Source organism: Enhydra lutris, unplaced genomic scaffold, assembly GCF_002288905.1.
Source record: "Enhydra lutris kenyoni isolate GAN:26980312 unplaced genomic scaffold, ASM228890v2 scaffoldscaffold44, whole genome shotgun sequence".
Classification (NCBI taxonomy): domain Eukaryota; kingdom Metazoa; phylum Chordata; class Mammalia; order Carnivora; family Mustelidae; genus Enhydra; species Enhydra lutris.
In genome coordinates, this window is record NW_019154128.1 from 7,075,385 (window position 1) to 7,219,563 (window position 144,179).

Consider the following 144,179-nt stretch of genomic DNA (forward strand, 5'->3'; position numbering starts at 1 on the left):
TTTCCTCATTTTTGGCCAAGGGCTAGCTACACAAATGCTACTCCAAGCCCTTCTCTCCCATCACCACCACCCCAACCAAAGAGTGCCTGTGGGCCCCTGGAAGGCTCTGAGGGAAGCAGTCTTCAGGGCAAAGTCTCATTTCAGGAGTGTTTGGATGGAATCGTGGCAAGAAGTGAACAATCCCCAGCAGGGATCTAAGGGAGAACGGAACACGGTCTGAGAGGTGGTAGGACTTGCTGGAGGCGGGGGGAGGTGTAACAGCGCTGTCCTCCAGAGACCTAAGAGAGGGATAGTATTGTCAATTGGATCTCCCAGTTCAGGTACTTCCTTCGGTTCTGGCCTGGGCTACTGTGTGGTAGAACTCCCAGGACCAGGTTTCAAAACTCCTTGAGCCCCCCAAATCAAGACCAAACAGCAAGCAAGGACAATAATCAAAGGCTCCATGGGAAAGGATATCCCTGTGTGGATACCCAGGGGATCGGGAAGCCTGGGGGTCCCTGCATAAGTGGAAGAGGACACTGGCCAGCAGACCAGACAGGATCATTTGGAAGGTTAGTCCAGCCGAGAGCCCACAGCACGGGGCATAGTCATAGACCCCATCGATGCCAATACAGAGCAACCCATCTCCAGGGGAGTGTGTGTGTGTGTGTGTGTGTGTGTGTGTGTGTGTGTGTGTGACTTTAAGAAGCTAGTAGAAAATTTAGGAATCTCCAAAAACCATGAGCTGCCCACTGCAAAACATTCAGTGCCCATGGATTTTTTCCCCCTCTCAATTACACTTTTGTCCCTGAATATCATAGCCAGAGTTCTTTCAAGTATGTGAAACCTGTCCATAAATAATATCCACTTATCATCCCCACACTCACATGTGTTATATGCTTTTTCCTCGTGTCATTCCCAATTGATGACAAGCTCAGAGAGGCTAACTGGCTTCTAAAAGGCCCCACAGGAAAAGCTGAGTTTCAAACACATGCTCTTCACCACTAGGCAGAGGCCTGGACCCCCAGGTTCCCAAGTGGTAGTGAGGCTCCAGACAAGAAGTGGAATTCAGTGAAGTTCAGTGCTTTGTGATAGATGTGATAAAGCTGTCCCAGGAAAGGATATAGCCTCCTTCATTGACCTCTCTCATCTAAAACCTCCAGCCATTCAGAAAGATCCATTCAAGAAAGGTAAAACTTACTGAAGAACTTCTTAATCCTGAATGTTAAATTTCCTACGATCCTAAAAATGCTACAGTTTTGCTTACCGCTGGGTAGACACAAGACAGAACAAAACATAAATGTGTGTGTTCCTAAAAAGTCCCAGAGTAAATCAAGGGAAATCACTCAAAAGCCCTAACTCTGTATTGCTACAAGTCCATCCCCAGGCTTCTAGAAGTCAATTCCAATGAGTGGCTGGTGTCACAGGACTGAGAGGGTAAGAAAAGTTGCCACAGCATAAGCCACAGCACAGTGAGAAGATGGAGGCATCTGTCCCAGCTCTGCCACCAAGTACTGAACGTCTTCAGTTTACTCCCTTCATTCTTCCAGGCCCTCTCTGATTAGGATCTGTTTCCCAGTCTTTTTCACATCATGGCACGCACACACGTAAGGCCTACAGCTCCAGACACACCTTGAGGAAACATCTCAGGAGTCACTTTCGTCAAAGACCTACATCTCATTGGTGGCAGACCAGTAAGGCAGTCCTGGGCTAGATGATGACTAGAATACCACAAAAATCCCAAGTCTGTGTTCCTTTCCAGACAACTTCCAGGAGGATCCCCCGGATGGCTCACTCAGCACGTTTATCATTGGACCTCTACATAGAATTGTGTAAAATTCTGAGATCACATCCAGTAAGTACAGAAATGAAAGTCCTTCTAGGAAAGGGGTCCTTTTGTCAGGGCCTGGGGACCTTTTTGTGTAAGATGCCTTTGAGGAACTTGAAAAATTCTGTCAACATTCTCAAACTGCACCCAAAATTTTGTGTGTACATACATTTTTTCTAGGGAGATATCCACATTGTTCCTCAAATTATCAGAAAGAGCCACTGTTTAAAAGGACAGAACTTATCGGGATAAGACAAGTCTTATCCATCTTTGAAAACATGTGGCCCTATTGTACAAATCTTGATTCAGAGCACATGGTCTGTCATGAGGAGCATATATACATGCCTGAGAACATCAGCCCTGTGCCCAAATACGTGAAAGGCCAGAACCCTCGAGAAAAGGAGCCTCTTATATAGGACATGAAGCAATAACAATAAAATTACAATGTGCTGATATAATTCATTGCTATTGCACTAATAATACACCTTTACATATTTTCAAACAAAAAGAAACATAGGGCACATGTTGGAGGGGAGGGAAGTTTCTGACAAAAAATCATTCCAGCTAAGAAATTCACCAACAGCGCTGGCCTCCCAGTAGTCCTAGGTATTCAGAAAATACCTTTGCCCCTGATGGATTGGCTTTCTTTTTTCTGACAGCCTCAACTTGTGCTGTGTGGATACAGTCATTTATAAAAAGTTAGTCACTGGAAAATCCTGGAGAATCTCTTTCTAAAATTCACAGGCAACCAGGACAGCCTAGGGTTTCAGCCTGTCTCCTGACTCATGAGGCTGCTCTGCCTCTCTTCATCCTCCAGGGAGAAAGGGCTTGGGAGGAAGGGGTAGTCTGTAGGGGATGGGATAAGACAAAGTGAAGGGCAAAGCGCCACTCTTTGGGTGCGGCCACAGAGCCTTCTCCAGCATCAGCGGCAAGCTCTGGGTACAAGCAGAGGAGAGAAAACTGAGGGGTCAGTGGAACAGAATGAGGAACACACCAGTGGCCATCCCTTCGCTTCTGGGTGCACCAAGAGAAACAGCTTCCTTTATTGAACGGGCAAATTCTCCAGGAGGAATCGTGACTCCCATGTTGGAGAGAGAAACCAAGAAGCAAAAGGTTCACAAGCATCTGATTAGAAGGACCCCGATGAGCTTATTACTTTTGGTGGTTGTCTCTTGTCCCTGTAAGATTACCTGATATCCTTCACCCTGGGAAGAAAGAAAGAAAGAAAGAAAGAAGGGAGGCGGGACTACATAAGAAGAATGAGACAAAAAGCAAATATTACACATGAATCTTAAGGATCTGTGGCTAAGTGCAATAAGCCAGGCACAAAAGGACAAGTCCTGTATAATTCCACTTACACAAGGAGCCTAGAGGAGCCAAAATCATAGACAAAGAAAGCAGAACGTTGCCAGGGACTGTGGGCAGGGGAGAGGGGGAGTTAGTGTTTGGTGGGGAGAGAGTTCCAGTTGGGAAAGATGACAAAGTTCTGGAACCAGAGGGTGCTGACGGTGGCACACAACAGGGTGAAAGGACTTACCACCACTGAACTGTACACTTATAAATGGTCGCAGTGGTAAATTTTGCATGACATATATTTTACCACAATTTTAGAAAATCTTTAGGGGCGCCTGGGTGTTAAGTTGTTAAGCCTCTGCCTTCGGCTCAGGTCATGATCCCAGGGTCCTGCGATGGAGCCCCACATCAGGCTCCCTGCTCAGCAGGAAGCCTGCTTCTCTCTCTGTCCCTCCCCCTGCTTGAGTTCTCTCTCTCTCTTGCTGTCTCTCTCCCTCTGTCAAATAAATAAATAAAATCTTTTAAAAAAATCTTTAAAGAGCAAATATTAAATAAAATAAAGAGTGGCCTCATGTTAAGTGAGAACCAGCATAAGATGACAAAGAAATGTGTCATGTGGGGCGCCTGGGTGGCTCAGTTGGTTAAAGCCTCTGCCTTCAGCTCAGGTCATGATCCCAGGGTTCTGGGATCGAGCCCCACATCGGGCTCTCTGCTCAGCAGGGAGCCTGTTTCCCCCTCTCTCTCTCTGCCTGCCTCTCTGCCTACTTGTGATCTCTGTCAAATAAATAAATAAAATCTTTAAACAAAAAAAAGAAAGAAAGAAATGTGTTATGTTGGGTCACCTTAGAGCATAGATGCTAGAAGACTGAAGTAGGCTCTTTATCATCTCAGAGCCCACCAGACACTCTATGCTATCTGCAGCCTGTGAAGGCCACCTGTTCCTGCTCTCTGCCCCTGCCTATACACTCTGCTCTTCTCTGCAGGCTGGGATCCCTGTTCTCCCAACTCACCCCTCCTCCTTGGCAGTCCTCCTCCCCTGTCCTGCCCACTGGCTGACCCCCATCCAGTCCCCATGGACCCTTCACTAGGGCCATGCCTTAGACTGCTTGGGCCACTATAGCGAGATACCATAGGCCAAGTGGCTTCTAAACAAAGGAAATTTATTTCTCACAGTAATGGAGGCAAGAAGTCTGAGAACAGGTGCCCCCGTGGTCAGGTGGGGACCTTCTTTCAGGTCACAGACTTCTTGCTGTGTCTTCACATGGCCGAAGTGGCAAGGGATTTCTTGGGCTATCTTCCATGAGAGTACTAGTCCTATTCAGGAGGTCTCCGCCCTTCTGACCCGATCACCTCCAGGTGGCCCTACCTCCCAATACCATGACACTGGGTGTTAGGATGGCAACATGTGACTTTGGGCAACATAAACATTCTGACCCCAGCAGGCCACTTGTTAGAACTTCACGTCCTCAACCACGGAATGAGAGTGTTGGACTCTATCTCAGCTACTCAGTCAGGGTCTTTGAAAGTAGTGATGAATTTCCAGCTAAATTTTAGTGTCAAAAATCCTTGTGCCTTGTTAAATCATAAATGCACCTGTGATGAGAGGATGCTGGCTAACCTAAAGATTTCTTTGTTTTATGTGGACTAGAATTGCATCATCTCGGTGTGCTAATTGTGTCTCTCATGCTGTTCAGAATCCCAGCCTTCAGAGGCCAGCTGGAGAAAGAAATGAAGTGTTACTTATTTTGATTGGACAGATCAAGTCTTTCAAGGCTGGGACCCAACAGGAGGGTGATTAATGGGCAATCCCAGTGGGGCCATACTTGGGCCACACTTGGTCCCCACTGGTCTGTGTGACCACTACATGCTTCCAGTATCCATGTGCTAAGATTATGGTCAAGAAAAATTGCAGTTCTCCTTGCCAGCCCTCTCTAAGCCCACAGATTACCTCCTGCCATCCCCTAACTTCTGACTCTGGCCCCACAGATGCCACACCACACACCAAACTTCTTGACATCTCACTTGCCACTCTACAGTCCTCCATGTCCCATTCCCCAGGGGCTCTGTGTATGGGGAGTGCCCATTAGAGTCCATAAGTGAATGAAGGCCTTCTGGAAGGGTGACATCTTTCCCTAAAGAGGGAGCTCTGACCCAAACAAGCAACAGATAGAGGTCCTGCCACAACAAGGACACAACGGCAAGCTTCAAGCCGACGGCCCAAATGCCAGGCATCCATGCCATCCGTGAACCACCTCTTGCCAACAATGCCATCACAGGTGACCAACCCCATGTCGGCCCCCCACTAGCCAACCAGGAGGGGTCAGGACATGTGCTTCAGTGGCTGGGCGGAAGAAGATGGTGGAGGCCTTTTGGGTGGCATGTGGTACCTCACTTTTTTCCAGAACTTGGTCTTGGCACACTGTGACTGTTCTGTGAGGTCCCCACTCCACTGGATGGCCCCGTGCTTCTGCTTGATGTACTGAATTGACTGCGGCATGGCCGTGTAGTCCTTGACCTTCTCTAGTTCAATCAAGATGACCTTCATCCCATCCTGGATGAGTGCATTGTAGACTGCAATTTGTTCTTCCGACATGTTCTTTAACATGTCAAAGCTCAGGGATTCGGGAACTAAGACAATGATCAGCCTCCGGCATAGCTTGATGTTTTCGTCGATGACGTTGGCCACCGCTGGAAATAAAGAAGACGCAGACTATCGCATGAGTGAAAGAGCCTAGATTCATCTCTGAGAATATTAGAAATGGGTCCTGGAAGGACAACATAGATTTTAAAATAAATGTCACTTAGGAATGGATAACAAAAGTGGTTTTGTTTTGCTTTTTTAACTTTTATCATATCTTCTGTGAAACCTTTCTGATTTTCCCTAAAAAAATTGGCCCTTTGTGTTCATAAGTCATATTTTTTTGGTAGTTGGTTGCTGCAAGGTCACTTACCTCAGCTCACTGGCTGCACCCACGGACTGTGACCTACTCAGAAAAAGGGTTTTACCATGCCTAACTTTTATCACCAACTTCACTGAAGGTCTAGTATATAGTCGATGATAAACACATTTTTTTAATAAATATATTTTAAAGGGACAGGGAAAGTGTAGATAGATCAAATGCTGTATTAATCTTTGTTTGTGTTTTCTTCTTGTGCTGTAGCTAACTAAATGCCCAGGATTTATAGGACTAACTTCAAATTAGTAACACTACCTGATGATTTCTTGGGGATAGTTCTGGAAATATCCAGCTACAGATGAAACTTGGCCTTTTTTAGCAATAAATAGTAACTTTTATATCCTCCTGATTCTTAGAATATAAAAATAGACTGTGACCTCCCCAAGCTCATGTTCTTCTTCTCTTCAGTTTATTTTTCTATTTCTTGTGCCTAGAATATTACCTGTCACATAGCAGGTGCTCAATAAATATTTGCTGAATAAGTGAGTGAAAGAATATGCTTATGAAATTTGAAGTCTTCCCCATGTTTACGGCGAGCACTAAATCAGATTTTCACTTCCTCATGGAGGTTGATCTTATAACTTGAAAAGATGTGGGCTGGGATGTGGTTGTCTCTCACCATAGAGACAAGCAACTTACAAATCCAAAGTACTTGGCCACCTCTCCAAACAACCCAGAGTGGGCCGCTACCAAATGCTCTAATGTAGTCCTCTTGGTTTCCTCTTGACCAGTGAAGGAGGTTTATTCCAAATTTTAGCCATTTGTTGTATAGCAGCCCAAGAAAGAAAACATGTAGGTCAAGAGGGAAACTTTATCTGTCAGATGTCTAACATGCGCTAAGCTCCATACTGGTCTCCACTCAGATTTTATCTCATTTCATTCTCTCGCTCGAGTCAGGGAAGCACTCTGTTCCTCATTTGACAGATGAGACAGTTGAAGCTCAAAGATGTCACCCACAGTGCCCAAAGCTACACTCTTGTTCTATGGGAGACATAAATAAATAAATTCTATTTTATTTATGTAGGAGAAACCTGGGTAGTTAAGGTTTATAAAATCATCTTTAAATATGAGCTGATTTACATATTTGAACTGATGGAGGATACTCAGCAGTTAGTCTCAAGGACGTGAGGGCAAATGACCTCTTTTTACCATGTGGTCTCTTGGCCAAGGCTGTCATTGGTCAGTTGTTCGTGTTACTCATAGTGAGAGTCACATTATTTCAACCAGGAATCCCAGTTATCCTGTAACAGGAACGAGCCCCAGAGAGAAGAGAACTGGTCCTAACTTGGCTCACGGACTGTGGGCTGAGGAAGTGCGAGACTCTCTGTGGTTCCATGGGGGAAGATGAGCAGAGTCTCCCAAGCCCTCCCCACGCCCATTTGTGAAGTGAAGGAAAAGAGACTTCCCTTTCCTTTTTACTTGTGGCTTTGAAACCTCACTCAAAACATACCTTGTCCAGGAAATTCATCCCTGCCAAATATAAATAATTTATATCCACACTGCCTCTCCAGCACCTCAGGCAGAATCTTCCACACCAGTGTGTCTACCTCATGGCTCTGGATTTCTCTTTGAGGCTTAGGGTATAAGACATAGGCATCATAGATCTTGCCATCTGAAAAGGAAATGGGATAAACTCACGGAATTACTCGTACCAAATTCTCTTAGGTTAACAGGAGCAAAAATCTGGCTTGGTCCCATGAGGTCCTTTTCCCTTGGGTTCAATGACTTCAGAGTGATCAGCTGGCTCTCTTGGTGCCAACATTGTCACACTAGGCTTCTCATTCTCTCAACACTTTAAATATTTTGCTTCATACTCTTTCACTTGCATAGGTTCTGAGGACAAGCTGAATGCAATTCACATCTTTGTTTCATGATAGGTAAGTTGTCCCCCCAACCTCTGGCTTCTTTTAGGATTTTTTTCCTTATCTTGGATTTTCTGTAATTTGAAAATGATAACCCTAGGCTTTTGTTTGTTCATCCTGCTTGGTATTCTCAGAGCTTCCTGGATTACAGTTTGCTGTCTGACATTAATCTGGGGAAATTCTCAATCACTAGTGTTTCAGATACTTGCCTTCCTTTCTCTCTTTCTTCTCCTTTGGTATTCCCATTACATGTATGTTACACTTTCGGTGGTTGTCCCACACTCATTGGATACTTTGTTCTTTTTTTTCCTCCAGACTTTGTTCCTTTAGCTTTACAGTTTTGGAGGTTTCTAGTGTGATAGCCTCAAGCCCAGAGATTCTCTGTTCAGCCATGTCCATTCCACTAACAAGCCCATCACAGGCAGTCTTCATTTTTGTTACAGTTTTGTTTTGTTTTGTTTTGTTTTGTTTTGTTTTCCTAATGGCTAGCTTTGTTTTTGGTCCTTTTTGAGATTTTTCATCTCTCTGCTTACATTGCCTATCTGTTGTTGCATGCTGTCTGCTTTTATGCATTAGATCCCTTGGCACACTAATCAGGGATGATTTAAATTCCCAGCCTGGTAATTCCGACATCCCTGCCATTTCTGGCTCTGATGTTTGCTCTGTCTCTTCAAATTGTGCATTTGCCTTTTAATATTCTTATACTTTTCTCTGAAGCTGGATAGAATGTACCAGTAAAAGAAAGTGCTATAAACTGGCCGTTAGTAACATGATGGTGAGGTGTGGTGGGAGGGGATGTGTTCTATGGTCCTGTGATTAGATCCTTTAGTGACTCTGGACTATGAACTTTGTGAACATTTCTCAGTCATTTATCCCCGCTTAGATGGGGCAGGATGGCCTGACTGGGCTGGAGTTGGGTATTTCCTTCTGTGCAGTCAGCTAGGCTCTGATAATATCCTAGCAGGTAAGGCTTTCATTAACTAGTTTATCCTGAGGTCAAGCCTTGTTAATAAGAACAGAGTGCTCTAGGATATTTCAGAATGACTTTTCTCCTCCCCCTGCTGGAAACACAAAGAAATTTTTTCTTTGATATTTACAGTCCGAACCAGGTCAGGCTTCTAGAGGGAAAACTCACAAAAGTGTGGGTTTCCACCCCTTATGACTAGGTCCCCTGAAGAATTTAAGTCTCAGATTTGTCCACATTGAACCTCCAATGATTTGTCAATTACTGTTGCTACTCCTAACACATTGGCATTGACCTATGAGGAAGATGGTCCTTTCCCCCTTATGTAAGAATCATTTCTCCAAGATCACACAGCCCCAATTCCAACCTGACTCCTTTGACTTGAGTCCACCAGTCCCCATGGCAAAAATGAGAATTGAAAGCAGGAGTTTCCATCAATGTCACTCCGGATGGGTCCTGTGCAATGGTGGACTGTCATAACTGCACCAGGCAAAATGGGTCCAGTCTCTCGTGATTCAGACCCACTAGAGAATTTCGTCACTGCAATTGCATATGGCATTATAGAGACCAAGCCTCTGAGTAGACTCCAGGAATCTGTTGTGCAGTACGGAGACGTCCCACACAACAGCACATTTTGTCATCACCGAATGAGCTAAGCATCTATTGAGTAACCAACCGCAAGTAACAGTCACTGTGGCCACCTCTGAACAGATGAACAAGACACAAGATCTAACTGGAAAGACCATTCAGAGACTTGGAAATAAAAACATGAGGTGCTACAAGATAACATGGCAGAATGAACAGGAGAGATGGAAAGAAATCAAACTTCCATAGCCTGGAGCTCTGGGGGAAATTCATAAAGGATGGAGGGCAGTTCCCGGATTTTAATTGGTTTAGGAAAAAATGAAGTGGAAGGTAAAGAGGCCAAGAAAGGGGAGAGCTTGAAAAGGGCATGGAAGGGGGATGCTTATGCTCTACTCAGGGGTCATGTGAATGAGTAAGAAGCTCTAGCAGGGATAGAAGGTTCTAGTGAACATCTCATTAGAAAATGTGATTTTTTGAGCCCCAGACTATTAGGAAATTCACAGCCAACCTAAGGGGACCCAAAAGGAAGGCTGTCTTTTATTCCCTGTTCATGGAAGTTTGTTTGAGTGAACAGACTTGAAAAGAAAGGTGGCTCTGAGCCCAAAGAAAGAATACTTGTATACTTCAAGTTTTCATCTAAATAATAGTACAGACAGTCCCCAACTTAGGAGGGTTCGATTTATGATTTTTTTGACTCTATGATCGTACAAAAGCAATACATATTCAGGAGAAGCCATACTTTGAATTTTGAATTTTGATCTTTTTCAGGCTAGCGATATGTGGTCCTATCCTCTCTTTGATGCTGGGCAAGGTAAAAAGACACAGCTACGAGTCAGCCACACAATCCCCAGGTTCAACAGTCCATATACTAACAACCATCTGTACCCACACACCATGCAGTTATCCACCTTCAGGACAGTATTCAATCAATCACATCAGACAGTCAATCTTGATTGTAACACAGACTTTGTGTTAGATGATTCTCCCCAACTGTAGGTTAATGTAAGTATCGAGCACATTAAAAGTAGGCTGTGGGTTACATGCATCGAATGCATTTTAAAATCATGATATTGTTAACTTATGACAGGTTTATCAGGCTACAACCCCATCATAAATCAAGGAAGAGCTGTAGTTAAAATGTGTCCAGAACTTTAGAGTTTACACATAGCCTTTTCTCATTTCATAAATTCTCATACCAACCACCACCTTTAAGGACCTGAGATAGAGGTGGTCTCTATCGTAGTTGCCAAATGTCTGAATGAAATTGGATTTTACAGAGGCTCAAGGATGTTCTATTTCTATGGGGGAGAGAGAAGTTTTAGATCATGAGACAATCAGCTTTTTAATAAACTGGGGTCATAAAGCAAGTACCAAAAGGATGATGAATTTGTGTCTGGAGTCTGCAGAAACCCAACCCAGCTAAATCTCCTTCTGCAACGTCTTCAACGTTACTAGTCTAAACCACCACTCCGTAAGTGGGTATTTTTCTGAATTAAATTTGTTGTCATACTCTTGACTTTCTAAAGCCAGAGGCTATATGAAAAAAAAAATATTAAGATTTCATGAAGGCTTATTTTTAAACATTTTAGAAAGGATGTAAATTTCCTTAAAATCTTGATAATATTTCATCCTTTTATGATGAAGGATTGGTTGGGTTGGTACTCTTCTCACCACATAGCAGACATCCTGAATGAATACAGTGATTTTTGTCTATAAATCTGTGTTTATCACCACCTCTGTCAGAAAACCTGCCACTCATGTCTCTCTTCTCTCAGGCTCTTTCTCTTTCTTCCTGATCATTAAAAAACAGTACAAAACAAAAACCTATCTTTGCTAAGTGAATTCTCTCTTGACAGTGTTCCATGTTCCCTGTTTTTCAAAGAAAAGAGAGGTGCAGACTCAGAGACAAAAGAGAGTTGGGTAGTGAGCAACTCCCACACCTTTTAGAAGATAAAAATATAAAATGCTCCCAACTTTTTGGTCTTTTTTTTTTTCTTTCTAAGCTTTTGAGTAGAAATGTTACCTTGGTGGCTCATTCTCAAAATGCAGTGGGTTCTCAGAACTTGCAAATGATCAATCGATCATTTATTCACCAATATAGCAAAAAAAAATCAAGCTTGAGGCCATTTTGTTTTTCCCGTCAGCCTGTGGTTTTGAAGGGCGCTCTCAGACAACTGCCTGCCAGCTTTGGCTGTCATAGTCACGGTGAGGGTCACATTGGTATCCTCGGATTACGGGAAAAAACGCTGAGACAGACAGGGCTATGTTATTTCTGTGGCCTTTGAGCAGCTAAGTGGTCAGCCTTGATTCAAACCCAAGTCTACCACTCCCTCTGGTGTGGCTGAGATGAGAATTGGGAGGAAGAAACTTCAAAAGCGTATCCCTGATTAGTCCTGTGCAAGTGTGTCAGATTGCATTTTTTAAGAAAATAGCCCTAGCAATATTTCCAGTTCCACGGGCTCTTTCAGAACTGACCACACCCCCGATAAAGAGGTAGAATCCATTTCCACTCCCTTAAAATTGACTAGGACTCTGTACCTGCCTTGACAGATAGAATGTGGTAGAACTGACTCTGGAAATTCAGGGTCTGAGTCATAAGAGAAAGTATGGGTTTTCCTGGCTCTCCTGTTCTTGAAACACTAGCCCCTGGAAGCCAGTTGCTGTGCTGTGGGGAAGCTCAAAGTAGCCCACACAAGAGAGACCACATGGAGAGGCCCTGGGGAGAGAAACTGAGGCCACCAACTAATAGCCAAAATCAAAAGACAGCCCTCCAGCGGGGTTCCCAGACATTGTGGAGGTGGCACAGGCCATTCCTGCAGTGCCTTTTCACATCCTGACCCGAAGAACCCATCAGCAAAATAAATGGCTGCTCTATGCTATAAAGTTTTGAGGTAATTTGCTTCCCAGCCATAGTAACTGTAACAGCAATTGGGAAGGTAACAATGGGCAATAGATAAAGATGAGTCTGACATGCCCCACCCCCCAACTGTCTATTTCACCCAGAAAACTATAGAAATGTAGACCTACTGGTAAGTTTTTAAGGAAAGGGCCTGCTGGCAGATACTCCCACAGTCTCCCTCTATATAGTGGATAAACCTAGACAGTTCATCTAGGTTCTGGCCAAGCTCCTTTTTTCTCCTAAGGAGATTCAGCCCTAATTTTGATGCTGAAATGTCTGCATGTGCCTTTATGGGCCATTGGCACAGAAACACAAGAGTTTATGGGCGTGTATTCATATTTATGAGAGATTGCTAAAAGATCATTCAACCCCTTAATTTCTTCTATGTTATTGATAAATTTCAAACCTTATCAAAGTGGACCCAATGAAAAATCAGACAGAATCAATCTGGCCTTCACATAAGTGCTTTGACATAATTTCATGAGGTTTGGCCTTTTAGCCCTAACATGGTAGACACTAAAAGAAAAGTCACATTCAACATGCTACCACTTTTATCACAGGAATGTTGTCATAGACAAGATTCATTATATTACACCCTTTTAAGATGAGGACTCCCCACAAAAACTCTACCTCGGAAAATGGTCCCAGAAGAAGCTACATGCTCTCATAAGCAATTGAAGAGTATTTGTGAACACCACACAATGCATCTTGTCATTGCTTTTGCCTTTACTTCTAAAGCCAACTCATCTTCAAAAAGTGCCCAAGATTTGTCATCAGTTCTACCCCCAAGCTTTATTTTACCATTCTACCCTCTGTTCACTGTACCTATTTTGTTTTCGTTTTTAATTGTTGTGTTCTACATGTATATTCTCCACAAACCTATTTGGAAGGTGGTGAGACCTATGCAAATCTCTCTAGATGTATAAACTAACCCTTATATTTTTGTACACGCATGCACACCTGGAAGAGAATTTTTGAAGTCACTCCTATACTTTACTAGAGAATATACAGAACCCATGGACTAGGGCAGGTGATAACTCAATAAAACTGAGCTATACCCGTTACTCATGTTATAAAGCCTAACTCATGCAGCTGGGATAATAATTTATCACAAGAAGGACACAATTTGTCTATTTCTTCATTCCTATTTGCCACCCCTTACTCCACAAGCTCCCCCCATAACTCAGAAAATATCCCCCAGGGACACAATGCTGGAAATAGCAACTGGGACAAAACTTAAGTCTCATCACAAGCTCATTGTCAAAGCCAACACTCAGAGAGGAATTTATAGGGGTTGTTCTCATAGATGGAACTGTAGAGATTAGACATTTAGTCATAAAGTATACAAGCACTTATCTGAATTAAGAAAAAGAAAGAGGAAGGGCACCTGGGTGGCTTAGTCCTTAAGTGTCTGCCTTCGGCTCAGGTCATGATCCCAGGGTCCTGGGATCAAGCCCCACATCAGGCTCCTTGCTTGGCAGGAAGCCTGCTTCTCCCTCTCCCACTCCCTATGCTGTGTCCCCTCTCTTGCTATGTCTCTCTCTGTCAAAATAAATAAATAAAATCTTGGAAGGAAGGAAGGAAGGAAGGAAGGAAGGAAGGAAGGAAGGAAAGAAAGAAAGAAAGAAAGAAAGAAAGAAAGAAAGAAAGAAAGAAAGAAAGAGGGAAGGAAAGAGGAGCCCTGGCCCACTGAGGTCCAATGCCCAAACTCTCAGCCGGAATTTGGGGTGGAGCCCAGTCTCTGCAGAGGGTGGGGCTCCCTGAGTCCGTCATCTGCTCAGCTCCCCCTGCTCTGGGTGAGTCACTATTCCTTTTTTCTCTTCCTGCTAAACTCGACCTCACTGGCAGGCAGCTGCACCAGCCCTGGGTTCTCATGCTCCTGGGAGTCCCAGTTGAGTCAGGGAGTGAGACATGCACCAGGACTAGCGATATGGGAACACCACTGAAGTGTCCCCAATGTCCCTTCAGTCAGTAACCAGAAAGCAGGTGGGCCACTCATGTGTGTGTGTCAGAAAAGACAAGTGGGGGCACGCAGGTCTCCTCCGTCACATTCGTAGGTGGGAGCATAGGCATAGGGTGGCCCTGCGGGGACCAGAGCCCCGAAGAGAGACCCCACATCCAGCCGAAGGGCCTCTGGACTGGAGGGGATTTCAGCGGCATTGGACAGGCACAGTCAGGTTTCCCTGACTGGATTTGGCTCTCAAGAAAGAACACGTTGCTTTCTACACTGCCCCAGGACTAACTGTTTTGAATTCGGAAATTTAGCTTAGAATAAAGTCTGAGTTAGGACAGCTGTTTTCTCAAACTGATGGACAACAACTTGTGCTGCATGCTTTATATGTTTTATATATCCCTGAATTCCCACTCCAGTCCTCATCGCTCGTCTCTGGACCTGAGTGGCATAGATGTACGTATTTCTGTGCACGTGAAGCATGTGGACTTCTCTCTGCCATGTGTTAATTTTCCATCCAATCAGGGGACATTAAAGCAGACTATTACTTTTTTCCAAGGCCTTAATAGATCACAACCATTCTGAGACAACAAGAAAATAGCACAGAATTTTAAAAACACACTTTTGGGGGGTTTGGGTTTTGGGGGTAGGGGTTCCTGGGTGGCTTAGTCGGTTAAGAATCCGACTCCTGATCTCAGTTCAGGTCTTGATCTCAGAGTCATGAGTTCAAGTCCCAAACTGGGCTCCAGGCTGAGCTTGGAGCCTACTTATAAAATGCAAATAGAAAGGAAAAAAACACCACAATGGTGGGAAGTGCCTGTTCCTCAGAGTTTCAGGATCACACTGAGGCATTTGTGTGTTGAGATGTATTGGCAGGACGGGAGCTCCACAGACCAGACTGAAACCTGGGGCGGAGTGGCCAAGGCAGGTAGCTTTGGCCTTCGGACTCCAGGGTGTCCCTGGGCCCCAGGTCCTTGCTCAGTGCCTTCCTGGACATTAACTCAGTTATTCCTATAATACTCTGTGAGGCAGGCTCTGAACATTTTCTCTCCCTCCCCACTTCCTCCCTTTCCTTCCTTCCTTCCTCCCCTCCTTCCTCCCTTCTCTCCTTCCCTCCTTGCTTCTTTTTTTCTCTCATTCTATAGCCAAGAAAGAGAAGAACATTCAACACTTCCTAAGATCACAGGGGACTAAGCGGAGAACCAGATGCAAACCCAGGTCTCTCCCCAGCCTTGCGAGTCAGCCACTTAAATCTTTCTAGAAAGAGCTCCTGCCACAGGCAGCTCATCTCCCTCCATAATGTCAACTTTGCTCACGCCCCACCCCCTTGCGTTGAAGATGCAGTGCGGGTGGGAAGCCCTCTGTCGCTCTAGGAGAAGCTGTCCTCTTTGGAAAATAGCAGTAGGTGTGAGAACTCTCCAAAATGGTCACAGTGGGGCCCAGAAGCTGATGTGCTCCTCCTGAGCAAAGATTTGCTCAGCCACGACCAGGCTGCAAGCCTCATTCCACTGAACAATGCCTGTGGCCATGAACCAATGGCTTCCCTGAAGCATGAGACATTCTAATCGCTTCTCGGCCTTTTGGCTAAGATCAAGTGAAGCATGAGACATTCCAGGGAGAGCCCTTCCTCCCAATTTGCCAACAACATGAAAGGCAAGCTAGTAAAATAGAATAAAGTGTATTTACAATGGTTATACAGATGAGCGGAAGCCAAGGAGGAGGCAATCTGCTGTGGTTGCCCGCACTTACCTTCTTTGCTCCCGGGAGAATGGAAAGCACTTCGATACCAGAGTACAATGTCGATCTTAAAAATGTTGTAGAGGTACATGACAGACGCTGTTGCGCCTACCAAGGCGAGAAGTCCTCCTATCAAGTAAGCTTGAACATTTGGAACTACAGATGACAGCAAATAAAGATGTAAATAATCCAATAATAATGATAATACAAATGCCAAATGGACAGGTACTAGAGGTCAATGAGGATTCTGCTTAAGTATTTTCTTACAGTTAAATATAATAGGTACATGGGAGTAGAATAATCTGGTGTAGCCCGTGAATTTCAGGAAGGAAACATGCCCTTGGGAACCTGGGGAGGGAAATTCTGCAGAAGCCTGGCTCCTCATGGTGGCCACAGCTGGGCTTGAGGGCATGAGGACTGCTCTCAAAACACACACACTGCCAGGTCTCGCTTAGCCAACACTACTAGACTCTCCCGATGTACAGTCTTGAACATGCTTATTGGAAGACCTTCCCCGGTGGTTCTGTGGCACATTCCTGATTGTTCCACTGTCATAACTGCTTTCACAGGCACTCAAAACTGACAGCACGATACCTGTCATACATAAAGAGCCATCAGCTGTCTCCCCTGAAAATCCTTGTTGTCTCCCTGAGATTGGCCGAGAGCCAAACTCCCCCCTTATCCTCCCTGAGCCAACAAGGTCTGCACCGGGGGCCTGTCTGCAAGGCACAGTCTGGGAAAGGGCAGAAAGGGTGTCTACCCCTGCTCTGCTTTGCAAACACGGGGCAGAGCGATTATGGCAAAAGCAGTGGGTGGGAGATGATCAAGAAGGAGAACCGGTTCTCCTGGAATGTCAAGTCCCTGAAAACAGGCTCAGGCACCTACACATCCCAGAAGAGGAACAGCACAGCTTTCTCCTTTGCCACCGCCCAAGACCAGTGATGGCACAGAAGGAGGCTCTGGGAAGGAGAGAATTTGGAAAGAGGAAGAAGGACAGAAGGACAGAGGAAGAGAAAGTCTCTCCATTCTTAGAACCCACCGCATACACCACTTCCTTTTTCAGTCCCTTCCTGGTGTTCTAGTCTCCACAAGAAGGTGTGTATGCATGTATGTGTGTATGGGGGGGGGGGGGGAGAGGGGAAAATTCTCTTTTCTTCTGTTCAAACATGTTCAAAGAGCACAATCATTTTTTTAAAAATACTCCCTAAAGAGCTTATCATGACCTGCCCTAGGTAACACCATGTTGCAAACAGTTTGAGATCAAAGACACCCCATGCACTACTATATGTCTTTAAATAAATGTCACGATAAAGCACAATAACTAAAATGCATTCTGGGTCAATCGAAATAGCAATCCATTGATTAAGTCCCAGCACAGCCAAGTGGAACTTCTCTGCACGCAGGTCCCTGATCTGATCCTGACCACATGTTTGAGCCTCTAGCTTCTAACTCTTAGATGGATCCACACTTCCCTCCCATCCTTCCACTTCTCTCTGTCCTTCCCCAGCTCTTGGAACAACAATGCCACCTTCTCCTTTGGGAGGACCCAGGTCTGGGAACCTATAACGTATAGACTTCAGGGATCTTGGTACTGCAATGGTCACAGTAAGAAGACCGTGCCGTGCAATATTTATGAGAGTCATAAAGTCCCTGGTAATAGTCAGGAGTGACGGCCCGATATTCTTGAGTTGGTCACTCATTGCCTTCAGGAGCACTGACCTCCCCTCTGCTCTGGAAATGAGATTAAAACCATCAAATGCCAAACAAGAAATTAATGCTGAGTTTCCCTACTGAATATCGCTTTGCTACAAGGAGACACTTGTCTCCTTGTCATCATTTTGAACCCTCTGAACAGTGTGTATCCCTCAAAACCATTACCTGGGAGTTTTAAAATAAAATATGCTGCGGACACTCCAGCGTGACAGACAAAAGGATGGCCATAATCTTCCATTTTCACTTCCAAGAAGGTTATGTTCACTGTGTAAAAAATATCTTTCTGGAAAAAAATGTGTGATCTATAAAAGAAAGGAGCCAATCATTTATACATGAGTCCTAGTTCCCCAGCACAGAGTATCATCTTCAGTCTAGAGAATAAAATTCTCTCTCCAGAGAACACTTTGGGCCATCACGTTACCCTGAGAATGCTTCATGGACTAGCTAGGTGAGGTGCATGCATGGTGGCCATTCCAGACTTGCATTTTCTTCTGGACAGGGACAGACAGCATCCTCAGCCCTCCAGAGACTTCCCCTGGTCATCTCCACTTAGGCTAATTTACCTACTCTACATGGACCCAACACCAGTTCTTCCATCCCTCGGACTAGTGAGTCTTGCTTGACGCCACCCCAATTAGACCACCACAAATTGGGTTTCTACCATGCAATTAGTTCATGATTAAGTCCTGTTTCCCCCAAGAGTCCCTGTGCTGCTGCCCACTTGGCTACTGAAGCCTTGAGGATCTATGGGTCATGATATAACGAAATAGGAATGAGGCTGGTTTTAAGGACTAGCTGAGAGAAAGAGATTTTGTTCCGTGAAGCCCATACTTGATGTTTTGCCTCATGTGTCTAACTAGGACGTGAGAAGTTTGATAACATGGGCCTCACGCTTCTCTGAACCAGAAGCTCGGCCCTGCGCAGCGCTGAGGAGATCTTTGAGAGGCAAAGCCAAAGAGGGTTGAGGAGCCATTGAGAAGCATCTACAAAAGTAGTACTAGCAACAAAATAACTTAAGTGAGGAAATTCTTGTCAGCTTTTAGGGAAGCCAGAAAAACACAACACTTACTCAAATCCTTCTCTGATGCGTCTGGATTCATTATAATAATCATCCACCAACATGTTGTTGACTCTCCAGCACCGGAGATTTGTATTATCCCTAGTGTCTGTGATATTGCAGTCCACAATAAGAGGGGAGCCTATAAAAAATTCATAAATGTTACGTGAAAAGCCTACCAAAAAGTGGTCACCTAAACAACATCCTGAATATCATTTGGTTACCAAAAATTCACCCCGGAGATCAATGTTCCTCTACTTTATTCTCTCCCTGGACAGAGATCACAGGGACAAGGAAACTTCCAGAATGTCTATTTTGTAAAGAGATACCCATGTGCGGCCAAGTATCACCAGCTTGGGACACAGACACTACTACCAGTCTTAGGAAACTTAGCAAAGAACTTTACAAAGTATTTCACACACATCGTCTCCTTCAGTCTTCTCACCTTTAAAACATTCCTACCATCAGGAAAGAGGAGGCTCTACAGATAAGAACACTGAAGTTCAGATCGACTGGTGACTTGCCCAAGGTCACATGTGAGAGAAAGAAACTTCACCAATCGTGACCCCTCTTTGACCCCATCACACACAGTCACAAATTATATTTAATAGGTTTTTTTAAAGATTTTATTTATTTATTTGACAGACAGAGATCACAAGTAGGCAGAGAGGCAGGCAGAGAGAGGAGAGGAAGCAGGCTACCCGCTGAGCAGAGAGCCCGATGTGGGGCTCGATCCCAGGACCCCGAGATCATGACCTGAGCTGAAGGCAGAGGCTTTAACCCACTGAGACACCCAGGCACTCCTATATTTAATAGTTTTATATTTTTATTTTTTATATTTACTGGTTTTCTATTTTTATTTTATTTTGCTCCTTGAGCCTAATACCTTCCATCTATTTACTCTACACAAAAAATTATTTCTACACAATCTATGTTTCTTTATTCTAGGTGGAATTAAGGTTTTTTTGTTTTTTTAAATCAGGAACTACAACCCATGTAGAGTAAAATGTATAGGACATAAATGCAAAGCACTCATCCATACCTCTTTGACCCCATCAGGAAACAGTAGATTGGCCGGAAATCCAGAAGCCTTCCCCATGCCCGCCCCTTGCCTGCTTTATACTCTAACACTTCCGCATTCACACTTGAACTGTAGCTTCTGTTGCCCCATGTTTTGTTTGTGATGCTCATCTGTGCTGTTGCACGTAGCTCTACTCTACTCAGTGAAGAGAATACACTAGTGCATCTCTATTTCTTGTACTGCTGCTCCGCCACACACCTGCATCGCTGTAGTGTTTGCCTCCGTGTGAAGACTGCTCCCCGCTGCACACCTCCTGGGGCGCCAGTACACACCTGTCCTGTATACACGCCCATGTCTGTGACAGTACACATGCCCATCTACCGGTAAAATCGGTAGATCGTAGGTGATGCGTATCTTCGACTTTAAAAGAGATGCCACATCGTTTCCCAGCATGGCTGTACCGATTTACGTTCCCACCAGCAGTGTAGACGAGCACATGTAAGAGGGCAGGCTCAGCAGTATGTGCTGTTGTCAGTCTATTTATTTTCGCCAGCTCGGTGCTGTCTGATCTCACACCTTGGATTGAATTTTCACTGCCCTAGATGGCACCTGCTCCACCACGTTTTTAGACCTTTGTTGGCTATGTTGGTGCCCTCTGTTGTAAACCGTCACAGCGGTCTGCTTCGCCTTCTGGTAGGTGGACTTGTCTTTCAATAAATGGAAGTTCCTATGTTTGCTGTAGTCGTACTTGTCAAATTCTACCTCAAGACTAGTCATTGAGGGGCACCTGGGTGGCTCAGTGGGTTAAAGCCTCTGACTTCAGCTCAGGTCATGATCTGAGGGTCCAGAGATCGAGCCCCGCATCTGGCTCTCTGTTCGGTAGGGAGCCTGCTTCCTCCTCTCTCTCTGTCTGCTTCTCTGCCTACCTGAGATCTCTCTCTGTCAAATAAATAAAATCTTAAAAAAAAAAAAAAAAGACTAATCATTGACTAATATGTCTTTATTTTTTTTAATCTTTCCTTACCCCAAATCATGAAGGATTTTTTCCTAGAAATGCATCATTCTGACTTCCATACTTAGATCTACAACTCACTTGAAATTATTTTTATAAACAGTGTGAGAAAGGGGTCAAGTTTTTATTTTATTCCATATTCTGTCCCATTGTCAAGTCCCACTTGTTGAAGAGATCACATCTCTCCTAGTACAGTGTCAGCCTCACCAAAATCAAGGGCATAATATGGCAGATTTCTGGGCCTTCAATTCTAACCCACCGTCTACCTTGTATCAGAACTACACTCTCTAAGCCACGGTAGCTTTTTATTAAATCTTGAAATCGGGTGGTACAAATCCCTCAGCTAGTTCTTTTTCATTAAAAGTGTCTTGACTATTATTCAGCCTTTACTTTTCCATACCAACATTATAATCAACTTACCAAATTCAGCAAAAACTAAAATCTGTTTGGCTTACCCTCAAAACAAAGGAAATGTGTTTAATAGTTCAGTCTTGAGCGTGTTGTTTCTTCTATAGGCTTCTAAAGATAGATTTTTAAAAATTAGATTAAGGGCATTCCCTTACATTCTAGGTTGTTGTTTGTTTTCTTTTTTTTTTTCCTTTTCAGTGTAACAGTATTCATTGTTTTTGCACCACACCCAGTGCTCCATGCAATCCGTGCCCTCTCTAATACCCACCACCTGGTTCCCCCAACCTCCCGCCCCCCGCCCCTTCAAAACCCTCAGATTGTTTTTCAGAGTCCATAGTCTCTCATTCCTAGTTTTAAAAGAGTGTTTTCTTTTTAAATAATAAATTCCTAGTTCAGGCGTTCTAAATGACTTTTCAGTATCTATAAGTGTATTATTTTTTCTCTTTTGGTTTGTTATGTAAAATAAAAAAGGATGACTTACATAATATGAGGCAAGTTAGCATTGTTTCACATAAACCAACTGAACCGTAATGTATCACTCTTTGGGTATGCTGCTAAAATAAATTTGCTAAGAATGGGGGAGCCAGGTGGTGGGTATTATGGAGGCACATATTGCATGGAGTACTGGGTGTGGTGCATAAACAATGAATTCTGTTACACTGAAAATTAAAAAAAAAAAAAGAAGAATGTGCTTAAATTTTTTCATCTGTGTTGATGAATGAGATTGGCCTGAAATTTCCTTTATAACGACGTCTTTGTTGGATCCAAGTGTCAAGATTTTCCTGACCTAATAAAATGAGTTAACAACTGTTTCTTCTTTTTCTACTCTGTGAAACTATTTAAATCTGTTGGATTTCTTTATTAAATGTTTCGTAGAGTTCACCAGTAAAGCCAGGTGGATCTAGAATTTTGTTCATGACAAGATTTTTTATTTCTAGTCATATGCCAATTTTGAAATCTGTATCTTCTTGTGCCAGATCCTATGTGCTGGTTTTTATGGAAACTGCCCATTTCTTTTTAGATTTTCAAATTGTTTGGCACTAGGTTTTCCAGAGTGTTCTTTTATGACCTTTCTCATGTGTATGATCTATGGTGATGGTCTCTTTTTCCTTCAGATTGTGCTTTCTCTCTTTTCTTAATCATTCAGGGGCTTAGCAATCATGTTCCACTTTTCAGAAAACTAAGTTCTTTCCTGTTAATCACTCAATTGCATGTTCATTTACTATTTCACTATTGTCTGTGATTACCGCTCACCTCGTTTCTCCCATTTTGTTGGATTCATTTTGCTTCTCCTTTTCTGTCTTCAGGGGTGAGCTTGCATCTCATGGATATTTCAACTAGCTTCCTTTCCTAATTCAGGCTATCAAGCGTGCTCTGATCAAATTTTTGTATCCCACCAGCCTTGGTATAACTTTTCATGAGTATTCATTGTCAAAATATTTTCTGATTTCTACTTTTATCCATAAGATATCTAGAGAGTTTTTTTATTCTATTGTTTTCTATAAAGTCTAGCTTTGCAGTCCAATATACAGTTGATTTTATTAAACATTTCTTTTTTCTTTTTAAAGATTTTATTAATTTATTTGAGAGACAGCAAGCATATGCTGGGGGCATTGGCAGAGGGAGAGGAAGGAACAGAACAGGGAACCCCAGGTGAGGCTCGATCCCAGAACCCTGGGATCATGACCTAACTGAAGGCAGGAGCTTAACCAACTGAGCCACCCAGGCCTCCCTTTATTAAACATTTCATTTTGCTTAGAAAGAATGTGTAATCTGTAGCAGCTGGGCTCGGGGTTCTATGATATGAATATTAGGCCATGTGTTGGGCACGTTTTGTTTGTCGCGATAGGGTGTTCTGCTTGCTTTGTTCTACCAGCTACCTTGCAAAGTGTCATTATTATTATTCCATTATTAGTGTGGACTCAATCCTGAACTGGCTGTGTCTTTCTGCATGTATACACACACATGCACAAACACACACTTTTAAGGCCATGTTATTATGTATCTACAGGTTCACTATTGAACTTTTAGTCATTATGAAGGATCTCTGTTCACCTCTAATAATGGATTCTACCTTCAGATCTACTTTAATATTAATATAATTATACCAACATTATCTTGGTTAGTGTTTATACCATATATCATTTTCTACTCTTTTCTCTTCCAGCATCTTGTAAACAGCCCAGAGTTTTGATTTGTTCTTTCAAATCCAGTATGACAATCTTTATTTGGAGCGTTTAGTCCATCCTGAAATCGGTGACAGATGTACATTTAAATCAACTATCCATATATATCATATCATATATATCATATATCATATATATATATATATATATATATTTTTTTTTGTAGCATCTGTCCTGTATCTGTCTTTTCCCTCTTGCTGTCTTTTGACTCCTTCTTCTGGATTTCCTCTTACCTTCCTCTTGATTATTTTTTAATTATTCCATATAATGCTCTATCTTTGAAATTATTATTATTTTAGGGTTACCCTAAATATTAAAACAGAGATCCTCGAACTTATCAAAGTCTGATATTATTGATTATTTCTATCCTCTTCTAAGAGAATGTAAAGTCTTAGGATGCAATTGCTTTTAGCCTTCTCCCAACAGACAGGCAAATGCAGTTGTGAATTCTAATTCCATATATATTTTAAATTCCATGAACAGTCATCATCATTATTGCCTCATAGAGTCACGATTCATTTGGATTTACTCACTTATTTTTGCCAACATTTGCTCCTTCCTTCCCTCCTCCATAGCTGATTCACAATCTAGAAACATTTCCTCCTGCTTAAAGAATACTGTAGTAGCTCCTTTGGTGTAAGACTGTGCTCAACAAATTTTGTCGTTTTTTAGTTTGTCATATTTTTCACTGACTATAAAATTAGCAGCGCTTTTTTTTTTTCAGCAGACAACCTCCACTCTTTCCATCAAAAATTCAAACAGTGGGCTTACTGTTGTGCATAGAGGATGGGGTTTTTTTTTCCTCTTCTCCTAACTTTTAAGATATTTTTCCTCTGTTTTGGGTTTTCTGCAGTTTCACTTTGGTATTTCAAGGTGTAGGTTTGCCTTTATTTGTCCTGCTGAGTCTCCTTAGCTTACAGCATCTTTGAATTAATGTGTCTATCAGTTTGGAATATTCTCAGGTTATCACCTAAATAATACTGTCTCTGCTCCCATTTTCTCTTTTCTCTTTCTTCTGGGATTGCAATTACATACATGTTAGGTCTGTATTTCTTAGTCTTCTGTCTCTTTGTGCTTAATCCTAGGCATTTTTTTCCTGACCTATATTTTCGTTCAGTAACTTTTTTCAGGCGTCTCATAACCTTCTAAATCTTTTATTGAGGGACACCTGGGTGGCTCAGTTGGTTAAGTGGCTGTCTTCAGCTCAGGTCATGATCCCAGCATCCTGGGATCAAGTCCCACATCGGGCTCCTTGCTCAGCAGGGAGCCTGCTTCTCCCTCTGCCACTCTGTGCACTCGCTCTCTCTCTCTCTCTCTCTCTCTGACAAATAAATAAACAAAATCTTAAACCCTTTATTGAGTTTTTGGTTTTAGTTATTATATTTATCAATTCTGATATTTGATTTGTTCTTTTTCAAATTTGATATGGTCATTTTTTAAAAGTCTGCAGTTGTCTTTTTAAAGTTGCAATCATGTCTTTTCCTTCCTTAAACATGGTAAGCACAATATCTATCTCTCTGTCTATCTATCTGTCTCTATCTGGGGCCCTGGGGATCTGTTTCTGTTGTATGTGGTTTACCATCTAGAACATACTGAGTCAAAAGTTATTTGTGAAGGTTCTGAGCACATATTGGCATTTCCTTCTACAAAGTTGATGCCAGTCCATTCATTTATTTAGCTACTTAGCAATTATTTCTTGAGCATCTGCTTTGTTCTACAAACTTTTCTGAGCACTGGTGATATAGGAAGGAAAAAAACAGACAAAATGACAGCTCCTAAGGAGCATTCAAATAGAATTAGAGATACCAAGACAAAATATGTGGGGTAGTGATAAGTACTTTACTGAAAACAGAGCTCAGGGGATAGAGCATGATGGTGAGTGAGGTGTGCTTTGTTTTTGTTTTTTAAGATGTTATCTATTTCTCTGAGAAAGAGCAAGAAAGAGAGCATGAAAAGAGTGAGGGACAGAGGGAGAAGTAGGTTCCCCACTCAGCTTAATGTGGGGCCCAATCCTAGGACCCCAAGATCATAACCTGAACAGAAGTCAGGCACTTAACCATCTGAGCCACCCAAACACCCCAGAATGGTGCTGTTTTAATGTGGTGGTCAAGTGACATGACATTCATTGGAGACCCGATGGAAGTGAAGGAAGGGACCATAGAGCTGTGTGGGGAAGAGCATTTCAAGCAGAGGGAAAGGCATATGCAAAGTCCCTGAGGTGGAGATGTGCCTGAGATGTTCAAGGAACCACAGGTATATCAAGGAGATCAAGTGTGAGCTTACCAGTGTGAGGACTGGCAAGGGGAAGTCAGCTGTGGAGGGCCATGTTGGGAATGCAGGAACTTTTGAATTCAAAATAAAATTTTATTCTGAGTGAGATGGAAAACGGTTGAGGAGCTTTAAACACAAATGTTTTAAAGGGATCGCTTGTATTTGTGGCCACTAATGTATTAGAACACCCTTTATGTTATACTTGCTAATATTTGGTATTTACATGTTTTAATACTTACCAATTTCTTAGATACATATCATTGTTTTCATGTACATTTCTTTTATTTCAGATGAATATATTTTCATACTCTGTTAGTCTTTTTTTTTCCTTCTGTGAATTATTCATTTGCCTCATTTGGATTATTCTTAGTCCTTGATTTGTTGATATTTTTGTACAGAAATGATATTACCTGTTTTTTGAGATCTCTGTCCCAAACATTCTCTCTTAGTTTGTCATTCACATTTTAACTTTACCATTTTTCCTGTATATAGACATTTGCAGCTTCTATGTGAGTATAATTTTTAATCTTCTGTGATTTCTTCCACTGATTTTATGCATAGAAAGTACATCATTTTGAGGTTAGGTATAAATTTATCTCAGTTTTAAATGGTACTTCTGTGGGTTTATTTTTATATGTAGTTTTTTAATTCATCAAAAATGTATTTTTATGTCTGAGGTAAAGAATGAATTACATATTCTTCACATTTAAAAAGTTACACTCATACCACACACACACACTATGTCTCTCCTTCCCTACATATTTTTAAATGCCACAAATCTCCTTTACTAAATTGTTGTATTTTCTAGGATATGTTTATTGTTTTCCATTATGTTGCTTTAATCTTTCTATTCGTATACAAATACCAGTATTTACATATTGTTGCTTTATAATTAAACATACTTTACTATTTACTAGAAAAGATCTCTCTTTATTCTTCTATTCAATTATTTTCCTGCTAAAATTTTCCAACATTTTTTGACATGAATTTTTAAAATGCTTCATCAAGTTTCAGAACATTCAATGAAATTTAACTGGTTTTATATTAAACATGTATATTAATCTGCCCTTAGTGATTTCAATGGCTTCAATAATTTTACTCACCCAGTTGTACTTCAATTGAATTGTTTTTTGGATAAATGATTTTAGGAATTCTTCCTGCATATCCATTTGTTTCTGCTAAAAAATCATACGCACATGAAATTGCATTAGAATCATGTATGATACATTTCCAACTATTTATCCAGTTATAGTGTAAAGAAAACATGGCACTGAGCAGGTCTTACCTAAACATGAGCCAAGGAAAGAACAAAACTCCTGGCATGATAAGCTACTGCCTCTTAAATGCATATTTTTAAACCAGAAATTGAATTGCTGAGCAAAAACCCTAAGACCTGGGCTACCAGGAGATTTCGCTTCACCATTCTATATTTGATATAAATGTAAACTGATGAGATTGTGTAATAAAATCTTATTACCTAATAATCCAATTACAGTTTAAAAGCACTGGCTCTAAGCCAAGCTCTGGTCTAGGTCCCAGTTAGGGAGAGAGAATGATCCTAATGTTTTATGTTTGGTTCCACTGCTCCAACCTCCATCCCTGCTTTTCCGTATTCTTTAAATCTGGTCCTCTTTTGTTCTTTGGTTCTCCCATTCCTTCACCCCGCTGTGAGACTTGTCTTCCCTCATACTGACTTCCCAGCCCTTTGTTTCTCTCCACTTATTCCCTTCCCCATTTGCTGATTACTTCTCTACCCTCATTACCTTGCATGACCTCCCCCATTCAACATTGCTCCCCTTCGCCTGCCTACTTCCCATTATTCACAAATACCATGGTCTGTTTTGTTACAGGGCTCCCTCAGTTGGGAAAAATCTTGCCCACTCCATCACTCAGTTAATGTGTCCTGTCAGCATGACTATTATCAAGAAGCTTTCCCTGACCCTCAGCCTTCTCAACAGGTCTTTGTCTGTTCGATCTCATACTTTCCACTCGCTCATGGCATTCATCTCTTTGGTAATTATACATCTCACTAGCAGACTATCTGACTTATCTCTGCCTCCCTTCCCTGCTCAGACTTCAAAGCTCAGTCAGAGCGGTGGTCATGGGTGCTTCCTCCTTTTCATGCTCTCTCCACAAACCACAGGACCTGGCCTTATTAGGCACTTAGTAGAGAGCCACTAAATTACTGCCCAAAGGTGATGCCTGTCTGGCTCAGTGGGTTAAAGCCTCTGCCTCCAGCTCAGGTCATGATCCCAGGGTCCTGGGATCGAGCCCCACATAGGGCTCTCTGCTCAGCAGGGAGACTGCTTCCCCTTCTCTCTCTGCCTGCCTTTCTGCCTACTTGTGATCTCTCTCTCTCTGCCAAATGAATGAATAAAATCTTTTTAAAAAATAAATAAATTACTCCCCAAAGAAGAATCCCCTACCACTTCCACTCGAGTTCAGATCATCGGCACCCTTGTGAAGACTGAGTATCAGTTCCCATCACTCCTTACCTCACGCTTACATAGGCTCTATCAAAGTTAACTTTAGACCCAATACAAACTACGCAGGTAGACCCTTCCAAGCTTTGTCTTAGACTATTCTCTCTGCTCTGCCTGACTCTTTACCTTTATAAATTTGACTCATCCTTCAAAATTCAGCTGAAAAGCCATTTCCTCTTGGAAGCCTTCCAAGACCATTTGCCTGCCTCCCCTCTGGCTACTTCTGATTCTTTTCCTTCCCAGACACCATCTATAACTCTATCCTTACTGCACAATGTGAAAATGATTCATTTACACCTCCAGCTCTACTACCACCAGGCTGAGAGCTTCTCAATAGAAGAAATGATAGTTGTTCTTTTTTAAAGTTTTTAATTATCAGGTTCCAACAATTGGGGCATACACTAGATCATAAATAAGTGTTTATTGCAAGGATACAAAATATAGACTATTGCACTCAATGACCTCTTGAGGTAGTCTCCATTTTCCTTTCAAGGAATTCCTTCAGTTATCAATGGAAAACTAAGCATGATCGTCAGCAACCACTCAGTTAATAAATGGGTCTATGCCTCATTTAGTCCAGGCACTGGGCTAGATGCAGGAGATTCAACTGTGAACAAGACAAAGATCTTTTTTGCTTACATCTGGAGAGATAACAGGTAACATAAAACCCAAGAACATAAAAATCACAAAATGTAATAGTTAATTTTCTTAAGTAAAGGTTTCTGGTGGGGGAGAAACAGGAAGCCACCGATGCTGAACACATGGTCCGAGAGAGCCACACCATCAAGAAATTGCTAGGTACCACCCAGTACGATGAAGTCTGACAGAAATTAGTGACAGACATGATGGTTCAAGTCAAAGAAATATTCAGGAGCACCACCTGCGGGGTTCAGTCGGTTAAGTGTCTGCCTCTGGCTCAGTTCAGGATCCCAGGATCCTGCATTGAGCTCCCTGCTCAGTGGGGAGCCTGCTTCTCCTTCTTCTCCCTGATTGTACACTGTCTCTCACTCTCTCTCTCTCTCTCTCAAATAAAAAAAAATCTTTCAAAAAGAAAAAAGAACTATTCAGTCTTCAGTTCTTTCCATTTAGATGAATCAACATAGAAGACAACTGTCTACTGAGAAAGGAGCAAAAGACACCGTAGCAAGATCTCCTTCTGAACATGCAGAGAAGAAACGATGCTCATCTGGGCACCACAAGCCTTTGTCTTGGTCCTGTTTCTGTCATTAACCAGGTTTGTAAGCTTCCTAAGTCACCCCCTCTTGGGCCTCTATAAAATTAATGGCTTAAACTAAATAATCTTTAGGGTTCCTTCTAGCCCAGCCCAGAGACCTTGAACTCTGCTTGCTGTGGGCGGGGGAGGCCAACGTTGGAATGGACCAGCAAGGTAGTCACATCAGTGATGGCTGAGGAAAATAAGAGTAACAGTAATATCTACCGCTACCCGAGCACCCGTACTTCACCTGGCACCCAGTACCCACTTTACATGCATGCTCTCATGTAATTTTCATGCCAAGAGTATTGGGTATTCGGGTGCCCGGTGGCTCAGTTGGTTAAGCAACTGCCTTCGGCTCAGGTCATGATCCTGCATCGGGCTCCCAGCTCCATGGGGAGTCTGCTTGTCCTTCTGACCTTCTCCCTTCTCATGCTCTCTCTCATTCTCTCTCTCTCTCAAATAAATAAAATATTAAAAAAAAAAAAGAGTGTTGGGTATTCTGTTTTTCCAGATGAGGAAAACAAAACTGCTCATGCCCTTTGCCCTCTCCTTTCTACCCTCAGATTCTAACAATGGCAAGTCTGAGAGCTTGTGAACCTTCAAGAAAACTGAGATCAAGAATCACTGCTGCCCATGGGTTGCCCGGGTGGCTCAGTGGGTGAAAGTCTCTGCCTTTGGCTCAGGTCATGATCCCAGGGTCCCAGGATCGAGCCCCGCATCGGGCTCTCTGCTCGGCGGGGAGCCTGCTTCCCTTCCTCTCTCTCTGCCTGCCTCTCTACCTACTTGTGATCTCTGTCAAATAAATAAATAAAATCTTAAAAAAAAAAAAAAAAAAGAATCACTGCTGCCCAAAAAGCCAGCCATCTCATGCAAAGCCAAGAGGAAGCCAAGGCAATGGCTACAAGCTTACTTACCAATATTCACCGTGATGCTGTTTAAAACAGTGTACTGTTTCCCTATGTGTGTCAGTCGGGCTTGACATGCATAGCTCCCTCCGTCCTCTGCCGAAACATTGCTCACTGAAAGTTTCATTTCCCAGGAAATAAACCGTTCTCCTTTAATCTCTTCACAGTCCTAAATACAAAAATATACATATATATATATATATATATATATATATATATATACATATTAAATCAAAGAGTATTTTGGTGATCAGTTACATTTCTGGTTAACAGCACCCTATGAACATGGGGAGAGGCAAGAAACATGTAATCTCTAGACCTCGGGTAATTTATACTCTAACTGAAAATGCTATCTCTATCTATAGGTATCAATGGGTAGATCGATAGATAGATATCTACAGATATGACGAGTATGTTAGAGGCTATCGTGCACGCTGTCAATATTAAGTCTAATGGAAGTTGAGAGGAAAGAGGGCTACTGGAACTAGAAGGCAGACCACATGGAGGAGGACTGTGTGGGCCCACAGAGGAGCGTAGAAGGAGGGTGTGAATAGGCAGGAATGCCCTCCACCCACAGGGGCCCATAGCTTCCGGTAAACCACCATCTCATGACACCAAGCCCCTATACCAAGACTGCAAGCCCAGGTGATTAATGAGCTCTTCCACTGTGTTCCAGGCTCAAATACACCTTCTCCACCTATCAGGTTGGACTTTACAGAGGTCCAAAATAATTCTTCGAGAACATTCTGCTTGGAGGCCTGAACAACAGTCAAAGTATGCTGACTAGGCTTATGGGCAGACGTCACCTAACTCATTACATCACCGATGCTGCCATGACATCAACTAGAACAACCTCACACCAAACCAGCCCGAGGCCTGGTTAGTCTCAGGAGTGCCCTTCTCACTTGTCATCCTCGGCAACCACCCCCAGGGCAGGCCTCCCCATCCATGGCAGGACACTGTCACAAGCTCACATTCTCATGCTTCTCCCATCTCACAGACCCCCTCCTAAACTCTCTCAAAACGTTTCCCCTTTCTTCGGAAAGTGCCACTCTATAGAGTAAGTTCTCGGATTACTGAGTCCACATACTCATTCAAGCATTCAGGTTCCTGCTCTTTGCTATGTTGTGAGAAGCGCTGTCAGGCGGATGTAGTCACTGTCCTTAGAAAGCTCACAATCCTACTATAGCGGACCAACTTACAACCCCGGTAAAGATTTAACTGCCCACGTGTCCAGCTGTCTTGTCCCTGAGTCAGCTGTAGCTAGCTCAGCATCAGAACCCATTCTTCACAAAGGGGAAACTCAATCATGCCGGAATGAGCATTCGTTTATTTACAATACGAATTTCTACAAGTCTCACATTATTCTTTATTTGGGAAACCCAGTTATAACTGGGCAATTGCTTACCAAGTAAAATGGGAATTACCAGTGAGAGTCAGATGGGTGAAGGCATCAGATTCCAATAACGTGGTGCCCCCTTCTTGAGAGTAGGGACAAACAAACAGCACTGGGTCCTCAGACGATGAAAACGTCTTCTCTAGAGAGAGCTTGGATAGGAGCAATCCCCAGGCCTCCCTTTCTATGTTTCCAGTATTGACCAGTCCCCTTCTGATCAACTCATTCTTTCTTTCAAGGTGTATAAACATTTAATCGTATTAAAATCTAGCCCTGGTAGCTTAAGAGTTATTCTGTCCCATCTACCATGGCCTGAGCCGAGAACAAAAGTCAGACACCCAATTGACTGAGTCACCCAGGGGCCCCTGAGCATTATTTTAAAAATAAAAATACCTGAACCCCATCCATGGATAATCTGATTCAATGAGTAGAGGACAAGCCCAAACAAGTGCTTAAAAAAAAATCCATTGATCTTAATGCTGAGGTAGCAACAAAGTTGATCCTAAAAATCCACCTCTCTACAGATGTCAAGTGCTTTTAAATCCATGACCATGACAGGTCCAGGCCAGGAGGAAAAAAATTCCAGAAGAGTCCTACTGTCAAGAGGGTCCTGACGCTGGTGTCAGGAGGGAATGGTTGCAGGGCTGTAAGGTGGAAAACAGGATGCTTCAGGAAGAGTCTACAGAAGCCACAGAGAGGAACTGAGACTCACCATATCCTGAGAAGGCTAAAGCAGGACTTGGAAAATGGGTAATGTCCCAGTCAGAGCCAACTGAGATGGAGGGGACTGTGGCCTGGCAACCAATACCCTTTGAACAGAACAGGGATACTGTGAGGGGATTTTTTTTTTTTTTTTTTCCAAATAGGCTTCATGCCCAATGTGGGCCTTGAACTCACAACCCTGAGATCAAGAGTCACAAGCTCCACCGACTGAGCCAGCCAGGAGCTCCCTGGAACAGGATTATTGCTAATAATTAAACTGTAGAGGCACCTGAGTGGTTCAGTGGGTTAAGCCTCTGCCTTCGGATTCGTAATGATCTCAGGGCCTTAGGATCGAGCCCCGCATCAGGCTCTCTGCTCAGCAGGGAGCCTGCTTCTCCCTCTCTCTGCCTGCCTCTCTGTCTACTTGTGATCTCTGTTTGTCAAATAAATAAATAAAATCTTAGAATAAATAATTAAATTGTAGAGAGCCAATGTTAATAAGCGCATCATGAGAGAGAGTATGCAGAGTGTTGATTATACTTGCTGACACATATTAAATGAATAACTGTGTAATTTTTCCATTAGCCCAATAGTTGATACACAAAATGAAAAACACGGGAGGTAGAAAGAACTTGGACGCTATCCATCTAGTCAGCAGAAACTTCCTGAACTAAGGCTAATACCTAAGGACCAGGTATTAGCCTTGCAAGTGGAAAAGGCACAGGGGGTAGCTTTAACCTCTATAAAGATGAACTTTTCATTAACGGAATAGTAGGTGTTCAGAACTATCACCAATTATTCTGAAGGTGATGGCTGACAGACTAAGACCGTGCTTTTGACAAACCTATGCACGTAGGGGACAAAAGCTAGAGTCAGGGCTTGACAATGAAGAACATCCCCATCCAATTCTCAAGTTGTCAGCTGGGATGTGAAATGGCCGTGTGGTTTCATTGAACCACTGAAATCATGGTCCTAAAAAAATGACTGAACCAATCCTCACTTCAAAGGATGATTCTCACAAGTTTACTACTGAGCCAAGCAAGCCAGACACAAAAAGCTTCATACAATAGGACTCAATTTCAATAAAGTCCATAAGCTGGCAAAACTAATCTATGCTATTACAAGTCAGGGAATTCGGGAGGCATAGTTTTTGGAAGATGGCAGAAGCGAGCCCTCTGAGGTCCAGGTGGTAGTTTCGTTCTTGACCTTGATCGTTGGAAGGAGTAGCCAAAAGGTGTGTTCACATTCTGATAATCAATCAAGCTTGTCCAATTATACTTCATGCCTTTTCTATACATATACTATACTTCAATGAAAACTGTTCATTCATTCCCAACATTGGTACCCAGGATATACAAATACATAAAATCTCCTGTAAGTCAGTAATGAAATGGTAAGAAAAAATAAATTAACACGGCAAAAGATAGGAGTCAGAAGTTCAGAGGAGAATTCCAAACGGTCAATAAACGTATGAAAAATTTGGTCCACCTCCTTAATGATTAAGGAAAAGCAAACTAAAACAACAATTAGGTAACAATTGTATCCACCAGACAGATTTAAAAAATATAAGTCTTATAGTACAAAGTCCCACATAAGGTTTTAGGGAGCCCAGAATATTGCACAGGAGAATAAAAACTAATATAAAATTTTTTAGAATAACTTGGCAGCATCAATAAAACTGAATACCTTATTCATATACATACTCTACAACCTAACAGTTATAAAGCTAATCAGCATGTAGCCTAAAAAATTCACACACTGGCAAACATGTGTTAAAGGAGAGGGATAAGCGGCACCTGGGCGGCTCAGTCAGTTAAGCAGCAGCCGACTCATTTTGGCTCAGGTCATGATCTCAGGATCCTGGGGTTAAGCCCCATTTGGGCTCCATACTGAGCAAGGAGGCTGTTTGAGGATTCTTTTTCTCTCCTTCTGCCCCTCTCCCCATGCATGCACACATACGCACTCTCTCTCTCTCTCAAATAAATAAATCTTAAAAAAAAACAAACAAACAGGAATAAGGACATTCATTGTCACAGTCCTCATGAGACAGAAAAGTAGAAACAAAATAAATGAACATGAAGCATATAATAGAAAGGATGAACAAGGCCAAAACTTGATTGTTTGGGAAAAAAAATAATAGAACGGACAACTCTCTTATGAGACTAGTCAAGTGAGGAGTGAGAGAGAAATACATCATAAAAGGGATTAAAAGAAGAACCTCGGGGCGCCTGTGTGGCTCAGTGGGTTAAAACTTCTGCCTTCGGCTTAGGTCATGATCTCAGGGTCCTGGGATCGAGCCCCACATCGGGCTCTTTGCTTAGCAGGGAGCCTGCTTCCCCCTCTCTCTGCCTGCCTCTCTGCTTGCTTGTGATCTCTGTCTGTCAAATAAATAAATAAAATCTTAAAAAAAAAAAAAGGAAGAACCTCACCAGAGAATTTAGACAAGAAAAGAGCAAAGATGACAAGCAGTTGTGTACCAATACAAGTATCTGAAATATTTAAGGAAATGAGTGATTTCCTACAAAAAAAAGGAATCTTACCAAAACTTCTTCAGGAAGAAATAAGAAACTGGCATAAGGCTATCTCCATTAAAGAATCTGAATCAGCAGCTAAAAAGCTTTCCACAGAGAAAACTCATGACCCAGATGGTTGGACTGGCAAGTGCCGACAGGCAGAGAGAGTTACAGGAAAACTAATCCCATCTTAAATAAGCAGCCTGTCCCCCTCTGTGTCTAGGATTACGTCTTAGACATTATCACCTGACAAGACAGCCAAGAAAAGAGAGTGCTGGAAGGCGCAGAAAGGTGAGTTTAGGATTCCCTGTTTGCGTAAAAATGGAAGGACAAGGGTTTGGTTTCATTTGCTTGTATAGCATTATACAGAAATAATGCAGAGAAGGCAAGTCCCTAACAATGGCAGCCACAGGTTAGGAAAGGTGTGATGGGCCCAGGGCAAATAGAGCTCAGGAGTGGGAAGGACACTTGCCAGGGGCGACTTTTTATACTTTGGGATTATTGAATCACAGGCATGTAGTACGCATTCCAAGAAATTAATTAATCTGTTCAGGGGAAAAAAAAAAAAAAGGATACTGGAAGTAGCCTGAAAACGATTATTGTAGGGAGACGGTGAATCCAAGTGACAAAATATTATAAAGTTGTAATAACTATTAATTTTAAAAACAATAATTAGAGGGTAAAATTATCAGTAACCACTGACAAACAAATCTGTCTCAGGTACACAAACCTCTTCACTAATTCTGCCCGAAAAGAGCCAACTTCAACTAAAAAGCAGGTAAGTTTTAAAGAAGAAGAAAAATATCAATAGGAAAATTATTTGGTTTTTTACCTTATACCACTTCAGTGAATCTAAAACACAACTCTGTGGGAAGTTCAGATGACAGGTAAGGCTGTCGTCCCTTCCTGCGTGAAGTATTTGTTTGTATTCATCTGATAAAATCAGCTGGCCATTTCCAGAAATACCACACCAGTCTTTTCTTAACACGGTGAGGTTAACATGTATTCTGTGACAGGTGTCTGTGCCGCTGTAGGAAAAGGGCAAATGGAAACCTCATGAACTCAAATAACCACCAGATCATCCGAAGCTGTTCATCTTCACATCTTGCCAAATCAACATCAAGACACTGAGTAAAGGGGCACCTGGGTGCCTCAGTAGGTTAAAGCCTCTGCCTTCGGCTCAGGTCATGATCTCGGGGTCCTGGGATTGAGCCCCGAATCGGGTTTTCTGCTCAACAGGGAGCCTGCTTCTGCCTCTCTCTCTCTCTCTGCCTGCCTCTCTGCCCACTTGTGATCTCTATCTGTCAAATAAATAAATAAAATCTTAAAAAAAAAAAAAGAAAAGACACAGAGTAAAGGCTCTGCCCCAGCCCAGGCAGGCTGCAGCTCACAAATCATTAATTAAAAAAAGAAAAAGAAAATGTTTCTGTTGCAGAAACGCTGGTCCACACCTTGGCCAAGGGATCGGGCTGAACAGCACCAGTGAGGGGTAAATGGATACCACAAGCCTTGGGGTGCATTGTCTGCAGAGAACACAAACTACTTACCTGGTATTCTAGTCAAGAAAACCACAAGGAAGAGAAAATACATTTATAGTAATGTATTTATCAAAAAATATGTGTGTATAAGTGGACCTGTGCACTTCAAATCCATGTTGCTCAAGAGTCAGTCACATACGGAGGGAGAGAGTGAGAGAGAATTCTAAGGTAAATGTGGCAAAATGTTAAATAATGGGCAATCTAGATAAAGGGTATGTAAATGGGGGATAAATGGGGCTTCTTTATACTATTTTTGCAAATTTTGTATGAATTTGAAATTACTTCAAAGTAAAAATATGCAGTTAAATAAGTATGTTTCATCTCTGTATGTTAAAGATTTTTGAGAATTCACATTTATTTCATGACAGAGAGCATCTATGTCTACCTTCTATGAAAGGTTATCTTTCCTAGTTTATAACTCCCAGATTTAAGTATTCTAAGTAGAATACTTACTTACAGAGAGCATCTATGTCTACCTTCTATGAAGGTATTTTTACCTTCAAAATTTTTTTTTTACCATCAAAATTTTTAAAAATTTTTAAATCTGGGAGTTATAAACCGGGAAAGATTACCTTTCATAGAAGGTAGACATAGACATAGGCTACTATCTTTGGTGGGACTAATATGCTTTCTGGCTCACCGCAGCCCCCACCAGGCTCAACTGTCTCCCACCAGACCTGTGCCACTCCCCTACATTACTTCCCAGCACAGGGCTCAACATGGGGGCAACAACACAGCTGATGGTGATGCCGAATCACCATTAAGTCCCTATCACAGAGCCCTTACAAAAAGGGCTCAAAGGAGGTTTATTCCTATCTGGCTGTGCCACCAGTCATACACACTTCCTAAATTCCAATTAAGAAGGTAGTAGTAATACTGGGAGAAACGGGTTTTTAAGCTGGTCTGGCCTGTGGCCTCATGATGGAGGTTTCCTCACTGGAAACCATCTGGTAACAATTAGAAAACTATTATCTATTCTTCTCATTGAATTTTCTACATTTATTAAGAATTTTCCTAAAAGAATTGTATATGTATACAGTTATATACTATATTATATTTCCACATATATACATTAAATATTTTATATATATTTATATAAAACATTATATATTTTTACATACATATATCATGTAGAGATATATCAGAGAGAAAGAGAGCTCTATTTTAAATGAGAAACTTACTTTATAACACATTGGTAGATCCCAGAGTCCTCCTGTGTCAGGGGGAGAAACAAAATCCAGTTTTGCTCCTGGTGAATTCTAGACTGTGTGTTTTTGGATACTGGGATTTTGCTAGGATATTTATACCATGTTACATGTACTTTCCCAGATGTTAGTGGTGGGTGTGTACAGTCAAAAGCAAAAGGTTGGCCTGCTGAAGGTGCCTCATTTTGCAAACTAACATCCTTGCATGCATCTAGGGAAAGAAAGGGGAACAATCATGAAAGAGAACTCTAGCATTATAGATTATTAGTTTTAACAAATGCCTCTTTAAGGGGCGCCTGGGTGGCTCAGAGGGTTAAGCGTCTGCCTGCCTTCGGCTGGGGTCATGATCTCAGGGTCCTGGGATAGAGCCCTGCATCAGGCTCCCTGCTAGGCAGGAGGCCTGCTTCCCCCCTCTCTCTCTCTGCCTCTACTTACTTGTGATCTCTCTCTCTGTGTGTCAAATAAATACATAAAATCCTTTTTAAAAATGCCTCTTTAATTTTCTAGCCAGTTTAAAATTTTACTGGAGAATCTCCTGTGTGGGAGTTCGGTAAATCTTCTGCTGATTTGAAGGCATAATTGGAAGTCCTTCAAATGTGTTCATAAAACATTCGGACTCGTCCTCCCCATTTGGAATGATTTCTCTCCATCCATTCTCTTCTAAGACCCTGAATCCCCTTTATCCTCTTCCTTCAGAGTGAACATTCCTATTCTGAGCCTTCCTTGTCCCGTTTCTTTCTGCTTTGCCACCCAGGTATTTCACTCCGTCTTCACAAAAAGGTGTAAGTATACATCCCAAAAAAGGATTGCTTTAAAAAAAAAAAAAAATCTGCTCATTTTTAAAGTTCGTTGCTACTGAATTGCACTGAAGAAACCGTGTTTCTTCTTGGAAGAAATGTTGTGTTGATGGTTTCTGTGTTTTAACCCTGGGTCATAAAATGACCCTTTGTCATATAAAATAGTGTTATTTCCACTGGAGCATTTTGACTCCAGACTTCCAAATTTGCCTATTCCCCCACCCCCTCCCCTCCAAAGTCACCTCAAAACTCAAAGGTGAACTGGAGGCTGAGCGTCAGAAGCTGGGAACTGAAACTTGCCCTTTCATCATTCAAAGGGAATTCTGTCTAGTCCCCTGGGATAAGTGTAACCACGAGGCTCCGGTGTCATGAGATCCCCCGGGGGGATCCGTACGGGGTTGAGGGGCGGAGTAGGGGGACTCTCTCAGAGCCACAGGGAGGTGGGTTAGGAGAGGGTGGCCTCTGAGGCCCAAGGACAGCCGAACCTGGAACCTACCTGCTCGGACAAAGGGTGGGAGAGCGAGGGACAGTCCGCAGAGCAGCAAGGACAGCATCCCCCTGTTGGGTTACGAGGAAGAGAAGGTGGGCGGGGATGGGGCATGGCGGGAGCGGCGACAATGAATCTCAAGAAATCCTAATCCAGGCCTCTGGACTTCCCTTCTTCGTGGGGAGCCCGCCAGCTCTGGCCCCACATTAACCCGACGTGCCCCCAAATACTCCCTCCTCCCCGCCCGACCTGCAGAATTCCGGCTGGAGAGGGATTCGCGGAAGGGGTTAGGAGCCCCCGGGTTCAGATAGTCAGGGTAGTGGCTGCAGCAAAGAGACCCCCAGCTCCGGGGTACGCCTTCTCCGCCATCTGGCAACGAGGCGGGGTCTGCGTCCTGCGCGCGGCGGGAGACACGCTACACTCCCCCCCACCGCCCCGCTGGATCCCCACCTGCACGTAGTCGCGCGTAGCCTCCCCTGCGCGTCCCTAGCCTCGGGGGTCCTCCCGGGCCCGGCAGTCCAAACGGAATCCCAGCCACCCACTCACCTGGGAGAAGCCAGCTCAGGCCGACCTGGCAAAGGTCGGCAGGAAAAGAGAAAGGAAGCCGGAACGCCGGGGGACTGGCTGGTAGACGGGAGCTGCGCACCTTCGCCCAGAGACAGAACCCTCTCCCCCAAGATCGCCCAGCGGGTACGGGGCGGCCCCGGAGTCCTGACCTCTGGCCTCCGGATCTGTCGCGTACTTGTTTGCCAATCACCTCTTTCCCTCCACACCTTTCCGATGGTCGGCGCCCCACCCGCTTGGCTCAGTCGCACACTCCCAACGGGTGCCTACCTGCCCGACCGGCCTGGAGCGCGCAGGATCCCGTGGAGAGTGGAGAATCCTGCGAACAGGCTCTGAACCCAGGCGTGGCGTTTCCATACCAGGCTACTTCCTTGCCACCGTGGGCAGGAACGGTGGCATCACACTAAGAAGTGGGTTTAAAGACGTGTTTCCTGATTTTCTGGCAGCTAACTAGTCTTTCCTGGGCCGGCCTGTCTGCTTAAATCTATTCCGAATTGTCCCCGTAAAGCAGTTCTTTCCTTTCTAAACCCCATTTGAGCAGGAATTCCACGCTCTGCTTGGCTTATATGGAATGTCCCCAAAGTGGAACCCATCCCAGTGGCTTCCAAGGAATAGCCTTTATCTACCTGATTCGTGTGGTCAACTTCTGTAAAGCAGACATCCCAGCGGGATCCTGAACCACCTGGAACAGGAGGTCTGGTCCTGTCTGAAATTTCCAAATAAGATAATATCAACCAGGACTGTTGCGCTGGCCATCAGGAAACACGCCCAGAAAGATCCCCGAGGGGCTCTGGGACTTAGAAAATATATATAAAATGCCAGCTCCATTCAGCAGATTCCCAGCCAACCTCTATCTGGTGGTGGTTGTAGTTTTAGAAACAGAGGCAGAAGCAGGACAGGAACAGGACAGGAGGAGTACAGCATCTGCATTAACAGTAGCATTTTCTGGGATAACCCGAGGCCAGGGGATGGTTTGCACATTTCTATGCTGTTACACATTACTAAGGATTCCAAAGTGCTTGTTTACGTGGGTTACATCTGCCAATAGTTACTACATTTGAAAGTAAATTGAAGAGCTTGTAAAACATTTATGTTCTTACTTATTTGGAATAACAACAATAAACTTAACATAAATGTTACCGTAAATAGCATACAGTTTATGAAAAATATCCAAACTTTCCAAGGAATAAACCTAACCAAAGAGGCAAAGAATCTATACTCAGAAAACTATAAAGTACTCATGAAAGAAATTGAGGAAGACACAAAGAAATGGAAAAATGTTCCATGCTCATGGATTGGAAGAACAAATATTGTGAAAATGTCTATTCTACCTAAAGCAATCTACACATTTAATGCAATCCCTATCAAAATCCCATCCTTTTTTTTTTTTTTTTCAGAAAAATAGAACAAACAATCCTAAAACTTATATGGAACCAGAAAAGACCTCGAATAGCCAAAGGAATATTGAAAAAGAAAGCCAAAGTTGGTGGCATCACAATTCCATACTTCAAGCTCTATTACAAAGCTGTCATCATCAAGAAAGTATGGTACTGGCACAAAAACAGACACATAGATCAATGGAACAGAATAGAGAGCGCAGAAATAGACCCTCAACTCTATGGTCAACTAATCTTCAACAAAGCAGGAAAGAATGTCCAATGGAAAAAAGACAGCCTCTTCAAAAAATGGTGCTGGGAAAATTGGACAGCCACATGCAGAAAAATGAAATTGGACCATTTCCTTACACCACACACGAAAATAGACTCAAAATGGATGAAGGACCTCAATGTGAGAAAGGAATCCATCAAAATCCTTGAGGAGAACACAGGCAGCAACTTCTTTGATCTCAACCGCAGCAACTTCTTCCTAGGAACATCGCCAAAGGCAACAGAAGCAAGGGCAAAAATGAACTATTGGGATTTCATCAAGACCAAAACAAAATTATTGAGAAAAGTTATATTGTTCTACATACTATCCCCTACCCCTACTTAGTGTTTGCAAATCTCTTTGATGTGCAACCTGAGAGAAGACAGCTGGACTCTCAGACCTTTTTCTGTATCAAATCTCTTAGAATAGAACCTGCCAGGCAGCCTCTGAAAATGTCCACTATACTCAGGTGAGAGAATGAGAATTAAAAAGACAAATAAGATCTGAATATTATCATGAAAATCATTTTGATTTCACAGATCTTGGGGGGACCCTTTGGGCTCACACTCCGAGGATTGCTTTGTTAAGCTATGAAAGGAGATCTTTATTTCTCCTAACATCAGCATTAAATGAGGTTCCTCTGCATGTGCACATTTTGCCAGGTTTGTGTCTTCCCCCCAAGCAAAACAAAGGTGTTACTATGGAAACTGTCAATTGATACCCATATAGAACTATTGTTACAAGTAGTATTAGAAGTTATTTCCAAATTTTTCTTAATTTTCATTATCTGTTTCAGTTTCTACCTTATGAACAAATGTGGATCATATCTTATTTTTTTATAGTTTGAGTATAGGCATGAATGCCAAGTCCAATCAGTATAGTTGCCCCAAAGCTTATGAAGTTTTGAGGGGGTCACCCAGTCCCCTGGCAGCACCTCTTATGGGACATTTCTGGGATTTCCCTTTTGCAGGTGAGGCTCTGGACCAGAAACTGACACTTCCAGGGATGGTTTCTATGCCAAGTGTGTTTCCTGATACAGGGAGAAGGAAGCACATGGCTTTGAAGGCAGAGCTGATGCAAGGTGGGGGTGGGCAGGATTATAAACTTTACAATTAAAAACACCAGAAAACCAAATATTCACTGCAGGCTCTCAATTACTTTAAAAGTTTGGAGAAGTCTGATAACATTGTTTGCTAATGAGAAAAGGGGAGGAAGAAATTCAAACAATTTAATTATGAAGCTTCTACGTTGGCTTTGTTCCAGCCCTGAGAAAATTGTTTTGTGCAGGAACTTCCTGAATTCAATCACTTTATTCTTCTTCTCTGATTTTCACATTTAAAATTTTCCTTTTAAATGGGCATCATGCAATAGTTAACAGCTAAGTAATTCAAAATAAGTCCTAGGTCATGTGATCAAGACCCAGCCTCAGAAACCATGATGACCAAGTTTCCTGTATAGGTGTCTCTCCCTATTATCCTATTTAGTGCTTACCATTCTGATGTGTGTGTGTGTGTGTGTGTATGTGTGCGTGCGCGTGCGCGCATGTGTCCCTTAAGCAATATAGAGTATGATAAGTAAATATTTTGAGTCGTTCTGGTTCATGCAAGGTCACTACTGTATGACTTGCCATTGTATGAATGTACTGCGATTTATGTATCTGTCTCCTTTGGACATTGTTTCAAATTCATATTTGCTCTTAAAAATAGTGTAGTCGTCGGGTGTTGTGGTCGGGCGCCAGTCAGTTAAGTGTCAGACTCTTGATTTTGGCTCAGGTCATGATCTCAGGGTTGTGAGATGAAGCCCGAAGACAGACTCTGCACTGAGCAGGGAACCTGCTTAAGATTCCCTCTCTCTCCCTCTCCCTGCTCATGCACCGCCCCCTCCTCTCCCCCCCCAACAACTCCCTCTACCTTCCTCTAGGTGAAAAAAAAATGGTGCTGTGTAAATATTTTTATAATGTTCTTTTATGTGGATTTTTGAGAGGTTCTCTAGAGAGTAAAATTGCAGTGTCTTTGAGTAGGTGCATCTTTGTATTAGAAAAATCCCCCATTTTCTCCACATTAACATCCTTTAGAGGATAGGAGTTTCATCCTTTCATTTGGTAATGTCAGAAGGACTTTGCCTTGTTGCCAGTTTTGTTAGCCCAATGATGTAGAAGCTATCTTGTGACCTTGTGACTTTATTTTACATTTCTCTAATTCCTAGGAAGATGGGACACCTCTGTCTCTGTTCATTAGCCATGCATGTGTCTTTCTATGAATTGCTTCTGTGAATTACCCACCTGGTTGCTTGTCAGTTTTTCATCTTGTCAGTTTGCAGAGAGCTCATTGAGTCCTACCTCTAGTGCCTCCTGTAGTTGGTTGCCTTCAAAGGGAGGCACAAATGTATCTCGTTGCCCTCTTCCTGACCGGGAATTCAAACACCAGAGGTGCCCCTTATCTATAAAATAGGGATGATTAGACCCACTTTACGGAGAGGTCATTTGTAAAAACCTCCTTGCAGAGTGTCTGACAGCAACAGAAACTTGATGAGCGAGGGTACGGTTTATTCTCATCCTCCCGCTGACCCCTCCTCCTCACAGTCTTTCCCAATTGCAGACATTTTTGCAATGGGAACATTTTTGGAAGTTTTATGCCGTTAGTCACAAGCCATGGGTAATGGACTCTTTCCAATTGTTTTGTTTTGTTGTTGTGTTTGTTTTCTCAAGTGAAAGAATTTCTCCTAGGATTCATCGCCTCATCCTGAGAGCAGGTGTGAAACAACAGTCTCTGGGCGAGGGAGGCATTGCTGAGTTCAGGTTTGTTGAATTTTACCTTCAATCTAGTTGCTCCTCACACAAGGCTGTGTTGTATATATGGAAGAGTAGCAGGGCGGTGATTTGTGGCGAAGGTCTCACCTATGAATGTACATTTTACATAACGGTCAGTGGCTTTTCTGTGTTCTAGTTAAATATCTAATGATTTCCCACTGAACCGAACCTGCACATAAAGTTCCCCAGGGATAATGAGGCAGAAATATGTTCTCGTGTAACAGGAAAATGCTCAGAAACCCAGATTAGGCTAGGGTGAGGGGTGGAGGTTCTGCCCAGATCTTTATACCTTTAAGGTTCTTATGTTCTCACATTTATCCTCCCTGGGAGACTTGAAAGCTACAGTAGCAATGCTATGGCAGGCTGTTGTTGCTGAGATGACATGAACTTCCAGAGACAGAAGAAGCTGCAGGGCAACAGCCTTTGGTTTCCTGAGGTCCCGGGCCAGCCCTCTCCCCCAGGCTCAATGATCAGCTAGCTCCTGGGGCTCACGTGGTAAGCACTCACAAGCCCCTGCCACACACCGGGAGACATTCTTGAGTGCTGGAAACAGCTGTAGAGAAGACAGATCCTCTCAGAGCTTGCAGTCCCGTGGCTGGTGTGTGTGGGGACAATAGATATGGGAGAGTCACTAAGAGATGGTTTATGTATTTACATATCCATAAAGGATATGAAATATGATGAAATGATAGCATGCTGGGAAAGGCTTCACTATGGAAGAGATCCTATAGCTGAACTGATGACAAGTAGCCCACCAACTAGCTATCTGGGGAGAGAGTTCTCCTTCTAGTAGGGACAGCTAGCATAAAATCCCTGAAGGTGGGGAGCATTGGCACATTTCAAGATAACACAGATGAAACCAGTGTGACCTGAATAGAGTCAGTCTGTAGGAACCCTGGGTAAAGAAGTCACAGAGTAGGCTGGAGCTAGACCATACACAGGGCCAGAGGCAATAAAAGGAAGGTTGGATTTTATTCTAGGTAAAATTTAAAGCTCTTAGAAGGTCTAAGGCAGAAAAGAGATATGATCTTATCTACATTTTTAAAATGTCACTTTGACCATTAAAAGCTGATCAAAATGGCTAAAATTATAAAAACTGACACTACTAAGTGTTAAGGGTGTGGGACAACTGGAGCTGTCACATACTCATGGTAGGAGCAGAGGTTGGCATGACTACTTAGGAAAACTATTTGCTGGTATCTTCTGATGCTAAGTCAGCAAATCCACTCTGAGGGATATGCCAAATAGAAATGCATGCCTATGCTCACAGAAAAGACACCTTGTCCCTGATCCAGAAGAGGGATCCCAGTGACACTTGGGATCACTTCCAGGTCAAAGGTTCTGAGAAAAACAAGCTTCACTGACTTTCACTCTCAGTCAATTCGTCTTCCAATTCCCAGCATAGGCCTCAAGAACAACATCCTGTTCATCTAGATTCAAGTGGTAACAGGCTCCACTGGTCTCACAGCTACAAATTCTCCTGACTGCCGGGTTAATGTTGGGGGTAGCCTCCTACCTGGGGCCATGTTTCTTCTCTTGCTGGCTTAAGGTGAACACACAGGGTCTGTGTGCTTTAATCAGCCAAGACCTAAGCAACATGTGTTAAGATGAACATGTTTTTTGTTTTGACAGGTTAATACTCACTTTAGATAGTGTTCTGTTTCCTGTAACTCTTCCTCTCCCTAAAACAAATATGTGCACACGCACACACACAATCATATTTTGGCTGTAAAATAAATGTTGATACAGCAAAAGAAGATCCCTCTCACCTATCTCCCCGTGTAGATTTTTTTATGTGTGATCTATTCTTCCTATTTTATGAATTCTGGTTACTGCCGTGGTGCATTTGTGCATCTTATCTCAGTGAAAAAGGAACAACTGGCCCCATCCCAATTCCAGAACATTCTCTTGCTACCTGCTACCCTCTCTGTGGCTTTCACATCAAGCCCAACTCACCACACTCACACATTCTAGCCTCAAAGATGGAAAGATTTTCTTCTGACAAATTAGCTTGAGGAAATCTGATTTTATAACTCCATGATACCTGTATTTAAAAGCCCCTCAATTATTATCTGGGAAACCTGCTATACAAGTGATCCTGGAACAATGCACAGTTCAAACCTGCATTTTTCCAGGGTGAAGTGTACATTAAAAATAACAAGCCAGATCCTGACTTGGTAAAACTGAATTAAATACAAGCTATTATCATTTTTAGAAGTTAACTCCAAGATGATATGCCTTTTTCCCTGCTCAACAGGGAAACTGCTTCTCCTTCTCCCTCTGCCCCTCCCCTGCTTTTTCTCTAATAAATAAAATCTTAAAAAAAAAAAAAAAGATGATATGCCTTCCGCTCCCTCCACACCCAAAACCCCAGAATCTGAAAAAGATACATTCTGGATAAATGGGATTTTTTGTTGTTGTTGTTTTATCTGATCAAAAGGCAAAATTAAAAAAATATATATTTTGAGGTTCTTTCTCAGATGCTGGACAGAGGCTTTCCACACATAAAAACCTTGAAACACAGGAAGTCCTATTTCACAGATGAGAAAACAGAGGTACAAACCAACAAAGTGCTTTGCTCTCTCTTCAAAACTATGACAGTGCAGGAATTTATAACCAGGAATTTTTCTACCAGATAACATCCCGACTAAGAAACATTTCAAAAGAGCAAAAAACACACAAAAAACAAAGCAAAACAAACCGTATTCTGAGGAAGTTATTTGGTAAAGAGAATAAAAATCCTCATTCCAAAAAAAAAAAAAACCCACTTTTAAATATTTTCTTTAAATGATTGTTAGCATTGATTTGTTTGTTAAAAAAACATAGTAAGTGGTAAAATAACCAAAATCTGGTGGAAAGCTCTCTGAATGTTTCCGGTAAGAAATTCTGTAGAGGCAAGTTTTCTGGATAGCTGATCCCCAAATTTTCAGAGGTTCTTGCATTTTTTCATTTTTACTGAGAAATCCTTCAGGAATGTGTGAAATCCCTTTCTTTAGAAACCAGACATCCCTTCAAGTCCCTGGGCAGCAGAGGGCCAGTGTGAATGAGCATCAGTCACTGGTCCTCGGTGACACAGTAATGCCGGTCCTCAGTCCTCGGTGACACAGTCACTCGGGGGCTGATGGGAGCAGGGCTCTTGGCCTCTGTGTCGCACAGCTTCATCTGAGCATTTGTACTTTATTTTTCCAATGGCTTGACTTCCCACTTTCCTCGGTGTCAGCTGCCACTTCTGGTTTGCAGATTCTCTTATGCAATTCCATTCTATTTGCAGATTCTAATATGACCGAAGTTTATTCATAGAATTGCTACTAACCAAGCTTCCATTTCCTGAGGACCTGCTGTACATCAGGCACAGTGCCTGTCAGAAGATACCTCATCCTTCTAATCCTTTCACAGCTCTACGAAGGAGACATTATACCCATTTTATAGGTGAGGAAACTGGGGCTCTGATAGTTTGTCCTTCACAGCTCTACGAAGGAGATATTATACCCATTTTATAGGTGAGGAAACTGGGGCTCTGATAGTTTGTCCACATTTGCACACCAAGGAGGAGGCAGAATCTAGGGTGGGCCTTCAGACTCTGGGCTGACCCGCCTCCCTCGGGCGTGCTCCCTGGGTGCTGCCAGAGCCACCAGCCATGTGAGAAGAGCTGGGAGATGAGAACAGAGCAGCACTGACCGGCCAGGGCTCTCTCTGATCCCTGGAGTTCCTGAGCATTGTGAGCTTGCGCTGTGGACACCATGTTGGCCGATTTCGTTCACTTCCAGGGTCAAAGGAGAAAAGCAACAGAAACTTTTTGTAAAATGTAAAAAAGTCCATACAAATGCTGCCCTTAACCTTTTTGAACTAGTAAACAGCAAATCATTAAAAAAAAACAAACTCACATTTTAATCCATTTTAGAAGCAAGCAAACAAGTAGACTGCCCCGGAAGCTACAGATGGGATTCAGGGCTCAGTGGCTGGCTAATGGCCTCCAAATTCCCCAGGCACCAGGGGTCCCCTCCCTACGTCAGAGCTGGGAGTGTGGCTCAGTAAGCCCAGGATACGGCCGTGCAGAAACAGATTTTCATGAGAATATTCAATACTAGGTTTTGCCAATTTTATTGGAAAATAAATTCAATCCATTGACCAGTGATACATGCTGTACATGAATCAGGTGTTTTACTGTATAAAAATACTTGGTATCTGCTCATAATCGTATAAAGACATTTCTAAAAACCCTTCATTATTAACCAGTAAAAATATAATTTATCAAAAATACCACTGGAAAAAATGGCTCAATACCTTTTCTTTTATCACAAATACACAAAGAGGCGGTAGGAGAAGGAAAATACAAATTCTGCTAAACCAGTTTTCACTACTGGAAGCGAAAGGCTTTGTTGGCAAAGTTTCCTTCAAAAACTTAGGCTGACCACCATCAGATAATGCAGTAAAATCTAATTAATGAGGAAGGCCTGAAAGGAAGAGCTTAAAAGAGGTTTGGGGGGGAACAATAAAACAAAGGAAGTTCCCAGAGAACTAACAGTGTCGCTCCTTCCTCCTGAATCCTCCCCTGGGAAATGGGAATGACGCGGTGACATGCGCTTTCCTGTTGGGGCTCCTCCTGGTCCCAGGCACATCCCTTGATTCTTGTCCCTCCCTGAACTCCAGGTGCAATGCCACTGGTAACTCTTGGTCAGTCTCCCCACTCCTTATTTTTCTCGCCAACTTTGCTGCTAAGTCTAGGTTTCAGAATTGGCTTCCTTGGTGCTACACATGCAAGTGTATTTTATAGATGACAGGCTAAAAATCATCAGCAACCTAGGTTTTAAGTAGCTGATAGGCCTTTTGGCCATGACAGCCCCAAACCCCAGCCAAAATAAAAATAAGGCTGTTTTTTTGGAAACAGCAGTTCCAAAACAGTGCTATTAGTCAAGGCTTCCAGATCGGATCCAAGAAAAAGCAGGTGGAAAGAGAAGAGGCAGAGCATTCAGCTCTGTTTCTGTCTAGCTCTGATCACTGTGGGGGACGGGGATACACTGTGCCAGTTTGCGTTCACTCGTAACAATGAACATTAAAAATAAAAAAACAGAGGGCCCATCCATGTTCATCAACCTTTAAAATGGGGCAAGTGGCATGTGAACTTGGCTTTTCAGTTTTCTGGGGTTTCTCTAAGGAGTACCATCAAGTTCTAAAAAATAGTTTCCTATACCAAAAATCTAACTTGCTTTCAATTTTAATTCACTAAGAAATATTTACCTTTCAGGAAAGAATATATGAAAGCAGAAATAGTTTTCAGAAAACCTAACCAGAATTTTTGTCAATTCCAACACTCAGAAGTTTAGAATTTGGTTTCTTAAATGCAAGCCTTCCTAGACTCAGCCAACATCCTAGAAAACAATCATTTCTTCTCACAAAAGTGCTAGGGGTAGGACTGAAAGAGACATTTATTGACCCGAAGTCAAGTGTTCAAGACACTACTACACTCAAAGCCAGCAACACCGTTGTGAGCCCTAGGTCCGACAGCACTAAGAATGTATTTTTTTAAAAAATAGGTCACTTGCTCTCTCTATAACATTAGGATGATTATGAAACTTAAATCTGATCACCTGTGGGCATTTTTCAATAAGAAAGCCCTACCCAAATCCACGTCAAGTAGGCAAATCACTTGGAAGGCACCCAGACAAGGAGAGACACACCCACAGCCTTCCCAGCCAAGAGCAGAGTTTCTGGCTGGAGACAGAACGCCTTCTCATAAAGTGACAGCCAACAGACTAAGTGCTACCAGACTCAGAGGAGAGAGCTGGTGTCCTAGGGCAGTTTCCTGGGGAAATCTCTTAAAGAAACAGAGCTGGAGTAAATTTCAAATTTCATAAAACTCTGGTCTGCTGGAGAAAATTCGAGAAGGCATTCTGGTCAGAGGAGACAGGAGGAGAAGCAGGTATGAGGGAGCAGGAGTGGTGGGCGTGAAGGCACACGAGGCTGACTTGGGAATTCACACAGCAGGACGGTGAGGGAACAGCCATGCAGACAGACTGGGGAAATAGGGTGTTGGCTCCTCAACCAGGAGAAGCCCCGCAGAGGGCTTTTAGTAAGAGCAGGAGGAGCTTAGAGCAGCACTTCATGAAGGACAGCTAATCAATCTGTGGGCCAGGTGTGTGGCAGAGAGGAGGAGGAAGTGACTTGGAAGTTGTCCTTCCAAAGAAGCGATGAGTCAAGTGGAATGCAGAAGAGGAGGGTAGAACAGAATGGTCATTCCAGCGAGGGAAGCATGCAGAGCTGGATCAGGTCTCTGCAATTCCTGCTTTTTAGTCTCTCTCTCCAGCACAAAGCTAAGGTTATTTCAAAAACATGCAATCCTGACAAATCCCTCTTTTCACCAAAATGAGAGTTATAAATGTCTGTAAAATGAAATGCAGTCTTTAGAAAAGGAGAGCTGGCTGTCGATGCATATGGAAAGTGCAAAGCAAATGCAAAGTTCTCCTACCCTTGTCTGTGAAATACCAGTCTCACTTTGCCAAGGAAAGCCGGCGGGGGGGGCGCGGGCAAGGGACCAGGCAGTACCCGAACTGGGCCACGGCCCCGCCCTTGGACTGTAGACAACATCATAAAACCGTTTATAGATGCTAAATATTTCCTGCTAGTTCTTCCCTCTCATTTGCAGTCCCGGTGCCTGTTAGCAGTCCAAAAACTCAGGCAGGGCATCTGTTGCTTTCTAAAAGGATTTCCAAGCCCTCGGTTCTGAATTGGGCTGACCTGCTATCACCACCACATTCTGTTCCCTTAACGATCTGATTCCAGATGACCTCAGGGATAAGGGATGCCACAGGTGCATTTTATGACTGTACGGTCAGTGGGGGCACAGCCCAGCCTATAATGCCCGAAGACGGGAGTCACCCAAGGAACTCTGGGCCGAGCTTCTCCCCTGCTACCCGAGAGGCACCTGCACCTCCTTCTGCAGCGTTTTCTTAGAGTCTGGCCTTGTGGCCCAGGACAGAAACTGGGGTTTGGATGAAGGGGGCTGCCGCTGGACTGGCATGTGGTATCTGACCTTCTTCCAGAACCTTGTCTTTGCAGACCATGACCCCTCTCTAAAGTCCCCTGACCAGCGTATGGCCCCATGTTTCTGCCTGATGAATTTAATGGTTTCTGGCATTTTCTCATAGTCTTGGATTTTCTCCAGTTCGAGCAGGACAATTTTAATTCCATCCTGAACGAAAGCATTGTACATGGCTATCTGCTCTTCAGATGAATTCCCCAGGCAGCCCAATCCTGTTGCTTCTGGGACCAAAATGATAATCAGTCTTCTGCTTTTCCTTATGTTTTCATTAGTGACGTCAACAATGTCTAAAAACATGAAGCACAGTAAGAGTGAGTAAAATTTCAATTAATAATCATTCTCTCCCAAACCAAAACCCCACAAGGTTCTTCCCATCCCATCCCTTTTGTCTTCTAATGCTCTTTTTTCCCATCCCTTTTTTTCTTTTTTTTAAGATTTACTTATATGAGAAAGAAAGAGAGAGCATGAGCATGGGAGGGGCAGAGGGAGAAGCAGAGAGCCTCTTTGGGACTCTATGCAAGGACCCTGGGATCATGACCTGAGCAGGCAGCTGCTTAACCAACTTAGCCACCCAGATGCCCCCTCTTTTTTCTCATCTTAATTAAGATTAAAGAAGTTTCTGATTTTATAGACCAACTCAAAACCTGACCCACAAAAGCTGAATATTTCATTTAGGACTCAGAATCTATTTCTGGTAGAAATTTTAAAACCTTAAACCATTTTATTTCTTCCACTCCTGTGGTGCTATCTCAGGTGGAAAGTAACTATTGGATCTAACTAGTTGTGAAGTTTTCCAAAACTAAATAAAACTTAGTTAATTATTCTACCAGCAAAATATGAGAAAAGTAAGTATTTTGCATTTAATAGATGTGAAAATCGCCATCACACACCACCGAGGAGGTTCTTAAAACGGCCAAATCTGTATACCTACACCATGGTCCTTCTAGAAAGACAAAACCTAACTTTAGCAATTATTATTTTTTTTTTAATTTCTTTTCAGCGTAACAGTATTCATTGTTTTTGCACCACACCCAGTGCTCCATGCAATCCGTGCCCTCTCCAATACCCACCACCTGGTTCCCCCAACCCCCCACCCCCCACCCCTTCAAAACCATCAGATTGTTTTTCAGAGTTCATAGTCTCTCATGGTTCACCTCCCCTTCCAATTTCCCTCAACTCCCTTCTCCTCTCCATCTCCCCTTGTCCTCCATGCTATTTGTTATGCTCCACAAATAAGTGGAACCATATGATAATTGACTCTCTCTGCTTGACTTATTTCACTCAGCATAATCTCTTCCAGTCCCGTCCATGTTGCTACAAAAGTTGGGTATTCATCCTTTCTGATGGAGGCAGAATACTCCATAGTGTATATGGACCACATCTTCCTTATCCATTTGTCCGTTGAAGGGCATCTTGGTTCTTTCCACAGTTTGGCAACCGTGGCCATTGCTGCTATTAACATTGGGGTACAGGTGGCCCTTCTTTTCACTACATCTGTATCTTTGGGGTAAATACCCAGTAGTGCAATTGCAGGGTCATAGGGAAGCTCTATTTTTAATTTCTTGATTATTTTTACAATGAAGACTTTTACTCTTTTCCGCGACACACTCACCTTCCCCAACATAGGCATCCCTTCCATAAATGAACAGTTTATATCCATACTGTTCTTCTAAGACCTCAGGCAAGACTTTAAACACAAAAATATCTGAGGGACAGGTGGACCCTTCCCCAAGAGTCTTTGGATATAGTATGTAAGCATCATAGATCTTTCCATCTGAAGCTAGAGGAGAAAATGTGAAATATTTAGATCCAAAAAAAGGAAAGAATTGGTAACGTCAGTCTCCCCAACATGCAGTTCAGAATGAATTATTAATTTGTGTGTGTGTGTGTATGAATGAAGCAGCTGTACCAAAAATACAGTAACTTTTTAAAGTGGCGCTCTCCTACAAGTCTCTATTTTATTGTGTATCACCCTGAATGTATTCTTTATTACTGAATGGCCGCCTCATGTGCAGAGATTCTTTTCCTCTTGGTCGGGGAACTATCCTTAGCAACCTGGTCTTATCTTCTTCCCTGTGTCTCAGCCCTGAATTCTATCCATTCTTCCTTTTATGTAGTATCGTAGTATTAAATTTTTTTTTTTTTTTTGCAAGGATTAAACAAAAGAGAAAGCGAGGGCTTCCCTGGTGCATGAAAATCGTTTCTTTCCTCTGAAGGCAGATCATGGGGTCATCTATGTCCTACCCAGCAAGGGGCCGACCCTCAACAGTACTAAACTGGACCGGCAAACAAATGCTCTGAAATGCCTGTTTATCCCGCTGTGAGGAACACTAAAGCAGGAACTTGCAAACAATCCTATTCAGCCTGTTCAGTCCCCAAACTATAATGACGTGTAAGAGTAACTACTATGCTTGTATATGCCACTTTTCATTTTAAAATTTAAGTAAAAAGCCTCTCAGTTATCTTCTGTTCTCTCTTAACTACCCCCTCTCTCCAACAAGGAAAAGTTGCCCAGAATACAAAATCATACCTTTTTTGGGGAGAAAATCATAGCAAGAATCCCGGTACCAAAGCACAATGTCAACCTTGAAGATTTTGTAGATGAAAACAGAGCATGTAATTATTACTGTTAACATGACAAATACACCAATAGTGTGCTTCCTGAAATCAGGCACTATAGCAGAGAAGAGGAAAAAAAAGATATTAGAACCAAAATAATTAAAAATTTGGGAGTACCAAATTAAATATTATCATCTCAGAGAAACCATTTTTGGGACTGTTCTGCCATCCCAAATCGCAGATAATATTAACATATTCATTATTATCACTTAATAAAACATACTAATATACAAAGCCATCTAGAATTGATACTTTATAAAACTGCGGTGCACTGTATTAAATTTCCACCTAAATTTTACAATACAGCTGACCCTTGAACAGTACAGGTTTGAACTGCATGGGTCAATTTATACTTTTTTTTTTTTTTTTTTACAATACAGTTACTATAAATTATGATTTTCTTAATAACATTTTCTTTTTTCTAGCTTACCGTATAGTAAGAACGTAGTATATAATACACATAACATACAAAATATATATTAACTGTTTATGGGGTCAACAGCAAGCTATCAGCAGTAAAGTTTTGGGGACTCGAAGTTATACTCGAATTTTTGACTGGGATAGAAGTGTTGATGCTCCTGACTCCCATGTTAGTCAAGGGTCTGCTATATACGATAACACAGAAAAAGTGCCAAAGTGCATAGGATAGAGCACTTCAGAGTAAAACAAGTCAAAGTCACTCAAAACCCTACAGAAGTTTCTAGAGGTATAAGAATCAGGAAAGCTGAAGTCTAGGGGAAAGGAAAGAAGGGGCTTAGGAATGCCAAACAGAATGTGTCACTCTTCCACATTCTTCTAGCTTCATTCCCTCCAATGATTACAGTGAAGGAGGGGCAGAGTAGCAAGGTGAAGGAAAGGTAAGGGGGTGTGGTGTAGAGAAGAAAGAAGAAAAAAGTGCCTTCTAAATGTCAGGGCTCATGTAGGCATCCAGAAAAGAGAGTCTAAAAGCTCTATTATTTTAATTTCCCAATCTGGGTCTTGGATCCATCTGCAGCTGATTTAAATATGAAATAGGAATCAAGATATACACCATTTTTCAGACCAATATCCAATTGGCCCAATGGATAGTTCACACTCATAGCCTTAATTATGGTAGTTTCACACAAAATCATGATACCTGTAGTGTAAATCTTCCAGATTTGCTATTTTTATTCAATACCACCTTGATAATTCTTGCCCCTTAACAGTTCCATATGACTTTAAGAATAAACCTGCCCACAGCAACACACCCACATAAACACATACCCAAACTTGCACAAATACTGTTGGAATTTTGGTTGGAATTTTTTTTGAATCTATAGATTCATTTGGAGGGAACTGATATCTTTATAATACAAAGTCTTTCAATCTATGAACATTGTATATCCTTCTACCTATTTAGGTCTTTTCTAATTTATCTCAATGACTTTTTTTAGTTTGTATCACAGAGGTCTTAAATAGCATTTGTCAGATTCATCCTAAGTATTTGATAATTTTTGATACTATTATAATCTTTTAAGTTTAATTTCTATTTGTTGTTGGTATTTATTGACTACATAGAAATACTGTATGTATGTACATATATGTGTTTACATGTAGAGAGGCACTAGTGATCTTGTTAAATTCATTTCTAATTCTAATAGTTTGTCTATAGGTTTTTAAATTTTCTCCCATGTACATATTCATAAATACCCTATACTTAATCCAACTACAAATAATCAAAATATTTCACAAATATTTTTAATATTGTGTTTGATTCTGTAATTGAAAAAAACGCCAGTAACTTCTGACATCCTCTCTGGAAAGTGGATATTTAAGATTCCCCTGTCCATTATGCTGTCGTTTACTTAAAATGTTCATTAGATACCTATGATATGCCAGATTTAAGTCACTACTAGCTCTGGAAATAGAATGACTGTTAAGATAAGTGGTCAGCACCATCATAGAATTTAAATCAATAAAGAAAACTAAGTATGACAGATACTGTGACAGGGGCATAGGGTTCTCTGAAACTATATAACAGAGGCACTAACCTTGTCTGTTTGGTCAGAGAGCTTGTTAAGGGCAGGCAAAAGGACAGAAAGCTTCCAGGAGAAGAAATGGTACAGCTGACAAGTGAAAGAATAGAAGTTTGCCAGGTTAAGAGGACTCCAAAAGCATTCCAGGCAGAGGAAACAGCACTGCGAACCTCAAGGTCATAGACTCTTGCAACAGTAAACCAAAACTGCATTTCAAATATTCTGTTGTTTACCTGGATGTATTAATTGGATATATGCTGAACTTAGGCCATCTGTATTCCTGGCTATACAAGTAAATGGATATAGATAAAACCTATTTTCCACTTCTGAAATATTAAGAATGGCGATGACTGTATCCTTTCCTCTTTCTGAAGGATTTTTTACTCTGTTCAAAAGAGAGAGAATAAATGAATTTGTTTAAGGAAAACTATAACTGAGACACATATATATGGTTTATCTCTTTATTCACCACATGAATTGCAGCAGAAGTTATCACCAGCCCTATGCAGAGGAATAATAACCAGGCTGTTAGCAATACTGATCTGAGATTTTATAGCGCAAAGACCACTGTCTGTAAAAGACTCAGAAGCAGAGATCAAAGTAAAATTACCAGCTTCCAAGAAGAAAAAGATGGATGTGCATTCTAGTCACCATGAGGGCACGGAGAAGAATGCATGAGACGAGGAGCCTGGAGCAGATGGCCAAGGAGAATGCTAAGGAGTCGGGAGTTGATCCCTAGAGAGGAAACAGAGAGCCACTAGAGACTTGAGACGTGGAGCCCCTGATTCTTGGTCCCACTTAACGAGTCCTTCCTCAACTTTTTAAAAAACCAGAACACAAACTCGACAAGGCAAGAAACAACAAATGTTGGAGAGGATGTGGAGAAAGGGGAACCCTCTTACACTGTTGGTGGGAATGCAAATTGGTGCAGCCACTTCGGAAAACAGCATGGAGTTTCCTCAAAAAATTAAAAATAGGGGTGCCTGGGTGGCTCAGTGGGTTAAAGCCTCTGCCGTCAGCTCTGGTCATGGTCCCAGGGTCCTGGGATGGAGCTCCCCATTGGGCTATCTGCTCAGCAGGGAGCCTGCTTCCTCCTCTCTCTCTCTCTGCCTGCCTCTCTGCCTACTTGTGATCTCTGTCAAATAAATAAATAAAATATTTTTTAAAAAATTAAAAATAGAACTGGCAATTACACTACTGGGTATTTACCCCCAAAGATACAGATGTAGTGAAAAGAAGGGCCATATGCACCCCAGTGTTCATAGAAGCAATGTCCACAATAGCCAGACTGTGGAAAGAGCCGAGATGCCCTTCAACAGATGAATGGATAAAGGAGATATGGTCCATATACACAATGGACTATTACTCAGCCATTAGAAAGGATGAATACCCAACTTTTGCATCAACATGGATGGGACTGGAGAGGATTATGCTGAGTGAAGTAAATCAAGCAGGGAAAGACAATTACCACATGGTTTCACTTACTTGTGGAACATAAGGAATAACATGGAGGACATTAGGAGAAGGGAAAAATGAAGGGGGAGAAATAGGAGTGGGAGACAAACCACGAGAGACTATGGACTCCAGGGAAACAAACGGAGGGTTTTAGAAGGGAGGGGGGTTGAGGGGATGGGCCAGCCCGGTGATGGGTATTAAGGAGGGCACAGATTGCATGGAGCACTGGGTGCTATATGCACACAATGAATCGTGGAACAATCATGGAACACTACATCACAAACTAATGATGTACTGTATGGTGACTCACATAACACAATTAAAGAAAAGAAAAAAAAAAAAAACAGAACAACATGAAGGGTAATTCAGGAAAGTTGCTTCATTGGAATGTTCTAACATATTTACCCAAATTCAAGAGAAAGCCTTCCAAGTGGTCTGTTATTTGCACCACAATGACACGTACTTTTACCTGAAGTGTAGAAGATCTTAAAAATCCTGTTCAGCTCAGCAAAACTCAATAGGGACAGCAAAGCACCAAGGGCCCATCAACTAACTTTTGCTATCCAACTAAACCATCAAGGTTGTATACATTTCACAACATGAAATTTAATACCACAACTTCTCTGTTGCACATTTTAGCATACTTACAGCATATATTCCTCTGCCAGCACGGAGTCGTCCTCGTCAATTGCTGACCCATTCCACTTCCAGAAGACAGAGTCACTAAACTGGCCACTGACATTGCAGATTAATTGCAGCTTGGATCCTGCAAAGCAATGTAGTTTTAATCTTAGCAATTGACTTTTATCTGATCTATCTAGATTAATAAATGGCCATTGAGTAAAGATTTTAAATTATAGAAAAGTACAAAGAAAAAGAAAAATTGCCCTTAAACCCACCACTTGGAGATAACTGTGATTAATAACTTCATGCCTCTCATTCCTCATCTTCTCTGTGTACACATGCAATTTTAAAAATGGAGTGTTATGGTCTACTATTTGTAAATATTGTATCCTGGGAATTCCTGCTCATGAGATCAGCCTTCCAAAATAGTCTGTTTCAAGGCCTTTTACTATTCCATAATACAAATACATTAGGATTGATGCTTTTCCTATTGCTAAACACAATTTGTTCCTAATTTTTTCACTGTTAGGATTAATATTCTAATGATTATTCTTGCACATCAATATTGTACATATACTGAAGCACTACTTTGAATCAGTAAGTACAGATTTAAAAAGCCAGCCCCCCTCACCCAAGGGAGACTATACATAACATCACTTTGTCCGGCAGTGTAAGCAAGTGCTTTTTATCCCCTTAGCCCCCAGATTCCAAATACTTTTGGTCATTGACCAACAAGAGAAAAAAAAAATTCCATTTAAATTTTCAACAGCATTGCTTGAAATCAGGGTGAATGAATGTGTCCTTTATAAGTTTAGTATTCATTTGCCTTTAAGAACTGCTTGTTATGCCATTACTTAATTGAGTCTCATATAAACCTCACTGCTGTGTGGGAGCTCTTTATAATAGCCATGATATTAACTCTTTATCATGCATGAAAACTATTCCAAATACTGTTCAGAGTTCACTGCTTTCCTTCTATTTTTGTTTATGGAAATTCTTTGGGTATAGATATTTTTATTTTTTACTTGGTCAAATTTCTGTTTTATCTGTTCTCACAATTTTTTTCTAAAATCGGGAAAATATCTATGTACATTTTCATTGAGGTATATAAAATGTTTTCATTGTTTTGATTGTTTTAGTTCTTTACTCTATCTAGAATATAATTGGGTATGGTGTGAGGGAGAGATTTAACCTAAGGCTTTTGTCCAAATAGCTGATTGATCATTTCAGAACCACTTATTGAATAACAATTTGTAATGCCACTTTTATAGAAAATAAATTACTTATTTGAGACTTTCTTGATTCGAATGCGTATACTGATGCCAGTGGTACCACAAATCTTAATTACTGCAGTGTTAGGGTAAATGTTAGTATCATTTAGAGCTCTTCTTCCCAAGATTATCTTAATAATCTCATCATTTTAATCTTCTGGGTGAATTTTAGAACTACTTGCCAACTTTTGTGCCCATTCATATTTTTATTGGAGTTCCATTAAAACTATAATTTTAGGAGTTGCTATCTTTACAATTTCCAGTTTTCCATGTAAGAAAAAATAGACATTTCTATTACAGTTTTCCTTAATTCGGTGTTTCTCAAGATTGTTTTCATTATTGTTTCCCTTTGGAGCCTTTTAAGACATTTTTATCCTAACTTCCCTCCCTGTGAATTTTTAATACCACAGACACAGTATATTCCTTTAGATTTTTTTCCACTAAGAACAAATTTTCTCCCCATTGGAAATAACATCACTCCCACTCTTTGTCTATATGTAAGCTTTAAATCTCAATTTTCCTGAGAGATAGGTCAGAATTTGTGCGTTTTTTTCCTCTCCTATAAATCCTACATACTTTTGAAAGATTTTGCTAAGAATTTTATAAACATCTCTATGACTTGCTGCAAATGGGATCTCTTTGCCCATTATGTTCTCTAGCCAGTTATTGCCAAACACGTTTACCATTTTAGAATATCAATTTTAGTCACTTGCTTGCTTCTACAAATATTTTTATTTTAATGAAGTTGGTATAGACAATGTCCATTTAAAACCCCTATACCCAGGCCAAAAAGTACAAATGAAATAAAAAGAGCAGTGCTCTGTTGCATACACTTCTGCATGAAAAACTTTATTAACTACTTATGAAAATCACAAGTTTTCGGGGAGTCTTATGACAAGCTCTTTCTTTAAGCTTAAAATGGTTTATCTTCAGTGAAGCCATCTTTGGAGTTAGTCCCTATCTTCACCATCTCTACGGCCCCTCAACTTCAGCCCAATATTCCTCTTCTTTGGGGCCAGACCCTCAAATTTTAAAAGCAGCTTTAAGTTAAGGAAAGACCGTTTTTCCACAGCTCAGTTCTCTGAGAAACTTCCATCTCCTACTGAAAGCCACATGTCCAGGAGGGACGTAATCACGAGCCAGAATTTCAGGGCCAGTCAGAAAGCCATTATGAACACTAGCATTGGCGAGTTATTTACCACAAGCCTGAAGACGCACAGTCCTGGAAAAGGGTAGCCCCTCTGTGCACATGTGTCATTTGTAAAAAGGAGAGGGCGACAGGAACTGAGGTTTCATCACCAAAACTCAGCGCCAGGAAAACAAACGATAATGACTAATGGACACCAGAATTCACACCACCAGATGCCTTAAGGAGGTAAGGGGCCAGTCTTCAATTCCATCTTGAACGCCACATGACAAAAGAATTATTTGAAACTAAAAGAGGATTAAGGGGAAAGAAGAAAAAAATAAAAATAGTATCTAAACTGTGGTATGACCTCCCTGTTTGTTCCTGATAAACTTCAATCACACCTTCCTCCATTCCCAGCTCCCCTGGACTATCATTATCAGCAATCCCCTGACCTTCGAAGAAAAACCTGAGTGAATTCACGGGAACATCCGGTCTTTGACAGTATGATTCTTTGAGTTTCCTGAGATGTGTCGTCCGCCATCGTCACTTCAAAGTGAATCTCACTGCCACCATGTCCAGTGACTGAGTTTAATGTACACCCTTTCCTTCTTATCCCTCAAGTCCCCAGTTAAAGGTTTTGCCTCCTGGTCAAACACAGTGATGACGGCTTCACCCAGAGTCTCCTCCTCGTAGTAGTGGTCTCAGGGAGGCAGGACCTCGCTCGGGGACTTAGAAATCCATCTCTTCCCCACAGCACACCACCGCAGCTGAAGGGACTTCCGCTACACCTAGAATATTAATTTTGTATCTGGCCAATTAATAATATATTAATTCTAACCTCTCCCCGGTAACTCTCTTGAAATACATACGTACATTATATGATCTGAAAATAATAAAGTCCTCTTCCCTGTTACAGTAAGCATGCCTTGGTTCTTTTATGTATGACGGTATCAACGGGGCACTTCTAGAATATGTGAAGCAATGCTGGTTATTTGGGCATCTTTGCTTGGAGGGTCTATGCCTGTAGAACGTCTCACACTAGTGTGGTTCTCCATTAAGAATATTAGGGACTATCAGTTTGAATCGATGTTATTTATTAAGTTAAGGAAGTATCCCCAGTTCCTATTTTTCTAAGTCATTTTATTGGTACTGAACCTTAGCATAAGCTTGTTTGACACCCTTCAGGATAATCATGTGACGGGGTGATGCGTGCATCTGGTCAACGGGGTATATTAAAATAATTATTTCCTAACATGAAGCTATTTTTTTGATTTGGAGATCAATGCCACCTGAACTTCAGAGGCCTAAAATGTATGCCTCTAGAACATGAATTCTTAATAGAAGCTATGGCCAACAGGGCAAAAAGTGGTTCGTGGGGAGAGGGCAAGAAAATCCTAGATATTGCAATGGTTTGTGGGCCGGCAAAGTGCCGTGGTAGAGCAACAGATATACAGTAGATCTGTGGCATTAGAACTAAGAAGGAGGGCGCCTGGCTGACTCAGTGGGTTAAAGCCTCTGCCTTAGGCTCGGGTCATGATCCCAGGGTCCTGGGATCGAGCCCCGCATCAGGCTCTCTGCTCAACAGGAAGCCTGCTTCTCCAACTCTGCCCCTTCCCCTGCTTGTGTTCCCTCTCTTGCTGTGTCTCTCTCAGTCAAATAAATAAAAAAACAAACTCCAAGGGGTGCCTGGATGGCTCAGTGGTTTAAAGCCTCTGCTCCAGTCATGATCCCAGGGTCCTGGGATCGAGCCCCGCATCAGGCTCTCTGCTCAGCAAGGAGCCTGCTTCCCCCGCACCGCCCCCTCCACCTGCCTCTAGGCCTCCTTGTGATCTCTGTGGTCACAAATGTTTACCTTCTAATCTCCTTACAGCTATTCACTGTCTTCATGCAGTGACTTTTACAGAAAAGAACTTTGCATTTCAGCCTGGCTTTTGATCCTCTGATACCAAAATCTGTTTTTATGTTTGGACCAGTGGTTTTCAAGAGAACATTCGGTGATGGAAGAAATGTTCTATATTTGTGCTAATAAAATAAACACTGGACACATATGGCTACTAAGCCCTTGAAATATGGCTAATGTGACTGAAGGACTATTTTTTAATTGAACTAAATTAATTAATTTACTTGATTTAAAGTTACATGTACATAGCCACATATGGCTAGTGGTTACTGGATTGTATAAAGTAGGTCTGGATGCTTATAGGATTATGTCTTTGCTCTTGAAATAAAAAAATTTCACTGACTTGGTGGTCATTCTAGAAAAATACTTTTCCTTTTCGGTCTGTTATCCTACCCGTCAGTCTAAAAGCTTAGTTCTGATCTTAAGAAATCCATCCCGTGCCAGTCAGATAAATTACATTTCTCACTTCTAGTCCTGTTGAACTTAGCCTTTGGCTGATGTCTTCATGGAAACATCCACAGGAAAGTGAGGGTGGGCAAATCAGATGTGACTAGATTTCTGCTAGGAGAGGCAGGAAATCGAAAGAAACTTTTAAAGACATACTTTGTTTTTATTTTCCCACTAATTACAGATCTACTCAGTAAACAGTTTTGGTGATGTGTAGCAAAGGTAGAGTTTATCTTAATCTTGATTCAAAATAATGATTTCAGCATAGGGTGATTGGAACCCACTTACCCAGCCCTACTTCCACCGTCTCGTTAGCTGGACTCACAATTACAGGCCTCAGAGGCTTGTATTCTTCTGAAAGACAAACATCCACAGGGCTTCTTAGTCTCTTACAGATCGGAATCTCAACTGATGACAACAGTTAACAAAATGTACGAAGACATACCACGTGGCGGCGGGCCAGATATGCCCCTGCGTGCCCAAAGCGTAGATGGCAGGAGACAGAAGACAAGAGATGAAGGAAAGAGGCCAATGCGGATGTCACGGCTAAGCACAATGCCTGCTGGTAAGCCTGGGCCCTGCGCAACCCGTTGAGTTTGGTGCTACAAACACACACATCACAGGGACTCTAGACAAGTGCCTCTCGCGAAGCAAGTCAGGAACAGCAAGTAGCTGTGGAGAGGGACTTCCATGGATGATGCGTGAACCGGAGAGACCACCCCGCACTAGACCTGCTTCTCTTTAGTAAGTGCAGTCATGACCCAAGAGTGCAATGCCAGGCGATTTGGCAGAATTTATTTAAAAGGGCAGAAGAGTATCAAGGAGCTCCAGAAATTCCTCTGTGTTTTATTTCCAAGAAGATTGACTTCAAAGGTCCATCTGTGGCCAAGCCTGAGAAACTATGAACTGAAATGCCCAGTATTCCACCACAGTAAAATAAATAAATAAATAAATAAATAAATAATAACCTCCATTAAGGCTGGATCTTGTCTCTTCTGTTCCCTAATGTATACCTAGAACAGTGCCTGGTATATAGTAGATGCTCAACTGATATTTCTGAGTCTGTTCTCTGAAAACAAAATATGACCTCTTCTCTGAAGTATATTATTTCTATAAAAGGGATCAGAAAAGACAGAGAGTATTTAAAATATATTTACTCTATTAAAAAAATTCCCTAGTTCTCTCTAAAATTCTGTCTGCTGGTCTGCTTTCTGTATGTCAAGAAAGACAAACCAGAGCTACCCCACAGCCACAGAGAGGCTGCTAAGATGGTTGTAATGTAAGGAGCATTGAAAATTATAATTCACTAATGCTTGTAGGAACTAGGCAAGGAATTCATTTTGATTCAATAAAATTAATGTTTGAAATATATAAGTTATTAGAGAATTGAGAAAACTTAGCTCTATGTAGGGTGATTGTGTTTAGGGTCTACCCGAGACAGTCCCCATTTATGCCAGCTGTCGCAGCATAACCACTAATAAGGTCCCTTTAACTTTTAAAGTCATGGTTAGAGGAACTCTTATTACTGAAAGTTTACAAAATCTATTTACAGAAAGGCTGAGCATTCTGCCCATCCCCAGGTTATTTGTAGGAGTGCATTTTCTTGTAAAATCGCTTTTAAGGTGAACTGAAAGCCTCGGGAATATTTACAAGAATAATTATCAATGCCTATTTATTTCTCCTCTGTTTTGCACCAGGCACATGATCACAGACTGAGCATACTTGGTCACTAATCTCCCCCAACAACCTTGGAAGGTTGTATCATCTTACAGAGGAGGAAAGAGGCTTAGAGAGGGAAAATAACTGAGCTAACAAGAAACTAACAAGAGGTACAGTACACTCTAGGAATGCAACACATTCCAAAGCCCATTAGCATCCACCCCATCAAGATCAAGTAGATGTTCCTTACTGCTAGACACTCAGACTCCCCAAGCAAAAGCACTCAGGACTGCCCTTCCTCATACTCTAGTCACAAGGAACCCCAGAGCTCTCTGGAAGAACCATCTTCAGTCATGGCAAAGAACAAGCCTCTTACTTCAGTTGGAAAACACAGCTCTTACCGTCTGTCTAATTAGCCCTGCATCTAAAGCAGGAATGCAAAACGTGTACACAGTATTAGCAACAAAAAAGCTAAACCCATGCAACCTTTGGCAAGTTATCAAGCTTCTCTTGGGTTTAGCTTCTCCCTGAACAATGAAGGTACCATTAGAACCATGGTTTCTGGGCCTTCCCAGATTTAAACTCCTAGGATTGGAGCTATGACTCACCTATAGTCTTCAGTTCTATAACCCGGGTAACACGATATTGCTTTCCCAAGTACATGTAGAATATTCCACAAGTATATTTCCCATTATGTGCTGCAGTCACATTTGCTATAACGAGTCTATCTTTCACTCCACTAAAGTATATATTGTCAAGAAGTAGAGGTTTGCAATCCTAGAAAGAAGGAGAGGAAGGAAGTATTAAAACCAATTAATGATTTTCCCCAGCCTACCAGCAAAAGAAACTCCATTTTTCCATATTGGCAAATATTTTATGCATGTGGTGTGTGTGTGTATGTATGTATATGTACATATTCATATATATTCATACATATATGAATTGAAAACCTCAGGAAAATTTATAATAATCATCATCATACACCTGTTTTATACCAAACACATGATTGCAAGCTGAGCACATATATGAATATATATGACTATGTTTCTTGTGTACAAGTTTTAATATAGTATTTTTTTTCAATAATCCCAATCACATTTCCAGGATATTAAATCTTTATGCCTGTGAGCCTTGCACTTTGAAGACAAGTGAAGACAAATTTACTTTGCAAGGAAAACATGTTTGAGGGCGTAATGCTAATGCCATAGTTTCTTAGTAATGCTGTACTTCCTTTCTGCGTTGATATTAATTATTTTGTATTTCTTAACCTCTAACAAGATGATTCCCCATGTAAATTCCAACAAACTAGGTAGATCAAAGGTACCAAAACACGAAGTGGAATGCTACCCAATCCAGTTTTAAATAAAATTAACAGAAAGTAAGACTTATTAAATATATGCAGTCTTAAAATTAAAAAAAAAATTTCCTATTAAGTTTCACCACGCAAAAGCAACCAATACATCAAATGAAAAAGTACTCTGCAGATTCACTCTATTGTCTAGGTCAGAAAACTTTTCTATCTGCTGGAAAAGTAAAATACCATATTGAATATAAAATTACCTTCTGCCACTGTATTTTTGGTAACTTATTATTTTCATCTTTAAAAAAGTCCATATAGGGACACACAAGTTGTCCATCTGCTGCAACAGGTAGTCTCTGCGTAAAGATAGCTTCTGTGTTGTAACACAAGTTAGGTTCATGCTGTACAAACTTAATGGTTGTTTTAATTTTGAGGCAGTAAGTTGCATTCCTAAAATCAATCAAAATAGGTGAATTCAGCACAATTAAAGATGTTTCTGTCCTTACCTATTGCAGGCACACAGAACACATGTTTGCAACATATCGATTCCTTTCTTACCTCACGGTGCAGAAGTAATACCCCGAATCCTCCACCATGGCAGGAGCAAACCAAAGTTCATCTTTGTGCTGATGAATCCTGGCACCTACATCCATAGATATAGGTGTCTTGCTGTCATTTTTATACCAAATTATAGGGCCTTTCTTTTCATTTGGGTTAAGAAAACAGGAACGAACATCAATTTCATATGCAGATGAAACTAAGATTACTCGTTCTGTCCGTTCCTCACATATGTCTTGAAAAGGGAAAAAGAGAAAGCAACGTCTGTGAGAAATTCGTCCATGTTTCTTCATGCAATATTGACATTTAAACGCATCAATTATAAAATGCATCAATTCATATTACATAAGGAGTTTTAACAGCTTTATAATGAAAGGCATGATCTTGGAAGACTGAAAGATTTATATTCAAATCTTACTATCTGTATGCCCTTGGGAAAGTTATTTAACCTCTCTTATTCCCTCTTTATTCATCTAAAGATTGGTGCTAATATTGCAGGAGACAGATCTGCTTCAGTACAAAATGGACTAGATTTGCCCTGTCACCTGAACAACTGAAAAAATGGACCAAGTATATGAAATATTCAAGACATGGGACATCGAGGAACAAAGGACAGAAATGCCAGCAAGATGGAAAACATAGTAGGTGAGCCCTACAATTTTCCCAAGTTACTGCCTAGAGAGAGATTCTAGGTCATGACATTGCAAGGAGGAAACACAAACAAGGCCAGGGTTCTGTCTGAATGGAGAAGACAGAGCTGGAAATCCAGGTAAACCACGAGTTTGGAGGACAGAGCAGGAAAGGGATTGAAGCTGTATAGATATATAGACAGAGAGAGGGTTTTGGAGATCTGTACAGTCTCCCTCAAGGTTTCAGCTGAGTACCAATTAGTGTAAGCACATAAGGAACTACCCAAGGTCAGAGTGAAGATTGCCAAAGGGATTGGAGTGAGTACCCACAGGACCACATACTGCTGTTCTCAGCAGCTGGAGTGGAAAACCTCGTGGCTCATGGAACATCAGGTAGAGAACCCAGAGGGTTTTGACCCTTTAGATGGAGCAAATTAGGCCTAAGATAAGACTTTTTCTGATCTTGACTAATAAAGCTTAAAAGCAAAACCTGAAAAGATCAACTATTTCCAAGTAACAACACTGTAGCAGAACGGTTCAAGAACATTTTTAGTAATACGAAAACACCCAGCACCCAAAATGGTAAAATCTATAGTGTCCAGCATTCAATCAAAAATTATGGGGTGTACAAAGAAGTGGGACAATAAAATCAATGATTAGAAGAAAATCATCAGGGCGCCTGGGTGGTTCAGTCAGTTAAGCGTCTGCCTTTGGCTCAGGTCATGATCTCAGGGTCCTGAGATCCAGCCCAGCATCCATCTCCCTGCTCAGCAAGGAGTCTGCTTCTCCCTCTCTCTCCATCCCTCCCCTCACTTGTGCTCATGCTCTCTCTCTCTCTCTCTCTCAAATATATAAATAAAATCTTTCAAAAAAAAAAAAAAGATGAAAGTAATCAATCAAAACTGACCCGGAAATGATACAGATCACAGAATTAATAGATTAAAATAGTTATTGCCACTGTGTTCCATTTCTTCAAGATATTAGATCAAACATGTTGAGACATAAAAAAGATTTTTTTAAAACTTGAATTTCTAGTGATGGAAACTATAAAGTTGACTTGAAAAATACACAGGATATGATTAATGGCAGATTTGACACTACAGAAAAAAAGATTACTGAACCTCAAGCCATAGCATTATTAAATCTCCTTTAAAGTAATTGAATGTTTAAAGTAAAAATTTAAAAAGTATTGTGAGATTTATAACATATAAAGAAATAAAACATAGGAACAATCTGACAAAGCTCAAGAAGGGAGAAGTGGATGTGTGTTGTTCTAAGTTTTCTATAGTATATGTGAAATAGTATAGTATCACTTGAAAGTAGACAGCAGTAAGTTAAAGATGGATACAATAAGCCTGAGAGCAGTTATTTTTAAAAAGACAAGCTATTAGCATAAACCAGACAAAGGACAGAAAGTGAATTATGATATATGGAGGGCAAAAAAGCACATGAAAAGAAGTTCATTATCATTAGCAAGAAATGGAAATTAAAATTACAAACAGCTATTACTCCTTTAGGTATTAAAATCAAAAAGGTGGACAGTATCAGGTGTTGGTGAGATGTGGAAATTTCATTTACTGCTGGTGACCATATAAAATGGTACAACTGCTTGGAAGACACTTTAGTAGGTTCTTAAAAAGTTTCACATAAGCCTACCATATGACCCAGCCATCCCCCTCTCAGGTATTGACCTAAGAGGAATGAAAATATATGTCCACTCAAAGACCTGAGTGCTAACTTTCATAGCACCTTTACTTTGAATAGTCAAGAACCAGAAATAGCTGAAATGTCCATCAAATGTGAGTGGATAAATGAATGGTGATAATACCCATATAATAGACAACTACCATGTAATAAAATAATATCTATCCATTTATACAATATGAACAGATCTCAAAATAATTATGCTGACAGAAAAAAGCCAGACTAAAAAAAATAAATAAATAAACAAAAAAGCTAAAAACGAAAACAAAGAAACTGGATGGAGACATCCAGATGTCTCTGGATGGTTCTCAGCTGTGGGTTCCTAATGGCTGCACTTAACACCTCTTCTGAATGAAAGCCAGGATCTCCCATCACACTCCTCAATCGGCAACAAAGTTGGAGAAGGCCTGGCCTTGACATTGGAGGCCTGGATCTTAGCTGCTGCTCTGACACTAGCTATGTGAGCTTGGGCTCTTAGCCTCACTGTGCCTCAATTTCCCAAACCACGAGTGAAAGAATGTATAGTACAGTTCTGTGATTAGGAGGCTCTCTGTTCTGGGATTCAACAGAAACAGGTGAGGAGAAAAAACTGATTCTGTCAGGGAAGATACTTCATGTATCCTAAATAATAGGGCTTCTCAGCAGACAAGAAAATGAGGAAATGCTTAACTTACCAGCTTCCAGAGAAGAAATCAGTACAGCTGTAAAACAAACAAACCTGAGTAACAGTTTCATATTCTCCTGAAAAAGAGAGGAATGGATGTGAAACAATAATTAAAATGTTACTATTCCAGAAAAATCTCTAAAACCATATAAACTAACTCCCACCTGCTTCCACCCTCATCCTCAAGTCATGATGATGGGTTATTAGTCTCCCTGCCTCAATGTGATCTTGCTTCTGGACCTACCTCACAGCAGGAGGACTGCATTCCTTAAATATCCTGTTATTCTGACATTTTATTCACATAAACTGGCCTTCCCCTGAGTTCGCTCAAATTAACTGCATTATTATATTTACTTCTAAATTATATTTAGGTTATTAAAGTAAGAAGTCTAGCAACCCGGCTTATTAGCTCTTTCTGTAACTGTGTGAGTGTATGTTTTAAGGCTCCATGATAGAGAAGCAGAAAATAAAGGGTTAAAATATTTCCCAGTGGCCGGTTCCAGGCCAATCAACAGCTGGTGTTAGTTATCTGAAACAATATAAAGATACCAGGAAACTAAGTGAACAGTGCCAGCGGTTAGTTCAGGCAATTACAAGATCGGACTTGTTTGATTACTAAGTATGGGAGAAGAAGCGGAAGGTGCCGGGGTGAGTTTTATACAGATCATATCTCAAGATGTAATTCTGAATTAATTGTGGGAAAATGCTGATTCATACAAGTCCAAGGCTAATGGCCTGCCACCGCAGGGCAGTGTGGTGTTAGACACAATGGCTCCCTGGGCCTCAGTTCCCTCATATGTACCAGTGAGGGGGCAGTCAGATCATCACTGAGCCATTCCCACTCCGACAGTGGAACGCGGAAGCCAAACCCCCTGGGTCCAGGTTTTGCTTCGCCTGCCCCAGAACTGTTCTGAGAAAAACCAGGGAAGAGAGCAGCCCCTTCCTCTCAACAGGGGACTTTCTGAATCCCTATCAGTCCCCAGAACCTTAGGGCAAGGGGGTCAGCTCTGGGCTATGAGATGGGGTTAAGAGTCATATGTCCAAGGACGGACCGTGAAAGTGAGGGACGTAAAGATGCACCCGAGACTAAACAAACCACGCTCCTGACAAAAATTACCAGAAACCCCACTAGGCCCCCCACACAACACAGAAATTTCAAGGATGATGCCAAACCTGACTAGACTTGCACTGCCAATAGTTGAAAGGCTGGCCAAGTGAGGAAGTCTCCCAACAGCATCTGTGTTGTGCTATTTGAAGGCAGAGTGCTAGAGCCAGAAACAAACAAACAAAAAATAATAATAATAATTAATGAAATAAAAAAAATAAAGCAAGAAGCCACTCTTCAAGATGGCCACCATTTAGGCATAAGCCCCATGTGATCACAGTTGTGTCCCACACACCCCCTTCTTCCCACATCCCTCTGTCCTCTGCTCAAAGCTTCCATTCCCCATTTGACGAGACAGGGATGACATGAGCAGTATTTGTGGCTGACAGCTGCTGAAAGCAAAATGGTTGTCACGTGTGAGGGGCACTGAACCATCGGGCAAACGGTCACCCTCAAATGTAAGCTATCATAACCACCCCCGTGCTGATGACAAGTACAAGCTTTGGTGAAGTGTTTCCAGTTATCCATTCATCCCTTCCTTCGGTCACTGCTGAATTCAGCAATTGTATGCTGGATATCTACTGCACACCTGCAGCTACACATGGCCCTGGGAACACACAGGAATAACAACCAGGGTCTGGGTCAAGGAGCTCATCAGCCAGCGTGGAAAGCAGGCAGGGCCACAGAGTTATCCAATGATGCAGAGGTGTCTTTGGGGACAGCAACGCCCAGGGCCCTAACTCAGCCTGGAGGAGGGTTCCTGGAAGGGGTTACCTGAACCTCAGGAGGTGGTGGGAAGCACATCTACTTCTGGAGCATAAACCAAAGGTGGGAAGCCAAGAAGCAAAGCTGGGGAAGCTGACAATGCCCAGAACACGGAGCCCAAGGACAGCTTGGAGTTGGGGCTGCAAGTCGCAGGTGGCAAAAAAGAGACTCACTTAAAGGTGTTATGCTACAGGGTGGTGTACAATCAGATTTCACAGAGATCTTGGCACCTGTGTGGAATATAAACCGGAGACAAGAGGGTAGGTGGAGAGAGCAGGCAGCCGTGAGGGGGTGTCCACATGAGAGGGGATGTGGCCTGAGCCAGCCAGCAGTGAAGGACAGACAGAAGGGGGTGGATCTGAGAACTGCTCAGAGGCCTGCGAAAGGAGGGGTGACGGAGCGGGTCTGGGATGCACCAACCCTGATTCACTCAGGTGGGGACCAGTGAGGGCTGGGCCAGGTAGGAGGGACAGGTTCCAGAATGCACAGACAGCCCAAAGAGAGGCCCAAAGGATGTCGCTCACAGCACCACTGGGCCTGGGTCTGCTGGGGCTAGCCAGCAGTGTCGCCTCCAACAGAAACGGAGACTCCAAGTGTCAGCTGAAAGCTGAGTGACACGGACACAGGGCCCGGCATGTGCTGGAACTGGACAGCACACAGTGCACTGGGAGCCATTAGCACACCGGTCATAACCTTAGCGATCGGTAAGTGATCCCGGAAAGTGGGTGAGCAGTGGCCCTCGGTGGGGTCACAGACCCCTTCAGAACTCAGATAAAACCACAGAGTTGTCCCAGAGGAACGTGGGCGGACAAACAGAACGTTCCGTGCACCTTGAGAGACACGCCGGGATCACCTGAAGCTGAGGCTGGAGACTCCAGCCCTCTATGGGAAACGGCCCGCAGGCCCCCTGGTGGGGGAAGCAACCATTACCTTGGACACGGCTCTTCCTTGTGTGAAGGGGTCCTGATTCTCAGCACGGAGTCAGCATCCTCAAGGGGCGACTCTACCTGGGGAAGGAAGCACGCACACCAGTGTGAGCTGCAGTGAGGGAGCTTCTAGGCACCGACTGCTGCCCAGACCTTGAGAAGCGTCCAAAACCAACCAAAACAAACTGACAAAAATGAGTCAGCATGTTTAAAGGGCACCACGCTCCACAGTCCTCTGAGACAACGGTTTCAGAAAATTGAGGGGCGGGGGGGGGTGAGGAATACCCAGAGGTCGACAACCACCACCTCTCCTGGAATAGCCGCACGAAACCTGGCACTTAGCTGGCCCAGGCAGGCAGAAGGGTGGTACCACCTGTGGGCACCTCACCACTTTATGCCCTGGGAGAACAGAGCTCAGAGAATGAACCAGATGCCAGGGAGAACATGAACAGGCCCTTTTCAAGGGCAGGCACACTGTGCGTCCTCAGGCTTCCTTCTAGCAAGCTTATCGATACACCTGCATTCCCAATGACAGAATCTGAAAGAACTTCCCGAAAAGCTGAACTGTGATGTGCCCTATAGGCATTCCACCACCCATTCCCTGGTTTTTACGGTTTACTTGGGTTATTTCGGAGTCTGGTATTTGCTTCAGGTCTGACTGATTTCCTCAGGCCTTTGCAACACTGGTCAGGCTGAAGCATAAGGCCTTTTCATGTCCAATCCATAAAACAGCCTGACTAATACAACACCAAACACTCCGCTTAGATTAAAATGGACTAAGCAGCACCTGGCATTCATGTTAGGTTTACAGGAAGGTACACAGCATCACATTAAGGGGTCAGAGGCACAGAGACTTATCCACATCAATTGAAACACAAAATCAAAGGCTCCCTGATCTTCCCATCCTCTGTCCGAAGCACAGTGCCCTCCCCACCTCCATCAGTGTGGCCCAGAAATGAGCACAGTGTGGGGGGACCCATAGGGAGAGTGACAGAGAAATGAACAGGGTGAGGACGAGGAGAAGGATGGGCAAGAGGAATGAATGGATTTGGAAAGTCCAGGAAACCTCTTGCAGACTTGACTTCCCAAGTCCCTCAAACCACTTCACTTCCCTTCTTCCTCTTTGCCCCAAAAGTCTCTAAAAGAACTTTTATAGTCACTGTCTCTTCTCCCCATCCTCTGCTATTGGTTCATGGCTTCTGCTCCTTGCCATCTGCCATTCTCCCTCCGTGGTGTCTCCACAGGGCTCCCCAGGCCTGTCACTTGGTTCTAATCTTCCCAGTCCGCCTGCTTCTTCTGTGACTTCCCACCAGCTCTGAGCCGATTCTGATGTGAGGCTTCTCCCAGGGGCCCCAGTAGACGCCCCCCTGCTCCACAGCCAGGAACACCAAGTCACATAGGTTCCACCTGACCCAGGGCACCTGGTGCCTCATACCTCTGGCTCTGGGACCCAGGGCTCCCCTGGTGGCTGCCCTTCCCTACCTGGGCTAGGAGAGAAAGGTACAGAGAAGACTGTCTCCCTCTCCCATACTCCTGTGAAGAGGGCCCCATCCTACTCATCTTGCATTGTGGTAAGAGCTCAGGAAGGAAGCGAGGAAGGGAGGGAGGGAGAGAAAGAATCATCTACCCAACGTCTTCACATTAGACTACACAGGGAGGAAAACCTGGCCTCGAATCAAGGGGGAGAAAGGTTGGAATACAGGTACTGAGTGTGAGTCAGAGAAGAGAAATGCTAGGGGAAGCATTATGAGGCTGGGAACCACACTGGAAAGGGAAGATTACTACTTCAGGGTGACACAAAGGCTGCACAGCCAGGAAGCCAGGGAGGACGCTGAGGGAGAGCAGAAGGAGCAGGACCAGACACTGGGCACAATTCCCTCCAGAAGGGATACTGGCTAAGTCAACCTCCCTTGTCCAGAGGCAACTGGGCAAAACCTGCTGTGATTTTTGAAATCAGTTTACAAATAAAACTCAAAATATATTTTTAGAAAGTACTGACAATAAAAAAGTCACAGATCTATTCTATTGTGTTATTTATTGTTCAGAGGAATTTTCCACATAAAATAAAAGGATGAAGGGAGAGAGAAGGATTAATGCTCCCAATAAATTAACACACAGCTCCTTTCCTACCCTTACAGGCAGTGACATCTGTATTACACATGAAACTTTCCACCCTGCCTACCATCCCCTCCACAGCTGATTCCAGCAGGAGTGCAGGGGTCTGGGTGGGGGCGGGGAGGGGGGGGCACACCGAGGTACTGACACCGGACCGGGCCCCAGCATGACAGGGGGCCCTGGCTGGTCACCCCGCCGCCCCCAGCAGCCTGGTTCATTCCCATGCAGGTAGGAAAACAGGAAGCAGAGCTTTCTATGACCCTCACGCAAAAAAGCGATCCATCATGAACTTCCGGAGTACAGTTCCCCTCACTCTTTGTGATCATAATGTACTTGGAAACCGGTACACACCACGGCTCTGTGGCACACGGCAGATATGTGCGAAGCCTCTTGTTTGTTAGAGAGAAAAGTGGAAATGAGACCAGAGCACCAGGAAATGAGACTCAACTACAGAAGCAGAGATGGGGTGTAAGGGTTAATGATGAGCAGGCCCCCAACAGAAGATCCGCTCATCTCCTAGCGCCGTCCTGTCCATCTGCGAGGAACTCCATACCCTGCACAGATGCAGTGAAAGTGACAGCTGGGGGATGGAGGGACAGCCGCCAGAACCCATGAGGCTTCCACAAGGCCCAGGGGCTCCGGTGCAGAGGGAAGGGGTGCCTTCCTCTATTAATGCCTTCTTATTCCTGAAGAATTTTCCCACAACCTTGAGGAATTTCCTTCTTATTCCTGAGGAATTCCCCCACATTGTGTGTCTTGCCTGCCAGGCCAAAAGCCAGGCACAGGACAGAGGTGGCACGCATCAGACACACCCCAGACCTCATGAAGACACATGCCCCCTGTGGGTCCACCTCTGGGAGGGGGCGGCGGGCACAAGGTTCTGGAAGCAGGCTGCGCTGTCCCACACAGCATCTACACGGACGAGTTCCCCACGTGGCTTGTGCTCTTCCTGTCCACGTCAGCCTCCCAGCTAGACTCCCTAGATGGCCCCCCAGCTCCGTCACATATCATGAGGTGCCCTGAGAGTGCATAGAGATAGACATCCCAGTCCTCACATCCAAATCTACCCTCCCCCCACCCGTACAGTTCGGGCCACTCAGCAGACCAGGCAGGCATGGTGGCTGCGGAGTCCACAGGGGGAGAGACCTGTGTGTGTGCTCTGCCCAGGCTGTTTGGACAAGGAATCTCCCGGGTCCCAGGTGCCTGGATTATGGCCATGCTGGTGTACACAGGCTCCAAGGAAGCACATTCTTTTAGCCCCACAGACTCCTGGCCATGCTGAGGCCCGAGGCCAGCTGAGAAGCAGTGCACGACCCTCCAAAGTATGGGGCCTGCATGGGACCTCTCTTACTTGGCTCTAAGGGTAGTTCTGCAGGAGCCACACCTCTGTAGAAACCCAAGAAGAGAGAGATAACACCAGCAAAAGCCTCCTCCCATTCCTCCTTCTGGAGACCTGAAGGGTCCTACATCTGAAATTTAAACAGAAACCCTACTGGTACTCCTACTAGCTCACTCTTCACACTGAGTGCCTGACAAATACATACACAGCATCGTTTAATACAACTTCCCATCCCACGCATTATTCGACATATGTATATATGTATATTTGACACAACAGAAAAATAGAGAATTGGGCTCTGACTAATTGACTGTAACTGGGAAGGGCCTGTGCACAGTCCCTGAAAGAAGCAAAGAGGAAAGCAGGTTTTTCAGCTCACAAACTGTCACAATCTCCATGTTCTGCTGAGAACCATCGTGAACACATATGGGGAATGGGGCATGGTATTAAAATCAAGTCTATAATTATGATCTTCACCTGTTACAAGGACTCAAACATCAATTACATAGTCTCCAGTTTTGTTAAGACCAAAAATGTCAGTTTTCAAGACAAGATGTATAAAGGAACTTACTCATAAAACCACAGAACCATGTGATTGTGGAAAATTCTTTAGAATTCTGGGCTTACACAAGTCCCTGTTTCTTAATCTAGAACCTGCAAATCCCCAAGAAGCTGCAGACAGCCAGGGAACTCCAAATCTAACTTCTGGGATTCTGGTTTGCCTCAAGGATTTTCTGGGCGGAGTCGTTTTTACATTAGAGAAAACACAGCTATATTCCGAAATGGAAAGAAAAATCTCCCAGAGCTGAAGTATGAGTCATCAAAGAAATGGCCCTTGAGGGAGCCACTTTAGAGAGCTAGACTGAGCATCTACTTTTCATTTCTCAAGAGGAGTCCTTTGCTGGTAAAATCTGGGAGGCACTGTCCTGCATAGACAACAATCATCTCTACCTGGTCCTAGTCATGGGAAATGGAACTATAAGGGCCACACAACGTCACACCCATGGGGCCAGACAGAGCAACCTCACCCTAACATCAAGGAGGCCCCCCAGGATGGTTCCACGCTCAAGAAAGGAAGGAGACCAAGGATGTGGACACAAAGGAGTCTGGGAGTCACCACAGTATAATAGAACCGTTTCTGTTATGCAGAGAAGAGTGACACATACCCCACCATACACAGACATCCTAAAACCCTATTATGCATTCGTTCAGCATGGCTATCCCTGATTTTCCTCCAGAGAAAGAGTTCTACAGAACTATGAGTAGACAAAACCACACCCATGATGGAGGCAATAGAAACACTCATCATCCCAGAAGGTCTGAGAAACACTGAAATTTTGGCCATCTTCCTATCAGAAAATCCAAATGCGTGGCTCACAGCAGATTCATCAGGCTTATTTACTCACACAAATGAGACAAGAAAAGTTTTTTAGTCATCAAAGGCTATCATGGACAGGGATATGGAGATAAAGGGAAAGTAGTCACAGAGGTTTTAGGTGTCACTAGGCTGTCCAAGTTGTTCAGCTATGACAAGGCATGAAGCCACCAGATGTGGTTTCACGTGGGTTTTAACAGAAAAGGGAAGAATAAGGCACAGAGGGACAGGATTACCATCAGCAGAGGGCTACGGACAGGAATGGCCAGACCAGGGCCTCTTGATGGCTGGACTGAGTTTTCACACAGTGTGCATTTCTCCACAATGAACCTGTGCTCCTGGACCACAGCAACCAGACCCAGCAATGGGAAAGGCTCTGCTCTCCCAGCCCTTGTCTCCTCTCGAGTGATCTGCCTGACCCTGTTAGCTCTCGTGCACAGCTCCCATTCCACTTGCCAAAAGTTCCATACCTGAATCCTGCCTCCCAGGACTTGTCCCCAAGCACTGCCCACCAGCCCACCACAATAGTTCTGTTTCTCAAAGTGAGTGTTACAGGTAATCACGGGGGACTAGACATTCTCTACATGAATTTTTCTTTGTCTTCACTCCTCTTGGTTTGTTTGTTTTTTTGTTTTTTGTTTTTTTTTTTACCAAGATATAATATGCATAGAGGGAAACACATAGTAAGTCTCAAGTGTAGAATCCCATTAACTGTGACAACTGTATACCCCGGGAATACAGTATACCTGTGTAGAATTCCATTAACTGTGACAGCTATATACCCCAGGAATACAGTATACCCACGTAGAATTCCATTAACCATGACAACTGTATACTCGAGAATACGGTATACCCGTGTAGAATCCCATTAACCGAGGCAACTGTATACCCCGGGCATATGGTACACCTGTGTAGAATTCCATTAACTGTAACAACTGTATACCCCAGGAGTACTCCATCAAGATACAGACCATTTCTATCCTCCCCCAAAGTTCCTTTGTGTCCCTTACTAGCCACATTTCACAGCACATGGGCCCACCATCCTGATTTCATCACCACCAATAGGACCCCATAACTATCAACATGAATCACTCTGGATGGCTGCTTCCACTGCATCTGCACCCTGCTAAGTTAGGGTGCAAAGTGACATTAGGGCTTTAATCACTTACTACCAAGTGATGATGAGGGGCAAACCCTTGGTTCTCAAAGAGGCTGGTATGGCTGCTAAGGGGAACACTTTTGAAAGTACGGAGAAGGGGACACTTTGGGTGATCACAACAAAGCACCGAGTGGTAGAGTCACTTCCAGAACAACACAGGGCAGTTCTGCAAAGTAAAGACTGTCTCTTGTCCTGCATGACCTCCAAGCCATGCACATCATTTACCATTTGGAGAGCCCAGCGCCTAATTCTACCCTACACTTACACAGAATATACATTGTTGGCACATGTTTCAGACATACTGAATTTTCCAGGGATGTGATTACTGTGAAAACAGAGAGGAGACTAGCTTTGACTACCATATAGACCTTAGACCTTGAGCAAAAGTCACTCATCATTCAGGGGTACCTGGATCCCCACTAGGATGCCTTTGTTCCGGACCACACTTGGAGCCATAATACATTAAGTGGCTTTGCTGGGTTCTAGTTTGGCTCTGCTCAACCACCCATCCACACAGTGGTTCTTTACATCTAGCTATTATACTAACTAGTTGGAAATTCCATTATGGGTAAGTTTTCTTATATCGTTTCATAATTGTAAATATTTGCATTAAAGGGGGTAAGGGATTCTAACTAGCTGAGAGGCACTGATCAAAGTGACAGCATTTAACTCTTGATTGATCTCAGGGTCAGGAGTCATAGGCTGTATCTGTTGGGGTCCTTAACATTCTCTGGTTTGGGAAGCTGCATGTGCAGAACTCAGGGTGCACAGGCCACCTCCCCCACCTCCTACTAGCATCCTAAGTCCAGCTGAAACTCGGTTACCCAACTGCACTGACAATGGAGAATTATTTCAAAAGACAGCCTAAAATTGCTCCTCCTAAATGGGGACCTGCAGGGGAAAGGTCCTACTTTTCTCCATCCCAGGAATTCTTTTACTTCTGAGCACTTTCTTTTCATCTTGAAGACACAGATGGCTGTGCCCCACCAGGTCTCCCCTCTCCTACAGCCTCGGCAGGAAAGTACACCAGTGTCGTCCACACTGGCTACACGTCAGAACCACCTGAGGCTTTAAAAACACCGGCCAGACACGCTAGTTTGTTTGCTCTGTGGTCAAGTCCTGCCATTTCTCATCAGAGCGCCTCAGGCACTGCTAAGGTTCAGGCAAGGGTAGGGAACAGGCTTCCCTCTGTATTTGCAGCCACACTTGGCAACTCTGCAAATCTGTACTTCATGAAAGTTTACATGTGACACATTTCTAGACTCACTGCAGGCCCACTTCATCTCCACTCTTGGTTTTCTTTCATCCGATTTTTAACCCATGGCATCTTATAAATCCTTTCTGGAACAGATAGGAATGGAAAAAAGAAACAAAGAATCCACTACTCTGCCACGTGTATGAGATGAGGAGACAGCGCCCAGTTCAAAGGCATGCAGGTGACGAGGGACCTTCGGAAACCCTAGCCCCTTTCAGCGCTTGGTGAGAGCAGTCTGGGGCCAGGGCTCCTCCAAGTACTCCCAAGCGCTGAGCATGGCTCTGAAGCTGCAGTCCACTTCCTGGGGTCACAGCAGGCAAGGACAAGGGTGGAGGGAGCGAGGAACAAGGCTGCTGACAACACAGATTCTGCAAGCCCGCATGATGACCTCAAAACCTCAAAGAAAGGAAAACACAAACCCAATTCCTGTGCACAGTAGCAATGGGGAACATCATGGGGCTGGACCACAGCCAGTGAGTCCCAGTGCCTCCTGATGCCTGCTGTCCTTCAGCTGACAAGTTCACAGTGGGTCCATATGCAGCTGATGCTCTGTACCTCCCTAACCCCTGTGCTATGGTAATTTCACTGCAACTGTCCAGCTTTGAAGCTGATCAATAAGACGTTCTGTTGACAACATCTCTACCTGTTTCCAGGTGGACGCCCATCTCCCCTGCGCCCCCCCATGCGTCCCAAGCACACGCTTTCCATCATCCCCCATCCAAGTGCACAACTGGGCCCTAGAGTATATCTCAGCACCCCCTGCCAATCCTCAGGAACCCAGGCGCCATGTCTGCACCCATTACCTTCCTGCCTTCTCTCCTGGAGACACTGAATGGTGTCCTGCCTGTGGGCAGCCAGGGTGCCCACACCCCATTCAAAGAGGCAAAGTTCAAAGAACTTCCTTATGCAGAGAGACTGCAATTGTCCCGGGACTTCACCAAGACGATTCACAGCCATTAGAGGGCAGGGATTTGCATCTCTCCTATTCACTGCTCTATCCTCCGTACTTAGAATACGACCCAGAATAGGAGATATTCAGTAAACATTTGTTAAATAAATTAGTGAATCTAATATTGAACAGTGTGTCACCAACAGCAAAAGAATTACTCAAAAGATATTATTTTAAAAAAAAATCCATAAAGAAAGCCTTGCCACATTATCCCACACAGGAAGCATAGAGCGTATTTAAAAACGGGGGTTTAATTCAGCCGTGTGAAAGTCACATGGAGAATTCAGGTCAAATATCCTTTCTGGAACCACATGGAGGCCACCCAAGGGTGGACAGGTGTAAGTCATGCTCCACACACAGTACAGTGGCAGCTAGCCAAATAAGACTGAAAATAAATAAGGGGTTCCCTATCCCTTCACTCATCAAATCCCATCCTAAAGGCCCCACGTTTTTGTCTAGCTCAAAACACAATACAGGATGTGAACATAGAATATTAAGTCAGAAATTAAAAGCAGTCAAGAGAGAAAAAGGTGCCCACGGCTGCACGTAAACAGGGTGGGAAAGGGGCTGCAAAGTTCCCAAGCACCCCACCCCCGCCCCCAGCTTCATCCCCTGGCTCTCCTCAGTTCACCAGTAGTCATGGAGTTAGTTCCATTTGATACATTCACCTTCCACAAGCCTGGTACAAGCCAGGGTAACCCAGCCAGCACCTTCCAATGATGGATGGATCTCAGCTCACCTTTTCTCCACAGCATCCGTAGCTAAGACATCCCTTACTTGGTTCCTAGACTGGGGAGCTAAAACCCCCAGAACATGCCCATCTGGGGAACGTCTCGAGCCAGTGGGAATCACTGAGGACAGTTGCCCCTGGCAGGAATCTGAGCACCCTCAACAGCACAGAGGAGAAAGACCTGGTAGGTCACGGGAGCCAACATGCCAAAAGGCAGAAGGCAGAAGGCATAGGTCTAGAGTCCAAAGGGCTCACTCTCCAGTCCTAGTCGCCACTCTCCAGTCCCAGTCTCCACTCGCCAGTCCCCCAAGTTAGTGTCACCCTATGTAAGGCTCTGCTTCACTCTGCTGTGAAAGGAAAGTGATAATATCATGTCTCTCACAAGACTGCTGGGGGGATAAAAAAGAAATGTAAAGGGTCTTATTAACTGTGAAGTACTGGCCCCGCCTGCTGCGAATAAATGCCTTTTGCATGTCTGTAGCTACACCCAGCATCAGCCCTTCCCTAGGGGGCTGGGGGAGGGAGGGGGCGGCACAAGTTACCCTCCCCAACTGTGTAGACCCTTCTTCCCTAATCTTGTTGACCAGACTGACCCCTCTGAGCCTAAATCCCTGAGAGGGACACTCCCAAAGCAGCTGAACTTGGCCAGATTCAAATGCCTGGAAGCAATTTACTTAAATTCCCCCCCCACCCCCCCCACACACACCCTGGAACAACCCTCCAGGACCGTCGCAAACCAACACCCCCACCCGCCACACACCAAAGGCATTTGAACAACCCTTATTCCGGCTTCACACAGGAATACAAACAAACAACCCCCCTCCCCCCCCAGATTTCCCCGCCATCACCTTCTTCCACAACAAACTAACAAGCAAGGGGGACGGAGGAAGGACGCTTTCTGCGCAGTCGGTGCAGAGGGGAAAGGTGTCAAAGCCACGGCGGGTACCCCCCACCCCCGCCTGCCCTGCCAGCCAGCCAGCCAGCCAGCCAGCCAGGCACACTGCAGATTCCTCCTACCTGGGCGAGCCCCCGACGGCCCCGAGCCCAGCGCGGCGGGGCGAGCGCCCCGGGAGCTGGGCGAGGGGCTCGGGAGCTCCGGGGCGCAGGCGCACGGCGGTCACATGCCGGGGTTTCTGGGGGCGCCGGCCGACCGCGCTCCCGCCCCTCCCGGCCGCTGCCGCGCGCTCCGGGTCGGCTCCCGGGTCCGGGCGCGGGCACGAGCAGGAGCAGCACCGCCCTCGCGCCCGGGAACTGCGGGGCGCGGCTCCTGCTGCGCTAAGGCTCGGGCTCCAGCTCCGGCGCGGCGGGCGGGGACGGACGCCGGCGGGCGGAGACGCCGGGGCGGGCCCGGCCGGGGAGGGAGCCTGCTGGCCCAGTGCCCAGCGCCCTACGCGAAGGAGCCTAGGAGCCAGGAACGCCGCCCTGCCCCCCGCATCCTCGCGGGTCTGGGGCCCCCGCCCCACGCGGGGCAGTGACGGTCATCCCACAAGAAGTGACTTTTGGAGCGACTCACCTGGACATCTTAACCTGGCTACCACCCAGCTGCGGGGTCCTGGGCATGAGTCGGGCGAATCGAGCTCCCGACCCACCAGTGGGCTTTCAGGTCCCACACTTTTCAGCCAGAGACAAGACAGTGTGGGTCAGCCACTGGAGCCTGAGGCCTGGCCCCCTCCTCACCCTGGCTTCTTACGCACTAACTTCTTGGTACCTCCGTTTCTTCTTCTGTGAAAAGGGATCGTATCAGCACCCATATCATGGGGAGGTGACATAAATTACTACTGTAAACCAGCACCCGCACAAGGATAATAGAACACAGGAGTACCTTGCTATTTGTTATTATTGATGTGCCCAGGTGAAAAAGGAGCTTACAGGTGGTACAGTCTTGATACCAGAATTCTTGGCCAGACCTGGTAATTCTTTTCAGCTTAAGACCCACCTACTCCCATCCACTCAATTTGCACGAGAGAATCGGTACTCCGAGGAATGCAATGAATGGCCAGATGTGAACCTTGGTGCACGGAGGGAAGGAGGCTGAAGTACCAGAGTAGTTGGCTTGGGCTCTAAGCCCAACAGCCAGGGGCTTGGAAGTAGCTCTTCCATTTCCACTCCTCTAGCAAGTGACTGGACCCTGATTTGTTTTGAGGCCCTAATGAGCCATCCTCCTCTGAGGAGACATTGAGTAGATGATGATGGCTTCCGTCCTAACAGAACTCACACCCTCCCTTCCTATATCCCTTCCAGGCTGGGCAGGCGCTGGCCCAGATAAAGAAAACAGCAGCAATAATGCATCAGTCCAAATGCTGCCTTGTGGTCTGGAATGATGATAATTTCTCTTTAAAAAAAAAAAAAATTTTATCTGGTTCCAGTGTTTGCATCTGTTTCCTCTTGCTCCAAGGAACGGGCTCAACTCTATGGCCAGTAACATGGTATTGTGAGAATTCATCAGATGGCCCCATCTCTTTAGGATTCCTTTTTAAGAGTGTGGTTTTTGAAACCTTAGGATCACCAGGAGAGAGATCTGGACCCCTGACTCCCAGATCAGTCACGTGAAACTCTCTGGGGCTGAGGCCCAAATGCCAGTGTTATTGAAACTCCCAGGTGGGGACAGCTGGGTGGCTCAGTGGGTTAAGCCTCTGCCTTTGGCTCAGGTCATGATCTCAGGGTCCCGGGATCAAGCCCCACATTGGGCTCTCTGCTCAGCAGGGAGCCTGCTTCCACACACCCCCCCCACCCCACTCTCTCTCTGCCTGCCTCTCTGCCTACTTGGGACCTCTCTCTCTGTGTCAAATAAATAAATGCAATCTTAAAAAAAAAGAAAAAACCTCCCAGATGATTCCAACGTGCAGCCAGGGTTGGGAACACCTGTTCTTCTAAGCCCAAGGCCCCATCGTGATGGTGATAGTTCACCAACAACTAGCATTGTTGGTGAAATAAACACATCTCACCATTTATACAGTGAAGGTTTTTAAACAGTTTACAAGTTGATAGTAAAATTGATCTGTGCAGTCATGTAGAAATTAAAATTATACTTTTCCTTGTTTTTTTCTTCGTATTCTGATGCTTCCCACCCGCCCCTAGCCCAACTATCCTGTTAGACACATGGGCCCCTAGACTCAGATAAGACAAACACCCCTCTAATATGAGGATGGGTTTTGAAGCCCTCCCCTTCTCACCTATAACCACTGTCCTATCTGGCACCTTGAATTCACCTCCTCCCTCCCTCAGCCATGCTAACCACTTTCCCTGACTCCCTCTTCCCTTTGTTTCCTAGGTAGCTCATGTGTCCACCTGTCCTGCCGCATACCAGAGCTGAAGACTCGTGAGGTGGAGATTGTCACGCCTGTATACTCTGGTCTCAGTCACATGCACATGCTCTGAATGAGAGTGTGTCCCGCAGTGTGAGACATGCCCTTCATGAAGGTGATGCCAACTGTGTTTGAGAAACAGAAATAACAGCCAGAGTCTTGTGACACAATCTGGAGTGTGTCTCCCTCACTACCTTCCCACCTCTGAGACTCCTCTTATTTGGAAGACTTGGCCACCCACAGACCACCTTTCTTGAGAGACCATCTCCCTGGGGATTTGGGGGCACCTGGACGGCTTCATCGGTTAAGTGTCCGAGTCCTGATCTCAACTTGAGTTTTGATCTCAGGGTCATGAGTTCAAGCCCCGCTTCGGACTCTGCGCTGGACCACCATGGATCCTACTTTTTAAAAAAAAGAGATCATATTTCATATGCCCCTCCCATCAAGCTGCTCAAATCCCCTTTTTTGAGAGGAAGATCTAATAGTGCACAAGAAACAAAGTCCTGGACACCGTCAGGGATGTCACAGTCCATTAGGACCATCATAGCAAAGCCCTATGTCCAGAATGGTCTGTGCCAAGGGGCGGCTATGACCATAGAGCTTCCTGGGCCTGAGGACAGGCTGTTTCACGAACGATGATGCAACACTCCCAGGGTGTTTCAGTCCCCAGAGCCTCCAAAGGGGCTGCTAAGGGGTAAGAAGAGCAACGCTGAGAGCAGCCTTGGCAGCTGAGGACACTGGGGCAAGTGTGATCCCAGCTGGGGTCGTTAAGTCCACAGGATGACCTATGGACAGAGACCCTCCCCAGACAGCAGGACAAGCAGTGAGCAGGCCATGCCCTTCTCCTCCACCACCCCCAAAGAACCCCAGGGACTGTCCAGAAGGACAAAAGGGGTTGGGAGAGGGAAGGATTCTGGAAAGAAGAGATGGAGTCTTGAACCAGTGGAGACTAAACAACTCTGAATTGGCAAGATTTTTTTTTTTTTCTGATGCTAGAGCTGGAAATGAGGATCTGTGGGCTAAGTTGACTTCTGTTTGTGGAAAGTAAAATTACATCTTTGCACACAGGGCCTCTGTGATTCTTGCAACGCCTCTTTTTTGTTATTTATAGACCTGCCAGTAACTGCTCACAGAACCACAGTGTTCCCTGAGAGAGATTTAAAAACCACTGTCCTACATGGACTTCCTTCTACAGCCTCATTTTGCGTTCCTTTCACACATTTTCCACCTCCTGTCCTCCAAATAACCACTTTTTCAATCTGTCTCGTAGTACCTCCCACTACTGCCTCTTCTCAATTGGCTCAGTCCTGTCCCTTCCTCCAAGCAGTTAGCTGTGGGTTTCTCTTATCGTCTTCCCGTTCAAATTCCTCCGATTTTGCAAGACCTTTACCAGTCAGAAAGCAGCATGTGAACTTGAGATGGGAGCGGAGAAGAAAGTGGAGAGTATCATAAAATTGCCTCGGGCAGTAAACTGTTTCTTAACTTCCTTTATAAGAGGAGGACGAAAAGACGGACAAGGCAGGCAGGCAGCCACGCCAACTTCTTGTCCTAATTGCAGCTTTAATGTCACTCAGTGAAAGCAACTGTGCGCCAAAGGCTTCTTGCCCCTGGTTTTTTCCACGCTCACAACACAGAAACAGCACAGCAAGCTGCAGAGACCCATAGACTCGGTGGCTTCTAAGAACAGCTGCACCTAATGGAACCAGACACGTGGCCTCTTTCTTATGCCAGGTCTTGATTCAATCATTGGTTCAACACATAAAAGTCAAAGCACCAGTAACCAAACCACCCATCACCATCCAAAAGTTAGCTATGACCAGCTTCCCACATCATCTGAGAGGGGCCTGTTAAAGCCTTTGTCCTCAGTCATATATGAGACACAAAACAAAAATCCTGCCTTCCTTAGACTTATTTTTAAACATAATGAAAGTACTGGCTGCCTTAAATGCTTTCCCTGGTATGTCTACAGAGTCCCACCCTCTTTGGTTCTCTGTAAGTTTCCGGTAACTCATCTCTGTGTTTTCTCTTTTCCACAAGCACCTTCCAAAATCCGGATTCATGTTGCGGCCTCTCAATTCTTTGATCCTTTCTAAACATCACTGTCAATTTGTTTTCTTTCAGTGGTTCCCTTTTAATATGATCACTGTAGTAGATGGAAGATGGCTGCAAATTCTTTGCTTCGCCAATCATGAAGTGAAGTCTGATTTCCCTCCCCTTGAATGTGGGCTGGGCTCGCTGCCTTACTCAACCAGTATCAACCAATAGAATGAGGTGGAACTGACTTTTTGGGACTTTGGGAACCAGGTCATCAAAAAACCTTTCAGCTTCTTCTTAGGTTTCTTGAAACACTCACTCCTGGTGCCCAAAGCTGTCAGGTAAGAGGTGTTAGTCTCCTGGGACTGCCATCCTATTAGAAATTCTAAACCACATGGACGTCACATGGAAGCACTCCAGTCTGCAGCCCCGGATGACAGCCAGAACCAACTCCCACCATGGGAGAGTCTCCAAAGGAGAACCACCCAGCTGAGTCCCATCAATCCCAGAACCATGAAAAACAAAATAGTACATTGTTGTTTTAAGTCACTGAGTATGTAACACAATAATAGGTAAGCAAAGCAATGACCCTACTCAGGAATGTGTCACAACTCTCTGTTGACCTGTCCTGTACCATACAGAGTCAGTCGAGCATGCAAGTTCTCTTTGAATGAAAATGACACCTAGCCTCCCTCCTCCAGAATCACGTCTGGCCACTGCCCAGTTACCAGACTTCCTGAAAATTGTGATTATGACTATCTCCCCAGCAAATAAAGGAAAAATGAGAGTTTGGGGATAGTCGAACAGGTTTACCTTTAAATATGGTATTTTGAGTAAAAGAAGTAGCTATAACCTTGTACTTTTCAGCAACTGCTAACTGCAAGATGATTTAGTTTCTAGTGTTGTTATTCAGTGGTTTTCCAAGAAACAGAGCAACTCAGGAGAAGTAAACGCAGAAGATCTGTGCTATCCAATACATGGGACCTCCAGAAACATGAAGCTATTTAAATTGGCCTGGGTGGCTCAGTGGGTTAAAGCCTCTGCCTTCTGCTCGGGTCATGGTCTCGGAGTCCTGGGATCGAGCCCCACATCGGGCTCTCTGCTCAGCAGGGATCCTGCATCCTCCTCTCTCTCTGCCTGCCTCTCTGCCTACTTGTAATCTCTGTCTGTCAAATAAATAAATAAAATAAAATTTAAAAATTTTTAAAAATAAATTATTTAAAATTAAGAAGTCAGTTCCTCCAGTTGCCCTAGCTATACTTCAGGAGCTCAATAGCCACACGTCACTAGTGACTACCATATTGGACAGCACAGCCATAGAACATTTCCATCACTGCAGAATGTTCTATTGGACGTTGCTACTCTACAGTCTAGACAATTCAGGGCCTCTGGACTAGAGGTCCTTTTCTGGGGCACTAGTTTTCATCCAAAATAAACAATCTGCTCATTTTAAATCTATACCCAAGAAAGAATCTTCACACCTTCCTCTTCCCTTCTGATCAACTGTGTCATCATTCAGTCTACCTTTCATTGCTCAGCTAAATCATACAAGATCACATGTTTTCTCTATATTTTATGTGCTCATTTTTTGTAAGTACTTTATATTCATCAGTATATGCCTTGTCCATAATTTTTTCGTGTCTATATCCCAAGATCTTCAAGGAGAGGAACCATGTATTGGGGAAGGGGTGGATATCTCCATCCCCTGTCCCAGAATATTCATATACAACCCTGAATGTTGGAAGCAGTCAACTGACCAGGTAAAAGGAGAATGCAGAGAAGTTTTTTATGGTAAGTGTCACCCCAAGCTTTTATTGCACCCACAATGATTTCTTGCAGAGACAACACTATCGTCCACAGTCACAAGATCATAAAATCAGCAACAGGATATTTATTACTTTTTGGTTTAAAAAGAGAAAGAAAGAGAGAGACCAAGATTTAAAGTACAATTGTGTTAGCATTGTAAAATCTTACCACGCTACATTCATTCCTTTTTGTTATTCTCTAAGGAAAAAATCATTTACCGAGCTTTGCCCTATTGCTTTGACATATTAACTGTGTGCTTGTCAAGTAACTTGATGATTTCCCAATCTGGACATCAAAATAATGACACAGAGAAACAGTCTCAGAGAAGGTGCCCAAGGAGAAGAAGTGTGGGTGGCATCCAGAGCCCAGGCTTTCCTAAGAGCCTGAGGAACGTTAAGTGCATAAGATTTTGAATGCAGAGAAAAGCCCTGGGAAGAGAGTTTTTCCCTATGCTCTCCCAGGAAAAGGAGAGGAAGTCGAGAATAAAACACAATGCTTAGAAAGTATTGAGCACTTTCTCCACCTTCCCCGCTCCATGTGTGGAAGTAGTGAAGTAGGTACATAGAGGCCTCAGGGAAAGGCAGCAATTGGGAAAGACAAATGCCATCTTCAGAGAAACCCAAGCCAGGCAGGGCAGGGAGCAGAGACCACAGACAGGAACTGTGCAGGCACATGGTGGGTTCAAGGGCAGAACCGCACCCCTGTCGCTACCCTCTCACATGCTGATCTTGTACATCTTCTTTCCAATTTATCTCAAGGTTTTTCATATTACTGATATGAAAATGATGCCAATAATATTGATAATGATATTATCAATTGTAAAGGGTATGGCTTTTCAATTTCGATGCCTGACTATTTATTCCTAGTATATGGAAATCCAACCGGTTTTTACATATTGATCTTGTGATCCACAAAACTCATTTATTCTAGTAGCTTTTTATTGATTTCATAGGATTTTCTAAGTAAATCACCATGTTGTCTGCACATAAAGACAGTTTTACTTCTTCTCTTGCAATCTGGGTGGCTTTTATTTCTTTTCTTGATTTTTTACACCAGCTAGATCCTTTAGTACCATACTGAATAGAAGTGAAGAGAGTGGACATTCTTGCCATGTTCCTAATCTTAGGGGAAATCTTCCAGTCTATGATGTTAGCTGTAGGTCTTCCCTAGATGCCCTTTATCTGGTACACTTCTATTCCTAATTTTCTGAGAATTTTTATCAGGAATAGAAGTCAGATTTTGTCAAATGCTTTTTCTGCATCGGTTGTGATCATTTCATGGTTTTTCTTTTTTGGTTTTTACAGTTTTTTACGATTTTTTAAAACAATTTTTACAAGAAATTCTTTTTTTGGTTAATACAGTAAATTATATTTCTTGACTTTCCATTGCTAAGCCAACTTGGCATTCCTGGGATAAAGCTTTCTTGGCCATGATGTATTAGCATCTTTATATATCATTGGAATGGATTTACTAGTATTTTGTTTAGAATTTTTATGTCTTTCTTCCTGAGGAATGTTGGTCTATAATTATTTTTTCTTGTAATATCTTATCTGGTTTTGATATCCAAGTAATACTAACATCAAAAAGTTGGGGAGAACTCATGAGTCAGGAAATGTTTATTCCTCTTCAATTTTCTGGAAAAGTCTGTCAGAAATGATATTATTTCTTCCTTAAGTGTTTGGCAGAATTTGCCAGGGAAGTTATTTGGGCCTGCAGTTTTCTTTCTGGGAAGATTTTTTTTTAATATTTTATTTATTTATTTGAGAGAGAGACGGTGAGAGAGAGCATGAGCGAGGAGAAGGTCAGAGGGAGAAGCAGACTCCCCGTGGAGCTGGGAGCCCAATACAGGACTCGATCCCGGGACTCCAGGATCGTGACCTGAGCTGAAGGCAGTAGCTCAACCAACTGTGCCACCCAGGTGCCCTCTGGGAAGATTTTTAACTACAAATTCATTTCTTTAACAGATAGGAGCCTATTCAAGTCATCTGTTTCTTCTTCAGTGAGATTGGTAGTTTGTGTCTTTCAAAGAAATTATCCAGTTCATGTAAGTGTCAATGCTTTCAGCATAATTTTATTCCTAATATTCTGCCATTATCCTTTCATTTTTTTTTTAATTTAAGTTCCATTAGCCAACATATAGTACATCATTAGTTTCAGATGTAGTGTTCAATGATTCATCAGTTGCAAATAACATCCAGTGCTCATCACATCATGTGCCCTCCTTAATGCCCATCACCTAGTGACCCCATCCCTCCAGCAACCTTCAGTTTGTTACCCAGAGTTGAGTCTCCAGTGGTTCATCTTCCTCTCTGATTTCTTTCCATTCAGTTTTCCCTCCCTTCCCCTGTGATCCTCTGCGCTATTTCTTATATTCCACATATGAGTGAAACCATATGATAATTGTTTTTCTCTGATTGACTTATTTCACTTAGCATAATTATCTTTCTAATATTTATTGTGTAGTGCACTGGTATTACCTAAGCCCTGATATTTATATTTCTGTCTTCTCTTTTATTCTTGATCATGCTAGCCAGACACCTATCGATTTTACTATTCTCCTCAAAGCATCAGCTTTTGGTGTCATTGATTTCTCTATTATATTTCTGTTTCCTATTTCATTGCTCTCTGTTTTGATATTTATTATCTTCTGCTTGCTTTACGTGTAATTTGTGTTTCTTTTTCTGGTTACAGTGGATGCCAAGGTCATGGATTTTACATTTTTCTGCCTATTTATTTATTTGTTTATTTTAGAGAGAGGGGAGCAGAGGGAGAGAGAATCTCAAGCAGGCTCCACATCCAGCATGGAGCCTGATGTGGGGCTCGATCCCACAACCCTAAGATCATGACCTGAGCCGAAATCAAGTGTCAGATGCTTAAATCAACTGAGCCATCCAGGCATCCTAATATAAATATATATATGCACACACACACACACACACACACACACACACACATACACACACACATATACTGTATATGGTATATGTGTGTATATAAACACACATACATACATATAGTGAAATACTACTCAGCCATAAAAATGAATATAACCTTGTCATTTGCAGCAATGTAAGGGGACCTAGAGGATATTAGACTAAGTGAAATAAGTCAGTCAGAGAAATACAAATACCATATGATTTCACTTGTGTGTGGAATCTAAAAAACAAAATGAAACAGAAACAGACTCATAGATATGGGGAACAGACCAATGGTTGTTGCAGGGGAGGGGTTTGGGGTAGGCAAACAAGTGAAGGGGATTAAGAGGTACAACTTCCAGTTTAAAATAAATAAGTTGGGGTGCCTGGGTGGCTCAGTGGGTTAAAGCCTCTGCTTTCAGCTCAGGTCATGATCCCAGGGTCCTGGGATCGAGCTCCACATCAGGCTCCCTGCTCAGCAGGAGGCCTGCTTCTCTTCCTCTCTCTCTGCCTGCTCTCTGCCTACTTGTATCTCTGTCTGTCAAATAAATAAATAAAATCTTTAAAAAAAATAAATAAAATAAATAAGTCATGAGGATGAAAGGTACAGCACGAGGAACATAGTCTATAATATGGTAGTAACTTTGTATGGTGACAGAAGGTAAAGGTGATCATTATGTAATGTATAAAATCATACCATGTTGTCCCCTGAAATGAATATGATATTGTATGTCAATTATAATTCAATTTTTAAGAAGAAACTTACAATACTATAGTTCCATCTTTTCCTGACTGGATTTTCTGCTATGTGTGGCATTCACTTCACTTTTATGTATGTTATAAACCTCACACTGCACTATCACTGCTTCTTTTTAAATAATCAATTTTCTTTTAAAGAAATTTAAGTCATGATTTCATTGCCATTTCAAGGGCTCTTTATTCCTCTGGATAGCTCTAGATCTCTGTCTACATTTTCCTTCTTCCTAAAGGATTGCCTTTAATATTTGTTAGTGTAGGCCTGCTTGTGATGAATTCATGTTTTATATATTTGAAACAGCTTAATTTTGCCTTTGTATTTGGATATTTTCATTGTGTATAGAATTCTAGGTTGATGGTATATTTTCAGTACTTTAGAGACAATGCTTCAAAGTCTTCTAGCTTACATTACTTCTGTGAGGAATCTGCCATCTTGTCACCCTTGTTCTTCTGTGCCTTCTTCCACTGACAGCTTTTAAGATTTTATTATTTACCACCAGTTTTAAACAATTTGATTATCACAGAATGTAATGTATTTTTCTCTGTGTTTTTCGGGGTTCATTGAACTTCTTGGATCGATGGGTCTATAATTTTCATCCAATTTGGAAAAGCTCTGGCCATTGTTCAAATATTTCTTTTGTCACCCCTCCTTCATCTGGGGACTTCAATCATATGTGTAACCATCTGCTTGAAATTGTCCTACAGTTCACTGATACTTCTGTCCTTCTGTTTGTTCATTTGTTTCTCTCCTATGTGTTTCATTTTGATAGTTTCTATTGTGTTTTTAAATCATTAATCTATTCTTCTGACACATCTAATACAGTATATTTTGATCTCAGACACTGCAGCCTTCATCTCTAGAAGTTAGAGATGGGTCTCTTTTTTATTTTTAACATCTTCCACTTCTCTACTTACTGTTTCAAATATATGGAATACAGTGATAATAACCATTCAAATGTCTTGGTCTCTAATTGCCTTGGTCTCTAACTCTAACATCTGTGTTGGTTTTTAGTTCATTTTGATTGATTAATTGCTCTCCTCTTTATTTTTCTGCTTCTTTGCAGTCATATTAATTTCTTTTTAGATGCCAAATAGTTAAAATAATTTTAGATGCCAAACAAGTTAAAATAAGGAATTTTAACTTGTTGGATGCTGGGTATTTTTGTGTTGGGGGATGCATTTTACTTATTGGAAGTGCCTCAGTTATTTTGGGTCTTGCCTTTATGACACATTAAGCAGGGCTGTGGCAGCATTCAGCATGGGGCTCATTTTGCCCCACTGCTGAAACCCTTGATCTCATGCCCTACCAAATGCCTATAGGTTATGAGGCTCTCCAGTCTGGCTTGTTGGAACAGAAATTATTCTTGGCCTTGTGTATTGTCTACTATTTCATCTACCCCTGTAGGGTAGTTTATTTTCTGGCCTCAGGTAGTTGCCTCATACATGTGCTCATCTGTACTCTGCTACACTCTTAAGGGGGACCCCCTGAAGACTTGAAGTTCTTCCTCATTGCAACTCTCCCCTCTCTGGTATCTCTTCTGTCAACTACAGCCATCTTGGTCTCCCTTGGTGTTTAGCTCTATCTCAATTCAGTTTTCTAGGAAGTTTGCTGGTTTCCACCTGGGTCTCCCTTTCCTATGGAAGTGGCTGGACTCTCTTCCATAGCCTGAAAGCTCTCTCAAATAGGTAAGCAAGAGCAATCTCTCTGGGGTTCCTGGCCTTCAATGGCAGAGGTCCAGTGCCTTAAAAACCCTGGCTTCATGTATTTTGTGTAGTTTTTTTGTTGTCTGCAATGAGAAGTAAATCCAAGCCCTATTAGTCAATCTTGCTGGCAGCAGAACTTGGCTACATAGCTTCCAGAGTTTCCATGACAGTTGGCCATGAACATGGCCATCTTTACACATCTCAAAAAATTTTTCCTTTCAATTTTGTTTGGGAAAGTTTTTTGAAATATTTATAAAACATAATCCATAATTAATAAAGGTTAGCCAGGACTGAGAATTTTGAGGAAGGAAGTAAACTGTGAATGATGTCAGGTAAAGAACAATGTGACCACTGACAGGTCCCAGAGGCAGAAAGACCAAGATTGTGCCACAGGGAGTGGAAAGGGAAGAAAGTGAAGGGAGGAGGAAGAGAAGGAAGGAAAAAAGGAAGAAAAGAAGGAGGGTGCAAGACATATAAAGTCCAAAGAACCAAGTTATCTATCTCTAGGGTTGCCAAACCCAAGAATTTAAAAGGAAGAATTATTAGCAATTGTGATTGGTTGAAAACAGGTATTAGGAGGGCAAAGTTGAGAGGAAATTCTATGAGTGTTCAAAAAAAATTGTTAAAAAGAAAAATATTTTATATTAGTGGCTCTCAGAGATTTCTGAGATCCTTTCAGAGGTCCACAAGGTCAAAACTACTTTGATAATGATTCAAAGATGGTACATGTCTTCTTCACATATATATATTCTCTTTCAAGTATACAGTGGGTTTTCCAGAAGCTACATGATGTCCATCTCAAAGACTGAATGCAGAAACAGATATGAGAATTCGTCTGTCTTCTATTGAGCCGAATATTCAAGAGATTTCCAGAACAATGTAAAACAATGCTACTTTTCCAATTTTTTTTTGTTTTCAAAATATGTTTTTGTAAAAGAAATGTTATTTGTGTTAATAGGTAATGATTTTATGTTTATTCTAAGATGATCAATAAAATTTTATTTTTTAATTTGTTTTAATTTCTAATAGTTTCTAATCAACAGAGTTCACCACATAAACTAACCTCTTTAAAGTTCTCAATAATTCTTCAGAGCATAAAGGGGTCCTTAGCCCACAAGTCTGAGAACCTCTGTTCTGCCTAAAGCTTTTGCAGCCTTATGGAGACCCTTGTGTACTTCATGGAAGTATCTTCCCAGGAACAAGGATGAGGGGCAGATCAAGAAGCCAGAGGGAGAATCACCCCCAACACCAGCTGCTTCATCTTTTACCCAGACTGTGAAATGATAACTCACAGAACAGCAGCTTCCATAAGCGTCACCTGCCAGAAACTGGGTCTAAACTCAACCCTGAGATCTGAAATGCTCTTTTAGGTAGTACAAGTCTCAAATTTCTCAAAGTGTTTGCAAAATCGACAGTGCTGCTGCTAATCTATTTTATCATAATGTTCCCACGCTTCATCTGATCCATGCCTAATAACTGATCATTTATGAAGGAAGGAAATGTGTTAACTATCAAGCAACTATTACGTGTCTGACAGTCATTTAGATGCCTTAATAGGACATCACATTTATGCTTACCATGCTATGAACAGTATCACTATCCCCTTGTTTTAGAGACAGAAACAAAGCTTAAGAATTTGCCTAAGATTATTCAGTGAGTGGAATAACCTGTTGGAATCCAGCTCAGTCTCCAAAGCTGCTGGTCTTTGCCAGTCACACTGCAACCTTTCACTGCCTTGCCATTTATCATTGTTGTGGTATCGTTGTTTGTAAAGTAAAAAACACCTTAAAACATAGGAAGTCTGCTTTCCACAACTAGAGGGAGAAGAGCCGAGTGGTTGCAAGTGTAGACAGTGGACCTGGACTGCCGTAGCTTGGGTCCCAGCTCTATCACGTACGAGCTGTGTGGTGCTGAGCAAGTCACTAAACTTCTCTGTTTGCTTGATGGTAAAATAACATTATTAATATTACCTGCTTTATTGGGTTGTTGTGAGGACCGAATAATATGGAAAGAATACTTAAACATGGTCTAATACATGGTCAATAATAGAGATGATCATTATTTGCCATACATCAGTTAAATTTCGGTACCTTACTCAGGATCTCTGAACCTGTGAAATGGGATAAAATACCTGCCCAGTTACACCAGAGTTATTGAGAAAATCACAGATAATGAATGTACCTGGCAGTATTTTTAACTGAATGATATGCAAATAAGCAAACATTACAGAAGCTCTATATGGCAAAAAATCCTAATGTGATGTCATTTTGAATAGGGGGTTTTCTGGTAAAGAGTACATCAGCATTTCTGGCTGAAAGAGTATGTACTTGTCACCACCGCTGATAAATTCCTCATTCCAAAAACACTAACCAAAACCACATTTAAAAAGCCAGATATTCTGCACAAACTGGCAAGGCTAAAGTAATCAAGTGTGAAATGTAAAAGAACTTGGTCCCTGCAATAGGACAGTGCATTTTGCCAATATCATGATGACTATCAGGCACTGAAATCCAAAGAGTCCTCAGAGATAATGAAGCACTTAAAACAAACCAAAGGTCAGTTCGAGACCAGAAGTTTCTCAACATTCCTTACGTAAACTCAGAAATTCAATTATTGCCATGCCAAAGTTGTTCTGTTTCTCTTCATTTTTCATTGTTAAAAAGCTCTACTAAACTTGAATCATTTCCTGTCTTGACAACAGCAACATCTTTTTCCCGTTCTTTCTCCACTACTAAACTCCAAATCGCTATTGCCAAAGAAATTCTCCTTGCCAAAGAGGTAGCTGAAGTCCCTGGATGTCCCACGCACACGTGCATACAAGAGAGTGCACACACAGTCGTAGCCCATCTGAAGTCCACGTATCTTCTGGCTCACTGTCTCTATTACCTTGTGATCTTGTTCATAACCTTCTATTCCTCCTACCATGTAAGCCCCATGAGGGTAGGGTTTGGGTCTGTTTCTTTCACTGTTGTACTGCCATTGTCTAGAAGAAAGCCTGACGTGTAGTAGGTGCATTTTAAATTATTTACTGAATGAATGAATGAATCGCTTAACTCTGCACATTGAAGGCTCTTAGATGTTTGATTTCGGTATTTTTCATTCGTTCCATTTAACAGTGTTTTACCTTCTTTGCCCCAACTCTTCCACAACTGGTTATAGTTCTCTTAACCATCTTTATTTCACCAGGAACTAGCCATGAATATGCAGGTTGTTATCACGAAAACAACTTATCTGTTCTAGGTCCTTCTAAGGGTAGGTGGGGAGCAGAGCCAGCCAATGGGACTTTACAATATGGAGACCTGGAGCAAAGTGTTTCTCACCCTCAACCATACAGCTGCCATATACAAGAAAGGACCCAGAAAAGGGATTTACATAAGAACTTAGCCTGCTGTTCCAATTCATGGCTTGCATTTGGACTAACAAGTGGGCTGGAAAGAACATTGATGTTCAAACCCTCCTCTTTCAAATGCAGACTGGATAGCCACTGGCCCTAGATACGGGAAAGGGGCCTCATGAATCAGAGAGATGACTGAGTCAGTGGGCCCCACTTCTGGATGTGCACCCATGTCTCATGCACATTCCAGAACCCTACTTCCTCAGCAGAATCTCACCACAGATGGTGCCTGGAAATGTGTATGACTAAAGAGCTACCAATTGCTCCACAGATCAACACCTATTAACCAACAATCCCCCCAAGGGTTCTTCCAACCCATGATTATGAAAAAATAGATCTTTGGAAGGGGAACAGCACACCCTAGGGTATTTCTAAGTCTAGTGGAAGTACTTTGGGGTGTCTCTTTGGGCAGGTGCTTCATTTAGTGGACAGAAGTCTGAGATACTAGAGGTTCTGCAATACCCAGGACAGTACTATACAACAAAATGTCCTTCATCCTACAAAACTCTCAAATATCCCACCAGACCAGAATGTGAGTAAAACCTGAGCCTGGAGCCTAACTCTGTTTTCCACAGAATCACAGAGTAATTTTGGTGCCATTTTAAGATGTACTCAATTTTCTGGAGACACAGCTACCACAAAAATTGAGGGGAGGTAGAACTTTATTTTTTCTGGAACTTTAAAAAAGATTTTACACCACCGGAGAAAATCACATTATCAACGGCAATGCCACTAATGATAGGTGAATCTCCAGAGAGACACAGATTGTTTTCATCTGTTTGTAGTTTGCAGCTGCCATATTACAGACCTCTCTGGGTGTCCCTGCAAGTATCTGACAATTTCTTTGTGTCTTCCGGTTCAATCGTACCCATGTCTGTACATGTGGAATTGAATGTGAAATAACTTTCATTTCTCCTTCACATCATGGTTAGGGTAATAGAGTTAAATATTTTTTTAAGATTTTATTTATTTACTTTGGGGGGGATGGAGAGTCAAACGGAGAGGGAGAGAGAGAAAACTTCAAACAGACTCTGTGCTGAGTGTGGAGCCTAACACAGGACTCAATCCCACAACCCTGAGATCGTGACCTGAGCCATAATCAAGAGCTGGACACCTAACTGATTGAGCCACCCAGCTGCCCCTATAGTTAAATTTTTAATATCATGTGTTGGTAGGATATGTTATCAGTAAATTTCATTATAGAATAGTAGAGGGCATTTGTAAAATATTTTTCAAGAAAAAGAGCATTAGGTCCATTGAAGTAAAGAACTACTGATCAAAACCATTTTATTCATCTCTCAAAACAAAGCTACTGGTTGGAGATGACATCACTACTGTCCTTGATTCTACTTTTTCACCGTTAACTTCTTCCCACTTGGTGCTCTATTCAATGATAAGTCCTCTAGGAAAACCATTTCAAATTCCAAGTTTGGCAACATTCAAAGCATCACAAAAGAGGTCTTTTATTCACAGGCAACCCTCCCATCCCTACCTGTGAGAGTCTCAGCCTTCCTTGTAAGCCTGCTTTGAAGTATTACACCCAAGACCATGAGAAACCCTCAACTCAACCAGGCTGGCTGACACTCTGGAGCCATAAGTGCCACAGGGAGGCTGAAGGTTCTTAACATTCTGTGCTTCGCCTTTTAAAACATCTCCCTTATTCTCATGTCTCACCTGTGTGCCCCCAAGCGGATATTGGCTGCTGAATGTGACTTAATTCTGAGCTCACCTTTGTGATGGCCCTCAACCCTTGTCAGAAACTCTTCCCTTTACTTTCTCAGGAAGCCCTCAGTCCAAGAAACAATGAAAAGGTTACTGAGACTTATGACCAAGTGGGGGGGGCACTGTCTGTGCCAAACTAAATCTCAGCTCAGAATCATTCTCTCACACAGAGACAATGAAGTTGCAAGAATAAATCCTCTACTGTGGTTTTCCCCCCAAGTCACTCTGCAGGGAGAAAACAGCACATGCTAAATGATCAGTGGGTTCTAGATAGTTGGGGAGTGGCTGAGAAAGAGGCTCCAGGAGATCTCCCAGCCATCAGCCTCGAGAGCTAGGAGGATGACCACTCCACCATCTCCTGCATTACCCTTGTCAAACCTTTCCCTGGCTCAGTAGTGAGGGTAGCATCTGAGATAACCTCACTCAAAAACCTCCCCTCCCCCCTTCTACCCTCTCCCCTCGTTCCCTCTCCTGACAGTTTCTTCTATGTCCCCTTCTTTGCTCTCCATCCACCAAGAACAATCCACAGAAGACACTCTACTCATATTTCTATATTTTCTTGGAATTGCACTAGTGTACATTATTTTCAACCATAACATTTTATTGTTGCATAAATGTAAAGCATGTATGTGAAATATCTCCCCTGGCCCTTTCATTTACCATTAATTGTGGTAAATGTGCTTTTGATGTACTCATATTTGCTTTCAGCTTGGAATTCTGGGAATACTTCATTCCACAGAAGCTAAGGGTATTTATGAGAAAACTCAGCTTGCTTCTCAAAGCGGACTTCACAATGCTTTTCCCAACAAGGTAAAAAATGCAACTTCAAATGTAATAAGGAGAGCCTGACATTGGTACATCTGTGGTTAAATGTATTTGACTGATGAAACTTTGACATTATATTATTCATCCTTTGAATCAACACAGATTGGACCAGGACACAATACCACCTTAAGGAAATAGACTAAATGTACTTGGTATTTAACTCAAGGCTACATTCAATCTTTCTGCACTCATATAGATGCCTTTGGGTTGGTGTCTACTCAGTGTATAGCATACCCTTATTTCTTGGGAAAGTAAACCAACTTCCCTGACCCCCACTTCCAGTCCATAGGTGTGGGCATAGGGGGATATTCTTGGGCTTGGATGGCTGGGCCAAGAGTACTCACTAGATCCAAAGCTGGAATGTTTACATGCTCTCTCTCAAGAATTTTGCATCGAGCCTGAAATATACAGAGCTAATTTCTATGTGTCATGGATGGAGTCAAAACAAATGTTTTGTTCTTCTTTGGACACAGCTACATGTAGAAGAATGAAACTCGACCATTCTCTTACACTGTACACAAAAATAAACCCGAAATGGATAAAAGACCTCAACATGAGACAAGAATCCATCAGAATCATAGAGGAACATAGGCAGTAATCTCTTCGATATCAGCCACAGCAACTTCTTTCAAGATATGTCTCCAAAGGCAAAGGAAACAAAAGCGAAAATGAACTTTTGGGACTTCATCAAGATCAAAAGCTTCTGCACAGCAAAGGAAACAGTCAACAAAACAAAGAGGCAACCCACGGAATGGGAGAAGATATTTGCAAATGACAGTACAGACAAAAGGTTGATATCCAGGATCTATAAAGAACTTCTCAAACTCAACACACACAAAACAGATAATCATGTCAAAAAATGGGCAGAAGACATGAACAGACACTTCTCCAATGAAGACATACAAATGGCTATCAGACACATGAAAAAAAGTTCATCATCACTAGCCATCAGGGAGATTCAAATTAAAACCACATTGAGATACCACCTTACACCAGTTAGAATGGCCAAAATTAGCAAGACAGGAAACAACAGGTGTTGGAGAGGATGTGGAGAAAGGGGAACCCTCTTCCACTGTTGGTGGGAATGCAAGTTGGTGCAGCCACTTTGGAGAACAGTGTGGAGATTCCTTAAGAAATTAAAAATAGGGGCACCTGGGTGGCTCAGTGGGTTAAAGCCTCTGCTTTCGGCTCAGGTCATGATCCCAGGGTCCTGGGATCGAGCCCCGCATCGGGCTCTCTGCTCAGCGGGGAGCCTGCTTCCTCCTCTCTCTCTGCCTGCTTCTCTGCCTACTTGTGATCTCTGTCTGTCAAATAAATAAATAAAATCTTTTAAAAAAAAAGAAATTAAAAATAGAGTTTCCCTATGACCCTGCAATTGCACTACTGGGTATTTACCCCAAAGATACACATGTAGTGAAAAGAAGGGCCATCTGTACCCCAATGTTTATAGCAGCAATGGCCATGGTCACCAAACTGTGGAAAGAACAAAGATGCCCTTCAACGGACGAATGGATAAGGAAGATGTGGTCCATATACACTATGGAGTATAATGCCTCCATCAGAAAGGATGAATACCCAACTTTTGTAGCAACATGGATGGGACTGGAAGAGATTATGCTGAGTGAAATAAGTCAAGCAGAGAGAGTCAACTATCATATGGTTTCACTTATTTGTGGAGGATAACAAATAACATGAAGGACATAGGGAGATGGAGAGGAGAAGGGAGTTAAGGGAAATTGGAAGGGGAGGTGAACCATGAGAGACTATGGACTCTGAAAAACAATCTGAGGGTTTTGAAGGGGCATGGGGTGGGAGGTTGGGGGAGCCTGGTGGTGGGTATTAGGGAAGGCACATACTGCATGGAGCACTGGGTGTGGTGCATAAACAATGAATTCTGTTACGCTGAAAAGAAATTAATAAAAAAAAAAATGAAAAGGGACTCCTTCCTCTGCTGACAGACAACCCCTCCCCAACCAGGGCTGGTTCAGCCCTTCAGGAAGCCAGACTGCTTCTCTGCCTTTGGGTTTCCAGAGGCACTTGTGAATGTTGACTAAATTTCTTCCTTTCTGATTGAGAAAGTTTAATTCATTAAAACAAGCCAGTGGCTCTTGCTAGTGCCAGCTCCTGTTGTCTGTAATCAGCATCTAGCTGACAGCCCTCATTCTTACCAGATTTTTTCGTAGATTCTTAGATTTGGTTGTTTTTGCAAGATTTGGCTCTCCTCTGTTTCATGTCCACCCATTCATTCTCATGTGTATGGGGTGGGGGTCGGGGGGAGAGAGTGACAGAGAACAGGACTGCCAAAGGACAAGGTATTATTACTTACTGATAACACATTTTCTTTTTCCAGAAAAGACATACTGATAAGTCAAAATATCATCAGAAGTGTTCTGAATAATCAAGGATTCAGACAGGAGGATTATTCTAGCATTTAATGGCTTCAGTTTGGAGGGCCTTCATCCTCACTCTGCACCAGGACCTCTCAAGGACTGACTGGCCCACAGCCTGGCTGGGCACTGCCCCATTTGTCTGGGAGTCCTTGTGTCTTTGCTCTGTGGGCAGGCTGGGCTTCTTTGAGCTGGACCCATATTTTCTTTTGCTGCATTCCAGGGTGGAGCATGGAAGCCAATCTATTGCATCAAGTTGCTCCAATCCCATTTATATTAATTCAGAGAGTGATACTATACACTGGGATTTATAGTTCTTGAATACATAAACAACATATATTTTTTCTGGGTCACCCTGTGCTTCTGCTGGGCCAGTGACTTCACACTTTTGAAGAAGAAGCATTCATTACCTTGGGAAGAGGAAGACAGAGGCTAGAACAAACAAGGTATTGCTCATTTTTGAACTATAGAATAGAGTCTAAGGCCATGACCAGGCAATAGCCTAAGCTAAAATATCATTCACTGTAATATGTGTAATAGGAAAGAAAAAAAATGATGCCAATTAACTATGACTTACCATCTATTGTAAAATGTATCTTAAAATGTGCTGAAAAGGTGTTCCAGGCTTTGTTGAGAGATTAAAGGGATTTATTTGGAACTCCACAAACTGGACTTCACATCTTAAAAGTCAGGGAGGTGGACTGAACCCATACACTGAAGACTAAGCAGGGCTAGATTAGGGCGGTGGAGACTTTCTACCACACAGCTGGGCAGGGAATGTCCTGAAGCTGATGGGAAGAGCCCACAGAAATAGAAAAAGGAGAAAACAAGAGCTCAGCTTCTATAGTCACATCTGGAAGGGGGAGCAGAAACCTATGGTCAGAGGGCAGGTGGCCTCCTCCCTTTGAGGTAGCTTGGGCAGACAGCAATTTTCTCAGAGAAGGGGGGCACAGAGTGAGACTGGCTTCTGGCTAGGCAAGGAGGATGGCACAACTGACAAGTTGCCACCGGCAGAGTGGGAAGGGCCTCCAAGAGTTCCTGACACCCGGAGAATGGACGGAGTCCAGGGGCCTCACACCTGCAACAATGGCAAGGCTCAGAGTTATCAGCACTGGCTGGCTTCATGGCCCATACTGGGTGAGACCTGTCACACCCAATAGACACACAGTAGACAAAATGTAGCAGGGACCTAAGGACAGGATGGCCACCACTGACAAAGTGGAACGAGACATCTCACCAGGGCCAGATTGGGTTGGGTCCCTGTCCACAATGCCAGCATGGGAAGCAATCCTTATTGGTGTTAGAACGACCGTAGGGAGAGGACCAGAAAAAGAGCAAGAGGGAGAAACCCTAAAAGGCTATCTACCAAGACTTACTGAGATTGAAAGTAAATTGTGACTGAGACAAGACTTGTATTTGGGTAAAAACCTTGACATGGACCCAACATGCTGGAACTCCTCTATTCTTATATTTATCCATTCAATAAATAGTTATTTCACACAGACTACATAGCAGGCAGTGTTCTAGGTACTTGGGATATATCTGGAAACAAATCAGACAAAAACCCTACTCACGTGGAACTTACATTCTCTAGGGTGCAGACAGACAATAGACAGTAAACATAATAAAGAAGGAAACTATAGCATATGAGAAAGTGAATGTGGAAAATGTGTCTGCCTCAGGAAGACTGAGCTTGAGAGCAAGACTGTGGTTAGCTACACTATATCTATTTCCCATCTGAGCCCCTACACTTACTTATCTTACACCAGCATTGCTTCTGTCAGAATAACACTGAAGGACAGAAAAATGAACACGGGATAGAGCTTCTCCTCAAGGAACTGACCATCCAACTTGTGAGTTTCTACGGTGAGCTTCATGGGAATTATGAAGGAATTATGTCTTTTCTTCATGGAACAAATATTTACCAAGCACCCACTAAAATACAGGCCAGGCACTGGGGACTCCCGCAACGCACACATGCACAACACATAAAACATTTACAACACATACACAACACACACATAATATAGACACACACAACACTTTCCAACACACATGACACATGAAAAACAGTCACACAACACAGCCATACAACATACGATATACAAACACACAAACACATTTATACAACCTATACCCTAAAAACATACAACAAACACAACATTCACACTCTCACATCACACACACATCGAAGTCTCTGTGCTGAAGTATTTTCACATGAAGGACCACATGATGGAGATGAAGGTTGATCTAGTCAAATAAACTGGTGAAAGTTACTTATACTGAGGTGGTAACTGAAAGCTCTGAAACATCGGGGGAAACTCCAATGGAGCTAATTCAGGACAAAGCCTTTTGTCCACCTGAGTTGCCAAAGGAGCCATTACAGAGTTCTCTGAAGGGATTTACGGCCATGAGAATGATTTCCAACTAAAATCCTTCTGCACAGCCAAGAGCGAATGGTCTGCACTTACTATGTCATTCCCACTGACACTCCAAACTCTGTCCCTGCTAGACCAGAAGGACATCTGGCACCAGGTGTACCTGACATCTTCCTCAACACCTGGGACTCAAATGAATGTTACAATTGCCTTGTGAGGTAGTGTCATCGGATTTCAGTTCCAGAAGTTAATCTGATGCCATTACGTTTGAAACAATAACTTGATAACTGCTTACAATTTGTTTTCTAATTTTCAATAGACTAAAGGAAGTTCAAGGTGGTTTCCATGATAAATATTCCAACTTCACGTGAGAGTACAAGGGGAAACCCTTTTTGGACAAAAGCATATTTTTGAAGCACTTTAAGGAACTTATGTTGTAATTAGTTATTCTTGAGTTATTGAAAAGAAGATCCAAACTAAATTCAGCATGACGTTACAGTTTTTACCATTATCCTCTGGCAAATGTTTTCTTTGCTTCTAGAGCTTATTTGGAGCAAAATGTGTGTGTGTGCGTGTGTATATATATATATATATACACACACATATATACATACATGTGTATATATATATACATATTCTTTTTTCTGTTCTTGCTACATTGCAAAACATTCTTTACTATGCAAGAGGACTGAGTTTGATGGAAAACCCCCAGGAAGTAGTAGCTTTGGCACTTTTTCAAAGTCTTAATAAGTAAGGATAACTCTTGAAACTCAAGTGTTTGGAACAGAGTAAATGTTTTCTGCCTCTTAGTATCCTCCACTCACAAAGGCTATTTCCGAGAAGCCCCTGTTACACATCCCCAAGGGGCCATACACACTTGGACACACATTTAAACACACAATAAGCTGCCTCAAGTGCCCAAGTCAAAAGGCGAAACTCACCTACATAAACAAATAAGCAGGGAACATGCCAGAAGAAAGTTAGGATGGAGACTCAAAGATAGCTCTTTGAGTACAGAACTAACTGAAGAGAAATGTTGGCAGCTGTTTAATAGTCTGAGAAGTCAGAGGTAACTAACAGTAATATATGCAACCACTTGATTTTATGATATCAACAAGAGAGCCAAGCGAGAAACAACCATACATGGGGATACCACAAACAGCATTGACCCACAGGTAAGAGAGGCCAAGATACCTCCAGCTCTACTCTTTCCAGATGCACTACATCAGCTCCAAGGCCCCCTCTGTCACCTTGCCAGGATGGTGAAAGCACAAGTGAAGTGATTATTGTGGTAGTTGCCCATGGTAGGTGCTTTGCATTGTTATTTTTGGTCCCCCAAAGATAAGTGGAGAAGGTGTGATGATTTCAAGGGTAGAGTCAGAAGGTCTTCCCTTTCCAAAATTGGACATGTGGTTTCATGAGATATGGGACATTACTCCAATATTTAAAACCAAGATGTTAAAACTAAGAGTTTACAATATTTACTTTGTCATGTATCTAAGATTCATATGGAAATAAGGATTATCTTTTTGAAGTGATTTTTCTCCCTTTCCTATTTATCACTAGAGTCTCTCAAACTGGGTCAAACATTTATTGCAATGGGATAACAAATTTACATGAGAACAATAAGAAGCAGAAATAAGATGTGCAAATTTTCTCTAGAAAAACGTAGTCTGTGTAGTCATTGAGACAGTGTGGTACGGGCATAAAAACAGACACATAGATCAATGAAACAGAATGGAAAACCCAGACATGGATCCACAAGTTTATGGTCAACTAATCATCAACAAAGCAGGAAAGAATACCCAATGGAAAAAAGACAGTCTCTTCAACAAATGGTGTTGGAAAAACTGGACAGCTACATGCAAAAGAATGAAACTGGGCCACTTTCATATACCATACAAAAAAATAAATTCAAAATGGATGAAAGACCTATATATGAGACAGGAAACCTTCAAAATCCTAGAGGAAAACATAAGCAGCAACCTCTTTGACCTCCACCATAACAACTTCTTACTAGACATATCTCAGGAGACAAGAAAAACAAAAGTAAAAACAAAGTATTGGGACATCATCAAAATGTAAAGCTTCTGCACAGCCAAGGAAACAGTCAACAAAACCTTTCTAGCCTATGGAATGGGAGAAGATATTTGCAAATGACATAGATGATAAAGGGTTAGTATCCAAAATATATAAAGAACTCAAACTCAACATCCAAAAAATAAATAATCCAGTTTAAAAATGGGCAGAAGACTTGAATAGACATTTTCCTAAAGAAGACATGCAGATGGCCAACAGACACCTGAGAAGATGCTCAACATCACTCAGCATCAGGGAAATACAGATCAAAACTACAATGAGATACCAGCTCATACCTGTCAGAATGGCTAAAATCAGCGACACAGGAAACAAAAGGTATGGGTGAGGATACAGAGAAAGGGGAACCCTCTTACAATGTTGGTAGGCATGCAAACTGGTGTAGCCACTCTGGAAAACAGTATAGAAGTTACTCAAAAAGTTACAAATAGAGTCACTTTAAAATAGCAATTGTATTACCAGGTATTTACCCAAAGGATACAAAAATACAGATTTGAAGGGGCACGTGCACCTTGATGTTTATAGCGGCATTATCAACAATAGCCAAACTATGGAGAGAGCCCAAATGTCTTATCGATAAATATAAAAATATATATATATTTTTATTTATGTATATTTATATATAGTGGAATATTACTTAGGCATAAGAAAAAATGAAATCTTGCCATTTGCAATGACATGGATGGAGCCAGAGAGTATAACGCTAATCAAAATAAGTCACGCAAAGACAAATATCATACGACTTCACTCATATGTGGAATTAAAGAAACAAAATAGATGAACATATGCATATGGGAAAGAAAAAAAAAAAAGGAGAGAGAGAAGCAAACCTAAGAGCCTCTTGTTCCAGAGCAACCTGAGGGTTGCTGAAGGGAAGCGGGTGGGGAGATGGGCTAAATGGGTGATGGTATCAAGGAGGACACTTGTTATGATGAGCAGCGGGTGTTATAGGTAAGTGATGAATCACTAAATTCTGCCCCTGAAACCAATATCACACCATATGTTAACTGACTAGAATTTAAATTAAAATTTGAAATAATAAAATAAAAGAAAAATGTAGTCTGGTCATAAACACACTAGGATCAAATAGAAATGTCTGCTAACATGATTTTCTGATTTCCTTTGTTCCTTTCAAAGGGAGAAAGGAAGGAAAAAAAGCAAATTCAAAAGGTTTTTGGGACAATGACCATCCTCTTTATTTTTAATTTTTTTTGTATCCTCCAACATGTGCAACAATGCAAAGCACTCAGTAAATACTTTTTTGACACCTTAAAGTCAAACTTAGAAGTGATCTCAGCTATAGGGAGAGTGATGTCTACCCCCCTTCTAGGCTGATGCACTAACAGCACTTACAGACTTTCTTATAAATAAAATTCCCAAAAAACACTGAAGAGTATTTGGATGCAATGAAATTAATCCAGAAACATCATTTGCAGAAGTGTATTGGTCATTTATTTCAAAATCTAGCTTACCTTTACATTTTATTTTTATATTTTGAAAAGAAGAGGAAGAAAAAAAAGCAGTTGCCATATTTACTTAACAGTCAATGTGTCCCCAATTTGTTACATAAATACCATGCTACCTTCAAACCTCTTAATGGCCATACCTAATCTTATTTTTTCACTGCTGAGGAATTAAATATTTACTGGTTAGTGTAGAAGTTAGTATAAAAGTTCAGATTTGTACTTCCACAAATGACAAAGAGCATAAAGACTATCCCTTCAAGGACAAGGTGTCATTTGTTGGAATTCTAATATTAAAATTTTAGAGAGCAACTCTTCTTGTTTATGACTTTACAAACTGTGGTTTATACTTTCAAAGTTGGGACAGATCACAGAAATCATCTACCCCATCAACTCCATGATTCATATTCTTTCTCTCATCCACTAGATGGGTTTTTCCAAGAAGCATTATGCTTGGAAGAATCTCAAGGGAAACATACCTAACCTTTTTACATTCAGAACTTCACTGTCACTGCTTTAGACAAGTTCATGTGGGTGGAGGAGGGGTGTGGAAAGGGGCAAGTTCTTAAATTTCTTCCGCAGGAGGAACAAAGGAGGCAGTAGAAGTTAGAGAAAAGGAGATTAAAGTTTGAACCACCTGAATGCAATACACCCACTTGTCAATGTGTAACCTACGTGGGCTTCTTTCTCACCTCCTCAAAACGGATGGTTAGACCAAAACACCCTTTTCTTCTAAACAATCCAGGTTCGCTGAATAAGTAATACCAGGCAAGCTGCTACTTGCCCTCTGCTTCAATGTTGGCAGTCAAAGCCTGCCATGCTGGGTCCCCCCACTGACCCTGGGGCAAAGCCAGATCACTGGGTTTCAGCTCCCAGAGCCACCTTGCTCTCCCCAGACTCTCTTTGCAGACATTTGCTTCCTTGCCAGCTTCCCCAGAGGCTGCTTCTTTCCCTCCCCCAAAAATGTCACCCTTCCTCCTCCAGCTCAAGAGCGCCTTCCCACCCTTCCAAGTCCTTCCCAAATACTGTGCACTCCTTCCACAGGAGCCTTCTGGGGTTTCCCCACCCCTCCGACCAGGGGAAACAGGGAACTCTTTCCCACTCCCCTGAACCCTTGGCTTCACCTCCCTGCCTCTGATGGCACTGGCAACCCCTAATTTTGTTTTACAGGAGCTCTTCACTCCCCTAATACTCAAATGCTTAAAGATAGGCTCTTTCTCTGACTATAGCTTGAACTGAGTAGACGTTTACATCTTTGTTAAATAAATGACAGCGGCTACAGTTACACCACTAAGGCCCACTATGTCTTAGAAAATTCAAACCACATGGGTGGGACAGAGAGAGGCTTTGATAACTTCTGAGGACAAGGTATTCTGGGAAATGGACCTAAATTCCCCCAGCAGGTAGGATTTGGCAATCGCTCTGGACAGCCTTGTTGTAGCCAGCTTCTTGTTTACTCAGTAATTTACTGAATTTATGGCTGTCTCCTTCCCAGGTCAGTGGTTCCCAACCCACGTTATACCGGTTGCATGGTAATAACCATCTGGTGAGTTTTTTTAAAATCCCTATGCTGAGACCCAGACCAATCACATCAGAACCTCCCATGGTGGGGCCATCAGTAATTGTTTTAAAGCTCTCCAGGTGATTCCAACATGCAGCCAGGACTGATGACCACTGGTCTAGATGGTAGAGGGTAACCCTATGCAGCAGACCTTTATTCTATTTGACAAAACTGTGTGGTTCACTAACACAGCAAAACCCATTTTCTACAGGGCCCCAGTAGACTGTGGCCAGACAAAGGAAGAGACAGTTCAACCTCAGGAACACACAACAGGTTTCCCTAAAACAGTAAGTTATAATTTGGACATCAGTTCCAGACTCAGGGAAGTACCCGTCTCCGCCACCCCTTCTCCTCCCCCCACCTCACTCCCCGGGACATTTTTCACTTTCCTATGCACAGAGTTTCTGTACACTTGTCACATTATCTTACCAACATTCTAAGCAATTTCAATGCGGAAAAAAGAAGTTTAGAACTCTGATCTCGCAGTTAAATAAACCTCAGAATTTGAGGTTAATGATAAACACTCAAGCATGGTGAGTGATGTTGGGTGTAATTTCCCACATTATTACAATAGCAAAACTATAACCTCCCTTTCTCCTTGTGAGTCAGCTCAGGAACCCACTGTATTAATCTAGAGAAATGTTTCATCCTTGGGGGAAATGTATTCAAAAGAGGTAATCATGGCAGGTTCACACTAGATTTTTAAAATCAATGAAATCTAAGCAAACACTCTATCACCACTGATTATAACCATTCATTTTCCTTCAGGGAAAGAAATCCCATGAATCTTTGCATTCCCAGCTACATTATACATATATGTAAATCAATGTAACTGTATAATACGTATGTATATCAATATAACACTGTGTAAGTTTCGGGTATACAAGGTATTAATCTGATACATTTATATATTGCAAAATGATTAGCCTGAGCTAACACCTTCAACACAACACATAATTACCACTTCTTTTTTGTGGTGAGAACATTTAAGATCCACTCTCTTGACAACTGTCAAATATGTAATACAATATATTAGCGATAATCACCATGCTGTACCTTAGATCCCGAAAATTGCCAATCTCATTACCGGAAGTTTTTATTCTTTGATCAAAATCCCTCCACGTCCCTCGAATTTCCCCGCAGCCCCTGGTAACACCGCTCTGCTCTGTTGCTCTGAGTTCAGCTTTTTTAGACTTCACGTATACGCAGTTTCATACAATATTTGTATTTCTCTGTCTGGCTTATTTCACTTAACCTAATGCCCTAAAGCTTCATCCATGTCATTGTACATGGCACGATTTCTTTCGTTCTCATGGCTGAATCATATCCCATTGCATATATGTGACACATCTTCTTTATCCACTCACCTGTGGACGAATATTGAGGTCGTGTCCATACCTCATCTATTGTGAATACTGCTGCAATAAACATGCAGTGAAGATATGGCCTCAAGATCTTGTTTTGGTTTCCTTTGGATACGCACCCAGAAGTGAGACTGCTGGATCATTTGGTAGTTCTACTTTTAATTTTTTTGAGGAACCTCCATACTACTTTTGGTAGTAACTATACCAATTTACATTCCCACAAACAGTGCATATGGCTTCCCTTTTTCTACAATCTTGCCAACACCCTTATCAGTTACCTTTTTGATATACAGATGATTCTTTAATGGAGAGATGATACTATTTGTGAAACCAGGTTTCTCCCACCTACTTCAGGCAGCATCTGTTGAATCGTTCCAGAGAAATAGTTATCAAGTTAATTTGTACCTTGCTATTATATATATTTCATTTTTTATTGATTTTAGTTTAAATATTATCTACTGACCATTTCAGAGGGTAGAAAATAACCCGCACACATAATATTTTAAAAAAATAGCTTACAGATAGCATGAGCCAATTTGGATGATAAATTCCCATCAGAGGTAGAAGGAAGGAGGCTTCTTGTGAACAAACTCTGAAAAAGGTCAGCACTCATAAAAACATAACTACTTCATCTACATCAGAAAAAGAGCAATTCCATACACTCGTGTTTCCCTTCTTCATCATTTCTGCACAATGCAATACAAAGAAGTTTGGGAGCCCAACAGACACAGGTTCATAACCTGATTCTATTAATCAGCTACTACCATCTTGAGAAACCACCTGCTATCTCTGGGTCTCCGTCTCCCTCAATCCAAATCTATATAAGAAACACAGGTAACATCATGGGTAGCAATCATGGGCAGGAGAGAGATCAGAGCAGGGATGGGGGCAGGGAGGCAGCAGGGTGCTCATTGTTGGTACTCCCAAGATGGATCGACTGCTAGTCAGCCTACAGCAAAGAGATCAAGAGACCAGCAAATGAAGTTACAGATAATAAAAGATCTATGAAAAGTTACCCCAGGATTTCCAGTCAAGTGCTACCCTCTCACTAACTCCGAGAATAAAATTAGGGAAACCACATCAGTCTGGGGGTAGGTGCACTCAAGGCTTTGGAATGTGTAGGTTTTGTGGTCCATGTTGAAATACGCTATTGGCAAAAATGACTGAGTGGCTACGGTCATCAAAAGCCAAGATGGGACTCATTGTCGCCAAGAAGGGACATATTGTCAAGAGGTTCAGCCTCTTTAGAAACAAGACGGGATAATTTATAAGCACATTCACATCCCATAATTTCCCCCTCAAACTATAAAAAGAGGCAGACATCCACAAAAGACACAAACATGCCATCACCTAGTTATAGAAGAATATCATTCATTCATTGGCTCATTTGTTCATTCATTCATTCATTCGTTCATTCATTCATTCATTCATTCCAGGAATGCCTGACAGCTTCAGACATCAAAATTGCTAAAATCCTTCCTGAATTTTAGTTTTTAAAGAAAACCATGCCATTGTTTTGGACCAACTGAGCACAAATGTAAGAAAACCAAAAGCCTAAAAATCTAGAAATCCAAAAATATTTATTTCTGTCATGATTAACACAGGCACATTTCAAATTTTACAAATATGTCTCTGCACTTTTTTTCTTTTTTTGTTAAAACTCCTTTTGCTGCCTTTCTTACCTGTCATTCTCACTTAGTAATCCCCTACCCTACCTTGCTTTCGATAGGACAATTCTGTTTGGGTTGAGTACCTAAAATTCACCTGAGGAGTCCTTTCATATCAGAAGCAAACCTGCTGTCTTTTCCCTGGACCAGGAGAAGTTTCCTGAGCTTAAGTTAAGAAGCTGACCTCATATTCTTCCTGTTTCCTACTTCCATGTTCCTATGTCCACAGAAACCTGCATCCCTTCATGCCTTTTCCACAGGCCAAGAGATCCTGGAATCTTCATTCCAGATGCCACACACACACACACACACACACACACACACAAATCCCCACTCTTCTCTGGCCACAAATGACTGGTTGTGCCATGGAGATGAACCTGAGTGCCCACCCAGTCATCAATACTCTGTCCCGGTCCCCTGTGTTTCTTCACAAGATGGAAGAACTTCTTGGTTTCTAGCCTTACCATCAGGCTACTGAGGCTGTGGTCCATCCACACCCCTTCTGAAGGGCCTTCCCAGCACTGCAGACTCATAAGCAAAGCAGCCCCATCAGAATGGAACCAGAGGGACCAGAGTGAAAGAGGATACACAGTGGAAAGAAACCCTCTCCCCAGGGCCTTCCCCAGACAATAAAACTTAGGAATTTGCTCCATTCTGGAGCACAGATATCCATGGCTTCAGTGCTCAGAGGACAGTCACACTCTGCCCCTGGCCCACTCAGTGGTCTTGAGGAAAGCTCTCAATTCTTCATCTCTAAAGGTAGAATGATAACCCTATCTGCACCTCCAGGGAAGGATGTGGGAGAAGCTCCAGTGCCCAGAGGGCTCCCCAGCACCAAGCAGATGCTCAGGGCACACAAGTGGCCCACAATGCAAGGCCAGAATTCTCATCTAGAATCCAGAAGTGACTGGGCCCTTTTGCTATTTCTTTCCTGCCTTCCTTTTGGTTGCTGACATTTGACTCAGTGTCAAAACTAGACTGTAATCTTCTGCTCATTTTCCAAATCTTTCTATTTTCCCTCCACTTCCTCTTCCTCTCAGGGGCACTGAGCACTAGGATTAGCCTAGCCTGGACATGCAACAACGACTTGTCAAAATGATCGGTTAATTTAGTAAGGTGTGAGATAATGAAGGAGAAAGGCCTTGGTAAACTGAGTTTTATCTCTGAGAGAGGTAGAATGTGTATTAGTGGTACGTCTCTATGGCCATGTTTAGACTAAGCTTTTGTCACTTGTCACACACACAGGAATTTAGGGCTGGACAAAGAGTGAAGTGTAGGCTGTCACCAGCCCTCTACCAGATGTCACCCATGTCACTATCTCTTATGCCAAATACAATGACTTCTCCCTGTAACATCCATCATCCAAGTAAGCATTTATGGTCTACGTGGGTAAGATTTTAGACTCTGCCACCATCTTTCCAGCCCATGACTGAAGACTACCTGAAATTCAGAATAAATTCCAGCATCTTGACAGTGGCCCCAAATGCCCACAGTGATCTGCCCCCTGCCCTGTCTCCAAACTCACCTCTAACCCCCCACCCACATACCTGGCCAGCCCTGTACATACCTTCTTTTGATCCTCCAACAGGGCTCTACACTGCTGTTCTCTCTGTCCTCCACCTGTGTGCCTCAGAACCCCCACTCTTCTACCAGACTCCTACCACCAGGCTAAGGCAGATCTCAGCTCATCAGTAACCATCTTAGCACCAGCCTGTCTCCCTCATGGTGCTAATCGCAACAGGTATAACACATGCTACTGCCCAGATGTTTTGTGTGGCCTTTGCAGGCAGCAACCAGACCACCCTCACCCACTATGGCATCCCATGGCTAGGCATCCAGCAGGGCTTCAAAAAATAATCACTGGGTAAACCAAAAGTTATGATCACAAACAGTTTTTAAAACAATCCCAATACTGCTACACACCTATTAGAATGGCCAAAATCCAGAACATCGACAACACCAAATGTTGGCAAGGATATGGAGCTACAGGAACTCTCATTCATCACTGGTAGGAATGCAGCATGGCACAACCACTTTGGAAGACAGTTGGTTTCTTGTGAGACTAAAAACAGACCTACCACACAATCCAGAAATTGTGCCCCTTGGTATTTACATAAAAGAGCTGAAAATTACATCCACACAAGAACCTGAACATAGCTATTTATAGGAGATTTATTCATAATTGCCCAAACTTGGAAGCAACCAACATATTATTGAGTAGATTCATAGATAAATAAACTGTGTACATCCGGATGGTGGAATATTATTTAGTGCTAAAAAGAAATGAACCATCAAGCCATGAAAAGACATGGAGGAGAAACTTAAATGCACTCTACAAAATAAAAGAAGCCAGGCTGAAAAGACTATACACTGCGTGATTCTAACCATATGGCATTCTGTGTAAGACAAAACTATGAAGACAGTTAAAAGATCAGTAGTTGCCAGGGTTTTCAGCTGGGAGTGGGAAGAATGAATAGGTACAGCACAGAGGACATTTAGGGCAATAAAAAACTCTGTATGATATCATAATAATGTATGCATGTTATTACATACTTGTCTAAACCCATAAACAGCACAACACTGAGAAAGAACCCTACTATCAACCATGGACTTTGGGTGATAAAGATGTGTCATTGTTGGTCCATCAAGTGTAACTAATGTTGGGGAGCATATTGATAATGGGGGGAAGAACTTATATGGGAAACCTCTATACCTTCCCCTCAAATCTGCTGTGAACCTAAAACTGCTGTCAAAAAATAAAGCCTAAATAAAGAAACCTCCATGATGAAATGAGATATGAAAATTTTAAAAGCACACCGACTTAACCTCTTCCCCCAAAAGACCACAAAAGTCAAATAAGAACCAGTTGGCTAGCATACTATGTTGACAAGAGCATGGGGAAACACGCTCTCAAACATTCCCAGAAGTATTATCTATTATAACCGGGTGGGGGGTGGATGGGCAGTTTTTAAATACATATCAAAATCACAAATGCCCAAGTCTTTGACCTGCAATTCCACTTCTAGGAATTGAGCCAATAAACATGTTTGTGTGCACTTCTGCAAAATGACACAGGTGAGGCTGTTATTCATTGCAACACTGGTTGTAATAGCAAAAGATTGCAAACAACTTAAAAGTCCACTGAAATGTTAAAAATACACCTTGTTAAAAATGCAGATATGGAACAGGGTGCAGAAGAGTATAAACCATTAGGGTGTGTGATGGCTTATTTTATGTGTCTATTTGACTGAACCCAAATAGCTGGTGTGTGTCTATGAAGGGATTTCTGGATGAAACAGGCCTTTGAGCTGAGTAAAGCAGGCATCATCCAATCCCCTGAAGGTTGAAATAGAACAAAGAGGCAGAGAAAGGTTCAATTCACTCTTCATGACTACTTGAGCGGAGACATGTATTTTCTCTTTGTGTTCCTGGTTCTCATGCCTTCAGATCTGGATTAGAATCCACACCTTTAGCTCTACAGCTCCCAGGCCCTGGAACTGGGCCACCACCTTCCCTGGGTCTATAGCTTGTAGACAACAGACAATGGGACTCCTCAGCCCCCTTAACCACATGAGCCAATATTTTATAATCTCTTCTCTCTCTCTCAAAACAGCCCAATGATATGCCCAATTTTACATATAAAACCAATAGGAGATTGATGTATCTATTTCCTGTTGGTCCTATTTCTCTGGAGAACCCAAATACAGGGTAGAAAAGGTAGAAAAATTATTAACAGTTACTCAGCTACTTGGTGGTGGGAAAGAGATGTCTATTGGTTGGGAAAGAGATGTTTGAGAAGAAGGGAGAGGAAAGATTTCACTGAATAGCCTTTTACATGTTATTTGTTGATAAAATAATTTTTTTAAAGTAAGCTCCATGCCCAGTTTGGAGCCCAACATGGGGCTTGAACTTACCACCCTGAGGTCAAGACGTGAGCTGAGATCAAGAGTCAGATGCTTAACCAACTGAGCCACCCAGGCGCCCCTTGTTGAAAAATATTTTTAAGTTCCAAAATCTTACTGAAAAGTTTAATAGAAAATTATGTAAAATACTATTTTAAATTATATTCTCATACTCATCTTCTAATTGGAACAACTAAACAAAGAGAAGATAGGTAATCTTCCTAGGCGAAAACGGAGCCAGCCCCCTCTCCTAAGCTAGAACTTGCCTTACTCTGTCCCGTCTTCCTTGGAGACAATCTTGGTGTACAATTGGGGGCTTGGTGGTTGAAACCTATAAGGAAAGTGTCCCTGCATATTGAATACTCAATGCGTCTAGAATGAGGTGATAAATTGGATGGTCCTGCCAGGGAATGTTGGCCTGAAAATCAACTTCAGGTACCGTTTCATAATGGCCCACATAGATTGAGAGAGACCAAGGCAGAGCACCCCCACATCCCCACAATTCCAAAGTGGGAGGCTGCATTGACTGAGTTTCTAGGCCTAGCACCTCCAAATATAGACCTGGACTCAGCACTTTTGGATGAAGAACCAAGCACATCAGCACTCAACCGTCCAGAATAGTTCAGCACATAGGCTGGAAGTTTAATACACTTGATATAGATTGATGGGCATCACTCATCCCTAGCTCATCTCATCACCTATTGGCCACTTACTGAGCTTCTCAGAGTCTCAGTTGGTTTTGTCCTTGAGCAGGTATAATAATACCAGTCTTGCAAGATTGTGAACAGATTAGGCATAAGAACTTAGATCAGCATGTGTTCCTTGGTGGGAACTCAATGAATGGTGACTATATACTCAAGTGAACAGCACAAACATCATCAGTGGTCCCAAACCTATGTGCCATTGTCTCTAGAGTTCATTCAAACCTACCCTCACCAACCTGTGGACTCTAAGTAAGACTGTGTGGTGAATCCCAGCTGTGCGCCGACTACTGGTGTGACTTTAGGCACATCACTTCTCTGCACTTCAGTTTCTTAATCTGCAAAATAAGATCGTAACAATGACTACCTCGCACATGAGGCACTTAGAACCACACCTCACATATAGTCAAGTGCTCTATTAAGTATTAGCCATCATTATTATTTATTTGGCACCAAGTTCACACCATTGCTAAGTATCAGTTTGGTTCTGATTCAACAGCGTAGCACTGAGCTGGGGGTAAGAGTGAAACGCTGTAACACATATCATATTCATACCAAGTCCATGAGACTTACACTCACAAGTCTATGATCTCCATTTTCCTGGTTCTACCCTTGGCTTGTATTCATTTGCTTAATATCCATTAAGAGCTTTAAATGTTCACTCAATAAAAATGGAAACCAGCCCAAATAAAATTAAATAAAATTATCAATCTGCCACAGAAAATCTCCATTTTCAAAATCTTCTGTGATTCCTTTTTAAGAAATTCCTTTCCATGAAGAATTAGGTAACAATGTTCTCAGCTCCCTTCTGTGGACTCGTTCAAGAAACATTCATTGAGCCCCTCTCAGTATCAGACCCGGACGGGGCGGAGAGAGTAACACAAATAGAACAGGTCTCAAAGGTCCCCTTTGAGAAGGGGAACTGAGCAAAGCAAGTGGTCAACGACCACGCAATAAAGAAGAATGGTGTGCTGTCCTGCACGCAAGTGAGATAAGTAAGCAATAAAATAGAAACCATCTTCAATCTAAAATATCTCCATGTACTGCTAGAACATACCGAATATTAGGCCTGACTCCAAGAACCAAGAAATATGTTGCAACACACACACAAACACACACACACACACACACACACACACACACACACAGTTTCTAAGTCTAGAATTAAAACACATTGCCAAAATTTCAGCATGCAGTTCTCCAAACACGACATACTTTATAAGGTGAGGATATAAATAAACTTCATAAAAACAAGCAATCATAATTGTACTGTTTTATATTTTTCACTTTTTTTCTGTTCAAAGAACATTCCTCTGTCTCATCTCTGTTCCCAGTACAATCATGTAGTGGGATGAAACATCAATCCTTATCTTCAAATTTTATATACAAATAGGAAATCAATTCATAAAGACTGAGTTTTGCCCTGGGTTGTTCAAATGGTAGAAAGAGCAAAAGCATCTGATTCCCCATGCTCTCAGCAGGCCTGCTGAGCGACATCAAATGAGGTCAAAGTCCCCAGAAATTAGGTTGGCATAAGTTACTGTAAGAAATGATTGCTTTGATGTGAACAACCAAAAAAGACAAGAATCTGAACCCAAAGGGGGCAGAATAGGAAGTGGAAAAGTTCTACAAAGCGTTCCCTTAAAGCAAATCAAGACAACAAAATAGGCTTTGCCAGTTATCAGATTAGCACATTTATTTAAAAAAAAAAAAAAGTCAAAACCCAATGTTGGTGAAAGTGTGGTAAAATGGTATTTATGCAGTGCTGGAGGGAGTGTAAATTAATAGCACTTTCCTAGATTAAGTCTAGTGGCAGGGATCAAAAGCTTCAAAAATGCTCATGCCATTTGACCCTATTCCCTCTGGAAATCTAGTCCAAGGAAATAATCAAGAAGAGACACAACATTTTCATTTTAAGTACATTAGTTCTGTAATGTTGATAATAGAAAACAAAACACGCCAATATCTACCAACATGACTTAATAAATTGTCTGTATAATATGATCAAACAGCTTTTGTAGAAAGAAACTGGCGTTTCTCTCACCATGATAGGTTTTTATCTTCCATCTTATTTATTGATCTATATGTCCTTTATTTTATTTCTGACAGTGAGGATATACTAATCCTGTCAGTTTCGCAAGAGATGTTTTGGAAGTGAATTTCAGCCATTCCTCCAGCATGTCCGGCAAGGTTTTCTCCTAAGTAAGCAAGCAGGCATGTGCCCAGAAGGTATTAGGGGAAAGAAGATGAGCAGCCATCTGCTGACTTGAGAAAGGCAATAAACATCTCTTTAAATTCATCACCAGAATTAAGAAGATTAAATTCATCTCAAGAAGTGCTCCCTGCTCCTTGTGGGCAGCCTTATCTATTTCCTTTCCCCAACAGATCCGCACATTTCCAGAGAGCACAACACTTCCCTTGGCCTCCAGCACAAGTGATGGTCCCCAGAGGCCCATAGGTGAATAGCGGGATTCACAGACCAGCTGCACCATCTGAAAACATCCTTCCCTAACCCAGCTCCCCACGCCCTCTTCACCACAGCGTCAATGAGCATTTTGCATAAAAGTAAGGAGTTGTCAATTGAATTGAATTGAATTGAATTGAACAGTAAAGCTCATTTTGCTTTCCTTTTTGTGTTCTCATTTCCTATCTTTAATCTTCCAGATTCTCTCCCATTTTCTTGTTCTTTCCCACAGAAACGCTACTCATAGGGTTATGGAAGTCAGTCACGTCCAATAAAGAAACACCGGGCAATCATCTCTTCCGAGTTCTCCTTACAGCTCTGGGAGTAATATTTGTAAAGCCTCAGGAAAAAAAAAAAAATGCTGTGCTTTTAAAATGATATTTTAAGCCTTCAATGGAAGAAGAACATACAAGCCTTGCTAGTACAACACGTTATAACTTTAAATGCAACCAATGCGTGTCTTTTAATAGTAAGGCAATGCCTTCGGTCAAACATCGGGCCAGATTGTGCCCCTCTCAAACAGACAAAGCTTAATGCAAATGAATCAATTTGCAATCTAACATTCTAATTCAAACATCAGCAACATTTTAAAAATATTCTTATTTATAATACCCTTCACTTAAACCTCACAATCTACCAAACGTCATGCCACTATTTATGGCTCATAAGTAGTATATAGTTATAAAATATATTTCCCATATCTTTCATAGTTAATCTTCCATAGAGTAAAACATACATTATCATAGTCGATCTTTTAATATGACTCCCAGACACATCTTAAGGTTAAATATGCCTACAGAGCCACATAATTCCAAGAAATTCTTAAAATCCTGTTTTCAACAAACAGCATAACACTATCGGTTTTATCAAAGTCCGTTTGTCCCTCCTAAATCTTTCATCGGTGTAGAAGTAAGCAAAAAGAAAACGAGGAGGAAATAGGGGAACAAAAACCAGAAGTGCAATTAATCATCTTACCATCTCCTTTCTTCATCTTGGGGACACTTGGAGATGGCTGGCCTCGCAGGAGGCGGTGACTTGGAGGGAAAGCCCACAGCAGTTTCTTCCCCCAAATAAGTCAGCTGAGTTGACGTTGGTTCTTAAAAGCAAAAGTGCATTCTGAAGACAGCCCTGGAAAGCCTTGCTAATTCCTCTTTTCTTTTTCCAAAGAGCTTTGGATCTGGTCTGCGCAGCACGAGAGTGTCCCTCACGTCTTGTCAGGCGACCCAGTTTTGCCGCAGCTGAAAGGAGACTCTGAGTGATGTGTGTGTCAGAGCCTATGGGGCTTTAATCCTCAGCAGTGACACATGCGGGGAGCTATGAACAGGAAACTCAGAGCTGGGCAGACAGCCAGAATCAATCCAAAAACGTGCCAAACCCTTACGAAATACCAACACACTTTACCGCACACTCGCATCAAATGCTTCACAATCCCCATGTGACTTTGCGTTAGACCTAGACAAGGCTTACCAGCATGTCCAGCCCAGCAGGGGTCCCATCAGTGGATGGGTCAAGGCCAGGACTGGGGACTCATACCCTCTCCCTCGGCTGCCAGCCTCCCGGATCCTTCTTGTGATGATAGCCACAGACGAGAGCTTGGAGGACCTTTTCAGTTCCTTTTATCTTTCAGCCCCGGGGCCCCTTCATGATATGCCTGTTCACCTGCCACAGGCCCTGGGAACACAGCCAGGCTCTCTTGTCAGTGTCCTGGAAGTGGGAGACCCATTGATCACCCCTGGGCTTGGGGTGATGATCGGACAGTGGCAGGCAGGAGGCGAGGGAAGGGCTGTAGCCAGAGCCTCTGGCTTCCACCAGAGGCAGCCGAGTTCATCCAGGAGAGATGTACTGGCCTGCTGCCTCTTTTCTCTCTCTCCTTTGGCCCCTCCTATGCCCCACATTCTAATTCATGTTCTCCGCAGGACATGGGGTCCAGGTTTTCACAGTGCAGCTCAAAAATCTGCAGCATGAGCAAACCTCCCATGTTGGCCTTTAGGTTCCTCCATAAGCCTTGTTCCCCCTGCCCTTTGCAAGAACCCCTTGGGCTGTGCCCATCTGGAGGGCCACCCACCGACTTGAGAAGACGCTGCTCAACCTTGTGTTTGCGTGTGCTCTGTAGCCGCTACCCTCCCACTCCCTCTCCTTCTTCTCTTGAATGTGACAGCACCTGCTTGTGCATTTCCCCCTTCTCATTGCCCCACTCCCCATACTTCTGACCTTTACCACTGTTCACGGAAGCTCACCGCGCCCCCCAGCTGCATCCTGGGATGATCGTTTCCACCCCACTCCCGTGTCGTGCCTCTGTGATAACAACAGACAGCAAGAGGGGCCACTTGTTATGTGTCAGACGTTTTTCTAGGACATTTAAATTTTTTAGACCCATTTTAGAAAACGTGTAGAAAAAAAATCAACACCTTCCTCAAGGTCCCTTCCCCACACAGGGTGGAGCCCGGATGAGCCCGTTCAGTGTTGCTCTTCACATCTTACCTGGAGTCAGTGCCGTTTGTTTGGGAACATATGTACTCAGGGACAAGGCGGTTTCCTCACGCGGTGGTGGTATCCTTTCCAGAGAGTGTCCCAGAATGCCTTCCCATTCTGGGTAATTGACAAACAGCCATGATTAATTGGTAGATTAATGAAATTTAATTGAGAGACCAAATGTTCTACTTTAGCCGTGGCCAGGGATTTTAACAACATAAAAAATAAGCAGAATGGTCTTGAGGCTTAAAGCAACATTCCTGCAGTAGTTTGCTAATATTTTTTAAAACCTATCTAAAATGTAAGCAAGGGGCACCTGGGTGGCTCAGTGGGTTAAGCCTCTGCCTTTGGCTCAGGTGATGATCCTAAGGTCCTGGGATCGAGCCCCACATCGAGCTCTCTGCTCCGCGGGAAGCCCGTTTCCTCCTCTCTCTCTCTCTCTCTCTCTCTCTCTCTCTGCCTGCCTCTCTGCCTACTTGTGATCTCTATTTGTCAAATAAATAAATAAAAATAAAATGTGAACAAGCAGATTTAGACCATCTGGTAAATCAACAGATTGTTAAAGACATAACCCCAGTGAGAAAGCTGAGAAGACCCTCGAAGGTCACAGTGAACTTGCTGCCTTTCCTCCAATGTGGAGTAGATCTGAGCCCTGAGGGACTAACTCCATCCCCAACTCTAGGGTTGGCCCCACTGGTCTGAGCCAACCAGGGTCATCCCACCTTTCCTTCCAGAGAGGTCATGGGATGGGCACAATAGGGCAAAGCCAGGCGGCATGTGGCATCCTCCTGGCCCTAGTAAAGGGGCAGTCCAGTCAGAGGAAGGCTTGGGGCTTCCACTTGACAATGCACCCCCTTATGGCTGATATGAGAACCCTTCTTAAGATGACAAAAGTGAGCTTGAGAATGAAGCCCACACACAAGGGAGGGGTTTCCAGAGAACTACAAAGAAAGTGCTAGGAATTGATCCAACCCATATTATCTCAGGAATATTCAGTAATGAGAGCCAACATCTACCTTTTGGTATTGCCAGGTCAGCCAAGCTGGATTTTCAAAGTGTCCTGACTAACACGGACTCCCACAGCAGAGATCAGTGGTAGCTGGGGAGCCAGGGGAGGGGCATCTCAGGGGAAGGAGGTTGACCCCTTTTCCTCTGCGCAAGCAGCTTGCCATCTTTCTGCCTCCAGTTCCTCCCTGCTCCTCTATATCCTCCCATCCCCCTTCCCCTCTTCTCATTCCCTTGCTCCTCTCCCTCCTCCTCCTTGGCCTTCTTCTTCCCCCTCTTTCCTCTCCTCTGTCTCCTCCTTCTCCTCCCACTCTCTCCTCCCATAGAGGAAGAAAGAACACCAACGGAGAGAATCTGAGTGGACAAAAAGAGGCCAATTAGGAGAGAAGAAGCCACAGTTAGCAGGGGTTTTACAACTTCCAGACAAACACCAGCTCATGAGCATAAGACCCAGATGAAGCTCTTATGCTCTTTGAAACACACTAGCAGCTTCCGGGGCTGCTGGCCAAGAATGACTGATGCTGGAAGATAAATGATACTTCATTCCAGAGATGCTTCTGGCCTCTCACTGGGTGCAAGACTCTCTTCTAAGCATTTTGGAATTAGTGGGGGGAAAAAAAAAAAGGCCTAGAAGACCCTGCCTCAGCCTCAAGAAGCTTACCATCCAATAGATAGCTGACTGCAGATGCAACAATGGGCTTAACACATCATAGGTATTTGCCTCCCAAAATAAGAGTTTGTGACCCCACTTTTTCCCTAATTGGTTTAGTTTATCATCTTATCTAACCTTCCAGTGAAGGGGAGAGATTTCATTTCAAGGATTTTTCTGACCCTCTTTCCCACTCCAGACAATTTCTTCTCCCTTCCTCTTTCCACTTCTCAGCAAGGAGAAAAATATGTCAGGACATGCATGAACACACACACACACACACACACACACACACACACCTCCCTGGGATTTCTCAGTTGCTTAGTTCCTCCACAAAGTTCAAGAAAAAAAAACAAATAGTCATAATTGGCAACAAAAATTCAATACCAGAAGTTAATGGAAAATCTCCAAACTCCAGGATCCTTTATAAATGCTGGAGCATGGAACTCACTGAGCCAAGCCCAGAGCATTTACTATTCAAACTATAGAAAACGTCATTATGACACACTGGTCTCTGCAGAACCCCAGAACGTTCTGTATTTATCCTTAAGAGGTCAGAAACAACTCATGTATTTTTCCCAGAATATTCTTAAGAAAAAGTTTACACATTCAGGATTGACTTGCATTTAAGAGCATCTTTAATGTGTTCGTAATTCATGTGTTTCCTACGCAGCAACGGATGAGAGAGGACAATATGAAGAAGCATAGGCAATGTCTTTGAGCATGAACACATGTGTGGGTGCACGTGTGTGTGTCTGTGTGCACACATGGCCATACCTGGAGTCTAACCTTGGTTCTCCCGCCATAGGCTGGGAGTCCTTAAGAAAGGGTAAACCTCTGTTTTACAGTCCAGCAATTTTGCAAAAAAAATGGACACTGACCTGGGCCCTAGGAGACCCGAAGGAAAGAAACTGCTTTAACTTCATCATGCACCTTTGGGGAAATCACCTCTCTGGACTTCAGTTTCTACATCTGGGGGAAAATAATGCAGTGTAGTCGAATTCCTTGTGACATAAAGTACAGCCAGAGGCCAAGAGCATCACCAGGGAACAGGTCAGAAATACAGAATCTCAGGTCCCTACCCCAGTACTACTGAATCAGAATCTGCATTTTTCAATACAAGCGTGCAGGTGACTCATGGGCATATTTGGGTTTGAGGACCACTGGTCTGCATGATCTCTGAAGTACCTTCCAGTGACACATTCTGTTAGTTTAACCTTTGTTCCTTTAAACAGGAAAATTAGCACATCATGCCAAATGGCCGCCTTGTAACCTTTGTGGCTAAGCCCTGGGAGAATCTGGCTTGGGACTTGCATGTTGATTTCACTCCTGCTCCAGGCAACCAACATATAAACAATCAGATTGTCCCCATACCCTTCCAGACCACCAAGTCAAGTGGTGTCTTCCAGCTTCCTACCAAACCTCTTAGGAGGAGGCCATTCTTTAATATTTCATTATGTCCAGAGAGCTTCCTCAGCCATCACTGGGTCTGAGGGATTTTGCAAGTAGAAATTAGTGAACAGGAAAGATTTTAGTTGAATTACTACATAGCTAGTCTTTTAGCACTTAATGAAGCTGTGATCACTGAGAGAAAACACGAGTTGACTAAAAATGAGTCAAGCCTGGTAACACTCATTCAGTCTGTTTGATGGGGTTATAGATGGGGAGATTATGCAGAACACTGCAGACTCAATGAATCGAGAGCTCATGAAAGCAATTGCAAGCCTCTTTTTTTTTGTGAACAAAATGAAGAACACAGTTGGTAGAACTGGATACTTTCATAAACACCCATCCTCCACGGCAAATGGGTCCACCTGAAGAGTGGTCTCCGGTGGAAAACCTCAGGGGCCCTATTTGGTCCCTCCTAGGAAAATGGCAGCCTGGCTGCATGTTCCATGGTCATGGGTGACCCACCAGTTGTGGTAAGTAAAGAGTAGAGGATAATGAGGGGAGGGAGGATTGGAAGGAATACATTACCCCCTAGTCCTCACAAAAGCAAATTCAAAGTTAGAAAGCAGAACTGGAAGAATCTGAAGCCCCCCCCAAAAAAAAAAAAAAATTAGCAAGTGAGCATTGGCAAGAAGAGCCAGGGAGTGTAGAGGTGGATCCTGGTAATATTTCCAGAGGCCATGTATGAAAGGGAGGAGGTCACAAAGCCAAGTCAGAGGCTGGAGGCGGAGCTGGTGGGCCCAGTGAGAGTCCCTGTAGCCTAGGGCAAAGCTGGCATGTTTACATGATGGGGGACCCCGAGGTAGAATAGACTGAAAAGTCACTGAGTAAACCAGCAACCCAAAAGATCCCACTAGGAGGGAACCACAGCGCCAATCTAACAAAACAGAATTTAACAGAGACAAATGTAAAACCCTGTTCTTTCTTCCCAGTCCTAATTTTGTAATTACAGGACAGGGTACACAAAAAGCAGAAGCATCGGTGGAAAACAAAACCGAACCAATGTGGGCGATCTTGATGGATTAAGACATCCTTGATGAATCCTGAGTGCAATCAGAGACTGCATGCTGAGCCGCCCTGGTGGAAGCGTGACTTCTAACACAGGGGAGGGTGGTCACTCTCAAGATCAATCTGTAGAGCCGTCTTTTCTAAACATGTTCCCATCGAGGCACGCTCATGCTTTCCTGGCCTGAGAAAGCCATCCAGGCTCTTCTGTTGGCCCATAAACCAAGGGGATTGATAGCAGCACACCTGGAAACCATCAGGCCAGGCGAGGGGCCAAGGTATCCTACCCCAGAGATGGAACTAAGACAATGGGGCAGAAAGTTTTAGAGGCCGATATAAGAAAGACCTTTCTAACAGTGGAACTCTCAGCCATGAAATGGGCCAAATCCAAAAATGCTGTGTCTGTCCCATCCCAGAACCACTCAAACAAAGGCCACTTGGGGGGTGTGGGTTTGAGCATGAACCTCTAACAGGACTCCCTTCTACCATCTCTTCTTGGCCCTCTGATTTTTCTTTCAGTTTATAGGTTGTTTTGTTTTGGTTCGTTCTCATGACACATCACTGTTAGGCAGGGCATTTTCTCTCCATTCACACACTGAAATAGAAAATTGAGCTAGCAAGGGCAAATCCAAGTCTAGAACTTTTTGTTTTTTTTTAAGATTTACTTATTTATTTATATAAGAGAGAAAGAGAACGCACATGAGCAGGTGAGGGGTAGAGAGAGAGGGATTGAAGCAGACTCCCCACTGAGCACAGAGCCCAACACGGGGCAGAACACGACCTGAGCTAAAATCATGAGCCCGACACTTAGCTGACTGAGCCGCCCGGGGGGCCCCCCAAGTCTAGAATTTAGATCTACAAACTTCAACTCGTTTCCTCATTTTCTCTCTAGCTGTACACTTCTGTGAAGTTTGGATACTGTGTTCAGTTCGTCCAGTGAATAAGGAATTCACTGTCTTTAATACGGTAAGACGGAGTATTACTTATATTCATAATAGGTCAAGTTCTAAGTGAGTTCCAGCCTAGTAAAAGTGTCTGACTTCTTGTGCCATTAAACATTAGTTGATGGGGTGCCTGGGTGGCTCAGTGGGTTAAGCCTCTGCCTTCGGCTCAGCTCATGATCTCAGGGTCCTGGAATCGAGCCCCGCATTGGGCTTTCTGCTCAGCGGGGAGCCTGCTCCCCCCGCCCCAACCCAGCCTGCCTCTTTGCCTACCTGTGATCTCTCTGTGTTAAATAAATAAATAAAATCTTTTAAAAAAAATTAGTTGAAACTATTTTGTCTTCATTTGCTCTTCGATGGAAATTAATACTGTTACTAAATCTGTAGGAAGGTTCAAAAGGTTCTGATTACTACAGATTTTTTAAAGTAATTTTGTTATAAATATATATATATATATATATAGCCATAATACAGAAGATAGGAGAAATAAGGTTTAGAAAGTCCTCCCATGCTACCTACTTCCTGATCACTGTTAGCATTTTGGAATACTTCCATCTACTCTGTTTTTCTATGCACATATGTTTTTGTAATCACTTTCTCTTTCAAGTAAAATGTGCCCAATGTGGGGCTTGACTCATGACCCTGAGATCAAGAGTCATATGTTCTACCAACTGACCCAGCCAGGTGCCCCTTTGTGCCATCTCATTCAATTTAACATTATATCACAAGCAGTTTTTTTGTGCTTGTAATTACATGGCTTTCGTAATTATAATTTTTTGTATAAAACTTTTGCGCAGTGCATACGACCTCCTATTCTGACACATTTCCCCTTCTTTGAAGTCCCATTATGGGTAGTTTACGTAGTTCCCCTTGCGGCTTTCGTTTTACATTTAAAAATTAAATGGATTTTTCCACACACTACAGTTCAAAAGTCTGGATGGATGGACAGCTCCTCGTCATTAACCATCGTTATTTGAGAAGGAAGGAATTGCCAATAATCCAGGATTGTTCTCCTCTTCATATTTTTCTGTTCGTTGTAGATATCTTACCAAGAGACTATATTACTTCTAATAGAAACTTAAAAATTCTATAGAGTATGAATTAAAGGCTCAGTCATTACAAATGGAGCACTCATGTGCTCCTGCCCCTCTTATCTGATACTTACAGAAATCACAAACACCACTGCCTTCAGTACAAGGAAGTCAGTAGATCATGTATTATTTTAACTCGCTTAACGTCAGAAGCCATTATGAAGTGCCTTGGGAGGGAGTGCGTGCGTGGCCAGAAAATATCATTTTCCATGTTTGTTATTCCTATATCCTCATAGATGAAGGTTTCATGAGCAAAAACACATTCATTTTCCAGCTCACTGCCATGGTGGTTTCGGTCATAGAAACCACAAAAATAAGAAGGTCCAAACGTACCTATTGGTTAACAAAAGGCTGTAAGACTACACTCAGTTCTTGACTCAATTTCAAACCCTGTTGTTCTTTATAACAAGTAGTTCTCCTTTAAAAACCAGTTCAATTTCATTACTTCATCTCCAATTCCCTTAATGTGGAGGAATCCTAACTAATCATGTTACTTAAAGTTATTATAAGTAATTCTTCCTTTAGAAGTGTTATTTCCACTTCCTCTCAAACTTCCTCTCTAATAAACTTGAGTGCTATTTGTCTAAAGGGATGATTCTTATTAAGATATTTTCACGATATTCTCCATTACCTGTTGCCAAGGGAGAAAAGACCTTTATCTGGGATGAGAAATTCAGGTTCTAACAGCAGTCCTCAAGTGGGGAGGGGCAAGGGCATGCAGAAAACCTTAAAGACATTGATAATGTTCTATTTCTCAGATTACTTGATGGGTTCATGGGTGCAGGTTTTTTAATTTAAGGCTTTATTCATTACATTTATCCCTTTGTAAATTTTGAGCATTTTGTAATTTAAAAATAATCAGTGCCCCTCTCTTGCCTTCTTGCTTTGATTTTTTTCTTAAGATTTTATTTATTTATTTGACAGAGAGAGAGCATGCACGCACATAAGCAGGGGGAGCAGGAGAGGGAAAAGCAGGCTCCCTACTGAGCAAGGATTCCCCACATAGAGCTCAATCCCAGGACACCAGGATCATGACCTGAGCCAAAGGCAGACACTTAACCAACTGAGCCACCCAGGCACCCCTTGCCTCCTTCTTTAAAAGAAAAAAAAAATTTTTTTTTGGAGTGAAACTTCATCAGATAAAACAGAATTTATAAACAGGCAGAATTTTTCTTCCTCATAGATTCATTGGTGTCCTTTCTTGCATTTTTTAATCATCACCGCAACTTTTTTTTTAAGATTATTTATTTATTTATTTGACAGACAGAGATCACAAGTAGGCAGAGAGACAGGCAGAGAGAGAGGAGGAAGCAGGCTCCCTGCTGAGCAGAGAGCCCGACACGGGGCTCCATCCCAAGACCCTGAGATCACGACCCAAGCCAAAGGCAGAGGCCCAACCCTCTGAGCCACCCAGGCGCCCCTCACTGCAACCTTTTTTTACCATGACTGAAATTGTATTTTCCCCCATTATACTATCAAAAAACCAGCATCATCACTACTGGCCATACAGGAACTGGATGTATGTGACTCTCAGAGGAAACGTCTGGTACAGTATGTGGCAGTTGGAAAAAAAACTGTCTTGGAGCAGGGAGGTCAAATCCAAAGGTTAAACTCCCGGAAAATGCTGCCAAGTGGACCTTGATTAGGTTTTGACATACATATAAACCTGTGAAATCATTACCACGTCAAGACAATGACTATACCCATCATCCCTAAAATTTTCTAAAACCCCTTTGTAAATTTATCCCTCTTATCCCACCCCAGGCTACTGCTGGTCTGCCTTTCTATTACTACTGATTAGTTGGTATTTGTAGAATTTTATGTGGATTGAATCATACAGTATATGGTCTTTTTGTCTGTCTCTTGTCAATCTGTATATTTATTTTAAGATTCATCTCTATTGGGGGACGCCTGGGTGGCTCAATCAGTTAAGTATCTGCCTTCACCTCAGGTCACGGTCTCAGGGTCGTGGGATAGTGTCCCACATTGAGTCTCCTGCTTATGCTCTCTCTCTCTCTGTCTCTGATAAACAAACAAACAAACAAACAAATAAATAAATAAATAAAATTATTTTAAAAAGAAAAGATTCCTCTATATTGTAGTATGTACCAGTAGTTGGTTCCCTTTAATGCTACATAGTATTCACTGGATGGATATACCACTGTTTTCATCCATTCCATTCTTGATGGACATTTCAGTGGTTTCTGGTTTAGGTCTATTTTAAGTAAAACTGCTATGAATATTTGTGTACAAATCTTTTTGGGCTTTCACTTCTCTCGGGTAAATATTTTGGAATGAAATGTCTGAATCAGATAGTAGGTATATTTTGAATTAGAGGGGAAACTACCAAATTGCCTCCCAATGCAGTTATACCATTGCACATGCCCGCCAGCGGTATTTGAGAGTTCCATTTCTCACACATTCTCACCGTTACTTAATCTGGTCAATCTTTTCCATTCTAACCATTTTAACAGATATTTCCCGAAGAACTAATGATGTTGAGCATCTTTTCAGGTGCTTTTTTCCAACCATATATCTTCTCTGATGAAGCATCTATTTAAACTTCTTGCCCAGGGGCGCCTGGGTGGCTCAGTGGGTTAAAGCCTCTGCCTTCAGCTTGGGTCATGATCCTAGAGTCCTGGAATCGAGCCCCGCGTTGGGCTCTCTGCTCGGTGGGGGGGCCTGCTTCCTCATCTCTCTCTGCCTGCCTCTCTGCCTATTTGTGATCTCTGTCTGTCAAATAAATAAATAAAGTCTTTAAAAAAAAAAAAAAGAAAACCTCTTGCCCATTTTTAAGTTGGACTTTTGTTTTCTTTTTTTTATTTCTTTATTTCTTATTTCTTTTTGTTTTCTTCTATTGCATCTTGAGAGTTCTGTGTATATTCTGAATATAAGCCCTTTATCAGATACAAGATTTGCAATGTTTTCTCTGGCTCACCTTTTCTTTCTCTTGAGTATCTTTAGAAGAGCAGAAGATGTTTAATTACGATGAAGCCCAATTTATCCATTTTTTTCTTTTACAGATTATGCTCTGGGTTATATATATCTTTGCCTAACCCAAGACTCTCAATGTTTTCTCATACTTTCTTCTAGAAGTTTTATCATTTTAGGTTTTACTTTTAGTTCTATATTTTTAAGATAATTTTTGTAGCAGTGTGAAATGGGGATTAATATTTATTTCTTTTTTTTTTTAGCATGTGGGTTTTCATTTCACATATGGATGTCCAATTGTTCCAGCATCATTTATTGAGAAAACTACCCTGTCTCCAATACCTTTTTAAACTTTGTCAGAAATCATTTGCCCATATGTGTGTACCTCTAGTTTTGAACTCTCTGTTCTGTTCCATTGATCTATTTGTCTGCCTTTATGCCAATATCATACTGTCTCGATTATTGTAGCTTTATGATAAATCTTTAAAATGGACAGTTCATGATAAATGGTGGTAAGAAAGAGCCCTGTTATGGGGAGAGGAGGTGAGGTGCAAAGGTTAAGCTCTTAGGGGATAGCTGCCTTTGTTCCTCTACCTTGCTTGTGTGTGTGTGTGTGTGTGTGTGTGTGTGTGTGTACATGTGTATGAGGATATCAGAGAACTGACTACTATTTCTTTGCTAAATAAAAATTCTCCTAGGAAATTTCCTTCTACATATCTCCACTGCTAGGCTTTAATAGCGGTTTCTAGAAAATCAATCAAGTATAAAAACTGTGTCACCTTCATACTTTTTTAAAGTCTAAATGCTGCACCTCCTCACATACACTGACCAACATTCATGTGTCCAGGTCCTAGATTCTTACCTCTAAATATAGTAATGCATGCAGCCATTTCCCAAGTTACAATATCCAGTAAAAATGAACTTCAAAAGTTTGGTAGGAATGGGTTAATAGCTTTTCTGGGGTAACTGTGTGGCAAACCTAAAGACCTTGTGGATCAATTGCTCTAGCCATAGAGCATGCATTATCTGTCATAAAGGTATTTGTTTGTTTGCAAATGACATATCTGATAAAGGGTTAGTATCTAAAATATATAAAGGACTTAGAAAACTCAACATCCCCCCCCAAATAAAAGTAATCCAGTTAAGAAATGAGCAGAAGACATGAATAGGCATTTTTCCAGAGAAGGCATCCAGATGGCCAACCGACACATGAAAATATACTCAACATCACTCATCATCAGGAAAATACAATGAGATTCCACCTCATACCTGGGAGAATGGCTAATATCAAAACCACAAGAAACGACAGGTGTTGGTGAGGATGTGGAGAAAGGGAAACCCTCTTGCACTTTGGTGGGAATGCAAACTTTCACAGCCACTCTGGAAAACAAGATGGAGATTCCTCAAAAAGTTAAAAAATAGAGCTGCCCTATGATCCGGCAAATGCACTACTAGGTATTCACCCAAAGAATACAAAAATTCTAATTCAAAGGGATACATGCAGCCTGATGTTTACAACAGCATTATCAAAATGGCCAAATTATTATGATGCTATCATATATATCTATATCTATATTTTATATATATGTACATATATATATATATCACTCAGCCATAAAAAAGAATATTACTCAGCCATGTCTTGCCACTTGCAATGACATGGATGGAGCTGGCGCGTATTATGCTAACCAAAGTAAGTTAGTCAGAGAAAGACAAATGCCATATGATTTGTATGATCATATGTGGAATTTAAGAAATAAAACAAATGAGGGGCACCTACCTGGGTGGCTCGGTGGGTTAAGCCTCTGCCTTCGGCTCAGGTCATGATCTCGGGGTCCTGGGATCGAGCCCCGCATCAGGCTCTCTGCTCAGCGGGGAGCCTGCTTTCCCCTCTCTCTCTGCTTACTTGTGATCTCTGTCAAATAAAGAAATAAAATCTTAAAAAAAAAAAAGAAAGAAAGAAAACAAATGAACATGGAGAAGGGGGAGGAGAGGAAAAACCAAGAAGTAGATTCTTAACTAGAGACAACAAATTGGTGGTTCCCAGAGGGGAGGTGGGCAGGGGTATGGGTGAAATAGGTGATTAAGGCCTGAACTTGTGAGGAGAACCAGGTGTTGTATAGAAGTATTAAATCACTAAATTCTACACCCGAAACTAATATATTACCTTATATGTTAACTAACTGGAATTTAAATTCCAGAAACTTGGGAAGGAAAAAAAAATTGTTTTGTCTGTTGGGTTGCTTTATTCAGTTTTTTATTTTGTTTTGTTCTGCACAGGGTTTTACAAGGTTTTGCTAGCCTTCTCAATAAGATGAGTTAGATTGGGGGCTTTTTTTTTTTTCTGTCCCTTAGAAAAACTGCTCTTTTTTTTTTTTTTCCCCATTTGGTCTTCAACTCACTCTTCCCTTCCCTGACCACCTTTAACCACTACCTACCTTGGGCAATTGGGGCCACAGAAACCTAAATCCCTACAGAGGTTCTACATTCCATTACGGGAATCACAAACAGTCCATCACACCAAGTACTATTTTCTCATCAACCTCTTCATGAATAAAAGGTGGAAATCAGTTACTATTCAGCCTCTCATTCCAAAAGGCTCTCATTCTAAGATGTATCACAGAGCGACATCTATATGTACCTCGGGTTTAGGGGTAGTGTTATCTCCCTTTCTGGACTCCGAGTTTTCTAAGGGCATCTTAGCAAAACTTCACTTGATCCTGAATAAATCCATATTGAGAAGATAGTCCCTCTTGGCCTGCAAAAACCATAGTCCTGGAACAGGAACGTGGAAACACATCTCACCTTGGACCCCACTCCAACCCTCGTTGTCTCAGACATCAGCTTTGACTTCAGTCTTCTCTTGCTTCCCTCCTATGTGTCCCATTATACAGATAAACCCCAGATCTGTAGAACGAGATCTCCGCTTCTAGAGGAACCAGCCCTGCAAGTGTGCTTCCGTGGGCTCTGTTCTCTGAGTTTATATGTGGTGTGCAAAATAGAATTTTCAATGTCATTTTTAGCACAGGCCAAAATGTTATTGAACTCATTAATGAGGAAATGAATAAAGAAGACCAAAAAAAGTTGATTTAAAGAACACTGAGAAACACAGGGTTCGTATAATCAGCTGGAAATGAGTATCAAGATAACATTGTCAAGAACTTCTGCTTCTGGGGCGCCTGGGTGGCTCAGTGGGTTGGGCCTCTCCCTTCGGCTTGGGTCATGATCCCAGGGTCAGGGGATCGAGCCCCGCATCGGGCTCTCTGCTCAGCAGGGAGCCTGTTTCCTCCCCCCCCATCTCTCTCTGCCGCTCTGCCTACTTGTGATCTCTGTCAAATAAATAATAATAAAAAAAAGAACTTCTGCCTCTGGGAAGGATGTACTCGAGAAGAGATACACTGGACATTGCCACAGTAATTGGGCAAATGTGGACATATTTAAGTAGCAGTATTTTTGAAAACATCAGAGAGCTGTGAAAGCAATAAGGAGTGGGGGAAAAAATTCTGGGGAATATGGAACAATTAGAATATTAGCTTATGATTTCCAACCCTTTTTTTCTCTACTGGCATTTACCAATTCAGGGTCTGAAAACTTTTCAAATGCAGAGTGAAATCTGTTTGAGTTTTGAGGTAATTCCAATTCAAAATCTCCCAGAGACTGCCTGTTTTCTTCTCAAGACATTTGCCAGATTTTTACTCTCTATGGTACTGAACATTGAAAAACAGGGCTGTGAACCTCTAGAGTGCATATCTGGACCTCCCAATTTTTCAGGGCTAAGGAAACAGAGACTCACGAGGCTCTTTATGAAAAGCCCAGAAAAGCCTCAATCATGACACCCCTGGGTAAGCCAGGTTCTAACGTTTCTTTTTAAAGCTGCAAATCCTGATTGGTTTGAGCTAACCAACGCCTCATTTCAACTGCCTAACAAAAAAGTAAACTCTTTCAGATAAACAATAAAAATAATAATTCAGATTAATAATAGCTATGGTCCTCTTGTACACGTTGTCTGGCGAAATTAAAAACTTACTGAAGGGGCAAAAAAAGATGGCCAATGATGAAGAGAAAAAAAAACAGACAACAGAATTATTTACACATGACCAAGACATTATGGTTAACAGATGAGGATTATAAAATAACTACAATTAATACAATTCAAGAAGATGGAAAAAAATACAACCTAAGTAGGTGCAAGGACAGTAACATCAACAAATGAGAATCTATAAAAAGTAATCCAATAGACAGTCTGAAATTAAAACCTTTAACATTTAAAATAAGAAAGTAATTAATGTTGGGGTGCTTGGGTGATGCAGTTGGTTAAGCATTAGACTCTTGGTACCAGCATAGGGCGTGATCTCAGGGCCATGAGACCGAGCCGCACCTCGGGCTCAAATAAATAAGACTTTTTTTTTTTAAGGCTATTGATGAGTTAACAACTAATTACACACAGAGCCAGGGTTAGTGACCTGAGAGACAATTTAACAGAAAATGTCTAAACTAATGCATGACTAGAAAAAAGAATAATTTTTAAAAGAGCACAAGAGACATGTGAGACCTATTTAAAAAGTCTAACATATAATTAATCTTAGAAGGGAAAGGGAGAAAGAGCAACTCAGAAGCAATCTTTGAAGAGGTAATGTTCGCTAAGTTACAGGGGGAAGTGATTCAAATAAGAGGGCTGAAGGCTGCCCGCAGAAGGGAGGACAGAGCAGGACAAAAGCAGGGAAGGGATGTGTTTTGGTTTTGCAGAAGCAGCATTTCCAGCCAAAGCGTAGCCCAAACCAGGTGTCTCTCCTGACAGCCCCTTATGCAAGCCAGTTAGAGCCAGACTGGAGCTGAGGACCTGCGCAGAAGCCCCTCTGACTTGTCCTGAGGTTACCTTTAGTTCATCATAATACAAAGATCTCCTCCTATGGGTGGAGCTTCCCACCATTTTTTGAACATGCTGACATGGGAGACACAGGGGACTGAGCCAAAAGTTCCATGCAAGCCCTGCCCCCCACCCCCTAAAAACACTGACTACAGCCACCTGTGCTAACCCCACAGGAAGACGGTGCTTTGAGAGTTTCCAGTCTCCTTACTTACAGAATGAATAATGAAGAGTTCTTTGCTTTCCTCATTTCCTTGGGTTCAATTTGACACACCCGAAGTGGTGAACCCCTTTAGATTGGTTACAGCAATGGCCCCCAATTTTTTTCAATTGTTGAACCTCACATTCAAGTTCACTCTTCTAGAGCTGTCACTCTCCTGTACCCTCAATGGGCTGCATTTCATTTAATTGGTCTTCATTTAAATAGGCTTTCCCCGCCAGGGTTTTTAACCTGGCCTTTCTCTTGAGCCTCAAGCACTAGCCTACATACAGTTGTTTTTAAATAATTGGTAACTATGGTTGCAGGTACTTGAGGAAAATACTTAAAAAATGAATCATCAGTAGTCCTCAGACCTATTCAACCATTCAGATCTTTCCCTCAGACACTGGATCCAAGTAGCCTGAGATGGAAGATCCCATATGCTTGGGTCAAGCCCAGCTCAGGGGATTACCCTCGACCACTCAGAACTTCCAGCTCTTTGATCAAAAAAAAGACACTGGTGGGATTACACACAAGGAGATGGTATCACTCCAGACCGCAATACTTTGGGGACCAAAGCAGCTGGGGAAAAGGTGCCTCCCCAAAAGAAAAAAATGAGATTCTATTCCAGACACTCTCAGTATAAGTCAGCAGCTGACAGGTAGGAAAGTTGTATCCAGTTTGCATTTCCTTTCTGAACATCCACTGAAAGAAAGCGGTCTCTAACTTGTGGAAATGAGTCAGCACATGAAGCTTACCCTCCTGATGCAGGAACTTCTTGGAGTCCAGGGCAGGACTGGATGTCCTCAGAAGCCTGTCAGCAATTACCACTATGCTAACTCATGAACCTGCCCCCACAGAAACCCCTGGTCCCACAGGAATGACCCTGCTAAGCCTCATGATGCTTCTGACATCATTCCCATTTTCTCATGATAGGGCCACAGGTCCAAACCCCACCCCTGACAGCAGCTCCTGGGAGGAAGTCGTTCTTCACATGAGAATCTCCTTGCTCATCGCATGGTTACTTAGGGAAGACACTGGAAAACCCTAACAATCTCTAAAAGCCAGACAGTGTTATAGGCTGAACCCTTAGCTTTCACTTGCACTGACCAAACAGCTCCTGGCACTAAATCTCTCTGAAAGGCAGCCCGACTGATGGCACACCCCCTTGAAGCATGTCAAGAGAAATAGAAATGGTATTGTGAGAAGGACTAGGACTCTGTCCCCAGGAGTTCTTTTTGTCAGAGCAGGGTGAAGAGGGAAGAGCAGGAAAACCAATGCCTCTGTTATCACCTGCCCGTGGCGGAGGGCGTGGGATCATCATTACACCATTTCCAAGAAATGGCTTAGTCTACCCTGATTCCAAAGTTTTACTTCAAGTGAGTCAACGACGTCTGAAAACATAAAGAATGCGCTTTGATCGAAAACATTCCAGATGCACTACACATCCTTGGCTTCCAGGACGAAAAAGGCAATTATTTTTGGGAAAATACAGTTAGTGTTTTTTTTCTCTCATGTTTTCGACCAGAACCGACCATGTGAAAGGGAATTTTCCAGAAATAACATTCAAATTAAAAGAATGGGATATAAAATGTCATGGACACTATATATTGGAGAGGGAAATAAAAACGAAGATAACTGTAAAACCAAAAAGAAACAGAAGAAAATTTGAAGAAAAAAACTGGAGGAAGAGGAAAAGAAGAAAATGTGTGTGTGGACAGTAGGGTGGTGGGCTCTCTGGCCCGCATCTACTGATTCAGAAATTCTGTAAGGCTGGGAGACTGAACAATCTGTACTTTCCAGTGATTCTGAGATAGGCTGAAGTTCGAAAAACACTGAACTGGAACGTTCTGTGACCCATATTTTTACTTCTTTAAAGGTGAGACTGCATTTTCTCTGTCTCATGTCAGTGTCCCAGTAAAACGGGCTAGTAGCGACCATGAGTGACTGGATGGGCAGTTTCTAGTACAGTCTCTCAGACAACCAAGAGAGGAGCCCCAGGAACCACCCTTGTCCAGTGAGCCCAAATCCACCAACAACCTGACACCCTTACTATGACTTCCAGGTAACGGGTAACCCGCAACACAAGTTTCCGGCATGTCCACTCTGGTTTTCATGGGAGAATCAAGGTGTCATTCACGTCTAAGGAGCCCTGGCCTTCTAAACAGGGGTGCAAGATCTCTGACTTTCTTCCTTGGCAGGAAAATGGATTACTCAGTGGTAGCTGAGGTGCTTCCCAAACCTCTGACCCAAGATTGGGGAAGGAGTGTTATTTCCTGTCCCTGGGTACAATTAGTCTAACTCAATCTTCATTTGTATTCTACAACAAAAACTTGATCATGTGTAGGGCAGGGGTGAAACTGCTGTGCGGCCAGACGGACAGATAGATGCTCTGGTAGGTTGTAGGAGAGACTTTATTTCTGGTTCTTAGGAGAGACTTTATTTCTGGTTCTTGGGAGAGTGCCAGACAGGCCATTGGGTGTGGTTCCCATTCTCCCAACCAGTTTCAACCAATGCAGCATATTTCTACAGGATTTTTTAAAACCTCTGCATTTAGAGATAGGTAGTTTCAGATACTCATGCTTTATTGAGAACATACTTGCATATCATAAAATTCTCCCTTTTAAAATTGTATGATTCCATGGGTTTTAGTAGATTCATAGAATTGTGTGTCCATCAGCGCTACCTAATTTCTGAACATTTTCCCCACCCCAGAAAGAAACCTCATGTGCTTAGGTGGTCACTCTCCATACACCTTGCACCCACCCCTGGCCACCGCAGAACTACTTTCTGTTTCCATGGATTTGCTCGTTCCGGACTTTCCATGTAAATGGAATCAAACAATATGTGCCCTTTTGTGACTGGCTTCTTTCACTTAGCATAATGATTTCTAAGTTCATCCATGATGCAGTATGTACCATACTACAAATCTCCCTAGCTATCTGAAAGTTCACTTTATACCACTGGCTTTTACAAAAGACATCAGTACCTATTTTTACTAACTAAAAGATATCCGATGAGATTTTTTCACTTTTATGAAATGGTAATTGTTTCGTCCCCTTACATCATTTCAGCTTATGAAAGGTTTTTTAGGAACACTCTAGTCTTGAAGAGTGGGTGAAATCTAGACTTTATTCCTTTTCGTGGCCAGATAGTATTCCATCGTGTGGATATACCACATTGTGTTTGTCCATTCATCAGTGAATGGACATTTGGATTGTTTCTACATCTTAGCTATAATGCATAATGTTCCCAGTAACACTGGTGAACTGGTTCTTTTGTTGTTAATTATGTTAGGTATATATCCAGGAGTAGAATTACTGAGTCATAGGGTAACTCTATGCTGAACATTTTGGAGAGCTACCAAACTATTTTAGACCATCTGAGTGAACTCTTGCCAGCAATGAATGAGTGTTCCAATTTCTCCACATCCTTACCACATTTTGTTATTTACCTATCTTTTACAATTTAGTCATTTTAGTGGATGTAAGTTGGTATTTGATTATATTTTTATTTACATCCCTTAACGAATGATGCTGAGCATCTTTTCAAGTGCTCATTGGCTTGTTCAAATCCTGTGCCCTTTGTCCAACTGGGTTGTCCGCCTTTCTATGTTAACTTATTGAAGTTTTTTATATGTATGGATACAAGTTTCTTATCAGATATATAATTTCAAATATTTTATCCCATTCCATGGGCTATATTTTCACTTTCTCAAAAAACAATATGTTTTAATTACGGTATAGTGCAACTTTTCTGTTTTTCTTTTATGACTTGTGCTTTTGGTGTCATAACTTAGAAACTATTGCCCAACCAACATCATAAAGATTTACACCTATAGTTTCTTCTAAGAGTTTGATCATTCTTGCTTGTACAGTTGGGCCTATGATCCCTTTTGAGTTAATTATTGTATATGATGTGAGGTAGAGGTACAAACTTTTTCCTTTGTCTGTGGATATCCACATGTCCCAGGACCATTTTTTGAGAAGACTGTTCTTTCCCCCATTGAATTGTCTTGGCTTTCCTGCTGAAGTCAGTTAATTCTAAATGGAAGTGCTTATTTCTGGACCCTCAATTCTCTTTCATAGGTTTTTATGTTTAGACTTCATGATAACACCACACTGAGTACTGTAACTTTGTACTAACTTTTGAAATTGGGAAGTATAAGTCATTGAACTTTGTTTTTGTTTTATTTTCAAGATTGTTTTGGATGTTCTGACTCCCTTGCACTTCCAAATGGATTTTATGATCAGCTTCTCAATTTCTGCAATAAAGGCAGCTTGGATTTTCACACAGATTATGTTAAATCTGCAGATCAATTTGGGAATTATTGCCATCTTAAAAATGTTAAGTCTTCTGATCTGTGAATATAGGATATCTTTTTTTGATTTAGGTCTCCTTTTACTTCTTCTAACAATGTTTTATATTTTTAGTATACCAGTCTTGTACTTCTTTTAAATGTTACTATTTTATTCCTTTTTATGTTATTAGAAATGGAATTGTTTTCTAATTTCATTTTCAGATTTTTCAGTGCTACTATATAAAATACTATTAGTTTATACACCAATCTTGTATCTTGTAAACTTGCTGAACTTGGTTATTAATTCTAACAGTTTTCTGTGGATTCTTTAAAATTATCTGAAAATAAAGATAATTCTTCCTTTCCCATATGAATGCTTTGTTTTTCTGATCAAATTGGTCTGGCTAGCACTTACAGTACAATGTTGAATAGAAGCAGTAAAAATAGATATATATCCTTCTGTTCCTGATCTGAGGGAGGAGATGGTCTTTTACCATTAAGTATAATGTCAGTCATGAATTTTTCAAGGATGCACATTATCTACCTAAGGACATTCCCTCCTATTCCTAGCCTGTTGATTTTTCTTTTTTTTTTTTAAGATTTTATTTATTCATTTGAAAGAGTGAGAGAGATCACAAGTAGGCAGAGAGGCAGGCAGAGAGAGAGGGAGAAGCAGGCTCCCTGCTGAGCAGAGAGCCCAATGTGGGGCTTGATCCTAGGACCCTGAGATCATGACCTGAGCTGAAGGCAGAGGCTCAACCCACTGAGCCACCCAGGCACCCTCATTTTTCTTTTTGTCATGAAATTTATCACATTCAATGCTTTGTCTGCATCTATTAAGATGATCATGCGGTTTTATCCTTTATTCCACTAATACGGTGTATTACATTGACTGATTTTTGGATGTTGAAACAATCTTGCATTCTTAGAATAAATTCCCTTTGACCATGGTATATAATCCTTTTATAAGTTGCTCTATTTGGTTTTCTGGTATTTTGCTGAGGATTTTGCTGTCTGTATGTATCAATGATATTGATCTTCATTTTACTTTTCTTATCATGTCTTTGTTTTAGTGTCGGGGTAATAAGGGTAATACGGAATGAGTTGTCAAGTGTTCCTTCCTTGTCTGTTCTGTGGAAGAGTTTTTTGAAGGACTGACATTAACTCTTCTTTAAGTATTTGGTAAAAATGAATATTTGCTAGAGCACGAGTAAGCCATCTGGGCCAGGGTTTTTCTTTGCAAGAAGTTTTTTGTTGTTGTTACTAATTCAATTTTTAAAATTTGTTGTAAGTCTAGTCATACTGTCTTTTTTTGTTGAGTCAGTTTTAGTAATGCCTTCTTAGGAATTTGCCCATTTAATCTAGGTTCTTTAATTTATTGGCATATAATTGTTCAAAGTATTCCTTTTTTTTTTTTTTTTTTTTTATTTATTTGTCAGAGAGAGAGAGAGAGAGCAAGCACAGGCAGACAGAGTGGCAGGCAGAGGCAGAGGGAGAAGCAGGCTCCCTGCCGAGCAAGGAGCCCGATGCGGGACTCGATCCCAGGACGCTGGGATCATGACCTGAGCTGAAGGCAGCTGCTTAACCAACTGAGCCACCCAGGCGTCCCCAAAGTATTCCTTTATAATACCTTTTCTGTCTGTGAGGCCACGAGTAAAGTGACCTCTTTCATTCCTGATTTTAATAATTTAAGTCTCTCTCTCTCTCTTTCTCTCTCTTCTTTTTTTTTTTTTTTGGTCTTGGTCAACCTAACCAAATTTGCCCATTTTTCAGGAAAGCGACTTTTGGTCTTATTGATACTCTCTACTTCATTTTCAATTTTCTATTTCATCTATTTCCATTGTTTTTTTAATTTAATTTTTTTTAATTTATTTTTTATTAACATATAATGTATTATTAGCCCCAGGGGTCTGTGAATCGCCAGGTTTACACACTTCACAGTACTCACCATAGCACATACCCTCCCCAATGTCCATAACCCAACCACCCTCTCCCTACCCTCTTCCCCCTGGCAACCCTCAGTTTGTTTTGTGAGATGAAGAGTCTCTTATGGTTTGTCTCTCTCCCAATCCCATCTTGTTTCATTTATTCTTTTCCTATCCCCAAACCCCCCACATTGCATCTCCCCTTCCTCATATCATCTATTTTCATTCTAATCTTTATTATGTACTTCCTTCTGCTTGCTTTGAATTCTATGTTCTCTTCATTTTCTAGTTTCTTAGGATGGAAAAATAGGTTATTTATTTGTGGTTTTTAAAAATATAGTCATTTACATTCCTATATTTCTCTCTGTGTATTGCTTTAGTTTTATCTCTTAAGTTTGGTATATTGCGTTTTTAGTTTCTTGCATCTTTAAGTATTTTCTGATTTCTCTTTTAATTTCTTCTTTGATTCATTATATAGGATTGTGTTGTTTAATTTCCACATATTTGTGAATTTCTAAATTTCTTTCTTATTTATTTTTAATTTTATCCTGTTGTGATTGAAGAACATACTTTGTATATTTTGATTCTTCTAATGTATAGAAGATTACTTTATGACCTAACATATATTCTATCCTGGAGAATGCTCCATGTGCAGTTGAGAAGAATGTATATTTTGCTGTTGTTGGGAAGAGTATTTTGTATATGTCTGTTAGGTCTAACCCACAATGGAAAATTCAGTGTCTACCATCCAACCAAAACTGCTAAGCATCAGGGATGCAGTCAATATTTTAGTAGTATTGTATGGTGACAGATGATAGCTACGCTTGTGGTGACCATAACATCTGTACAGAGAAGTTGAATCACTATTTTGTACACCTGAAACTAATGTAACATCATATGTCAACTCTATTTAAATAAAAAGAATTTTTTAACCACCAGTATGAAGAAACAGAAGAATATAACCTATAATGAGAAGACAAGTCAAGCAAAACTACCAGAGATAACACAGATTATAGAATTAATAAACAAGACATTAAAACAGTTTTTATGACTATATTCCACATGTTTGAGATGTTGAAGTAAAGATCAAACATATTGAATAGACATGAAAGAGATTTTTAAAGATCCAAATCATACTTAGTGAAATGTAAACTAACATGTCTGAAATTTTTTTAATGGATGAGATTAACGGCAGATTCACTATTGCAAAAGAAATGTTTAATAAGCTTCAAGAAATAAGAACAGAAATTACATGAGAGACTGTGGACTCTGAGAAACAAACTGAGGAATTTGGAGGGGAGGGATGTGGGGGGGTTAGGTGAGCCTGGTGGTGGGCATTATGGAGCACTGAGTGTGGTGCATAAACAATGAATCTTGGAACACTGAAAAAATAAAATTTTTTTAAAAATAAATTACCCAAAATAAAACAGGAAGAAAAATTTGGATTGAAATGAACAGAGTGGGGCACCTGTGTGGCTCAGTCAATTAAGGGTCTGCCTTCGGCTCAGGTTATGATCTCAGGGTCCCAGGAATGAACCTCACCTTGCACTCCCTCCTGTGAGGAGTCCCTTCTCCCTCTGCCCTTCCCCCGACTCATGCTCTCTCTTTCATAAATAAATAAAGTCTTAAAAACAAGATCTGAAATTGTAAAAAAAAAAAAAAAGAAGAAGAAGAAGAAGAAGAAGAAAGAAAGAAAGAAAAAGAAAAAGAAAGAAAGAAAAAATAATAGGGGTGCCTGGGTGGCTCAGTTGGTTAAGCGTCTGCCTTCAGCTCAGTTCACAATCCTAGAGTCCTGGGATGGAGCCCCACATTGGGCTGTCTAGTCAGGAGGAAGCCTGCTTCTCCCTATTCCTCTGCCTGCTGCTCCTCCTGCTTGCTCTCTCTCTAAAACCTTCTTTTTAAAAACGAACGCAGCACTGATAAATTGTGGAATAATTGAAAGTATCCAAATATACGTGGAATTGTAGTCCCCAGGGCAGATCGCCAAGAGGTAAGGCAGAATGAGGTGATAGAAAAAATTATTTGAAGAAATAATGACCAAAAATTTTCCACATATGATGGAAACTATAAACCCACAGATCCAAGAAATGCAATAAACCCCTAGCACAAGAAACCTAAAAAAGACTATACCAGGGCACATCATAATCAAGTTGTTTAAAATCCGTGATAAAGAGGAAACTTTTAAAACTGCCAGAGGAACAA

General features: G+C 42.3%; 2 protein-coding genes and 1 pseudogene across 5 annotated transcripts; all 3 read right to left on the minus strand.

Moving 5' to 3' along the window:
• Positions 1-5,274: 5,274 nt before the first annotated feature.
• Positions 5,275-39,032, minus strand: LOC111155924 (interleukin 1 receptor like 2). Its single transcript, XM_022516402.1, has 10 exons — positions 38,975-39,032; positions 37,658-37,892; positions 35,771-35,966; positions 30,337-30,496; positions 26,827-26,901; positions 18,838-18,967; positions 17,934-18,070; positions 16,068-16,211; positions 7,508-7,669; positions 5,275-5,788 (listed from the first exon to the last, which is right to left on the minus strand). Exons 1-10 carry the CDS (start codon positions 39,030-39,032, stop codon positions 5,421-5,423), a joined length of 1,665 nt encoding a protein of 554 aa, XP_022372110.1. The 3' UTR covers positions 5,275-5,420.
• Positions 39,033-48,084: 9,052 nt separating this feature from the next.
• LOC111155931 (interleukin 1 receptor type 1) lies at positions 48,085-120,210 on the minus strand. Of its 4 annotated transcripts, none has more exons than XM_022516411.1 (13): positions 120,119-120,210; positions 71,781-71,857; positions 70,154-70,245; positions 68,991-69,057; positions 65,984-66,218; positions 65,686-65,875; positions 64,734-64,902; positions 62,755-62,820; positions 57,744-57,861; positions 55,874-56,025; positions 53,555-53,698; positions 52,637-52,804; positions 48,085-51,311 (listed from the first exon to the last, which is right to left on the minus strand). In XM_022516411.1, exons 4-13 carry the CDS (start codon positions 69,049-69,051, stop codon positions 50,893-50,895), a joined length of 1,722 nt encoding a protein of 573 aa, XP_022372119.1. In that variant the 5' UTR covers positions 69,052-69,057; positions 70,154-70,245; positions 71,781-71,857; positions 120,119-120,210; the 3' UTR covers positions 48,085-50,892. The 4 variants fall into 4 exon arrangements, with proteins under 4 accessions (XP_022372119.1, XP_022372120.1, XP_022372118.1 ...); XM_022516412.1 differs by lacking the exon at positions 120,119-120,210 and adding an exon at positions 116,919-116,940; XM_022516410.1 differs by lacking the exon at positions 120,119-120,210 and adding an exon at positions 81,716-81,837.
• On the minus strand, positions 58,032-62,006 carry LOC111155847 (annotated as a pseudogene).
• Positions 120,211-144,179: the final 23,969 nt, after the last annotated feature.

Excerpts from the sequence above, each read along its gene's own strand:
- LOC111155924 (XM_022516402.1), bottom strand. The coding sequence starts at position 39,032 with ATGCTGTCCTTGCTGCTCTGCGGACTGTCCCTCGCTCTCCCACCCTTT. Across the intron at positions 35,967-37,657 it reads ATCTACCAATGTGTTATAAA|CGGCACAGACACCTGTCACA; the intron begins GTAAGTTTCTCA and ends CTTTTCCTACAG. Across the intron at positions 18,968-26,826 it reads TTCAATTGAAGTACAACTGG|GCTCCCCTCTTATTGTGGAC; the intron begins GTGAGTAAAATT and ends AATTTTTTATAG.
- LOC111155931 (XM_022516411.1), bottom strand. The coding sequence starts at position 69,051 with ATGAAACTGTTACTCAGGTTTGTTTGTTTTACAGCTGTACTGATTTCT. Across the intron at positions 56,026-57,743 it reads CTGGCAGAGGAATATATGCT|AGTAAAAAATCCTTCAGAAA; the intron begins GTAAGTATGCTA and ends TCTTTTGAACAG. Across the intron at positions 53,699-55,873 it reads TATCCAATTAATACATCCAG|TGCCTGATTTCAGGAAGCAC; the intron begins GTAAACAACAGA and ends TCTCTGCTATAG.